This window comes from Cyprinus carpio, unplaced genomic scaffold, assembly GCF_018340385.1.
Source record: "Cyprinus carpio isolate SPL01 unplaced genomic scaffold, ASM1834038v1 S000006809, whole genome shotgun sequence".
Lineage (NCBI taxonomy): Eukaryota > Metazoa > Chordata > Actinopteri > Cypriniformes > Cyprinidae > Cyprinus > Cyprinus carpio.
The window spans coordinates 652,242-774,637 of record NW_024879395.1 but is presented as its reverse complement, the minus strand read 5'-3'; the positions used below and the strand labels follow the sequence as shown (position 1 = coordinate 774,637).

The 122,396-nt window shown below is 38.1% G+C and overlaps 3 protein-coding genes and 2 long non-coding RNA genes across 5 annotated transcripts; all 5 read right to left on the bottom strand.

Annotated features, from left to right (window-relative positions):
• Nucleotides 1-1,471: 1,471 nt before the first annotated feature.
• LOC122144939 lies at nucleotides 1,472-15,511 on the bottom strand. The gene is made up of 3 exons (XR_006159969.1): nucleotides 14,874-15,511; nucleotides 3,208-3,810; nucleotides 1,472-3,129 (listed from the first exon to the last, which is right to left on the bottom strand). It is a non-coding gene; the product is annotated as an uncharacterized LOC122144939 (long non-coding RNA).
• A 359-nt stretch (nucleotides 15,512-15,870) lies between these two features.
• Nucleotides 15,871-64,121, bottom strand: LOC109063959 (oocyte zinc finger protein XlCOF6-like). Its single transcript, XM_042756150.1, has 4 exons — nucleotides 63,996-64,121; nucleotides 53,740-53,868; nucleotides 48,207-48,910; nucleotides 15,871-17,762 (listed from the first exon to the last, which is right to left on the bottom strand). Exons 2-4 carry the CDS (start codon nucleotides 53,792-53,794, stop codon nucleotides 16,005-16,007), a joined length of 2,517 nt encoding a protein of 838 aa, XP_042612084.1. The 5' UTR covers nucleotides 53,795-53,868; nucleotides 63,996-64,121; the 3' UTR covers nucleotides 15,871-16,004.
• On the bottom strand, nucleotides 17,868-36,215 carry LOC109047503 (gastrula zinc finger protein XlCGF57.1-like; the record flags this gene model as incomplete). The annotated part of the gene is made up of 3 exons (XM_042756173.1): nucleotides 35,820-36,215; nucleotides 29,156-29,300; nucleotides 17,868-19,702 (listed from the first exon to the last, which is right to left on the bottom strand). Coding segments are annotated over exons 2-3 (1,890 nt in total), but the record flags the coding sequence as incomplete, so codon positions are not given.
• Nucleotides 64,122-66,767: 2,646 nt separating the features above from the next.
• On the bottom strand, nucleotides 66,768-70,001 carry LOC109060809. Its single transcript, XR_006159965.1, has 4 exons — nucleotides 69,759-70,001; nucleotides 69,047-69,153; nucleotides 68,644-68,760; nucleotides 66,768-67,218 (listed from the first exon to the last, which is right to left on the bottom strand). It is a non-coding gene; the product is annotated as an uncharacterized LOC109060809 (long non-coding RNA).
• Nucleotides 70,002-71,373: 1,372 nt separating this feature from the next.
• On the bottom strand, nucleotides 71,374-80,367 carry LOC109094280 (zinc finger protein draculin-like). The gene is made up of 4 exons (XM_042756181.1): nucleotides 80,160-80,367; nucleotides 78,846-79,246; nucleotides 72,260-73,655; nucleotides 71,374-72,166 (listed from the first exon to the last, which is right to left on the bottom strand). Exons 2-4 carry the CDS (start codon nucleotides 78,898-78,900, stop codon nucleotides 71,497-71,499), a joined length of 2,121 nt encoding a protein of 706 aa, XP_042612115.1. The 5' UTR covers nucleotides 78,901-79,246; nucleotides 80,160-80,367; the 3' UTR covers nucleotides 71,374-71,496.
• Between the last annotated feature and the right edge of the window lie 42,029 nt (nucleotides 80,368-122,396).

Below are 122,396 nucleotides of genomic sequence, written 5' to 3'. Positions count from 1 at the left end.
TTTTTTCCAATCAATATGATCAACCACATTCTTCCAATAAGATATCACATATGGAGTTGTTACAAGCTCCTTTTGAAAACGCAATCTAATTTTATAGTAATGTGATGAAGGATGTGACAAAAAGCATAGTTTTCCTACTGGGATTTCAAATGGGTCTAAAGAAATAAAGAGTCCCTTAAAAGCATAACATGAAGAATTCTTTGGGAGTTACTGGAAAATTAAATTTACATAAGAATTCTTCGTAACTTAAAATAAGACCTTCTGAGTTAAATAACTGGGAAACAATCAGAATGTTTTTCTCAAAAAAAAAAAAATTGTGCTTAAAGATTAATGACCATGCAAGTCATGCCTGTTTATGAAATTTAGATAAATTGTAAGGGATTCTAGCAATATTATAATTACAGATCAATAGGAAAGGGAGACCACCTAATTTGGAAAAGTAGTAATTGGGGATTAAATTCCAGATTGAGTTTGGATTACACAAAATCGAATTCAATTAATTTTGCAAGTGTTGTTCAAAGAAGAGAAATCAAGGTAATCCAACACACCATACTCATACGTGTTCATTAATACAGACTTCTTAACATAATGGATTTTGTTTTTCCAAACAAAATTAAACATGATTTTATCAACTGATTTACAGATTTTGTTGTTCACATATAGAGAGAGTGCAGAGTATGTAAGCCTTAGCAAGCAGTATTCTGCCTCTTAAGGTCAAGTCTCTCTGCAACCATGCATTGAATCTTCTTTGGGCTTTTATTATAACTTGGTCAAAATTCAAGGTACATCTTTAATCTTGAATTTTAGTTATCACAATACCTAAATATGTAATTTCAGATTCAGCTGGAATATTATAAATGATGGGTGCTGTACAGTCTTTAATGTTTTACAATAATAAGTGATACATTGATCATAATGAATTAATTTATCAGGATAAAAAATTTATCACACAGAAATAAAGTGGTATAAACCGTTATTTCACAAAAAGAGCAGACATAGTCGAGTCTGTTTCTTTTTATTTTAAGTCACAGTATATATCACATTTAGAAAGAATTATAATTTCTATATTTTTTTCCATCAAAAAAATATGAACCGAGTAACTTAGCAGAGGGAACTTCCGAATAAAAACAATTATTATGATATTTGTGACCCAGGACCACAAAAACAATCATAAGGGTTAATTTTTCGAAACTGAGATGTATACATCATATAAAAGCTGAATAAATAAGCTTTCCATTGACGTATGTTTGTTAGGATAGGACAATATTTGGCCGAGATACAACTATTTGAAAATCTGGAATCTGAGGGTGCAAAAAAAAATCTAAATATTTAGAAAATTGCCTTTAAAGTTGTCCAAATGAAGTTTTTAGCAATACATATTATTAATCAAAATTAAGTTTTAATATATTTACAGTAGGGAATTTAAAAATATATATTCATGGAACATCTTTACTTAATGTCCTAATGATTTTTGGCATAAAAGAAAAATCTAAAATTTTGACCCATACAATGTATTTTCGGCTACTGCTACAAATATACCCCAGCGACCTAAGACTGGTTTTGTGGTCCAGGGTCACATTTTTTGACATACGCAGAGCTAAGGTCTCGAGACGAGGCAGATAAAATATATTACTAAATAAATACACGACTGTGATAGTCTGAATGAGAAGCTGATGTCTGATTTCTTCAAGCGGTCTTAGGCTATTTACCATATTTACTAATGGCTAGTGTGCATAGTATTTTGCGTCGCTTGTAAATATTTCTGCCTTTTATGGTGACCATAATCCACATCGGATCTCAAACAGAAGTTATATCAAACACCCACTGCTGTCTGATAGTGAGTTTTGAGCTTAACTTACTTCTTTAAAAAAGTCTTTAATGCTGGCGTTAGCTGTTAAACTTTTGAAATTATCTGCGGCACTAATGCTTTCTAGACGTGGAGAAACTCTCAAACCTGGCTCAAACCTGTAAGTCATCTTGCACTGCATGCAGTTGCTTAGTGAGAAACATCAACTAAACAACACATATTTGGTGCTCAAAATGAGCATTAAATGTTTAATATTTTGCCTAATTAAATTCAATTAAGTGTAAGTGTGCATGTTTCACATGTTCCCACACCCATTGTCATGGCACAAAAATACTATAAATGCTATTAATAGTATAATTAAAAATCTTTACATTAACTGGCTTTCTGTTAGGCCTAATGCATTGCAATTAGGGCTGCACGATTTGGGAAAATTTTCATATTGCCGTTATTGAAGTCAGTATTGCCATATGGGATTATAATAAATTGTATCATGAGTCAACTTGATGGGTTTTTAAGGAAAATGCACACACAGATTAGTGATAATGCTAAAATGTGTATTTGTAAAACTAGAAATGTTTTAAAATAAATTATTTTTTACAAAATGAAATAACATTTGCATTCATGTAAACTTATTTTCTCAAAAGTATAGCTAAATTAAATAAAACAATAAATAAAAACATACACATTTTCACAAAAATAAGATATTTTAAACATTTTGTCCAAACAAACAGGCACATTTACGCAGGATGTAACATATACTCTGTATAAACTCTTTTGAAATGGAAACTGGATATAAAATTGTGGTTCACTCAATCAAAACCGGCACTTCCAAATCCTCTTTCTAAACAGTTAAACATATCATATTAGAGGTTCTTTGTCAAAAAGACAAACATCCACCAGCAGTCTGTATCCACTTTCTCTGGTTTCAGACAGGAGCGATGTTCAACATTACCACTAGTGTTAAAAGCTCTCTCTGATGCAGAGCTTGTTGCTTGTATGCCCAGATATTTCTGTGCTAGTTTGCATAGTCTAGGGAAGTTTACTTTGTGGAACTTCCCTCATTTCGGTGGATCTTCTCCATGGTCTACACATGGCATGTAAATGTAAGCATTGAGTTCAGCGGCGGTCACTGCTTCTCTAAACTGTGCCATGAAATCAAATGTGGATGACAATGATGCTCTTGGTGTTGTGCATGTGATTTCCTTGAAGAAACTGGCCAGAGTTTTCTTTTTGGCTTTAGCAGCAGGTGGACTTTCCACATCCATGCTATCATTCTCCATCACTGCAGTGCTTTGGGCTACAGACTGCTGGTGGTGAATTTCCTAAAACAAATAAACAATGCACGTGTTAGAAATTTGTTACATTGAATTCTTACCAGTTAAGTAACCAGTTTAACTCACTATCAACCCAGAGATGGCTCATTCCTTTAAGGTCTGGGTCTCTTCTTCAGAGATGTATTGTGTTTCAGAACCTTGGGTCTAGGAAAGTGGTGAAGTTTAGTAAGTCCTGCGTGCCTTCATATTTGTTGTTGAGGTAGCTAAGAATTTTTGATTTCGGTGATTTGGTCAGGTCAGTGTCTGCTTCGTCTTCAGCCAGCACTGAGGTTTTCAGAAGATGCAGAGCAGGTTTCACACAAGATATGCTCACATAACGTTCACCCTATAAGGCATCCGTAAAGTCCTGGAGTGGGCTTACTGCCCTGTTTACAGATTCCAAGACCTCCAGGTCCTGCCATGAAGGGAGTAGGTGTCGCACTTCGCGGTCTGTAGAGAGAACCTTGGACAACGCACTTTGCTGCTCCAGGAATCTTGCTATCATTTTCTGAGTGGAACCCCATCGTGTTGAGCAGTCTGTCACCATGGCATGCTCTGGGAGGTTGAGCTCTCATTGTGCTTCTCTCAAGGGCACTCTTTTCTTCCAACTATGGGATAAGTGGCCAACAATCTTCCTGCATATCCCAGTAGCTCTGTTAATGCATTGTGCATTATCTTTCAGAGCATTTTCTGTGAATGTTAAGATAAAAAAAAAAAAAAACATTTACTCACTACAGTGACATTGAAAAACGTTTAATATTCACATTCTGATTACATGCCCAAATCATATTAATAGCATAAAACAGTTATGCAAAAATGACAACACACACAAAGGTTTGTTTTTGTGAATTGTGGGGACATTCCATGGGTGTAATGGTTTTTATACTGTACAAACCGTATTTTCTATTGCCCTACACCAACCCTACACCTAGCCCTCACAGGAAACTGTACACATTTTTACTTTCTCAACAACAACACCAAAAAAAATCTCATTCTGTATGATTTATAAGCCTTTTGAAAAATGGGGACATGGGGTAATGTCCTCATAAGTCCTTGTAATACCTATGTCATACCCATGTCATTAGACCAAGAGGGGACCAGTTTTTTTTTTTTTTTTTAAACATGCCAAGTGGGGACCTGTATCTCTGAGCGACGTCTACCTATCCAACAGAGGACAGAGGACCTTCATTAGACTGCAATGCAACTGTGTGTGGAAACACAAGTGTAATTGTACCAAGTGTTTCTTTACAATCAAACTTTATTGAAATGCAACTCTAAACTTTGAAACATTCACACATTATCACCATTGCACACATATTGTGATAGAAATCCAAAATGCTTAAGAAATTAGTAAAACCCTCAGATATTTTCTGGGCTTGACACAAATACACATACACTTCTCAATGTATGAATGCAATCATATATATATATATATATTTTGTTTTAGAAATATAAAATGCTTTATATATATATATATATATATATATATATATATATTGTATTGGGGAGGGGGGGGGGGTGACCACCATTTGCCTCACGCAGTGCAACACATCTCCTTCACATAAAGTTGATCAGGTTGTTGATTGTGGCCTGTGGAATGTTGGTCCACTCCTCTTTAATGGCTGTGCAAAGTTGCTGGATGCTCAAACATGCTCAATGGGTGACATATCTGGTGAGTATGCTGGCCATGCAAGAACTGGGATGTTTTCAGCTTCCAGGAATTGTGTACAGATCCTTGCAACATGTATATATAAGGCCGTGCATTATCATTCTGCAACATGAGGTGATGTTCGTGGATGAATGGCACAACAATGGGCCTCTGGATCTCGTCACGGGATCTCTGTGCATTCAAAATGCCATCTATAAAATGCACCTGTGTTTGTTGTCCATAACATACGCCTACCCATACCATAACCCCACCGCCACCATGGGCCACTCGATCCACAACGTTGACATCAGCAAACAGCTCACCCACACGACACTATACACACTGTCTGCCATCTACCCTGTACAGTGAAAACCGGGATTCATCCGTGAAGAGAACACCTTTCCAAAGTGCAAGACGCCATCGAATGTGAGCATTTGCCCACTCGAGTCGGTCACGACGACGAACTGCAGTCAGGTCGAAACCCCGATGAGGACGATTAGCATGCAGATGAGCTTCCCTGAGATGGTTTCTGACAGTTTGTGTAGAAATTCTTTAGTTGTGCAAACTGATTGTTGCAGCAGCTGCCCGGTTGGCTGGTCTCAGACGATCTTGGAGGTGAAGATGCTCGATGTGGAGGTCCTGGTCTGGTGTGGTTACACGTGCACTGCGGTTGTGAGGCCGGTTGGATGTACTACCACATTCTCTGAAAGCGTTTGGAGACGGCTTTTGGTAGAGAAATGAACATTCAATTCACGGGCAACAGCTCTGGTGGACATTCCTGCAGTCAGCATGCCAACTGCATGCTTCCTCAAAATTTGCGACATCTGCGGCATTGTGCTGTGTGATAAAACTGCACATTTTAGAGTGGCCTTATATTGTGGCCACCCTGAGGCACACCTGTGTAATAATCATGCTGTCTAATCAGCATCTTGATATGCCACACCTGTGAGGTGGATGGATTATCTCGGCAAAGGAGAAGTGCTTACTAACACAGATTTAGACAGATTTGTGAACAATATTTGAGAGAAATAGGCCTTTTGTTTACATAGAAAAAGTCTTAGATCTTTGAGATCTTTGAAAAACAAAAGTGTTGCGTTTATAATTTTGCTCAGTGTATGTATGTGTGTGTATACACACACACGCACGCACGCACGCACGCACGCACGCACGCACGCACGCACGCACGCACACGCACACACACACACACACACACAGTCAAACCAAAAATTAAGATGTGCAGGGCACTATACAGTAGTTCATTTATGTAAGTCAGGATAGCAAAATAAAGTAAACTGTGACATATTATACTCAAAAATTCTGGACTACCAGTAAAATTTATAAAAATTTGGGACCAAAAATTCTTCAGACAGTGCTATCTGACATTATCAAGATGAATTTGTTCTGACACAGTTTAACTCTGAGTTCTTGACATATTTTATTACCATTTTCTAATTAGCGAATAAACTGTGATACCTTGATACCTTGACAAAGGCGTTGTGCCGAAACGTTGGTAATAAAGAACCACCTGCAAGTGAGTGTGCAGTCTTATGCCTCTTTATGCTATTTGTTTAATTAGCCATATTTTAATTTTTTTCTGAGTTTAATGAAACATAACGTTTTTCTACCAAAAACCCATTTTTTTGATATGTGTAGCATTTTTTTCTAAAAACTGCTTGAAAAAAAATCACATTAAAATGACTTAAATTACATTTTAAGTGTTGACTAATAGTATTAGTAGGTAAAAATCCTTAATGTCGGTTAATGTCCACCATGTCATCCCTAATATAAACTGAATGTATTTTTTACTCTATTACTTTAGTTGACACAACTGAAGATTTTCTTTGCAACAATCAACATAAAATTGAGTTTTGACTCCTTAAATCTTTTACAGTGTATTTTGATGGCAAGAACGGCTGTTTTAGTGCTATTATCAACATTGTTGTTTCAGAGATAATCAGAATGTGAAATGCGAATGCAACGTCTCTTTTGCAATTTCATGTTGACTTTGAAAATGTTCAGTTGGCCAAATTAAATGATCTGAACTAGATGTTTTTTTAAACACTTTTACCACCAACTAATCATCATTTCAGAGAAACAATCAACACAAAACCTTTGAAGAGCTGGGTTTTTATGTGTGTTTTCTGGTTAAGTATTTTTGTTTTGATTTTGTATGTAGTTTTTGTTTGTTTGTTTCATTCTATTCAGATTTAAATAATTATTTTACTGGCTTCATTTTTAACCCTCAAAAACAGATATATATATATATATATAATTATAATATATATATATAATTATATACAGTATATATATATATATGGGGGGGGGGGGGGGGGGGGGGGGGGGGGGGGGGGAGAGAGATTGATTGAGATTCAAAATCTGATGAAATTAATGAAAACTTTGACGTTTACTATGTTTTGCTCTATTAAGAGCCTTTTTAACCCTCAAAAACATTTTTGAATAAATGAATGCAGTGTGTCTGTCAGTACTTACAATGTGTATAATGGTCTTTCCTGGCTGGTGGATTATAGATTGAGAAAAAAAAAAAAAAAAAAATATTTTTCTTTCTAGATAATTATTAATAAAGTAAATCAATAATAATAGTGGTGTGTTTTTTTGAATTATTAAATTATTCAGTTGTTAGCAGTTGTGTCTAGCAAGCTTATTGTAGCCTTTACTTATATGCTAATAGAACTAATGCCTCTACATTCCTACATTCCAGAACATTATCACCTGGCCCTCATACAGCAAAGTCCTTAATTATAATTTATATATATATATATATAAATAATATTATTTTATTATCATTTCATTACTGTTTTTTTTTCTCTTCATATGGAACAGCTGAGAAGAATTCATCCATGTAATGTTCAAGGTGCACAGGCAAATTTTGCTGCCCCTTAGACCCAGTGCTATAAAATTACAATACTGACATAGCAAGTTCAAAATCTACTATGGTCAAAGCATTCAACACCTTAATATTAAGCACCTTAATATCCGCATGTTCTACACATATTACTAATCACAGAAAAAAAAATATTTTAGGCTTTTTTTTTCACAAACTGAAATGTTGATTTATTGGCTTTTTTTTTAATATTTTGACCTTTTCCTGTTATCCCTATTTGGTCATGTTCCGTTCCTCGTTTTGTTAATTGATTAATCCCCACCTGTTTCCATTCCCCTCATTACTTCCTTATGTTTAAAAAACCCTGTCTGTTCAGTTCCTTTTTTGTCCGCTACCTTGTGTTTAAAAACCCTGTCTGTTTAGTTCTTTTTGTATGTTTTTTTTGTTTTGGGCTTTTTCTCCTGTGAATCATTAAAAGAACTCTTTATAGATATCTTCTTCCTCGTGCGCTTTACTTAGCACACCAACTCGTGTGACAGAATAGCGGACCCATACAGTTTAGCGGCGTTTTTTCTTTTCGTGTTTTTTTTTGTTGGTTTTGCCCCCTCTCGGAATGGAGATCCCAGGCGTCCGACTCCTATGCCTGGAGCAACTGGACCGTTCGCTGGAGGACCATACCAGGGACTTTTGTCGATCTGGCGTGCCTTACAGACTTCCCGGACCGCGCGCTCAGTGCGTTTTACTATGCTGGCCTGAGCGAGCGGTGTAAGGCACGCCTCCCAGCGAACGGTCCCAGAGAGGATTTCGCCGCGTTCGTGGAGTGGGTGCTGGAGCAAAACGGATCTCCGTTCACCGTCTGCCCCGCTGAGGAGGAGATCTCCAGCCCCACTCCCGACCCAGAGACCAGCCAGCCGTCCCCCCCCGCTGCACGGAGCTAGAGACCCGCCGCAGCCGCAGCAGAGCCCGAGCCTATCGCCGACAGGGAGGAGGAACTCGAGAGCGCGACTGACCAGGTGTGTGAGCCGGCAACCCCGTGCGTCGTGGGACGTTTAGTGGAGATCGAGGGCGTGGAGGAGCGCCCCGCCCACACTCCTGCGACTGAGGGTGAGCTGCATGTGGTTTTTTCTGGGAAGTATACAGAAGAAATTATGGATCTAATAGATGGTTTGGGGAGGTTATTCCCGACCCTTCTGTTTCTCTCCGCTGGTTCCGTCCAGCTCTGACCCTCCTGTTTTTTGTTTTTCCGCTGGTTCCGCCCAGCCCTGATTCTCCTGTTTTTCTGCTGGTTCCGTCCAGCCCTGATCCTTCTGTGTTCCCTCCCATCCTCCCTCTCCCGCCTCCTCTTCGACCTGTCAGTTCCTCTGCTCCTCTTCCGCTGGTTCCGCCCAGCCTCGATCCTTCTGTTTCTCCGCTGGTTCCGTCCAGCTCTGACCCTCCTGTTTCTCCGCTGGTTCCGCCCAGCCTCGACCCTCCTGTTTTTCCGCTGGTTCTGTCCAGCCCTGACCCTCCTGTTTCTCCGCTGGTTCCGCCCAGCCCTGATTCTCCTGTTTTTCCGCTGGTTCCGTCCAGCCCTGATCCTTCTGTGTTCCCTCCCATCCGCCCTCTCCCGCCTCCTCTTCGACCTGTCAGTTCCTCGTCCTCATCCCCGCTGGTGCCAGTCAGTCCCGCAGCTCACCCTCAGTCCGCGCCATCTGGGCGCGGAGTTTCGCCGCAGGACTTCCAGTCACCACCTCCACCTGGGCGTGTGGATTCCCTGCCTCCGCCTCCAGCCTCCGAGTCCTGGACTCCTCCTCGGTCCTTCGACCCGGCGGCTCCGCCTTGGCTCCTAGCTCCCTCGTCTCCACCGTGGCCCGGCATCCCACCTGCTCCACCGGGCTCCCTTGTCCCTCCGGCTCCACCTTGGTCAGTCGTCGCCAATCCGCCGCCTCGGGACTCCATTCCTCTGGCTTCGCCTCGTCGCTCCATCCCTCCGGCTCTGTCAGGCTCCTCCTTCCCTTCGGCTCCTCCTCCATCCTCAGTCACTCCGGCTCCGCAGCGGTCTTCCGGTGCCCCGCCTCCGCCTTGGTCGCCTGAGCCTTCTGCTCCGCCTTGGCCCTCCGGATCCTCGGGGTCACCCTGGCTCTGCGGTTGCTCGGCTCCGTCTTGGACTCCTCTGCCATCGGCTCAGTCTCCGTCAGTCGGCCCCCTGGTGTTGTCGGCCCCTCCTCCACCATGGCTCCTCCCACCGTCGACTCCACCATGGGCCGCTTTCCTGGCTGGTCTCTGGATATCCATCTGGCTCCTACTGCTCCGGGCTCCTCCATGGCTCCTCCCTCCATCCACTCCACCCTGGTACCATGCTCCATGCTCCTTCTCCATTGCCTGCCCCTTGCCTGCCCCACGCCCGCATCCAGAAACCCCCACCCTCCCTCCTCTGGACTATCTCTTTCGGTGCGAGGACGCACCGTTCCGGGAGGGGGCGAACTGTCACAGTCATGGACTTTCTGTTCCTTTTCTGTTATCCCTATTTGGTCATGTTCCGTTCCTCGTTTTGTTAATTGATTAATCCCCACCTGTTTCCATTCCCCTCATTACTTTCCTTATGTTTAAAAACCCCTGTCTGTTCAGTTCCTTTTTGTCCGCTACGGCTATTAATGTTTAAGGTTTAATGTTCGATTATTTGGATGTATGTTTGGATGTGCCCTTTTTCTCCTGTGAATCATTAAAAGAACTCTTTATATATATCTTCTTCCTCGTGCGCTTTACTTAGCACGCCAGCCCGGGCGTGACTGATTTATTTAGTTTGGTAGAACGTGATTGTGTTTTGAGGTGTTTTGCCAGGTTGTGTGAGTTCATGGCCAGTTTACCAAAGCATTTTTTTTTTTACAAAATCTACCATCCAATAGCATTGGACTGGTAGATTTGAACAATATGACTGAACAATATGACCTATTAGTTGTGTAAAAAAATGTGCAGGTTTATTTAACTACAGCTAAAACTGATGTTGTACTATTACAGCAGTGGGCTTTAGAGGGTTAATGTAAGGCAAAGATTGAAGTTATAGTGACCTGCTGTTACCTACATTTTCTATGTAAAAAAAATACAAAACAACTTTTTATCCCTTCAGCGATGATGCTCACAATATACACAATGCTTTATATGCTAGATAAATAAAATAAGATCACCACAGCAGTAAGAGGCAAACAAGACATTTTCTGGTTTCAATATTTGTTCTTCAGACATTCTTCTTGAAATATTTTTAAGTATCAACTATTTTAAAAAGTAAAAAAATATTAAGACATCTTCTGTACGTTTTGAGTTACAGGCAAGCAAACTTAGGGAAAAGAACACAGTAAGTTCTCTTTCCCTTTTTTTTTTGAACTGTCAGCGTTGGTATACAATGCAACAAAGATAAAAAAAAGTCAAAAGATTTTACTATTAGACTTTACAATCAGATGTATTATGTATAAATGTTTAGTTAATGTCACTGTTAATGAATGGAACCTTACTGAAAAGCTATTCCAGTGTAATAATGCATCTTAAAACCTATTGTTTATGGAAAATTTTGTTATTTTTTGATGGTAGAGTGTTCATATTTAGAGTGAATTTTTAGTTTGATGACGCCATGACTGAGTGTGGAATCATGGGATTTGTTGTCTTCATCCCCACAGCAGACGCAATCCGAAGGGGCAGAAAATCATGTTTATGGACGAGCTAATGACTTATTAACATTGCAGTTTGAAGCAGGGTGATGCTGGAAGCTGTTGAAGCTAAACGAGGCAGCTGAACGAGCACGACACAGCTCGAAAGCAGCAGAGCTTTTATTATGCCACAGTCGACCACTTCCGCTCCTTCTGGTCATGTGTATGTGGGGGAAAAAATAAAAAGCAGCACTGTTTTATCATACTAGATACATCTGAAAGGTCTGTTACAATGCTACTCTGTGCGGTCATCACCTATCTAATAAAACGCTTTACATATTAAAGCGTCTTATGTGTTTCCATATGTTTTTTTTTACAAAACAAAAACAAAAAAAATCGAGGGTGTGACGTAATTTGGCAGGTGACACAATGACACTATGGACACGGTCCATGTCACTAGTTAAAATTGCTTATTTCTCTGGATTTAAACATTCTTCGAAACATTTGGGATAATGTAAGTATACAAGTCAGCAAAATATAACACTGTTCTAGTGGTTTTTTGATGTTTTAATAAAAAGAATCTTACATATTGTGCCTTTAATTGCTAGTCAGTCAATTTAGTTTTCCAAAGTGTCAACGTTGAGGTATTTTATTGAAGTCAACTGAAAATTTTAAATGCAGCTATTTATCATAAAATGTTGCGTTTTGGCCTCCAAAACTTTTACAGTGTGTTTGTGATACAACAAATGGCGAATCAGCCAAACAGCCATCGCACTTCACCATCTAACTGGAGAACAAAGTCATTTAACAAATTCACACTTCTCTGTTAAAAGTATTGACCTGCAATTGTTACCTTAAAGAGCTCTTTCTGCTTGTTTTAACCCATAAAATGAGCTTTGTTGGTGTAAACTGCATGTGTAAGTTTGGTTCAGTGATGTTAAATAATATTTTTCACTTGAACAAAATCAGTTCATTTAGATGTTTCCATGTTTAGGTCACCATTTTGTTCACTATTGCGTGGCCATTTCCACACAGGCTAAACTGTACTTGCTAAACGTACACAGCAACAGGTCTGTGCATGTAGTAGTGATTTCACTAAACTAAAGGACACTGGTCCCCTATTAGATGGTGAAGTGCGATGGTGGTTGACTTTACATTTAACAATATTTCACATTCTCACCATCTCTGAATGCAATGGCAAGGTTAATAATAACACTAAAACACAAGTTCTTGACATCAAAAATACACTTTAAATAGATTTTGGGGTAAAAATAAATAAATAAATATAAAAAACCCTATTAATACTACCAGTGAACTGTAATTTTTTTTTTTTTTTTAAAGTGATCATATGATGCGATTTAAATTTTTCCTCTCTATTTGGAGTTTTACAAGCTCTTGGTGCATAAAGAAGATCTGTAAAGATCTTTACAGAGATCTTTATAAAGAACTGTAAATCAAAGACTAAAGTCTCAAATCCAAAGAGATATCCTTTATAAAAGTTAAGACTTGTCCACGCCTCCTTTAAACATGCCCACAAGTCTACGTCACTGTGTGGGAAGATTTGCATAACAACACCCAAATGTTCATGCAAAGAAAGAAGGCATAACTTTTAATCTCACTGTAGTATTGCTGTTGCCGCCACTGCCATGTTGTGGAGATGATTTGTGTTTCGTTGTGAAAGTGAAACTACTTTGTTTGGCCTTCCAATAGAGGACGATATCCGCTTCGTCATGCCTAGAGCTGATCAACATTTCGCGCTGTGGATCGAAGGATTGGCTTTCACTGTGGACGAAGCAGAGTCCAGGCAGACAGGACAGCAGATGACTCTGGCTTCAACAGTGACAGCAAGGAGACGCAGCCAAGATCACACTCTCAGCAGACCACCCGGATGGCATTCCTGGACGTGTGCTTTGGGCATGTGCAAAGCAGCTTGCAGGGGTCTTCACAGACATTTTCAACCTGTCCCTCACCCAAGCAACTGTGCCAACATGCTTTAAGCCCACATCCATTGTGCCGGTGCCGAAACACTCCTCCCCGATGTGCCTGAATGACTGCCGCCCCGTGGCACTCACACCTATTGTCATGAAGTGCTTTGAGCGACTGGTCCTAGCACACATCAAGGACTGCCTCCCACCCACACTGGACCCACACCAATTTACCTACCATAGCAATAGGAGCACAGAGGATGCAGTATGCACAGTGCTGCACTCAGTGCTCACACACTTGGACAATAACAACACATATGTACGGATGTTGTTTGTTGACTTCAGCTCAGCATTTAACACTGTCATTCCCTCCAAGCTGACCACAGAACTTGGAGACCTGGACATTAACACCTCCCTCTGCAACTGGATTATGGACTTTCTGACTAACAGACCTCAGCATGTTAGGTCAGGCCACACCTGCTCCACCACCATCACACTCAACACCGGCATACCACAAGGCTGTGTGCTGAGCCCATTCCTCTACTCCCTTTTCACCCACAACTGCAAGCCTGTGCATGGATCCAACTCCATAATTAAGTTTGCAGATGACACCATGGTGATTGGCCTCATCAGAGATAATGATGAGATTGCCTACAGGGAAGAGGTACACCACCTGGCCGCATGGTGTGCTGACAACAACCTGCTCCTTTACACCAGTAAGACAAAGGAGCTCATTGTGGACTTCAGGAAGAAAAAAGGAAGCATGCATGACCCCATCCACATTAACGGGATGGTTGTTGAACGTGTATCCAGCTTCAAGTTTCTGGGAACCACCATCTTGGAGGACCTGTCCTAGACCACAAACACCTCCAACCTGGTCAAAAAGTCTCACCAGCACCTCTTCTTCCTTAGGACACTGAAGAAGAACCAGCTGTCTTCAGCCATCCTGGTGAACTTTTGCCAGTGTTCGATCAAGAACATCCTGACCAGTTGTATCACTGTCTGATAAGGGAACTGCTCAGTTGCTGACCACAAGGCACTGCAGAGGGTGGTGAAAACCGCCCAACGCATCACAGGGACAACACTTCCTGCTATTTAGGACATCCAGAGAGAACACTGTCTACGTCGAGCTCACAGCATTCTTAAGGACTCCTCTCAACCTGACCATAGACTGTTTAACCTCCTGCCCTCTGGGATCCTCCAGACAAGGACCAGCAGACTCAGGAACAGCTTTTTCCCTACAGCTGTCTCCTTACTGAACTCTGCCCTCTGTAGTATGTTCCTAGTACACCTATCTGTATATCATGCTGATTGTATTTAAAAATCGGTAAATTATGTTCATAGTACTGTCTTATCTGTATATTTATTATACATTTGTAACATATTGTAGACACTATATATATCCTATACTTACTGCTTATTACACTTCTGGTTAGATGCTAACTGCATTTCATTGCCTTGTACCCTACATGTGCAATGACAATAAAGTTGAATCTAATCTAATCTAATCTTAATGCTAATTATTAGCCCTACATGAAATTGGCCACTCCTAGTATCTTTTGTGGCACGCAGAATTTTGCATTGTGTTTAAAATTATTTCATTAATAAATCGAGGGTACAACTGTTCCTAACCCCATAGTTAATTGCTCTTAAAAGTAGATTAGTTTAAAATATTTGCTGTAGTGTAATAACAAAATATAAAATCAATTTTAACTTACCAATGGCCAAATGAAGTCTATGCCCAAAACACTGGATTTTAGTCCACCGATTAAGCTCCACCGCTTTGACAATGTTGGTGCCATTGTCTGTTGTGATGGCGACCTGACGCTCCTCACAGAGGTCCCACGCAGCCAGTGCCTCTCTCAAGCCCAAGGCTATGTTCTCTCCTGTGTGGTCATCGGGGAAATACGATGTTTGCAGGCAGTGGCTTTTTAATTCAAACTCCTCGTCGACAAAGTGCACAGTCAATCTAATATAAGGTTCACCTGTCCTGCTTGACCACAGGTTTGAAGTGGTTTAAAAGAACGTCACCGTAGCCATTTTCTTTTGAACTTCGTCATGGCGTGAGTTATAAAGTTTAGGGATCGCTACCATGAAATAGTTTCAAGAGGGCAGCTGGAACCTCTTGTCCAGTGTGCGGATCATTTTCTGAAATCCCACTTTACTAACGGTGTGTATGGGCATCATGTCTTTTGCCAACAGAGTGGAGTCAGTGATTTCTTTATGTCTAGGTGAAGACTTATCATATGGCGTGAGACTTGCAAACACATCTGTAATTGTGCTTTGTTTTGTTCGGGGAACAGCGCAAATCTTGCACAGTACCTCTTTCTGCTCAGTGTCAGTAATCTTAAATATAAAATATTGTCGTATTATAAGAGGTGTGAGTTTTTTTTGGTATAAGATATGTGTATCTATATCTTCTCGGCATCCATCTTCGTTGTTGTCTCTGCGCTATGCGTATAAGAGAGAATGTGCGCTATACTGCCTATACTGAGACTGTCAGATCTTTTTTTTTTTATATATCTATATTTATATATATATATATATATATATTTTTTAGCAGCACAGAAAATCGGCACACTGTTCTCAGAAAGTATGTGTTCTCAAGTCCAAACACTTATTTATTTATTATAATTTCAACATTTTGCCGGCATGTAGTCGCACAGGTGTATTGTCGCACAGAACTTCATCTAATTACTGTAATTTCAGACATGCACACATGTAATTTATGACAGATTAAAGAATATAATTGAGTGAATCTCTTCCCACATGAATGGCAGTGATACGGCTTCTCTTCAGTGTGGATCCTCTCGTGTATTTGAAGATGCGTTGAGCGTTTGAATCTCTTGTCACAGTGTGAGCACTTGTAAGGTGTTTCTGTAGTGTGAACTGTCTGGTGCTGTTTCACTCCAGTGTGGGTTTTCTTGTGTTTGTAAAGGGGTTACTCTTCGTATGAAACTCCTCCCACACTGATCACATGTGTAAGGCTTTTCTCCAGTGTGGAGCCTCATGTGATCATGAAGGCTTTCTTTTCGTTTGAAATTCTTCCCACACTGATCACATGTATATGGCTTCTCTCTACTGTGGGTTTTCTTGTGTGCAATAAGGTTTCCTCTTTGTGTGAAACTCCTCCCACACTGATCACATGTGTACGGCTTCTCTCCAGTGTGGGTTTTCTTGTGTTTGTAAAGGGTTATTCTTCGTATGAAACTCCTCCCACACTGATCACATGTGTAAGGCTTCTCTCCAGTGTGGATCCTCATGTGATCATGAAGGCTTTCTTTTTGTTTGAAATTCTTCCCACACTGATCACATGTATATGACTTCTCTCCGCTGTGGGTTTTCTTGTGTGCAATAAGGGTTCCTCTTTGTGTGAAACTCCTCCCACACTGATCACATGTGTACGGCTTCTCTCCAGTGTGGGTTTTCTTGTGTTTGTAAAGGGTTACTCTTCGTATGAAACTCCTCCCACACTGATCACATGTGTACGGCTTCTCTCCAGTGTGGGTTTTCATGTGATCATGAAGGCTTTCTTTTCGTTTGAAATTCTTCCCACACTGATCACATGTATATGGCTTCTCTCCACTGTGGGTTTTCTTGTGTGCAATAAGGTTTCCTCTTTGTCTGAAACTCCTCCCACACTGATCACATGTGTACGGCTTCTCTCCACTGTGGGTTTTCTTGTGTTTGTAAAGGGTTACTCTTCGTATGAAACTCATCCCACACTGATCACATGTGTACGGCTTCTCTCCAGTGTGGATCCTCATGTGATCATGAAGGCTTTCTTTTCGTTTGAAATTCTTCCCACACTGATCACATGTATATGACTTCTCTCCACTGTGGGTTTTCTTGTGTGCAATAAGTGTTCCTCTTTGTGTGAAACTCCTTCCACACTGATCACATGTGTATGACTTCTCTCCAGTGTGGGTTTTCTTGTGTGCAACAAGGGTTCCTCTCTGTGTGAAACTCCTCCCACACTGATCACATGTGTACGGCTTCTCTCCAGTGTGGATCCTCATGTGATCATGAAGCCTATCTTTTCGTTTGAAATTCTTCCCACACTGATCACATGTATATGCCCTCTCTCCATTGTGGATTTTCATGTGATCATGAAGTCTATCTTTTCGTTTGAAATTTTTCCCACACTGATTACATGTATATGACTTCTCTCCACTGTGGGTTTTCTTGTGTGCAATAAGGGTTCCTCTTTGTGTGAAACTCCTACCACATTGATCACAGGTATATGACTTCTCTCCACTGTGGGTTTTCTTGTGTGCAATAAGGGTTCCTCTTTGTGTGAAACTCCTCCCACACTGATCACATGTGTATGGCTTCTCTCCAGTGTGGATCCTCATGTGTTCATTAAGGGTTCCCTTTTCTGCAAAACTCTTCCCACATTGATCACATGTGTGTGGCCTCTTCCCAGTGTGTCTTTTTATGTGTTTGAAAAGGTTTCCTTTATGTGCGAAACTCCTGCCACACTGATCACATTTGTGTGGCTTCTCTCCAGTGTGGATATTCATGTGGTCTTTAAGGTTTCCTTTGTCTAAGAAACCCTTCCCGCACTGATCACATGTGTGTTGCTTCTCTCCAGTGTGTCTTTTCATGTGTTGTGTTTGATGTTGTTTTTTTTTTGTGTGATTTTTTTTACATTTTTATCATGTGTGTGTATATATGTGTGTAGTGTGTGTATATATGTGTGTATTTTGAGTTTCTTTTAGTCTGAAGCTCTTCCCACATTGATCACATGTATATGGCTTCTCTCCAGTGTGGATCCTCTCATGTATTCTCAAATAGTCTGACCGTTTGAATCTCTTGTCACAGTGTGAGCACTTGTAAGGTGTTTCTGTAGTGTGAACTGTCTGGTGCACTTTCATCGCACCATATGTAAAAAAACTCTTCCCACACTTAGAGCAAACATGATCCTTCACACCGATATGTCTTTTCTGGTGTATCTTTAATGCAACCATCTGAGTAAAACTCTTTCCACATAAATAACATATGTAAGGCTTCTCCTTCGTATGAGCTTTCAGGTGGTCCTTTAGAAATGTTCTACTGCTTTTTTCACAGTTTTCTAGTCTCTCTCTAGAATGAGTAAGCAAATGTTTTTTAAAAACATCATATTTTCTGAAACTCTTTCCGCACTGATCACATGTGTGTGGCTTCTCTCCAGTGTGCATCCTCATGTGTTCGTTATGGGTTTGCTTAAGTCTGAAACTCTTTCCACACTGATCACATGTGTACGGCTTCTCTCCAGTGTGGATCCTCATGTGTAAATCAAGGGCTCCTTTTTGTGAGAAACTCTTTCCACACTGATCACATGTGTACGGCTTCTCTCCAGTGTGGATCCTCATGTGTACATCAAGGGCTTGTTTTTGTGTGAAACTCTTCCCACACTGATTACATGTGTACGGCTTCTCTCCAGTGTGGATCATCATGTGTTCATTAAGAGTTTGCTTAAGTCTGAAACTCTTCCCACACTGATCACATGCATATGGCTTCTCTCCAGTGTGGATCATCATATGTTCATGAAGAGTTTTCTTAAGTCTGAAACTCTTCCCACACTGATCACATGCATATGGCTTCTCTCCAGTGTGGATCATCATATGTTCATGAAGAGTTTTCTTAAGTCTGAAACTCTTCCCACACTGATCACATGTGTGCAGTTTCTCTCCAGTGTGGATCCTCATGTGTACATTAAGGGCTCCTTTTTGTCTGAAACTCTTCCCACACTGATCACATGTATATGGCTTCTCCCCAGTGTGGATATTCATGTGGTCTTTAAGGTTTCCTTTAAACACAAATGCTTTCCCACACTGATCACATGTGTGTAGATTTTCTCCAGTGTGGATTCTCATGTGGTCTTTAAGGTTTCCTTTATGCACAAAAGTTTTCCCACACTGATCACATGTGTGTTGCTTCTCTCCAGTGTGTCTTTTCATGTGTTTGATAAGGTTTCCTTTTTGTGTGAAACTCTTCCCACACTGATCACATGTGTGCGGCTTCTCTCCAGTGTGGATATCCATGTGTCGATTAAGCATTTCTTTTAGTCTGAAGCTCTTCCCACATTGATCACATGTATATGGCTTCTCTCCAGTGTGGATCCTCTCATGTATTCTCAGATATTCTGATCGTTTGAATCTTTTGTCACAGTGTGAACACTTGTAAGGTGTTTCTGTAGTGTGAACTGTCTGGTGCACTTTCATTGCAGCATATGTAAAAAAAGTCTTCCCACACTTAGAGCAAACATGATCCTTCACACCGCTGTGTCTTTTCTGGTGTATCTTTAAAGCAGCCATGTGACTAAAACTCTTTCCACATAAATAACATATGTAAGCCTTCTCCTTCGTATGAACTTTCAGGCGGTCCTTCAGGAAATGTGGTCTAAAAAATGTTTTACTGCTTTTAACTGCTTTCTTTTCACACTCAGGCCATGTTTTCTCTCTTCTTGTCAATGAGCATCTCCAGGATGATTCTTCAGTTTTGACATTATGGTTCTCCCCTTCTTTAATCAGTTCTTCAATCTCCTTGTTCTCTTCTATCAAGTCTAAAATTAAAGTAAAAATGTTATTAAAAAAATAAAAGTTTTCAGAAAATCTATTAAAAAAATAAATGAAAGGAAAAAACGTGCAACTTGAGAAAACAGTAGAAAGTGTAAACATTTTGATGCATTCATTTGAATTGGGTACATTTATTACTATTTATAAAATATTACAGGCACAGGTTTTGTAGTGAGAAGTATTACTAAATGTTTAGTAAGTATAAGCCAGTTATGCAAATTGCAAAAATTGTGAGCCAGAATTAAATAAATATAAAAATGATGCTGTTCAGATAATATTTCTTCATATAAAATTGATTTGTATATCAAAAGGAGGGCCTTATACAGCCTTAAGTACTAGGGGTGGGATGAGTTCTCTTGAAGACCTTACAGACATATTTACATTACACTGGCTCATTTACCAGTAGTTGTATGTAAGATATTTTATGTTCACCTGCGAATACAATATGCTTAATGTTACCTGAAGTTAACAGGACGCTCCAGTGTTTAACTTGTCACCTATCTGAACAAGAGGTCGACTGATATGGGTTTTTCACTGGCCGATGCCAATATTTACAAATTAGGGCAGCCGATATATGATGCCGATTTTTTGGCTGATATGTTTGGTCGATTTTCTTTTCTTTTCTTTTTTTTCATTCATCTCATAAGAGTGAGTTTGAGCAAATGATTATTGAAGGGTACAAGATAGTAATAGTAGTAGTAGCCAAATTGGAGTAATAATAAATGGTTAAAAACTTAAGTACCTTCTCAAAACAGTTGTATAGGAAACACTGGACACTCCTATAAGTCAAATAGCCATAGTGATAACAAAAATAAAATATTTCACACATATTACACAGCCTGCTGTTCATAACTGCTTAAGAGTGCACTAGCCATGAGCGATGATATTGTGGAGGATATTGTCGGAGCTACACACACATTTCATGAGGAAAGTTAACATGTACGTTATAATCATACCTGTCAACACTCCAGTTTTTCCCAGGAGTCTCCCGTATTTCACACCCATCTCCCGCCCACCTCCCGTTTTGTTATTTCTCCCGGGAAACTCCCGTTATTTGAATGGCCCTACCTCGTTATATGAATAATCACATCAATACATTATTTCAAGGTTGTCCAGTTGCCAGACCTTGTATGAAACGCATCCTTCTCACACAATAGATATATCATACAATTTTGAACCCATTTGTGACCTCAACCTGGCAACCTACAGCTCTGTTGCGCAGTTGATATCGGGGCAGGTAGACGGGGGGAATTTGAATCAAGTGTCACTAAAAAATGGCATTAGAAAGCTCAGGCGGTGCTACGGCGAAAAAAAATTAATATAGCTGCAAATATAACAACAGCTGGTCAGAGGAATTTAATTTCTTATCACGAAGCAGCATCGACAATTCCCACGCTTTTTGCAAAGTATGTCGCACTCATTTCAGTATAGGACACGGTGGGAAAAACGACGTAACGCAGCACAATAAATCCCAATGGCACAATCTCGCTTTTGAGGCACAAAGGGGCACACCCGCGATTTCAAACTTTATCAAAGTCTGCTACTTACAATTATAATTTTGGACGTAAGAAACACTAGGAAACGCCTTCATGTTAAATACATGAAGTAATTTACCTAATGTATTTAACATGAAGGTGTTTCCATGTACTTCAAGTACATGAAATTTCTTGTTATATGTTCCACATGCACCACATTGTTTCCTTTTATGTAATATAAAATTTGTTATAATAAAGATAAAGAAAAAAGAAACATGAATAAGTCTCATTATTATCACAATAATTCTTAGAAATAATTATGTATTATGTATTTACTTATGAGTATTTAACTTGCCTCTGACCCGCCCCAAACCCAACCCCCATCTGTCGAGTCCCGTCCCCGCAAACAATCCGCATCAATGCTTAGCTGTCCGCTGGTGCACCTGCATATAAATCGGCCTAATTTGCAGCACAATCTGCCGATGCCGATTAATAAAAAAATGCCAAAAATCGGCCGATTAATCAGTTGGCCAATCAACCGGTCAACCTCTAATCTGAAGATTAATCAGTCTGCCGATCAATCAAGTTGATCATTCTCACATGTTTTAAGCCTTGTCAATTTAAATATTCAAGTGTTTAAAGCCATTCAAGCATGAGACATGAAAAGAGATTTCAGTGCAGTACTCTCGCGCTGTGATAGACCGGTTTCTGTTAAAGCCATTCAAGCATGAGACATGAAAAGAGATTTCAGTGCAGTACTCTCGCGCTGTGATAGACCGTTTCTGTATATGTATGTATATTCATCATCTGCTTTTCGTACAAGGCACTGGCAGTATTTTCACAAACTTGTAAGTTACATGCTTAGAGCAGAACCATACATCCTTCCTTTATATCTCTACATGGCTCCCTGCAGTACAACACTGATTCTTCAATCACGCCATCTAGTGGTCTGTGATGGATGCAAACACAACTGCTACAACTGATAACGGAGTGCTAAAGTGGGTACTGTGAGTCATTAAGAGGTAATCAAAATATGTAAAATTAATATTTTGCATTCAATTATTTACTTATCAGGTAAGTGGCCGCATAAGCAGGAAAATTATGCAGTGTAGCCTTTATCACCCAGCAGAGGTTTCTTCTGTAAAATAATCTGCTGACTGTACGCTATCCCTCAGCCTTGCCGCGCCCCCCAGTTTGGGAACCAGTGCTTTATTCTTTTAAAAGGATACATTAATCGTGTTTATTATTATTCTTTTTTTTATTAAAGTGGAATTCAGTTTACTAAATGTAAATTTGACTGACTGCTTCACTTCCACTTCAAAGGGATATTTGTGTTGTTTATTATTTATTTTTATTTATACTATTTATAATTTTTGTGCAATTACTTGCCTTGTTTTCCTGGAACATTCAATGACGTCACTAAACGATGATGACAACTATAAGAACATCGTTCACAAGTTTCTGCATGGACCTAACTATACAGCCTAGGTTTTCGATCCCTGGGTCAAAAATGGGTCACCAGGATGATTTAAGGCAAATATATGTAAGTTACATTAAAAAATAACTGTTTCCATAAAAATAAAATACAATGATTATCTATATAAAGAAGGTATAAATATGCGAAATATATCTGATAAATAATTAACAGATATAAAACAGATGGCGATCTGCAAACAAGTTCACGGAAGGGAAACCAAGATGACATGTATCCTGTTTGTTTGCTTAATTACAAAAACACAAATGTTCTTTTTTATTGCGAGTGTGCAAAAATAAAAGTAAACATTTACATTTAAGTCATTTAGCAGATGCTTTTATCCAAAGCTACTTACAAATGAGGACAATGGAAGGAATCAAAATCAACAAAAGAGCAATGATACGCAAGTGCTATAACAAGTCTCAGCTTAACGTAGTACACATAGAAAGGTGTATTTTTTTTATTATTATTATTATAGGCTATAGGCCTAATAAATAAAAAGAAAACACATAGAATAGAAAAAGAATTAAGCAAACTAGGGTTGGAGGCTTTTTTTGCTTTTGTTAATTGTGTAATAAAAAGAAAATAAATTAAAATTAAATTTATGCATTTAGCAGACGCTTTTATCCAAAGCGACTTACAGTGCATTCAGGCTATCAATTTTTTACCTATCATGTGTTCCCGGGGAATCGAACCCCCAACCTTGCGCTTGTTAACGCAATGCTCTACCACTTGAGCTACAGGAGCAAAATAAATAGATAGAATACAAAAAGAATAGAGAGGCTAGTGTTATATTTTTTTAACACTTTGCAGGTTGTCTTACTCTTATCTGTATGACCAAAAATGAAGTAGCTTATTTAATGTGTCAGCTGTTTAATCGCACCGGCGCCTCTCGCACATGCACCACATATTCTAGCAATTCAAACTTGCCATCACAGTCTGTTCATTATAGGGCTGCTCGATTATGGCAAAAAATCATAATCACAATTATTTTGGTCAATATAAGTGATTTATTTAAAAAAGTGATACATATCAAATATGTATTTTCTGTAAATAAGATTATGACATCTACATTGTAGAGACCAGCAGAATTTCAAACAAACAAACAAAAAGTCCTCAAAATTACTGAAAATTATTGAAATTATTGAAAATAATTAAACTGTCAGTAATACAAAAGCAAGGTTTCTGCCAGTGCGCCAGCAAGCCCCTTGTCAGAGAGCCTCCACATTCTTCCCAGAAGTCCACGACGAGCTAACTAAGTCGTGGCGCGCCCCCTACTCAGCGCACCTGCGTACTTCATCTTCCTCTTCCCTCACCTCGCTTGACGGCGCCGAAGAAAAGGGGTACAAACAACTGCCGCCGCTGGACGAGTCTGTGGCCGTGCATCTCTGCCCACCCACGGCCATTGGATGGAAGGCCAAGGCCAACCCTCCGTCCAAGCCCTGCCGTATGACGTCGGCGCTCGCCGGGTGCACTTATTCATCGGCAGGAAAAGTGGCCGCGGCACTTCACTCCATGGCAGTGTTACAAGTCTTCCAAACCAAACTCCTCGCCGCCTCCGACGAGTCTGGCCTGGACGCCGCAATGCTCAGGGAGCTGAGAAGCGCGACGGACTTGGCACTACGTGCTACTAAGAGCACTGCCCAGGCCATAGGACGCTTGATGGCTAGCCTGGTTGTCCTGGAGTGTCACCTATCATTAAACCTGATGGAGATCAAGGACGCTGACAAAGTCCAGTTCCTGGATGCGCCGTTCTCCCCCAGCGGCCTCTTTGGACCAGCGGTGGAAGGGTTCACCAAACGCTCCACTGAGGCACAGAAGTCGTCCCAGGTGATGCGACACTTCCTGTCAAAGCGTGCTTCATCTGCTGCTGCCAGTCGCCCCAAGCAAGCGCCGGCTCACCAGCCTCCAAAGCAAGCGCCGGCTCACCAGCCTAAGAAATCCAAGCCTCAACACCGTTCTCGCTCGGCCACCAGACGGTTTCAGTTTCCTAAGCGCCAGGGATCCCGGCCCAAGATAGCGCTGGACTCCGCGCCGCCACCGTCATCCTGATCTACAGGCAAGAAAAAGGAGGGGGCTAAGTCTCGCCACGGCCAGACCACCCCCCAAAATGCCCCGTGTGTTCTGCCGTCCACCTCGTCCAGTTCCAGGTGACGACGAAATTGTATTTGCTGTGAGCGATGGGCCCATTCTAGCGCCCAGACAGCAAAGCACTGTGATAGTGCACAATATAAAAAACACACCCTTTCACAAAAAGAGCAGTTTTCCTCTCATATCACTCATGAGTGCTATGTCCCCATGCAGCGGACAAGCACTCGAGCTAATTCAACCCCTGTCCATCCGGGCTACACGATGGCAAGCCATTCCCAGAGTGTCAGATTTGGTTATGGGAATAATAAATCATGGCTACTCCCTACAGTTCGCACGACGACCCCTGCGATTCTGCGGGGTGGTCACCACTTCAGTACACAACGAGAACGCACACGTTCTGCGTGCCGAAGTGGAAAATCTGCTGGTGAAAGGAGCCATAGAAGTCATTCCCCCAGCTCATCGCGACTCAGGGTTTTACAGCCGGTACTTTCTAGTTCCTAAGAAGGATGGCGGGCTGCACCCCATCCTCGATCTAAGATGTCTGAACCACGTCTCATGAGACGGCACTTCAGAATGATCACACTGAAACAAATCCTTTCGCAAATACACTCAGGGGATTGGTTCTTTTCACTGAATCTGAAAGATGCTTACTTTCACATCCAGATAGCCCCCCGTCACAGGCTATTCTTGAGATTGCCTTCGAGGGTGTGGCTTACCAGATCAGGGTCTTTGGCTCCTCGCACGTTTACAAACTGCATGGATGTGACTCTCTCCCCTCTCAGGCAGAAGGGAATCCGCATTCTCAATTACCTCGACGACTGGCTGGTTCACTGTCTCCCAGCCAACGAATGCCATTTCTGGGAACAATGCTTGACTCGGTGACAATGAGGGCAACGATGGTGAAGGAGCGCGCCGCGACTCTACAACGACTCGCGTCCTCTTTCAAAATAGGTACTTCTCGCCCCCTAACGATGTTCCACAGGCTGCTGGGCCTTATGGTTAGGGATCCCTCCAGTATTGGCTGAAGCCGCGGGTGTTCCGCCTCATGCGTGGCGTCACAGACGCTTGAATATCAAGGTAAGTCAGGACTGCATTTCGGCCCTGACCCCTTGGAGGAACATCCAATGGATGGAACAGGGTGCCCCATTTGGTATGGTCTGCAGAAGGAAAGTAATCTCAACAGATGCGTCCAACACAGGATGGGGCGCACTGTACGAGGGGAAACCCGCTTTCGGCCGATGGTTGAAAGAGGAGAGCAAGCTTCACATCAACTGTCTTGAGATGATCGCAGTTCAGCGAGCCTGCCAGAGCTTCCTGTCAGACCTAAAGAGCCATCATGTGCTGGTCAGATCAGACAGCATGACAGTGGTGTCATACATAAATCACCAAGGCGGGCTGTCATTGACGCGACTCTTCAGGCTAACATCACGACTGCTGGAATGGGCCCAGAACAACCTGGGTTCCCTGAGGGCAGTTCACCTACCAGGCAAACAAAACCAGGGCGCGGGCATGCTGTCGAGAAGCGGAGTCCCCTCAGAAGAGTGGAGGCTTCACCCGCAGACATTTCAGAAGATATGGGTGATCTTTGGCGAAGCGGAAATAGACCTCCTTGCCTCAAAAGACAACTCTCATTGCAAACATATTTTTCCAAGTTCGAGGACCCGTTGGCGCAGGACTGGCCCAACCGCCTTCTTTATACTTTTCCTCCGATTCCTCTGATTCCCCAAGTAATCAGGCGGGTCATGGATCAGAGATGCAGAGTTCTTGTGGCCCCGCTCTGGGAAAACCAACATTGGATAGCCGACCTGTCACAGATGCTGACGTGGCCCATTCCTCTGAGACGGAACCTCCTTTCTCAGGTGGGTGGAACAATTTGGCACCCACAACTAGAGCTGTGGGCTCTGCACCTTTGGTCGCTCAACGGGAACCCATGGGACTCCCTGAGTGCGTACTAGACACTATTTCACAGACACTATTTCACTATTTCAAAACACCTCTACACCTCTAAGTGGTCGGTGTTCTCCGCATGGTGCTCAGACCATGGCGAGGACTCTGCCTCCTGTGACGTATCAGTGATACTGTCATTTTTACAAGAGCTCTTGGATAGGGGACGGTCCCCCTCCACGCTCAAGGTCTACGTAGTGACTATAGCAGGCCAGGCAGTGGGCAAAAACGACCTTGTCGTTCGATTTATGGGAGGTGCCAGAAGGCTTAATCCGCCTCGCCCTCTCACTATCCCTTCATGGGACCTGCCCACAGTGCTGAGAGCCTTAAAGGGTGCCCCCTTTGAGCTGCTACAATCCATCAGCCTGAAGGCCCTGCTCTGCTACTAGCACTAGCATCTGTAAAGCGCGTGGGCGATTTGCAAGCACTCTCGATAGGCCCTAGTTGCCTGGAATTCGTGCCTAACGACTCGAAGGTCGTCCTGAAACCAAGGCATGGCTACATACCAAAGATGCTCTCCACACCCTTTAGAGCACAAGTGGTTAGATCGAGAGCTGAATCTACTATGTCCTGTAAGGGCACTGAAAGCCTACACGGAGCACTCTGCGCCGATAAGGCAATCAGAACAGCTCTTTGTATGCTTTGGAGGCCACACCAAAGGGTTGCCGGTCTCAAAGCAAAGGCTTTCTAAGTGGATTGTGGATGCGATTCAGCTAGCCTACTTTTCCTTGGGCCTGCAATGCCCCATTGGAGTAAGAGCCCATTCGATGAGAGTAGTCTCTTCGTCTTGTGCATGGTCTAGCGGTATGACTATTGCAGAAATTTGTGCGGCGGCCGGTTGGAACTCGCCGTCCACATTTGCTAGATTTTATAATCTAGACATCCCGGCACTTCATGCTAGGGTACTTTCTGTGTAAGGTCACCTTTTGTTCCTCAGTCTCATGCTCTTGGCCATTCTTTGCCCAAGACTCAAATCTGCTTGTGTGAGCTCTGTCCCTTAGGCGCCAAGGCGATACGAGCATGGGACGATCAAGATAGACCAGAAATAACCTCACTGAGCTTATTCTGCTGCTAGTTGCTATTGTATAATTGCATTGGTCGTTCCCCCCTTCTTAGCACGGCGTGACTTAACTGGGGTCCCATAGCGTCTTCGATGCAGTACGAGTGAAGTATTGAAAGGGAACATACTCGGTTACTAACATAACCTCAGTTCCCTGAAATACGGGAACGAGTACTGCGTTCCTTGCCGTGCTAAAAGGCTGCACGATTCAGTCGTCGCTTCAGTCAAAGTAACCTGAACGGCTGTGGTGAAGCAGCCGCTTATGTAGCCAGACGCCCCGCCCATTCTGGCGGGCTTTGACTGGGCTCCGCTGCCATAGGTTCGTGCAGCACCGCTGCTGAGCCATTGGTTCATTTTTATACACTGCACGAACAGATGGACGTGCAGTTTCACTGCGTGATTGAATAAGGCTTCAGTTCAGGAGAAAAAAGGGTTTTTTCCCATAGCGTTTTTCCCAGTACTCGTTCCTGAACCGAGGTTACGTTAGTAACTGAGTACGTTCTTTTAATTGTTATGTTTTTTTATTTGTTTTGATTTTGGCTCACATTTTCACTATCTCAACAAATTAGAATACTTTATAAGACCACTAAAAATTTTTTTTTTTTTTTTTTTTTTTTTTTTTTAAATTGTTGGCCTTCTGGAAAGTATGTTCATGTACTGTACATGTACTTAATACTTGGTAGGGGCTCCTTTTGCTTTAATTACTGCCTCAACTCGGCATGGCATGGAGGTGATCAGTTTGTGGCACTGCTGAGGTTCTCTCGGTTGGTTGTGCATCTTTTTCTTCCACACTTTTTCCTTCCACTCAACTTTCTGTTAACATGCTTGGATACAGCACTCTGTGAACAGCCTGCTTCTTTGGCAATGAATGTTTGTGGCTTACCCTCCTTGTGAAAGGTGTCAATGATTGTCTTCTGGACAACTCTCAGATCAGCAGTCTTCCTTTTGATTTTGTTGTTTGTTGATTAAAATTGTTGTGACATTTTGAAGGCTCAGGAAACCTTTGCAGGTGTTTTGAGTTGATAAGCTGATTGGCATGTCACCATATTCTAATTTGTTGAGATAGTAAATTGGTGGGTTTTTTGTTAAATGTGAGCCAAAACCATTACAATTAAAAGAACCAAAGACTTAAACTACTTCAGTCTGTGTGCACTGAATTTATTTAATACACGAGTTTCACAATTTGAGTTGAATTACTGAAATAAATTAACTTTTCCACGACATTCTAATTTATTGAGATGCACATGTATGTCTTTTCCTTTTGAAGAGGCCACTTTTGATTATTAGAGCATTAGTGACTTATGTACTGTTAATGCCTTTAACCACAAGTGCCAGTACGCCAAGTAACGGCTTCAAGTTTTATAAACTTAGTGAAGAATGAAGAGTATACACCAACCTATTTGTTCTTCAGTATCTTCCTGTTTTATTCCGCAGGGTTCTGGATCAGTCATGTTTTCAGCTTTCTTTCATAAACTCTTTCATTAACTGTTGTGGGAGGAGCTGAACTGTTGGTAAATACCTGTGTGGTTGGAGGAGCAGATCTGCCAAAATCAAAAATAAATCAGTTATCAAATTGATGCTTTCATTAATTCACACACTTTATGTGATATTGCTTAATAACTTAAAATATACAAAAGCTCAACAGAAAGTATTCTGGGTCAGTATCACCATAATGTGCCTTTCTACCTTCACAATGCTCAAAAATCTTGGTTTTAATTTCCCATTCTCTTTATGTCATATCATAAATAGTAGACACGTAAGTACTCAAGAACTATAGAAACATATTAGCTGAGCTCCCACAGCTTTTTTTTTTGTTTTTTTTTAGAAAATTATTGGCCATTATTTGAAATATAAACCATAATGTCTATTGTAATATGTATATTACTGTTAAATACATTTCCATTGCAAAATTAAGATGCAATTTATATTTTCTGAAAGGTATGATTTCCCTTTCCTAAACAGGGTTATTAAAATAATATAATAATAGTAATAAATAATATAATTACATCCTCATTCACATTGATAATCCCCTCACAACTAATTATAGTACAGTATAGTCAAAAGTTTGCACACACTTCTTATTCGTGTCCAAACTTTTGACTGGCATTCTTTTTTATTGAACTAAAGTTGTATAAAATCAATATCACATTTGCAATCGTGCTGAAAGTTGGAAAAACATCACTCTTGGTCGTGTGATGTTGCATATATTATATAGAATATTTATCTTTTTTTTCTACCGCAGTATGTTTGCTCATGTCTATTTCTTTGTGTGTGCTGTTGCGCTTATAGTTTTGATTTCTCCATGAGTCAGACAGGCTGCGCGAGCCTCAACTGACGCGACATTGATACTGTCAATACATTATCCGTTATTAGTCACCATTTTTACTGAAAGTAATAAAATCAGAATCATTCTCGCCAAAGTTTCAGTGATGCCCTAATTATTGTTTGTTATTAAAATTTTAATCAGGTAACTCGTCCGGTCGGGCAAGTAAAATTCTCTTTCACTTGCCCCTTAACAAAATCCACTTGCCCGGACAAGCGTTAATAGCCCCTTTCACACTGCACGTTGGACCCGGAAAATTGCCGGAACATTGCCAGGTCGCCTTCTGTGTGAACGCAAACACATCCCGGGATTGATCCCGGGTTGGGGACCTAGTAACATTGCCGGGTTCAGTCCTGGAACGAGCGCTGTGTGAACAAAAGCCAGAACTAATGCCGTGTCGTAGTGATGACGCACGTTATCGCACGACTCTTTTAGAGTGTTTTGAAGGCAGATCAACGTTCGCGACGAAACAAATACATGTGCAAACTGTAATGAAGCAGAGATCAGTTAGTTCCTTTCCGCGCTGAAGCTGAGATCGTTCGCCAGCTTAAGTGATAGTTAACGTGCCTAGCGTTTTCGACTCGTACATTACACGTCACACCCTGATATCACGTGTCTTCACGGGACCTTTACGGGTTGTGTGTGAACACATGCACATATTCCGGGTAATCACTGGCAGTGTGAAAGGGGCAAAATCTAGCGACCCGGGAACAATTGCCGGAACACATTACCCGTGTATTTTCCGGAATCGCAGTGTGAAAGGGGCTAATGTCGAGCTCTGAAACTCAAATGGAAAAAAAATATGCCAACTGAAGTCACCCACTGAGTGGATTCCCCATTTCGAAAGGGTGGACAACCATTCAAGGGACATGGACAGACTCTTGATTTAATTAAATAAAAATATATTTTTTATTACCAAATGATCAATATACTAAAATTGAGTAATCTCTTATTTAACAAAATATTAATAGGGAGACATTTCTTTTTACTTTGCATTTTTCATTGTATTTTTAGTAGTACATGAGTTAGTACCTGTTTACATTTAATTAAGGTGGACTAGATGAGACTGTAATACAAATATTTGAGTTTGCCAGGTGCATACAACATTTATGACAGGTTTTCATGAAAGTGTTGGTCAGTTTGTCTGCTTGACAATCCCATTTTGCAATATATGACAGAATATCGCAATATATTTAAAAATCACAATAATATTGTATTGTAACACAAGTATTGTGATAATATTGTATCATACGGCTTCTGGTGATTCCCACACCTACAGCCTCATATGATTACAGAACTTTAAAAAGGCAACGATTTATAGGGATGGGGACTCAACTCCAAAAGCTCACTGTGCTTACAGACACGTTTGTAGAGCGCTTTGATCCGCAGCTGTTTACCACCACTATTTTGATACCAAATACGAACATTGCTAATATTTTTTTTCTCTCTCTCTCAGCATAGTGAGTATCTTTACACAGAAATGCAGTCTTTCATAGACATATTCGTTAAGCACAATATTGTATGCATTCACTTCTGTAGCCTATAGATTTATGCTCAAGCAAGTGGCAAAACATGTAAACAGCCTAAAGTCTATTTTTCTTACATTAAAAGTAGTAGGCTATCACAAACATTTAAAATTAATACTTAGTTACCATCAACAGAAACAGCCGTCTTGTGCCTTTTCTTTGCATTTACATCCTAATTACAAGTAGGCTAATCCTGCTGGTCATAAAGAACTTTGTTTTTCGCACTCCATGAGTGCCATCTTGCTGTGTTTATCTAAATGTGAAGGGTAGCCTATTTTTCCTTGCTTTACCCCTATAGCTAAAAAGATGTGTGAAAGACAGTAAACTTTAATTATATGCATTTATGGTGCAATTAATACATTTCATATCAATCCATGTTCATTTTTACCATGATGCACTAATTCAGCTTGTGCAGCACAGCAAAAATAGACTCAGTGCGGAAATGACCGCTGCGCTTGGAACGTATTGCTGGCCTGCATTGGTGTGCAGAGTGAATGCTCACCATGGGGACGGAAAATAATACATACTGCAAACAGAGTATGTGTGAAACGGGGCGTGCGTCGGATAGCAGGAGCTGTCGCAGGAACAACTTTTTTCACATACTTAATCCTACGTGATGATTACTTTAGAAATAAATAACAGTCCGTCACAGTAAATTTAGTTTGTAATTATACATGCTTCTGTGACAGCTTTGTAGTTTAAATGATATTTTTATGCAATATTATTATGTTTAATGCAATCAATCTACATTTGGTTTTCCAAGGTTAACCTGTTTGCTATTTGTGCTTTTTGTGTTCAATCATTAAACTAATTTTAAATATTTAAAAACTCACATAATAAACAAGAATAAACAAATCAATAAGTGTACACGTATGTATTTGTGTGTGCATTGTATTTATTATTAATATCAATGCTGTTTAAGACAATGCATTTAGCGCCATCCCTTGACCATTATAGTGTCAAAAATTCATTAAAGAATACCTTCTTTCTTATTTAATTCTGACACGATCCACCACAGCTTTTTTCGCGACTTTTCCTTCTATAAAAATATGTCGACAAAAGCTTACAACATTGATAGCACATTTAAAGGTAATGTCGCCACTAAATTGGACAGTCTCGCTAAATGGAGTCTAGTGATTTTTGCGGGTTTTACGTGTATCGGCATCGGCCGATACGTGGCTGCTGCGTTCGCCGATAGTTTTTTCCCGGCATTATTTACAGACAGGCGTCCACAGGCAGCTCTGTGTTGCTGGAGGTGCTGCAGTTCACGTGCAGCCCATGCACTGCCCCTCCCCCACTAGCAGAACGCTGGAAGCCTGCTCTGGTAAATTTTTAATTTTCAAAGCATCTTTTAACTGTTTGACTTAGCGGATATATTGCCATACACTTTAAAAGTGGAAACACGTTGCTCTATATGTGCGGCTGTGCTTTCCACACATTTTTAGACGTGATATGTGAACGGCCCCTAATTCATAATAAACTGAGAATCTACTTGGTTTAAAATTGTATTTGTTTTGTTTAAAATGGAGATCACAATTACATATATCAGACAACTACACAGAATAACATGTACCAGTCTATTTAAAAAAAAAAAAAATACTGATTTGTATCATTAATTCAAACTGTTTAAAATTTATTAATTCAGTCTCATTCATAAATACCTGTTTAATTAATGGATGATTCACTGTTTTTTTTTTCGTGAATCTCTTGAGTCTTCTTGAATAAATGATTGAATAAATAAAAAATTAAAGGTCGATTTTGCCACCTACTGGAGTAATGTAATCAGCACAATCTTTATTTGAAGAGACTCCTTTCACTTTAGCCATTTTATTGGTTATTGCTTAAAATTGGCAAGAATAAAAGGAAGAAATATTCATTCTTCAAGTATTTGAAGAACAGCACTGAACTCTTTTACTTGTTCTACCTCACGTTTTTAATATTTGTTAAATATTGTTTATCTACTTGTTCTACCTCACCTGTTTTTACTATTTGTTAAATATAGTTTTTTTTAAGTTCAATAAATGTTCCTTTTTTTAAACTGAGACTTGTAACATTTGGTATCATCATTGTGTCATTTTTATGATGTAAATTGAGTGAGCAAAAGCAGTATCGGCTCCAAATATCGGCTCAAGAAAATCGGCAGCCTGTATCGGTCATCGGCTTAGGCTGATGGAAAAAAATCAGTATCGGCACTAAAAAATCCATATCGGTCGACTCCTATGGTTGGAGTTGGGAGTTGGAGTCATCTCCAAAAAACCTGGAATCGAACACCCTTAGCGATTTAATTTAAATGAGCACAGATGAGAAGAATGGCGGAGGGAGTGAAGGAGACGCGCTCAATGAAAACACACACTTGCCCCTAGAGGGCGCTGACGCTGCCGTTACCATATGTGTCCCTGTAAACAAAGCAGCTGCGCTACTTTCTGAACTGTGCCTGGGTCCTAAATTCTATGTGATCATTTTCAATACTATTTAGGGCAGATATGGTGGATAGTACTATGCACATTGGGACGCCGGGCGTGTCAATGGTTTAAACAGTCTTTTAGATATTTATATTCACTTTAGCCTTCACCATGGCACCAAATTAATAAACACTTAATAACCATTTATTTTCACACTTTATTTATTTTTTTAATCTAACCTATAACATGTCCTATCTATACATTAACTGATTTTTATTATTGTTTGGTAACACTTAACACTTTCACAGGCATTGACAAGTTATCTCGTCTTTTAGAAGACAACGCTTCCCCGCCAAAGATGAGTTTTTATGGCTTTTTGTGTTTTCACTGATACACTCTGGGCCGCTATTACACATCTTCTGAATAAGTACAAAACCTCATGAACAAAAACACTGGTGAACAGGACATAGAAACGAGTGATCTCTTATGTAAACAGATCATCAGCAATAGACAGCATATAAATGAAAACTGCATATAGTTACGGAGTAAACTGTTGATCCAGGAAGTGGTATATGTCTGTGCAAGCTTTGGAGGTGTTGATGGAAGTGATTTACTGTATTTATGCTTTTATAATCATACTGAATGTGATTTTCTCACCTTTTTGCTCAAAACTATACATTTTTTATGAAACCTGTTATATTCAAGTGTTGATAAAAAAAAAGAATGCTTTAAGCTAGTGTATTTATGCTTTTATAATCATTATATAATATTATATATATTATATATATATATATAAAGTAAAGGCTCTGATCTTTTACTTCTGATCTCTGATGACTGCATTTATTAATCTTAGTTCATGTTGATTTCAACTTTTAATAATACATTATGAAATCAAAAGTTGTGTCTGGTAATATTATTCAATGGAGCTAACATTAACTAACAATACATAGTTGTATTTTTATTAATCAACATAAACAAAAAAATTATTAACTACTGCAACAATTAGCTTTTGCACATTGTTAGTTAATTTTACCCTGCTTTAACTAATGTTAACAAATGGGGCCTTATTGTAAAGTGGTACCAACTGTAATTTGGTTCATTTGAACTTAATCTTTTGTTTACTTTATTGTTTACTTTGTTTACTTTATATTTTTGTGTATTTTATAAATAAAGTATTCCTTTAGTAAAAGATCAACTATTGTTGTTACCTAATGTACATACAGTTTTATAGGCTATAAATAATCACATAATAAGCCTGTTAAATAGAGTCTGAAGCTAAATTATTTAAAAACCTTGTGTAAAATAATTGTGCTTGTAAATGTCTCCTTATATCCCCTTATTAAGCTAGAACACATAATAAAATAAATAAATAAATAAAAATGCATTGCGCCCCTATTTTTTATTTTTTTTATTTTTTAATGCGCTCATAAATTTTTCAACTTAGGAGCACATGTGCTCCTTGAGAAAAAGGTAGCGTCAAGACCTGAAACGTTCAAAAAACCAAACAATGATGTGACCAAAAATCAATTAATTTCAATTCAGTTTGTTATTCTTATTGTTTGGGTGGTCTTACGGCATATGCATGCGTATACAGGACAAAATTATGTCTTATATACGAGACGATTCCGTGATAATTCAGAATGCTTGGCAACCCAGGTGCTAGGCTAAATGTTTATGTCTGTTAGCAGATGCCAGAAAAAACGCACAAATAATGCTGTACCAGATGAAAACAATACAGAAATGACACTGTAACATGTTGCTTTACCAAGCTGTATCTTTATAACTGTATTATTAAACAAATGATCTCACCTCAGAAGATTTAAAGATGTGTTATGGCTCTAGCGGTAACTTCTTTTATGTTAATAGCGGCTGGCAAGAGATGTCCGGTTCGCGAACGAATCGTTCTATTTAACCGGATCTTCTTAGTGAACCGGTCGAACCAGTTCACCAAATCGAACTGAATCGTTTGAAACGGTTCGTGTCTCCAGTACGCACTAATCCACACATTACCTACATTATTCGATTTATAAACGTGGCTAACACTCCCTCTGACTCGAATTAAACCAATATTCAGTTACTTCAACAGTACACTGACTGAACTGCTGTGAAAAGAGAGCTGATCGATGATAATGAGCGCGAGCTGAGCAGCTGATGGACTGAGCATGAGTGCAGCGAACGTACACACGCCCACTGCTAGAGCAATTCTCGTTCTCGAGTCAAGAATCGGATCACCGGTTCTATGGCAAGCCGTTTTGACTTTTATTTATTCCCAGGATATAAATTTTTGATATCAACAATTCAATTTTTACTAGTTAAAATGTTAATTCTTGATATCAGAAATTAGATTTCTACTAGTAACGATGTTAATTCTTGATATCAAGTGACTTCATCACTCACAGAAACTGAATTCTTGATATCAGCAACTATATTTCTATTATTCTTGATATCTATAATTTATATCCTGGGAATGGCAATAGCCAAGCCGTATTGACTTTATTAATTTGCAGGATATGAATTCTTGATATCAACAGTTCAGTTTTTACTAGTTAAAAAAGCTGATATCAGCAAACTGGATTTCTATAGTAACAATTGCAATTTTTGATATCAACAATTGAATTTTCACTAAATATGTTAATTCTTGATATCAACAATTCAGTTTTCACTAGTTAAAATGCTAAATATTGATTTCAAGGAATTAAATTTCAACTAGTAAAAAGTTATAATTCTTATTATCTGTTATTTTATTTTCACTAGTTCTTATTATCTGTTATTTTATTTTCACAAAAACCTTTATTTTTGATACCAGTAATCACATGGTTACTAGTACAGATGTCTGTTCTTGATATCAACAATTTATAGTACAGATGTCTGTTCTTGATATCAACAATTTAATTCTTGATATATTATTTAATTTTCACTTGTTAAATGTCACCATAGGCTGCCATTCAAATTGAATTGCTGATATCAAGAATTACTTTCTTACTAGTTGAAATTCCAATTTCACATATCAGAAATACAATTCTTACTAGTAAAAACCTTTATTTTTGATATCAGTAATCACATGGATTCTAGTTGTCTATTCTTGATATCAACAATTTAAATGCCACTAGTGACGATGTTCATTTCTGATATCATGAATGTGATTGTTACTAGAGAGAAAGCCTTTTTAGATATCAGAAATTATATTGATATCACAAATGCATTTTCAGATATCAGAAATAACAAATGTAACATGTTGAAATACATTTACTGATATCAAGAATTAACATTTTAACTAGTAACAACTGAATTCTTGATATCAAGAATTCACATTTTTACTAGTAACAAAGTAATTATTTGATATCAACAAAGGCAGTTGATATCTGAAATTGCCCTTGCAACTAGTGAAAATAGAATTACTGATATCTTAACATTTTAACCAGTTAAAATACTTTATAGATATCTAGAAATGACATTTTTCAAAAAAAATATTTTTATTACTAAATATATAATAGTTGTCAAAAATAATCAGTAGATTTAGATTACATGATAATCATTAGTTACGGCTCTAGATTGGTAAATAACATGCAAAAAAATTCCCCTTTTTTAGCCTAGTTGGTTCCGGAGGATTATTTTCCCACTGTAATTTTAAAGTCTTTGTTCTCAGCAGAACTAAGAACTTTGGTTACAAACATTTTTAAAAATATTTTCCTTTGTGTTCAGCATACCAGAAATTTACACAACTTGAAGGTGAATGATAATTTACATTTATTGGTAGCTGTCCTTTTAACAAAACACAGATTTTTAATAGTGTATGTACATATGTGTGTTCAGTTGTTATAAAGTTAACCCGTGTAATCCCAAAGTTTTCCCAGACATGAAAATATCCAAATGATGTGTCATTAGTAACCCTTTGAAATAATCAGTCATAAAAAAATGGTTAGATATCTTAGCCCAGCTATTAAACTCTTTGATCACATTCTAGGGTTACATTATGCATAAAAAACATTATGCAACATTGATAGAAACACTGAGATAAAAAAAGAAAAAAAAAATTAAAATCCAACCATCATCGTATTTTAAAATACTTTTTTGTAAAATATAACATGACATTTTTATATTAATGCTTTGAGTATTACAACATCATTATTGTAAATATAGCATTTGATTTTTATATTTAGTGCAATACTTTGTCATTGCAACATTTTATTGTCATTTTCACCAGCAACTGCAATTGGATTTATATTGTTCACTGTTATCCCACCGGTCACTATTGTGACCATCAACATGTTTACTCATTCTGTGAGCACACTCAACAAAACTAAATGCATATATTAATACTAGACACCCTAAAGATCATGTGTACCAAAAATCTTTGTCATATATTTATGTTAAGACACTTTATTAGCCTTTAGTTTTGGAGCTTTGATGCAGCCATCATCTTCTCAAGGTGCAAACAGGAAATATGCTGCTCTGGTCATGTGACAATTTGCACTAATCATGAAGTGAAGTGACGTGACATAAAGCCAAGTATGGTGACCCATACTCAGAATTAGTGCTCTGCATTTAACCCATCCAAAGTGCACAAAAACAGCAATGAACACACATACACGGTGTACACACACCCGGAGCAGTGGGGGTTCGGTGCCTTATTCAAGGGCACCTCAGTCGTGGTATTGCCGGCCTGAGACTCGAACCCACAACCTTAGGATTAGGAGTCAAACTCTCTAACCACTAGGCCACAACTTCATCATGTGAAACTGCACATATTTAATTGATACCCTTTTTGTCCATATTAGCAGGAAGAGCACTAAAACATCAGTCAGTAAGGTTTTTAGAGCTTTATAAATGAAAACCTTTTTTACGGTCACTATTGTGGGATAAGTAATGTAATATTTTGTGTTTTCCCTGCCATCCAGTGAAATTGAGGATGTTGTGAAAGAAATTGACAAGGGCATTCTGATTGTAACTGAGGAGTAGCAATGTGATGTGCTTCCCAAGGAATAACCAATATTGCTCTCATTTATGGGCTCCACAGCAAGCTCTTTCACAAAAAGTAAGTTTTTTTTGTTAAAGGAGCTTTAGGTTCTTTTGAGCCTTTAAAGTAAAAAAAAAAAAAGTGTTTTGTCATATTTATTTAAAAATTTAAGGCAGTGGGGTAACATTTGCTTACGTTTATTGATCCAAGTTAAAACTAAAAAAAAAATCCAAGTTGACACAACATGATTTAAGTTGACTGGACTAGGAAATAATAGTCAAGTCAACTTAAAAAAAAGTATTACTTGGACTAATTCCACTCTAATGGGAAGTTGTTTCAACAAGAAATATATTGCCAAGATATCAAAAAAAATTAGGCAGCGGGGTAACAAAAATATTTTTAGTTGACTCAACAAATTCTTTTTTACAGTGTAGGCGGGGCCTGCGCAAGTATGCATTTCCCCCAGTGAGCCTTCTCGCACAGACACTGTGCAAGGTCTGGGAGGACGAGGAGCAGGTCCTGCTTGTGGTGCCGTATTGGCCCACTCGAACCTGGTTCCCCGAACTAATGCTCCTCGCGACAGCCCCTCTCTGGCAGATTCCACTGAGGAGAGCAAAGGCTGTCTCCCTCCACCCTTAAGGTCTATGGCGCTGCGATTGCTGCTAACCTTGAACCCGTGAAAGGGAAGTTGGTAAGTAAGCATGACCTGGTCATCAGGTTCCTTAGGGGGGCGAGAAGGTTAAATCTTCTCCGGCCCCCCTCTATACCCTCTTGGGACCTGTCTCTAGTGCTTAAAATCCATTTGAGCCTTTGCAGTCAGTCGAACTAAAGTTTCTTTCATTGAAAATTTTGGCTCCTGCTTGCACTGGCCCCCATCAAGAGGGTAGGGGACCTGTATGCATTTTCAATCAACGATTTGTGCCTAGAGTTTGGGTCGAAAGTCCACAGTATAGCCTCAGAGCCTGTGTTTCCCCAGCTGCCATTTCCAAAAGGGTTACAATAACCTCCAATATTTGCCACAAGCCAGCGCCCAGGAGGATGCAACACTTCTAGTTGAGTGAGCTCACAACCTGAGCAGGCAGGGCACACCGTGTGCTTGATCCACAATCCAGTCGGCCATACTCTGCTCAGAGATGGCCTTCCCCTTCTGCCGGCCTCCGTAACAGACAAAGAGTTGGTCTGAGGTCCTAAAGCTTTGTGTCCGGTCTACATAGCATCTCAAGGCTCGGACGGGATAAAGCAAAGCTAGGGCTGGGTCTGCCTCCTCCGGGGGCAGCACTTGCAGGCTCACCACCTGATCCCTGAAGTTGGTATTGGGAACCTTGGGCACATAGCCGGGCCGGGGCCTCAGGATTACCTGGGAGTCAGCCGCCCCAAACTCTAGGCATGAATCTTCGACCGAAAATGTGTGCAGGTCCCCTACCCTCTTGATGGAGGCCAGTGCAAGCAGGAGCCGAGTTTTCAATGAAAGAAACTTTAACTCAACTGACTGCAAAGGCTCAAATGGGCCCTGCTGTAGTGTTTTGAGCACCAGAGATATGGCCCAAGAGGGTATGGAGGGGGGCCAGGGAGGATTTAACCTTCTCTTTGAAGAGGGCCCAGAGTGTTCCTTTGGTGCCTCGACTGTTTGCGAAGTGCTAGAGGAGTGATGGTCCCCCAAGGTTTTGTTCCCTGAGGGGTTTGCCACCACTGAAACCCTCAGACCGCCCGTGCTACTGCCTGAAGTAGTCCTCGCCTGGCTGCCGCTAGGACGAACACTAAATCATGGCAGAGGCAACGGAGCTCCGCCCCCCTGGAGGAAACGGAGCCTGGCCCGCAGCTCCGAGATGGTCATATTCCTGCAATGGCTACATGACTCATCCACGAACGCCACCTCAGCATGTTTAATGCCTAGACATGTGAGGCAGCCACCACCCGGCACCAGGTAACAACTGCATCCAGAAACGCAGGAGTGAAACGGCATCTTTAAAAAGACGATCCATAGCCTTTACAAAGATGCACCCGTGTAAGCTCTTTTAGAGAAATAAGATCTTTCAGGGAAATGCTCTTTTAGGTGCTGAGACGCACAAGGGAGATGTCCGCTTGCAGAACAACAGGGGATAATGCAGCCTGAAGTGCGCAACTCGCTCGACACAGGAATGACCACTGCTGAAGCGCCGTCCACCAACACAAGAAGTTCCATAGAGCATGCTAAACTAGTCAAACATGAAGCAGTTGGTAGAAGCAGAACAATGTTTACACTCTAAGTAGATCCCAATTCGTCGGTCACCAACGTTACTTCGAGAGTGACTGACTGAAAGGGAACCTTTAATGTTCTCATATCAATCGACTGTATAACACAATTCTGTGTCACATCTGAATGGATCAAGAACAGATAAAGTGACTTGCGGTGTTTATCCATCCTGTTCTCATGGCAATTTGTACATATTTTACAAGATCTGACTCACATTTCTCTTTCTATAATGTGCAGGTTTGTATATATTTTTCAAGGTTTTTTTCACATTTTTTTTAAGGTTTGTGTATGATTTTTGTTTAATTGGGCATGCCAAAATGTTTCTCATTGGTGAAAGGCCAATCAACCTTAACCATATAGGACGTGGAGGACGTGAATGAAGGACACAAAACTAAGGCTGTCTTCCAAGGATCTTCAAAATGGCCTTCAGTGGCAGGGTGTGTGTGTGCTTATAGGTAAACTAGGCAGCCGCCTAAGACGGTGTTGTGCCCATTTTCGACTCCCTGCCAAATTATTAACCCCCTCATTGAAATCGCTACCTGACTGCTTAATCCTAACCCCACCCCCAATCCTAACCCCTCCCCCATGCCTAACTCTAAACCTACCAATACGGGAGGTAATAATCTGGCAGGGGTCAGAATTCAGCACTACACCGACCATACAGTGAGGGGAGTAAAAAAGGAGATACTTTCTAATTAATGTATTTATTTTTGGAGATCTATGGTATCCCCAGCCATAGGCGACATGGCAAATGTACTGTAGCTACTTTTCTATTAAAGCAGTTGGCAACACTGCAAACAGATACAAAACAAAACTCAACTAAAACACAATGAACTTACAGAACTAAACAACCCTGCCAAGATGATGGTTGAAGCACTTTAAGTGATGCATATGCATTATAAGAATACAATTTATTAAATTTAACAATACAAAAATCATAGCATAATTAGATCTAGAACAAAATTCTATGTAAGAATAAAACTTTTTAGATTTTGCTCTTTTGGGAGGAACATCATCTTTAAGTTGATCTGAATCTCATACCTGATTATGCTAGTCTTCAAAGATGAACTTTATTCACTGTATATTTTTTTTTTTGTCCTGTCTCTCAAAACAGCAGTTTAAGGCAGATTTATTCAAGAAATTGTTTGTTGCACTTGAAAGTGCTGGATCTGAAGATGAACTGCTTACTGTGATTTTAGACATTTGTTTCTTGTATGATTGAGTAAAGACGATGACGAAGTGAAACTTTTCCCACACGGAGGGCAGCGATACGGCTTCTCTCCAGTGTGGATTTTCATGAGACCCTTAAGGTGTCCTTTTCGTGCGAAGCTCTTCCCACACTGATCACATGAGAAAGGCTTCTCTCCAGTGTGGACCCTCTCGTGTGTTTTCAGATGTTCTGACTGACTGAAACTCTTGTCACAGTGTGAAAACTTGTAAGGTTTGGTTTCTCCGGTGTGAGTTCTCTGGTGCCGTCTCAGTTGAGCACTATCAAAAAAGACATTCCCACAATCAAAACACATATGATTCTTCACACCGCTGTGTCTTTTCTGGTGTTTTTTAAAGCAGCCAGCTCAGTAAAACTCTTTCCACACAAAGAACAAATGTGAGGCTTCTCCTTTGTATGAACTTTCAGGTGGTTCTTCAGGGCATCTGTCCTAAAAAAATCTTTACCACACTGATCACAGTTATATGGTCTTTTTCCAGAATGATACCGCAGATGTAATTTAAAGGTGTTCGCCTTACTGAAATTCTTCCCACACTGATCACATGTATATGGTTTCTCTCCAGTGTGGATTTTCATGTGTTCCTTAAGGCCTGTTTTTTGTTTGAAACTCTTCCCACATTGATCACATGTGTGCAGTTTCTCTCCAGTGTGGATTTTCATGTGAACTTGAATTTGTTTGTGTGAGAAACTCTTTCCACACTGAGGGCAGGTTAAACATTCTTGGACTCTTCTTCGACTCTTCGATTTTTCACCAGTTTTGACATGCTGTTTCTCCTCAGCTTCACTCAGTTCTTCACTCTGCTCATTCTCTTCCATCAGGTCTAAAATTAAAGTAAGATAGTGTCATTTTCAGTAAGTAAATAGTAAAAAAAAAACAAAAATAAATATAAAAAAAATAAAAAATAATTTCAATTATTGCAGTATTTCAGATTAAAATAGAGACTAGGCCTTTAAAATCCTATATTTGAAGGCAGAATAGCACCTCCTGGTGAGAGCAAAAAATAAATAAAAATTCATGGTGTAACCACTAGATTCCTGTATAGGACTTTAAAGAGAGGCTTGTGAATTTCCTAGTTGTTTTTATACATAATTGTTTACTTTTATTAGGTTTGGATTTAAATGTTTCATTTGCATTCTCAAAGACTATCTCAAAGACGGTCAAGGTTTTATTTTTTGTTGTTTTAAAGCTGATCTGAAGTGTGGGTTTTTGCATTATTATTACTACATTCAAACCTGAAAACAGAAAGCATTTTGTTCCACAAAACATAAAAATTATATTAAAATGTAACAAAAATTATCAGGAATGCTTTATTAGAGCTTAATCCTTCTGGGTTGGATCTGATTTTAACCTCTTATTTCAGTCTTCTGACTCATTTAGGCTATATAGTTATAGCCATACCAATTCAGTTGAGTATGTATAATTCTATATGTGTGCCTGTGAGTGTGTTTGTGTGCGTGTGTGTGTACGTGTACGTGAGTGTGTGTAAGTGGGTGTATCTGTTTTACACTCTGTATGTTTTAGAGTGGTGTAACCCCTTCCTTGCTTTGTGTGTGTGAGTTGGTGTGTTGAATTTGCACTCTAGATGTTTTAAACTTTCACCAATTCATTGCTGTGCAATTTCTTTCTGCATTGTGGGGGATTCATAGATTGTACACACAAAAATATTCTGTATTATAATTTTTTTCCCCATTTTACATTTATTTCCTATGGTGGGTAATAAAAACCAAAGACCATGAGTGTGACATTTTTTTTTTTACGATCACTTAGCTTTTTCAAATCATGCCCTCAATTTTTTTGTGTGTTCAGATGTGTTCGCCATCAGTGCTTGTGTTTCTTCACTAAAACGCTGATGCAGATCGTCTCAGTTTATAATGTCAACATAACAAAAGATTTGATTGCAAAACAAGCAGCAAAAAGGCATTATGTGCAAATTTATGTCATAATGTAAATTTATATATTAGCCATATCAGCAAAAATATTACTTGCAAGTTGCAAATTAATATTTTTGGTCACAAATGCATCAGTTTTCCAAAAACCACTAGAACAATGTTAAATTTTTTGTTGACTTGTGTACTTACATTATATCCAAAATGTTTAAATCCAGAGAAATAAGCAATTTTAACTAGTGCCCTGACCCTTGTCATTGTGTCGCCTATCAATGAGGCCCTCGATTTCAGGTTTTATTTTGTAGAAACCATGAAAACACCAAAGATGCTTTAATATACTATGTGTTTTATTATACAGGTGAGAAAGTGTTTGAATACATTCACTGACAGAAAACTAATCTTTGTTATATAGCTCTACACTGTTAGTCTCATGGTTTAAATCTGGTTTTACTGATTTACCGGGAGTACCATGTTTTTACCATGCCTCCGAGACAACACTATTTTGTCAAGTGGCTAACATAGCATAACCAGATGCAACTTTATTTGCAGTAACAGTAATACATTTTCTCCACCATACAGTACATTTTAAAATTAATTAGCATTTATTAGTATGATATTCTGATCTACTTCTGAGTGCAACAAGTGTCTCATAGCAGCCGCCGAGCAAACGCACAGAGTAGGTTTTTTTTTTTATAACAGACCTTTCAACATACATAAATATATCTAGTATCTACCATGCTTCTACCATGCTTCATACGACAGTAACATTAATAAATCTTTAGTAGGAGATCCAGATGCCCACCTATCATTCATCGACCTCAAATATGGCTTTTCATCTGAAAGATTTATGTAGTAACAACTTTACATGTCCGCTCAATCTAATGTTAACCTAGAGAAATGTCCGCTATTCAAGTGTCTGTATGGAAGCTGAACAGTAGCTCGCTCACTGCAGGACAGGTGGGGGCGCCGGTGCGCTCACTTGCTCTTAAAATCTCTCATTTTTGGTCATACAGATGGGAGTAATACATCTTTCGAATCTATAAAGACTCTATGTTTATTTGTGTATTTAGAATAACAATATGTTGGGAAATGTTGCACATCTGTTAAATAATTCAAGCAAACAGGATGCACTTTCTGCCGTCTTGGTCTTTGACCTTGAGCCAGAAACTCATGTATGAAAAATATCTATAGAGATTGAAATGTCTACTTTCAAAAAAAATAAATAAATAAATAAAATCTAATAGAAAATGTGCGTTAGCATGGACACTTAAACATCAGATGAAGTGATGCCAATGTATTTTTTGCATTACTGAACATCGGAGTAATATCAGGACGGGAGTTGAATGCAGCCCTATAGCATCTCATTTTTAACAAAGTGGGTCACAAAATGTTAGTGCCTTAAAGTATATTGGTATAAAGAAGGTCCAAAATGGTCAATGTACTCTAAATACATAGTCACTTTTGGGTTGAATGAAGAATTTGATATTAATCCTTTTCTATAGGATTGTGTGTATTTCTTCATCAGTTTTCAGTATTGTTTGAATATTTTGAGTGATTATTGATCTGTATTGATTTGTATTTGACCTGTATTGATTGTATTGTATTGATTGATTAATGACGACCACCTGTCACTTATAAAGAGTTGTACCTCAGTTCACGTAATTTGTGCCTGACGAAGACCTGATGGTTGAAACGTTGCAATAAATATTTCTTATGGAGTATTTATATCAGTGTGCGGACAATACGTTTGTACTTTTGCTATAGTTTGACTTTTTTTGTCCTGCACCTGAGCCCTGTGTGGGTTTGCGGGACGTGCGCAACTTTTTATACTAAGGAAAACACTATATACATATACATTACATTAATAAACTACATCTTAATACACTATGGTTTTCTACGGTAGGAAAATGCTTAACAAGACTTTTTTTGCACATTACATTCATATTCTGCTGTCCTGTGGCCACGGATGGTCTTTTTCTCCTAAAGATCACTTGCAGGACCCTGTATGTTATAGTAATAAATTATTGTTAATCGTTTAACTACCACAGGGTCTTGTCTCCATTGGTAACATTCACGATTTGTGTCGATTGCAAGTGACGACTGTAAATTACATTGGAATTTAGTTTCTTTTTTCTTGTCTTTACCACCTGGCTACTGTTGTAAAATTTTGAGAGATTCAAATAAATAAAAATAAAAAAGACTGCAAGTGACGTCAAACGGAAGTGCAGGTGTCTGAGAGTGCAAGTCTGAAAATGCAAGTGCATGTCGGTAACCAAACCCTATTGGGTACTCCAGCTGTCATAGCCACCACTGGATCCATCTTGGGTTGGACAAGACTAGTATCAAGTGTGGAGGATCCTCTGCTGATGTCAGCGTGAGCTGCCAGCCTATGCTGTCAAGCCCACAGGCCTCAGTGTTCTCAACATAGCTGGCCAAAACACTCACAAAGGGAGCTAAATGAACAAATTATTCATATTTTAGCCTCCTATGTGTTGTGAAATGCCTGTTTTTGTGTTTCAGTTCTAAGCAAAGTCAGTGTATTGGTGACTTCTGATGGAAGACAAAATACATGAAGAGGATAGTAAGTGATTATTTTATTTATCAGTTAGAATGGGTATAACTCAACATTTTAGACTCCAAAAGCAGAAAAATCAATAAAAGCTTCTGATTAATCTGTGAAATAATAAAAAATTAGTTGATTAATCATTCTAATAATCTCTGATTAATCATTTATCAAAATAATTACTTAATGCAACCCTACCTAGCATCTATCATACCTGTAAGTACAGGATCAGAACTTGAACTACTTACTATAATTTCAGACATGCACACATGTAATTTATGACAGATTAGAGAATATAATTGAGTAAAAGTCTTCCCACATGAATGGCAGTGATACGGCTTCTCTCCAGTGTGGATCCTCTCATGTATTTTCAGATATTCTGATCGTTTGAATCTCTCGTCACAGTGTGAACACTTGTAAGGTGTTTCTGTAGTGTGAACTGTCTTGTGCAGTTTCAGGTCACTATCTGTAAGAAAAGTCTTGCCACATTTAAAGCAAACATGATCGTTTACACCGCTGTGTCTCTTCTGGTGTATTTTTAATGCAAACATCTGACTAAAACTCTTTCCACATGAATCACATACGTAAGACCTCTCTTTTGCATTAACTTTTAGGTGGCCTTTCAGGAAATCTGCCCTAAAATTATTTTCACTGCACTGGTCAGAGTTACATTGTCTTTCGCTAGAATGAGTATGCAGATGTAATTTTAAAACACTTGAATTTACAGTGTGGGTTTTCTTGTGTTGATAAAGGGTTCCTCTTTGTGTGAAACTCTTCCCACACTGATCACATGTGTACGGCTTCTCTCCAGTGTGGATCATCATGTGTTCATTAAGAGTTTGCTTAAGTCTGAAACTCTTCCCACACTGATCACATGTAAATGGCTTTTCTTCACTGTGGGTTTTCATGTGTTCAGACAGGGTTCCTCTTTGCGTGAAACTCCTCCCACACTGATAACAGATAAATGACTTCTCTCCAGTGTGGGTTTTCTTGTGTGCAATAAGGGTTCCTCTTTGTGTGAAACTCCTCCCACACTGATCACATGTGTATGGCTTCTCTCCAGTGTGGATCCTCATGTGTTCATTTAGGGTTCCCTTTTCTGCAAAACTCTTCCCACATTGAGAACACGTGTGTGGCTTCTTCTCAGTGTGTCTTTTCATGTGTTTTAAAAGGTTTCCTTTATGTGCGAAACTGCTGCCACACTGATCACATTTGTGTGGCTTCTCTCCAGTGTGGATATTCATGTGGTCTTTAAGGTTTCCTTTGTCTAAGAAACCCTTCCCGCACTGATCACATGTGTGTTGCTTCTCTCCAGTGTGTCTTTTCATGTGTTTGATAAGGTTACTTTTTTGTCTGAAATTCTTTCCACATTGATCACATGTGTGGATTTGCTTGTGTCCAGTGTGGATATCCATGTGTTGATTAAGCATTTCTTTTAGTCTGAAGCTCTTCCCACACTGATCACATGTGTGTGGCTTCTCTCCAGTGTGGATCCTCATGTGATCGTTAAGGGGTTGCTTAAGTCTGAAACTCTTTCCACACTGATCACATGTGTGTGGCTTCTCTCCAGTGTGGATCCTCATGTGTACATTAAGGGCTCCTTTTTGTGTGAAACTCTTCCCACACTGATCACAGGTGTACGGCTTCTCTCCAGTGTGGGTTTTTAGGTGTGCATCAAGGTATCCTTTTTGTTTGAAACTCTTCCCACACTGATCACATGTGTACGGCTTTTCTCCAGTGTGCCTCGTCATGTGTTCATTAAGGGTAGCTTTTAGTCTGAAACTCTTTCCACATTGACTGCATGTGTACGGCTTCTCCTCAGCATGGATATTTATGTGTTTCAGCTTCCGTTTAAGACTACATTTTGTGTCAATATCAAAATTTTGCTTGCAAGAGAGACTCTTTCCACACTGAGGCCATATTTTGTCTCCTCTTTTTAATGAGCAACTCCAGGAGGTTTCCTCAGTTTTGACATGATGGTTCTCCTCCTCTTCAATCAGATCTTCAACCTCCTTGTTCTCTTCAAACAGGTCTAAAATTAAAGTAAAAAAGTTCAATAAAAATGGCATTAAAAAAAAAAGTTCTCATTAAACTTAGAAAGGAAAAAATGTGCAAGGAAAAAGACATGTGAAACCTGAGAAAACAGTAGAAAGTATAAATATGTTTCATTCATTTGGGTACATTTATTATCCAATTATCATTTTTAAAACATTGCAGGTGAGAATGCACAACGAAAGAGAAATCCACAAAAGTGTTTTAATTATAAATCTAAAAGGAAAAAAGGCAGGTGTAGTACAAACACAAACATAAAAATAACATAACCAGCAAAGGAACTGAACCAAGTACGGAGTATAAATAATGGGGTTAATGAAACAGAAACACCTGAGAGTAATACATAACCAAGGAAACTAATGAGGAGCTGATTGAACTAAATTGTGCAAGAGAACAGGAACTGAAAGTAGCACAACAGAGAAGTTCATAACTTTGTGACAGGCACAGGCTTTGTAGTGAAAACTATTACTAAATGTTTGATTAACTACATTTTACAAGTCATTTTCAAAATTTTACAAATATGGTTTCAAAAATTGTAAAAAAGAAACCATTCAGATAATATTTATTCTGACCTCCTGATGTCTGCAATCAATATCAACGTTTATCAATCCACCATTAAATTGTTGAATACAAGTAAAAGAAAACTATACTGTTACTAATAAAACCCTGGTTACCTGAGATAACAAGAATGAGCATTTGCATTAGTTACTAAAGAAGGGAGTAAGAGCAGAAAGAGTTATAACTTGTGCCCTGAAAGGGGCTGAACGCACCTTAGCCACCAATTCTCAGCAAAATAACAAATTGACTGTTATTAGGTCCAAACTCAAGGCAGGTCATGTCCACTGAAAGAGTCTGCAAGTTGCTCACTCACTTAAGTAAAGCCAAAACCAGCAGGAGGGCAGTCTTTATCAAGAGAGTCCAAAGGTTGGTTGCTTTTAGCAGCTGAAATAAAGGGCCTCATAGAGCCTTAAGTGCCATGGACAATCTCCAGAATGACACAGACTGTAAGACTGTATATTGGTAAGCCACCCTTTCAAACGTGAATCTCAAGAATGGTCCGTGACGGGGGCTATTAGAATATACAATTATTTATCTTTCAGATTCTCCAATAAAACCAATCCCCTAGGAGGATTTGCCAGAAGATTTGCTTCAAGTGTAGCATTCTGAATGGCTGCTTTATTAGGGTGCAGTTCAGATGTTTCAAATCGAGCATGGGCCTGAGGTTGCCATCCTTCTTTGGAATAAGTAAGTAGTGGCTGTAAAAGCTCCCTGCGGCCTGTGGGGGCTCTTTCCACAGCACCACAGTTTTGGACTTTGGCTCAGAGGACGTTGGCATCGTTGTCTGAGACCAAAGGGAAAACCATGCCCCAAAGCAAGGGGTTTTGAGGGTGGTCCAGCCTTGATGGAACTTATCCTCCTTGGTTTTGGAGCATCAAAGATGCTGGGGCTTCCCAGGGTCCAGCTCTAGCTTAGGGTGGGGCCTGTGGTGCTTTAGGAAGGGATAGCACTTAGCTGTAGAGAAGCATTGTTTCACTTCAGGTTCTGCCTCTAGCTTGGGCACAGGCACTGACAATGGTTTAGAGTGCTGCTGAGTCAAGATACTTTGGGGTGACTGGAAGCATCAATAGAATTAGCTCACTTGGTTTGGAATGACACATTACTTGTGGTGACTTCTGAGCTGCCATGAAGTGTTAGGCTGGGGCTGAGCAGATACAGATGCTGGCCTGGAGAGCTGCTGAGTAAATGACAGCTTGGGCTGACTTGAGGCAGGAAAATAACTAGTCATTAAGGAATGAAATGATTTACCACTTGTGATTATTTTTTTGTTGTGAAACATTCAGCAAAGCCATCCAAAGCAGAACCAATAGTCCCGAAGGAGAGACAGGGCAGTCAAGGTGGACCAACTAATTGTCATCCTTAAGCTTTGTTAAATTCAGCCAAAGGTGTCACCGCTGAGAGCCTCATGGGTAGCACACAAAAATAGGACACTGTTGCACTTCGGGCATCTCAAGTTCAAATCCCGGCTCACAGACTTTTCCTGACCTTTCATAGATCTTAGAACCAGGGGCGGACTGCGACAAAAATTCAACCCTGGCACTGTAGCATAGACTGTATAAAAACATGGATGTAGTGTCCGTGATGTCACCCGTATACTCCTGAAGAGCGTTTTTGAAGCTAAAAGTGTGCAGAGCGGGCCGTTGTCATCTTGGATTTTCATAAGTATGTGAAATATTTAAAGTTTGTGGCATAGAATCTTTCAAATATTTCAGAGAGTTTTACAGAGTAAAAAGAGTTTTACTCTTTTGACATTTCCACGCCTCGAAACGTGACAATGAACGAAACGAACTGTGATTGGTTGTTTGACATGCCTCTTGGGTGGGCCTTGGCCAATGAAAGCCGCCATGAATTTCAGACCTTCAGTTTTAAACAAAATATTGACTGTTTCATTCAATTTTGCTGACGAAAATAGTTCAGATCAAAGCCACTGCAGAACTGTTGTGTCTCTGAGCAACACAGCAGTGTTTTGTTACTGAATCCACGTTTTCGAACAAATCGAGTGAGTCAATGATTCAGTGGCCGTTTCATAAGGACAGTCACTTGCCTCATTTCTGAATGAATAAGCCATTTGAATGAATCAGTTGAATGAATAAATAAATGACTCACTCATTAAAACAGACATTTGCCACCACCTACTGGTGGTTTAGTCAGATTTAAAAGTATCATTGCATTTTTTTTCAACATTTATCTGTATGTTTTAAAAAAAATATGTAAAACGTTAATATTACAAAATTATTTATGCATTTGAAATTTTGCAGTGTAAATGCATTTATGGCAACTCAAACTGTCTGGGTAAATGCATCTAATGCCACTTCAGATGCAGCTTCTGCAGTGATGGCGCTACACCGGGGCTAGGGGAGGCTATAGCCTCGTCAGAATTTTTAATAGCCCCGGTTTAGCCCCATTTCTTTATTAAGTAACTCTGATGTCATCAATATCATTTATTTTCTTAGCACCCCCACATATTGGTCTAGCCCCCGCCCCTTAGCACCGGTAGAGAAAAAATTCTGGCACCGTGCCTGAGCTTCTGTTTCCTCAGCAGTGGAAAGATAGAGTCTATTAATACTAATTTAATTTGAATGGTAACAACTCTAGTTTCTTATTATTCTAACTGAATTAATTGAAACAAAGAACTGGATTTGAAAGATGACATTTAATAAGGTTAGGGGGGAAAAAAATGACCATTTATATAGTGGGAAATAACATCTGTTTTATTACTGTTACGCACGCTTCGCGTACGCCCCGGCCAGAGTCCTCAAATAACTAGTAGTGCTCATTATTTTTTTATTATTTTTGTCTTCTCTAGTTTCTGATTGGTTGAGCTGGGGAAACGAGGCTATAAAGTGGATGGAGGCGGACCATCTCATTCTCTCTTTGCCAGCCACAGACTTCTCCACTGCCACATCCTGCTCTTATCTTGTAATGTTATTTTGGACCGGGGCTCCAGCCTGTTTCTGTTAGTTTAGTTATTTCTTTATTGTGTTGCTGGGCTCCCCATCTCATAATTTTGGTTACTGTTTCGAGTATTTTGTGTTAAAATAAAGGATTAATTTGGGATACTCCAGCCGTGTCCATCTATTATGTTATGTGTCCCTTTAAACTCCTAGACCTTTGTAGGGACCGTAATAGTTAAATACAGCAACTCATTTTAAGTTAACTATTTCTTCCTCTTTCCAGTCATAGAACACTTTATTTTGAGAGTTTATTAAATGAGAGAAAATCTGTAACTTATTCCAGATTGGGGGAATTGTAATGTTTAATAATTCATTTTATTATGTAAATTATTTTTGCATTGAAATTTTTATAGATTTTTGTTTGCATATGCTGTCGATTATAGTTCTTAGAAAAAAAAAATGGAATCGGGAAAAATTGGTATCAGCAGGTGACCCTTCCAAAAAAATCGGAAATCGGAATCAGCCAAGAAAATTGCAATCAGTGCATCTCTACTTATAATACCTAATCTAACTATTGCATATGAGTGTCTGTATTAGAAGCCTATGTTCCACCCTATCTAAGGATTAATGATATGACTATCTACATATTCAAAGTAAAGTTCACTACAAATGTCTATAGTACTATGGCTATTGCTACAGGTTTTTGATGTGTTGCACTATATTGCAAGTAGACTATATCAGTGGTTCCCCTAAATCCTACCTTATCTGCTGATATTTCAATCATGCAATTCAGTAACAGGCTCGTTAACACTTGTAACCAATTATCACAAAACAATGACATTTTAAAATATACTGGGGTTCTACGCTAAGCTTACAACTAATTAATGCAATGTAGGCTACTGTCATTTAACGTTCATCAACAACAACAACAAAAAAAAACACTGGTAGCTGACAGCTAACTGGCAGAAGAAGTAGTGTCAAAATGACTTGTGCTAGCTGTATTTTCCGTTTCTTCTTGCCTCTGCGGCATTACTGTCCTCCACTGCAGCAGCCAAATTTTAAACCCTTTGAAAAGAGTTCAGTTAATTTTACACATTTAGCAGGGTCAGAGATCTTTTTTTTTCCTCAAAGTTTTACTGCACTGTCTTTCCTTTTTTACAGTCCATTATCTAGCTTTTACTGAAAATTGCACTCTCTCTGATGACGTGCTTGATTTTGACTGATTGTCCAATAACCTCTAATCGGTTTGATCGGCCAAATGTTCAACATTTATTAGTATTAATATTATTATTAACCACAGTGAAATCTTGCAAACAATAAAACCCGTCTAAGTGAAGAATTAAGAATATACACCAACCTATTTGTTGTTCAGTATCTTCCTGTTTCATTCTGCAGGCTTCTGGATCAGTCATGTTTTTGACTTTCTTTCATAAACTGTTGTGGGAGGAGCTGAACTGTAGGTGAATTCCTGCGTTTGGAGGAGAAGCTGCCAAAATAAATAAATAATTCAGTTATTAATTCACACACTTAAATCATGTTGTTTTTTCTTTATCCATCTATCAAAATATTAAGTTAATTTGTTTTAAAATGCATTTATATATTCTAAGTATTATATATTTCTGGAGAAAACACTTGTCAGAGGGATTAAACAATGCATTATAAATTGCCAAATAAAATGCTTAGGCTTTTTTATCTGAAGTGCTTGTATATAACATATATTATTACGTGTGTGTGCTAGTATCAGAGGTTGCGTTAGACTTTAACATTGCCTGTCATTTTGACAGAAAGGGTCGTAAAAATTACGTCAATCTATTTTTAACCATCATTTTAATTTTCGTATTTTAATTATAACAACACGTTTAATTGCTTGTATTTTTTTTCACATTTTGATTTTTAATAATGAACCTACAGGACAACCATATAGGCTTTATTTATTTATGATGAGAACAGATGAACAGAGACTGTGCATTAATCTTCATGTTCAACATCACACCCCACAGTGACAGCAGAGGCCACTTAAAACGACAAAAAAAAATATGCTCTGGCTGGGTAAAAAAAATAAAAAAATAAAATTGACTTCTAATTTTTGAAGGGATCAGTATGATGAGATTTTCCTTTCTTTTTGGAGTGTTACAAGCTCTTGGTGCATAAAGAAGATCTTTAAAGTTGCAAAGACTAAAGTCTCAAATCCAAAGAGATATTCTTTATAAAAGACAAGAGTCAACCACACCTACCTAAAATGGCTCGTTCTAACACGCCCCCCATCTGTCTATGTCACTGTGTGGGAAAATTTGCATAACGTCACCCAAATGTTCATGCAAAGAAAGAAGGCGTAACTTTTATTCTTGCTGTTGCCGCCGCTGCCATGTTGTGGAGATTCTGTGTTTCGGTTGTGAAAGCGAAACTACTTTGTTTGGCCTTCCAAAAGAGGACACAACTAGAAATCAGTGGTGAAGTTGTATTTACAACATTGTTCCGGAACAGTTCAACCCAAATATTCAGATGTGTGCAGCACATTTTACGGAGGGCGAGGACTATTTCCTGAACCAGTAGCCTACAATGTTTCTGTGTACAAAGGCTCTTTCTATAAAGTGGGGCAATTTTAACTTTGCAAGGACAGTCTGGTGCTTCTGACTCATAGCCTGTGTGTTTACATATTTAAAGAATTTGCCACTGATGATTCAAACGTGAGTTTTTAGCAGTGTGGAGTAGCGCTTGTTGTTTGTAGTTTCTCTGATCACAAATGCAGACATGGTTTTATGTTATGCAGCGCAATGCGTAAAAAGACAGTATAAGTCATAATCAGTAATTATGTCCCCACTGGATGCAACAAATGTCTAGTTTGTAATTTAAACAAATGTCTCATTTGTAAGGGGCCAGGAGACGGCGTCACAGTATGGTAAGGGGTGTAACATTACCGTCACACACGCTTAAGGAATTCAGCCAACTCACTTTCCTCACCTCTCCTCAGCGGGCGACTCACTTTTTCCTCACGCAGCGGATCACCGACTCTGAGCTGGCGACTCACTTTCCTCACGCAGCGGACCACTGACTCTCCTCACTTTCTGCATGTAGCGGACCACTGACTCTCCTCAGCCAGCGACTCACTTTCCTCACGCAACAGACCATTGACTCTCGTCACATTCCTCATGCAGCAGACCACTGACTCCTCTCTGCCGGCAACTCACTTTTCCCTCCCGCAGCAGACCACTGACTCTCCTCAGCCAGCGACTCACTTTTCCTCACGCAACAGACCATTGACTCTCGTCACATTCCTCATGCAGCAGACCACTGACTCTCGTCACATTCCTCATGCAGCAGACCACTGACTCTCCTCAGCCAGCAACTCACTTTCCTCACGCAGCGGACCATTGACTCTCGTCACTTTCCTCATGCAGCAGACCACTGTCTCTTCTCAGCCAGCGACTCACTTTCCTCATGCAGCGGACCACTGACTCTCCTCAGTTTCCGCATGTAGGGGACCACTGACTCTCCTCAGCCGCAGCTCATTTTCCTCACGCAGTGGACCATTGACTCTCATCACTTTCCTCATGCAGCAGAACACTGACTCTTCTCTGCCGGCAACTCACCTTCCTCCCGCAGCAGACCACTGACTCTCCTCACTTTCCTCACGCAGTGGACCATTGACTCTCGTCACTTTCCTCACACAGCAGACCACTGCCTCTTCTCAGTCAGCAACTCACTTTCCTCACGCAGCAGACCATTGACTCTCCTCACTTTCCTCATGCAGCGGACCATTGACTCTCCTCACTTTCCTCACGCAGCAGACCACTGACTCTTCTAAGCCAGCAACTCACTTTCCTCACGCAGTGGACCACTGACTCTCCTCACTTTCCTCATGCAGTGGACCACTGTCTCTTCTCAGCCAGCAACTCACTTTCCTCATGCAGCGGACCACTGACTCTCCTCACTTTCCTCATGCAGTGGACCACTGACTCTCCTCAGCAGGCAACTCATGCAGCGGACAACTGACTCTCCTCACTTTCCTCACGCAGTGGACCACTGACTCTCCTCACTTTCCTCACGCAGTGGACCACTGACTCTCTTTAGCCAGCAACTCATGCAGCGGACCACTAACTCTCCTCACTTTCCTCACCCAGTGGACCATTGACTCTCCTCACTTTCCTCACCCAGCGGACCACTGACTCTCCTCACTTTCCTCACCCAGCGGACCACTGACTCTCCTCACTTTCCTCACCCAGCGGACCACTGACTCTCCTCACTTTCCTCACCCAGCGGACCACTGACTCTCCTCACCCAGCGGACCACTGACTCTCCTCACTTTCCTCAACCAGCGGACCACTGACTCTCCTTAGCCAGCAACTCATGCAGCGGACCACTGACTCTCCTCACTTTCCTCACCCAGCGGACCACTGACTCTCCTCACCCAGCGGACCACTGACTCTCCTCACTTTCCTCAACCAGCGGACCACTGACTCTCCTTAGCCAGCAACTCATGCAGCGGACCACTGACTCTCCTTAGCCAGCAACTCATGCAGCGGACCACTGACTCTCCTCACTTTCCTCACCCAGCGGACCACTGACTCTCCTCACCCAGCGGACCACTGACTCTCCTCACTTTCCTCAACCAGCGGACCACTGACTCTCTTTAGCCAGCAACTCATGCAGCGGACCACTGACTCTCCTTAGCCAGCAACTCATGCAGCGGACCACTGACTCTCCTCACTTTCCTCACCCAGTGGACCACTGACTCTCCTCACTTTCCTCACGCAGTGGACCACTGACTCTCCTCACTTTCCTCACCCAGTGGACCACTGACTCTCCTCACTTTCCTCACCCAGTGGACCATTGACTCTCCTCACTTTCCTCACGCAGTGGACCACTGACTCTCCTCAGCCGGTGACTCACTTTCCTCACACAGCGAACCCACTGACTCTCCTCACTTTCCGCATGTAGAACTTCTGCTGGAACAGAAGAGTGTATGCCTCCTGTTCACTGCTCAGATTTGCCAAAATGGCAAATTTGGAGAGACACAGAGGAGAGGAATTGTTGAATAAAGTCGTTATTTTTGTTTTCTTCGTGTACAAAAAGTATTGTCATCGCTTTATAACATTACGGTTGAATCATTGGTGGCAGATGGACTATTCTGACAATGCTTTTCATACTTTCCTGGACCTTGACACTGTTATTTATTTGGCAGTCTATGGGACAATCTCAAGCCTGATTTTTTTTATTTATTTTTTTCCAGAGCGGGATTTGCGCTGAACGCGGAGACTTCCGCCACTTAATATGTTCGTGTGGAAATACGAAAATGCACCTATGTTCCAACCACAAAATATTGCATTCGGTCATTCGGTGCACACGTGCACCGTACTGAAAGCCCTGTACTGAAATGGTCCGCCACTTACCGAAACACCCCTACTAAATAGTATCCAAAAATAGAATTAGTATGTCCCTAATAATAGTATGTTTAAAAAAGTATGCCAAAGATTCCTGGATGGTCTACTACTTCCGGTTAGAATTCGAAGTGCAGATCGCTGCACATTCAAACGGCTAATATTGCAGTGGACGAGGATTCGATTAGAACTACATACATGCATAAAAAGTGTTAAAAAAAAAACAAAACTGCACACATGGCGGATATACGCAACTGACTGACCGGTAGAGAAAGGGATTTGAGTGATAAATAATGTCTAACCTGATGAAAAATATTCATGTTATCCATGGTTACATTTCATCTGCAGCAACACTGTGAACTTTTATAATGATACTTTTGGTCATTAACTTTTTTTAAAAGCATCATTATGCAAACACATGAGCAGAGTTCTCGACATGATAGACCCGCGACAAGCAGATCAACGTGCATCTTCATTTCTCTCCAATACGGTAGGAAATCAAATTAAACTAAATCTGGATGATGTTAACTGTGACAAGATGCTTGACAGGGCAGTGACATAATAGTAACTAAGCAACAGAGAGTCGTTAAAGCAGCAGCCATGATGAAGTAGTATGTCCCAAAGCTTGCCTACTAATCTTCTACATACTCAAATGCTTTTATTGGCAAAAAAATATAATGATTCAATGTTTCGTCGTTTAAATTAACGATCAATTAATCGATTAATCGTTAACCATAATGCTGCAAAATGCGTCTATTGCAGTCACCGGCATGACAGGATGTGCAAAAGCCACACATACACAAACGTTTACACACACACACACACACACACACACACACACACACACACACACACACACACACAAAACGCTTTATCACTTGAAATAAAGGGGTTTTAGTCTGAATAAAATGCTAGTAGCAGGATTATAAAATGAATAGATGTGATTATAATGATTTCATAAAATGAAGAGAGCGCGCGTTTGAGGTCATTTTACTTTGTTGACTGTTTCCTATCCTGCACGGAGACCGCTGAACGCGCCTCTTTAAATGGTTTTGTGGTGCTCGTTGTTGTATTTTAAAACACAACTGCAATGTTTTCAACTATCATTATGGTATTTAAAATAAAATTATCCAAAACATAAGTGGCGCGCGTGTGACTGCGCTGCACATTAAAGTGAACTACATCTGCGCTGCTGCACCAAAACACTGTTGCTCACATTAATTTGGTCCAGCTGGATTCTGTCCTATAAAGCGTCAGATTTTTTATTTTTGCATTCCGGTAGGCCTATTTGTTTTTAATAATCCGGCACAAAGTGCATTAGATCGTGACAGTGCGTGCGTGCAGACGAGGACGAGCGAGCGAAGATTTGGCTAGATTTATTTGGAGGTTATTGATCACGTCTCATTCGGCACAAATCCAAATGTTTCCATATTCGCAATGTATCTGAATGTTAAACTATTATTTATAATGTAAACTAGGCTTGTACTTTACACGCATTCGCATATAGACGGAAAAGATTATCCATCTTCATATGAGGAAACACGTGCTTGGCATAACAGCAGGGTGAAACCGGTAGCCGGTATACTACGGTCTATTTAAACTGACCAGTGTAACCTTTTAAATGTGTTTTTATTTTGATAAAGAACAGACTGTGATGTATGTTTGGATCGCTAGAATATAACCTACGTGTGCAGCAGGCTCCGGCATGATCGAAACAGCTGAGACATAAAAAAAAAAAAAAAAAATGACCTTTTCCGCAAAAGTGTTTACTTTCATTTGTGCGCACACACAATAAAAACAGAAGATTTTGTGCTCTTGTAAAATAAAGCAAACAAACAGAGTGCGTTGTCATTTTTTTTTCTCCGTGAATTTATGGAGCGCCGCCACACTTCTGTTTGGAATCCGTTATCTTAATTATTTAAGTCGGATATATTTCGCATATTAAAAAAAAATATATATATGAAACCAATTTGTTACTTAAAGCATCCCATTTTGTCCCAGGGCTTGAGAACCTGTGCACTAGTGAGAGCCATGCAGAAACTTGTGAACGGTGCTCGGCGTCACTGTTTAGTGACATCACTGAATGCGCGTGGGAAAACGTATTGTGCCTATTAATTGCTTTTTTTGAATCCAGCAATTATTTTTTTACAAATTATAAGCTCTGATTATGACAAGTGTGGTATAAAAGTTTTGTTTATTAGAGGAATAATAGGAAAATGTTAGATCGCGACCATGCCTCTGGATGTCGTTCGAGCCTATAGCCTACATTTACGCGGCTTTGTTCTGGTTTGCCGGTTAGTCACGAATTTCCACAAATTCAATAACATATAGGCATCATTTCTTTTTCTTAATCTTCACAGTCTAACCCTCTAATTTCGCAGGTTTATTTTATTAACTTTTATTAACTTTTAATAACTGTTTTCGCATCTTTTACTTTGGAAAACATAGGAAGGGAAATTAAAGATTTCACAGATTAAGAATTTGTTCGATTTATTAATTTGTTCTCTTATTTCAATTAAATCATGAGCTACTTAGGGAACAAAATTAATGAAAATGGACAATTGCCACAAATCAATAAGTCGTAGGAATTGATTAACAAGTTGTAGGAATGAATAGACTACCTGTCACTGTGTCCCGCAGTAACAGAAAGTGCACGATATGATACAGTTATCTGATGAAATGACTTAGTTACTACAATTCTATTGCTTTTTATGTTGAAGAACTTTTATGTTGTTTCTATTTTAATGTACTTTAAAGTTTAAATCACTTTAAAGCTTAATTTGTACATTGTGAATGAATGATGATGCATTTATATAGCGTCACCGTCACTTACAGCCTCTGCACGTGTATTGCGCATGAGCCGCACGCAGCCCCAACATTAAATCGGTTTAACCGACCATCGACAGCCTTAATCGATTGCATCTCTTATTGACAGTTAATCGATCATCGATTAATCGTTGACATCCCTACTCAAAAGTTTGTACTTTTTCTTCACAAAGAGAGTACATACTTTTATGGCATGTTATAAGTAGGCGAATTGGGACGCAGCACCTTTTTTTTTTAGCAAATCAGTTCGAGTGAACGCACACAACCTGATTATAATGTTCAAGAATCCAGCAGCTCATTAGCCCTTAGTGCGTTTTATAGTTCTTATTAGTATAATTCGTATCATTATTATCTTAGCAGTATTATTGTTATATCTTTTTAGCAATTGTTATATCTTTTTAGCAATTGTTATAGGCAAGGCAAGTTATATAGCACATTTCGTACACAATGGTAATTTAAAGTGCTTTACATAAAAGAAAGTAAAATAATCATGAAGAAAAATAACAAAAATAAAACAAGCAATTTTAAAACACTGGAAATGATTTAAAAATTGACTTATTTAAAGTGAATTTAAAACTGTTAAAAATAGAAAATGATTTTACATAAAATACAGGGAATACATAAAATACAGTGCAATCAGTTTGGACATCGCACGGTGCTCATTCAATAAATGCACAGCTAAACAGTTGAGTTTTGAGTCTAGATTTAAATGTGACTAATGTTTTAGCACATCCGATCTCTTCTGGAAGCTGATTCCAACTGCGGGCGGCATAGTAACTAAAGGCGGACTCTCCTTGTTTTGTGTGAACCCTTGGTATTTCTAACCGACTCGATCCTATTAATCTGAGTGGTCTGTTAGGTTTATATTCAGTGAACATATCTGCAATGTATTTTGGTCCTAGGTCATTGAGTGATTTATAAATGAGTAAAAGTACTTTAAAATCAATCCTAAATGTAACTGGAAGCTAGTGTAAGGACCTGAGGACTGGTGTGATATGTTCAGATTTTCTGGGTTCTAGTCAGAATTCTGGCAGCAGCGTTCTGGATAAGCTGCAGCTGTCTAATGGTCTTTTTGTGAAGGCCAGTGAGGAGCCCATTACAATAGTCCACCCTGCTGGTGATAAAGGCATGAACAAGTTTCTCCAAATCTTGACTGGAAACAAAAGATCTAATTCTTGCAATGTTTTTAGATGATAGTATGCTGATTTAGTTACAGCTTTGACATGACTACTGAAACTAAGGTCTGTCTCCAGAATCACACCAAGATTCCTGACTTGATTTTTAGTTGTTTGTTCACCTTGAAAACTTCATCTTTTTTTCCAAATGCAATAACTTCAGTTTTATCCTTGTTTAACTGAAGAAAGTTCTGGCACATCCAACTATTAATTTCATCAATACATTGGCAGAGGGAGTCAATGGGGCTGTAGTCATTTGGCGATAAGGCTAGGTAAATCTGGGTATCATCTGCATAGCTGTGATGGGCAATTTGATTCTTTCTCATTATTTGACTTGGTGGGAGCATATACAGGCTAAACAAGAGCGGTGCCAGAATTGAGCCTTGTGGGACTCCGCATGCCATGGACGTCCACTTAGACTTATGCTCTCCTAGACTCACATAATAACCTCTCCCTTCTAAGTATGACCTGAACCATTTGAGTACCATCCCAGAAAGCCCGACCCAGTCTTCAAGTCTCTCTAGTAGTATGTTCTGATCGACAGTTTCAAATGCAGCACTGAGATCTAGTAATACCAGCACTGGTATTTTGCCAGAATCAGAATTTAAGCGAATATCATTTATTATCTTACTGAGCGCTGTTTATGTGCTGTGATGCAGTCGGAAACCAGATTGAAAATTGTCCAGGTATCCATTTGAGTTTAAGTATTTTGTTCAGCTGATTAAAAACCAACCTTTTCTATAATTTTGCCAATAAAAGGAAGATTAGATATTGGTCTGTAATTGCTCAAAATGGTGTTATCAAGATTGCTCTTTTTCAGGAGGGGCTTTACAACTGCATTTTTCAGGGAGTTTGGAAATGTCCCCAGAAAGAAGTGAGGCGTTCACCACTTCTAAGAGATCTGCTTCTAAACAGTTAAGCACACTTTTTTGAAAAAAGATGTGGGAAGTGTCAAGATAGCAGGTTGACGATTTTAGGGGCTGCACTATTTCTTCCAAAATTTTGCTATCAGTTGTTTCAAAAATAGACATAGTATCGTTTTGATATTGCGTCCAGATCTGTCTGACCTCTGCATTGCTTGAGGATGTGCTAATCACCTTCCTGATATTGATGATCTTCTCAGAAAAGAAGGAAGCAAACTCATTGCATTTGCTGTCTGAGAGCATTTCACTGGGAATCTGATTTGGGGGGTTTGTCAGTCTCTCAACAGTGGCAAAAAGAGTATGGGTGTTGTTAAAGTTACTGTTTATAAGGTTTGAGAAGAAATTCTGTCTAGCTGTGGCTAGTTTCACATTAAAAGCATGAAGGCTGTCTTTATAGATGCTATGGTGAATTTCAAGTTTCGTCTTCTGCCACATCCGCTCAGCTTTTTTCTGCATTGTCTTTTCATAGTCTGAACTGCTGTTGATCTTCTCCAAACTGATTTCTGTCTGTTTGTTTTTCTTACTGACTATTATTGGAGCAATATCATCAATAACATTCTTAACTTTTGAGTTAAAGGAATCAAGGAGAATATCAACAGAGTCTGCAGAAATGCTTGGTGTTAGAGATATAGCCTCCATAAACCGCGCACACAAGTGTTCTCGTTAATGCATCTCCTTCTGACAGAGACAGATCTAGATTCAGTGGTAGCAGAGATCAATATATCAAAGAAAATACAGAAGTGATCAGATAGTGCTACGTCCTTAATAACAATTGGATGAAATGTTTAGAGCCCTACTGATGATTAAATCTAGAGTGTGTCCAACTTTGTGTGTGGGTCCATGCACATGCTGAATCAGGTCAAAAGTGTTTAGAACGGTTATCATTTCTTTTGTAGTTTTGTTTTCTGCATTATCTATGTGAATATTAAAAATCCCATGCAATAGCAAAACAGTCAAACTCTGAGGAAATCATTGATAGCATTTCTGTGACCTCTTCAACAAAGGCTGGAGAGTATTGTGGAGACCTGTAAATAATGATAAACAGAATGCGTGGAGCACCTTTCATCACAATCCCTAGATATTCAAAAGACAAGTACTGACCAAATGACATTTGCTTGCATTGCATTGTATACGTGACGATTCCTCATTATTTGGAAAGGCTGCAACCCTGCTGCTAGGCTAAATATTTGTTTCAGTCAGCAGACGCCAGAAAAGACGCATAAAATAGAACTGCACCGGATTAAAAACAAACCAGAATGACCCTGTAAAATCTTGCTTTAACATGCTGTATAATTGTATGAAATATCTCACCTCAGAAGATTCAAAGCTGTGTGATGGCGCTAGCTGTGACTACATTTCTTCACGTTTTAGAGACAGCTACTGCACGTCGGAGAAATGGGCGTGCAGAAAGGTTTCTCGTTGGTCAATTGCCAATCATTCTTAACCAAACATATACGTCATTACTTTACATTACACCACAACAATTTTAAAACAAAAACATACAAAAATTTCCCCCTTTTTTTTTAAAAATTCATAGATAAGTGATATTTCAATGATATTTGGACAACTGAATTAGAAAATATCCTTGGTTTCCAGTGCAGAAATCTGGACGCTAGAGTCCTCCTGTAAAGCCCTAAACACTACACGAGTTTCGGCTGTCGGTCCCAGACAAAATATTGGCATCGTAAAAGAATCGTGCCAGTTTTTCTTTATCGTGACTCCTAATCGCTGGTTGTCTTTGAAAAAATAAATAAATAAATAAACTGCTAAAGTGTGATTCATCGTGCTCTTTTTGTTTACCACTAGCACATGCTGATGACGTTTTATTATGTGCGTCGTGGACTTGTTGCGTACAAGTCATAGGTGTGTCATCATCATGCAGTCTACACACAGGTCGTGTACAAGTTTATTAGATGTTGTACAGTGTGACATGTAGTGATCTTATAGAATTGCTAAAATCGTGTGGTGTGTTTTGGGCTTTAAGCGATAGACTAGTACAGGGGTTCTCAAACCTGTCCTGGAGGGCCTCTTACCAGACACACCCAATTAATGTCTTGTAGTCTCTCTGCTAACGAGTTATTGAGTTGAATCAGGTGTGTTAGGCTGATGATGCATGAAGCAACTTTTTTTCGAGCAATGTTGCTTGCGCACTTTCCCATTGAGAATGGGTAAAAATTTCTGTCTGGACACTTTAGATCAGTCGTGGGCCCTGTGTCTAAACTGGTTGCCGTTGATGGCAATATTAACTAAAGTTGCCCAGTGTATCATCAGCCTTAGATAAGGGAGACATACAAATTGTGCAGGGCTAGGGGTCCTCCAGGATAGGGTTGAGAACCACTGGTCTAGCACATGAATTCTCACCCCATGGTCACGGCACAACAATACCATTAATTCTATTATAAACTTAATTTTGGAAAAACACTTATGTAAAACTCTTTACATTAACTGGCTTTCTATTAATGCAGTATAATGTATGACAACTTATTGTGGTCTCCCAGCGACCATATTATTGGCATCTAGTAATATTTAGTCTTACACCAAAACAAAGCATGTGTGCCTTCACCTCCGAAAACATTTTGGTCTTACATTTTATATTTAACTAATTAAATGCTCAGTGCCGACTCTGTTTCTTTCAGCTTCTTCAGTTCAACAAGAACTAAATGAAAGACACAAAACTAAGGCTGTTTTCCAAGGATCCTTCAAATTGAGACAGCCTTCAGAGGCAGGGCATGGCCAATGTGTGCCTATAGGCAAACTAGGCCGGCCGTACAGTTAGAGCAGCAAGAAAAAGCTTACATTTTTTAAATGTATTTATTTCTGGAGATCCATGTGGAATTATTACAGGTATACACAAATGATCATCAACCAATTAGATATTTTAAATCTAAATTAACTTCCATTTGTTCTACCTAGTAGTGCCAATATTTAAAAAATATATATATATAAAAAATATTTTTACTGTAATAGTTTATTCTATTTAAGTAATGATAGTTTGTAGATAAATATTTTAGTCTCCTATGTGCTCTGAAATAAATACACTTTTGTTTTTGCTTTGTATCAGTTATAAGCAAAGTTGGTGTATTGAAGACTTCTAAGGAGGACAGAAAACCTGAAGGAGATCAATTCAGTTTACTAAAAGTTTATTAAAAAGACATTTTTTGTTTTATTTATTAGTTAGAATAGATATTACATTTTGAATTAACTACAAAAGCCGAATAATCAATAAAAGCTACTGATAAATCTGAAATAATCAGCAATAAGTCAATCATTTTCTCTCTGATTAACTGATTACCAAAAGAATAGCTTGATATGGCTATACACAGCATCACACCTGGAAGTACAGATCAATATTTAAATCACTTACTGTAATTTCAGACATGCATCTTTTTTTTGGTGATAGGTTAGAGAATATAATTGAGTGAAACTCTTGCCACATGAATGGCAGTGATACGGCTTCTCTCCAGTGTGGATCCTCTCGTGTACTTTAAGATATACTAACCGTTTGAATGTCTTGTCACAGTGTGAACACTTGTAAGGTGTTTCTGTAGTGTGAGTTTCCTTGTGTTGTTTCAGTTCAGAATCTGTAAAAAAAGTTTTTCCACAATCAAAGCACATACGGTCTTTCGCACCACTGTGTCTTTTCTGATGCTGTTTTAAGGCAACATGCTGACTAAAACATTTTCCACACAAAGCACACGCATGAGGCTTCTCCTTTGTATGAACTTTCAGATGGCTGTTTAGGGCACCTGTTCTAAAAAAATGTTTACCACACTGGTCACAGTTATAGAGTCTTTCATTAGAATGAATAAGCAGATGACCTCTAAAAACACTTGATATTCTGAAACTCTTCCCACACTGATCACATGTGTACGGCTTCACTCCAGTGTGGATTGTCATGTGAACATTAAGGAGGTCTTTTTGTGTAAAACCCCTCCCACACTGATCACATTTGTGCGGCTTATCTCCAGTGTGGATTGTCAAGTGTTTGTTAAGATGTACTTTTCGTCCAAAACTCTTCCCACATTGAGCACATGTGTACGGCTTCTCTCCAGTGTGGATTCTCTCATGCCTTTTCATTATATTGACCGTTTGAATCTTTTGTCACAGTGTGAACACTTGTAAGGTGTTTCTGTAGTGTGAACTATCAAGTGTACTTTCAGTGCTCCATCTGTAAAAAAAGTCTTCCCACATTCTGAGCAAGCATGATTCTTCACACCGCTGTGTCTCTTCTGGTGTCTTTTTAATGTACCCCTCTGAATAAAACTCTTTCCACATAAATTCCATACATAAGGCTTCTCCTTTGTATAAACTTTCAGGTGGTCCTTCAGGTCTTCTGAAAACCCTTCAAGATGACATTTTATGTGAACATCAAGATTTTGCTTGCATGAGAAACTCTTTCCACACTGAGTGCAAGTGAAACATATTTCGTCTCTTCTTTTCAATGAGGGACTCCAGCATGCTTCTTCAGTTTTTACATGATGTTTCTCTTCCACTTCAGTCAGTCCTTCAATCTCCTTGTTCTCTTCTTTCAGGTCTAAAATTAAAGTAAAAAAAAGTTCAGTTAAAATAAGTTTTCAGTATAGAAAATAAATATAGATGTGAAAGGAAAAAGACATTTAAACCCTCAGGTAACAGTAGAAAGTATTAAAAAATAAAAATAAAACACCCCCATGATATAGGGGTTCAAAGAACTTTTGCTTAGGTTAAGGTGACCAGACGTGCCTTAATAGTGCTGTAATTGTTTGTGTGATCACTTTGCTTAAAGAAGGTTGTGACATACCAAAATCATCACTGCTGCATAGTTGCATTTTTCCAGTTGCCAAATATTTTAATGCATTTCTGGCTCTATGGCATTTCTGGGCGGTGTCTGAGATGTTAGCGTGTCTCTAATAAGATTAATCCCTGCACGATCTAATGTGTAGCGTCTTATTAACTCACTATCATGCATTGTGTGCAAACACATTCTCTTCTTCCCTCTTCATTTTCTCCACTGCTAAAGAAACTCTAAAGCCTCGTAAAAGTACTCGTCTGTACTCCTAACAATTTTGGTCTTAAGACCTCTTTTAAAGGTTAAGATGCTTTCTGAATGACTTTTTCTTTACTAGGATCTTTAATTTTAGGAGTAAACTCCCACTTTTCTAAGAATTTTGCTACTAGGAGCAACTCACTAAGATTTTTCATGAATACAGGCCCAGATTTTGGCTTTCTGTGCTGTGCGATCGTTGTATAACATCCAAGTACCATGAGAGCTATAGAGAGCAGAGCAGACGGCTGCTTTAAACTTATGAATCACTCACACGCACAACACCGCTTCAAGTCAAACACACCTGAAATACACGTGACTGTTCTCTATAGATCCCACCTTCTATCACGTCACGATTGGTCGGATTATGTACAATGCCTGTTATGTTATTGGTCAAACTACTTTTAGACCATTACCAAACAAAAATAAAGCCTAAACTTGGATATTTTAGGCAATATAAAAAATCTTGGCCCAACTGTAAACCATGCCCCAAAGCGAGGGGGTTTGAGGGTGATCCAGCCTTGGCGGAAATTAACCTCCTCGGTCTTGGAGCATCAAAGCTGCTTGGGCTGCTCAGGGTCCAGCTATAGCTTCTTAGCCAACTTCAGGTTCTGCCTCTGGCTTTCTTTTTTCTTTTTAAACAACAATAGAAGACAATACTGTCCCATAATATTCTTTTAATTTTGTTGGGACAAGTAAGTGACATTAGTGACTTATGCACTGTAAATGCCTTCAACTGCAGGTGCCAGTACATCACAAACCAACATATTTATCCACGCTGAATAGATGAGCCTCAACTCAATGTAAAAATCCCCAAAAAAGTAACCACTGTAACTTCATGTCTTTTCTGTACTGCAGGTTTTAACTTATTTCACAGCGTTTGTGAACCACTTGAACTTGTATAAACTTAGTGAAGAATGAAGAACATACACCAACCTATTTGTTGTTCAGTGTCTTCCTGTTTTATTCCGCAGGGTTCTGGATCAGTCATGTTTTTGATTTTCTTTCATAAACTATTGTGGGAGGAGCTGAACTCCTGTGTGTTTGGTGGAGCTGCCAAAATAAAAAATAAATCAGTTATCAAATTGATGCTTTCAGAAAATCACACACATAAACAATTTTTGTATATCTTCATCCATCTATCGAAATGTGAAGTTATTTGTCAATTTGTTTTAAATCTAATTTACATTTTTTTAAATATTTTTCTTTCTAGACTTTCTTACATTTCACAGATAAATATAAATATATAAAACGCAAGTAACACGCTGATGAAAACACTTGTAAGAGGCATTAACAACACACACATCTGTGCCAAAGAATTTGACAACACCTCAAATACGTGCTTGTAAAATGAGTTTTCTTCAGCCAGTAGAAATGCAGTACCTTGCGTGTGTGCACATGAGGAGGATTTTACCACCTCCACCTTATTTAGGGCCATGCAAAACCCTGTTAAACACATCACAGCATAGAAAGTCGCTCAGGATTTTATTAATTTAACAATAGCTCCTCACATCATTGAAAATAAGGGACAAATATTTGTACTGTACCTCACAGTGTATGTCATTTCATTGTCTGCATGTGTACAGATTGGTTTTTAGACACAATCACATGTGTATTTATGTACAATTTAATATTTTTTTTTATTTTTTATTATATTAGATTTTATATATAATAATGAATAATGAATGCTGAGGGTTGTGGTTGGTGCTGGGTCTTAAAGCCTTTAGCAAACGTTCCCAAAACAAACAATGATTTGTTCAAAAATGAATTATTTTCAGTTTAGTTTGTGTGTTCTGTGTGGTTGTTCGTAGGTTGCTTGCGTGTGTGTGAGGGAAAAATATGTGTTTTATATGTGGGAATATCGTGTTTTTTTGAATGGTTGTTAGCAATAATGTTGCTGCTAGGCTAAATGTTTGTTTCAGTTAAGAAACGCCAGAAAAGACGCACAAATATAACTGTACCTGATTGAAACAACACATGAATGAGCCTGTAATTTGTTGCTTTAACAAGCTGTATTTTATATATTTGTATAAATATACGAATCACCTCACCTCAGAAGACTCAGAGCTGTGATGAAAACTACTACTCCCCGTTCTTCTTCTTCTTCTGGAGTTTAACGGCGGTTGGCAGACCAACTCAAAAGATGCATTCCCTCCACCTACTGGAAAGGAGTGTGGAGCGCGTAATGGTAAAGAATTACTCAATTCTATTAATCATTACCGTTTCTTTCAAATAAATAAACAATTCATTATAAATTATAGATTGTTTTGGCCATGTCCTAACAAGAACCTAGAGTGACAAATTATTTATTCCCAAAAGAGCTAAATTGAAATCTTACTCTTTTATATGCATCACATTTAATAGTTCTATTTCCGCTTGACAAATATTACTCTTTTATAATCCGCTTGACATCGTATTATATGCAGAGACTGATTTAATATACAATGTCCGATACGCGTTCCGGAGATTAATACACCCTCTTTTCTGTTTTCCAAACCACCTTCTTTCTGGACCATTTTTTTCTTGTATGCAATGCAAGTATAACTTCTTGTCTTAGAGACAGTGGCTGCAGGTCATAGAAATGGATGTGCTGAAAGGTTTCTCATTGGTGAAAGGAGTATTTTGCTGACAACTTGCGTTGGCCAATCAGCCTTAACAATGTCTATACCTAATGTATTTGATTGTTTTAAAGGGTTTTTTGTTGTTTACATGAGTTTTCTTTTCATACTTTTGATTGTCTTGCACATAATCAATGCGCATCTCGTAATAAAGATGATAAAGAACATGGATTTGCACAGCTTGTCAGTAAAACTGTGTATTTGTGTATTATCTGCTTGTATTCTTGAAGTAACTGATGGTATGTTGGTGGATTTATTGACGAGATGCGCATTAATTATCGGCCGATATTTATCGTGCACCCCTAAAATACATTTACAGAAAGCACATATTTTTTTCCTTAAAATTAGCTTAAAATGTAAAATAATTCGCCTAATTTGCACTGCAGATAAGATACACTTCCAAAAGTACAAACATAAACATTTCAAAATTAAGATTATATTTTTTTCCTTAAAATTAGCTTAAAATATGTAAAATAATTCGCCTAATTTGCACTGTATTTAAGATAAAATTAAAATAGTAAAATGAAAATGCTGTTAAAAATAAAATTTAGAAAAATGGTTAAAAATCTTTATATAGTCTGACTTTCTATTACCACAGTATAGTAAATGTTGGTTTACATCATGGGCAGTTTAGAGTTGTCTCGCATTTTGTGATGAAATTGGATCAACTGACACCTCTTTTAGGGAATTAGGTTGTTAGAATGCTTATTTCCCCTCTGTGTATTTAGCCCTTGTGTTTTGTCAGTCACTGTTTGGTGTTAGGAGTTCTCCCAGCTGTCTCTATTGTTTTTCTGTCTCTTTATTAAAATTCTCCTACATTTAGATCCTTGCCTCAGCTTGCTGTCTCCATTCCTGTTACAGCTTCATGATGTGGCAGACAAGATTGCTAGGGCCCTAAGAAATCCATTTTATTGAAGAACATATAAAAATATTTATTTGTATTGCAATAAATAACTGAATAGTATTTGTAATTCTATACCAATGTAATGCTAGTTTGTATATGAATATTTTTGTCTCCTATGTGTTCTGAAATAGATGCCCTTTTGTGTTTTTCTGTTTCAGTCCTAAGCAAAACTGGTGTATTGATAACTTTTGAGGAAGACAGAAAATTTGAAGATCAATTCAGTTTATTCAAAGTTTATTAAAAAGACACAAACTACTTACTGTAATTTCAGATGTGCATCTTTTTCTTATGACAGATTAGAGAAGATAACTGAGTGAAACTCTTGGCACATGAATGGCAGTGATACGGCTTCTCTCCAGTGTGGATCCTCTTGTGTACTTTAAGATATACTAACCGTTTAAATGTCTTGTCACAGTGTGAACACTTGTAAGGTGTTTCTGTAGTGTGAATTCTCTGGTGCATTTTCACTTCAGCATCTGTAAAAAAAGCCTTCCCACACTCACAGCAAATATGATCCTTCACACCGCTGTGTCTTTTCTGATGTATTTTTAAAGCATCCCGCTCACTAAAACTCTTTCCACACACAGAACACTCGTGAGGCTTCTCCTTTGTATGAACTTTTAGATGCCTGTTTAGGGCACTTGTCCTAAAGAAATGTTTACCACACTGGTCACAGTTATAGAGTCTTTCATTAGAATGAGTACGCAGATGCATTTTAAAAACACTTGATATTCTGAAACTCTTTCCACATTGATCACATGTGTACGGCTTCACTCCAGTGTGGATGGTCATGTGAACATTAAGGAGTGCTTTTTGTGTGAAACTCTTCCCACACTGCACATTATCACAAGTGTGCGGCTTCTCTCCGGTGTGGATTTTCATGTGTTTGTGAAGATTTCCATTTCGTGCAAAAATTTTGATAAAATGTTTATGTGTTCTCTCCGATATGGATTTTTGTGTTTTTTGTTTGTTTTTTAATTTTTTCTTTTGGTCTTCCAAGATATTGATAAAATGATTGAGTGTTTTATGCTTCTCTCCAGTGTGGATCATCTCATGTATTTTTAGATTTTCTTTCCGTTTGAATCTCTTGTCACAGTGTGAACACTTGTAAGGTGTTTCTGTAGTGTGAACTGTCTTGTGCACTTTCAGGTCACTATCTGTAAAAAAAGTCTTCCCACACTTAGAGCAAGCATGATCCTTCACACCGCTGTGTCTTTTCTGGTGTCTTTTTAATGCACCCATCTGACTAAAACTCTTTCTACATAAATCACATATGTAAGGCTTCTCAACTTTCAGGTGGTCCTTCAGGAAATCTGCCCTGACTTTTTTTGTACTGCACTGGTCAGAGTTATATCGTCTTTCTTTAGAATGAGTAAGCAGGTTTATTTTACAACTCAAACTCTTCCCATGCTGATCACATGTGTGTGGCTTCTCCCCAATATGGCTTTTCATGTGTTTTTTAAGGTTTCCTTTATGTCTGAAACTCTTCCCACACTGATCACATGTGTGCAACTTCTCTCCAGTGTGGATTTTAATGTGCTCTTTAAGGTTTCCTTTTTGTGAAAAACTCTTTCCACATTGATCACATGTGTGCAGCTTTTCTCCAGTGTGCACTTTCATGTGTTTGCTAATGTTTGCTTTTTGTGCGAAAGTCTTTCCACACTGATCACATGTATGCGGCTTCTCTCCAGTGTGGATATTCATGTGATCATTAAGAAGTCCTTTTAGTCTGAAACTCTTCCCACACTGATCACATGTGTGTGGCTTCAGTCCGGTGTGGATTTTCATGTGTTCTTTAAGATTTCCTTTCTGTGCAAAACTTTTTCCACATTGATCACATGTGTGAGACTTCTCTCCAGTATGGATTTTCATGTGATCATTAAGGATTCCTTTTAGTCTGAAGCTCTTCCCACATTGAGCACATGTGTACGGCTTCTCTCCAGTGTGGATTCTCTCATGCCTTTTCATATATATTGACCGTTTGAATCTTTTGTCACAGTGTGAACACTTGTAAGGTGTTTCTGTAGTGTGAACTATCAGGTGTACTTTCAGTGCTCCATCTGTAAAAAAAGTCTTCCCACATTCAGAGCAAGCATGATCCTTTACACCGCTGTGTCTGATCTGGTGCAGTTTAAATGCATTCATCAGACTAAAACTCTTTCCACATAAATTACATACATAAGGCTTCTCCTTTGTATAAACTTTCAGGTGGTCCTTCAGGTCTTCTGAAAATCCTTCAAAATGAAATTTTATGTGAATATCAAGATTTTGCTTGCATGAGAAAATCTTTTCACACTGAGGGCAAGTGAAACATATTTCATCTCTTCTTTTCAATGAGGGACTTGAGGTTGTCTCTTCAGTTTTTACATGATGTTTCTCTTCCACTTCAGTCAGTCCTTCAATCTCCTTGTTCTCTTCTATCAGATCTAAAATCAATGTAAAAAACTTCAAAATGTTTCCAGCGAAACATAAAAGAAAATCATTAAAGAGTAAAATGTGAAAGGAAAAGGACATGTAAACCCTGACATAATAGTAGAAAGTATGAAAATTTGAATTCATTCATTTGAATTGTGTACATTTACCATCCAGTTATTATTTTTAAATATTACAGGCACAAATTGCAGGGTTGATTAGCTACATTTTACCAGTCAGGATTGCAACATGTTCAAAATTTTAGTAATATGATTGCAAAAATTATGAACCAGATACAACCCCAAATCATAAAAAGATGGCATGTTTTGTACAATGCAGTAAAACCATAATATGTGATATGTTAATTCTCTTTAATTAAAAAGTACTAAGAACATATGTCCAATGTTTACACTGACCAACTTAAATGTATTTTATAAACAAAAAAGTTTTGATGGCTGCAACACACACAAAAAAGTTGGGGACGAGGCATACTAAAAGTGAAAAAATTGTAGAATATCCAAAATTGTCCAAGCAGGTGAACTGATAATAAGTCAGGGGATCGTGATTGAGTGTAAAGGGGGATCTCAGTCTTTGCCAGCAAAGATGGGTCATGGCTCATTAATTTGTGCCAAATTTCATGAGTGAATGGTCAAACAAATCAAAAATCTAAATTAGGTTTCAAATAATTCAGTTTTTCACCATCTGCCATGAATAATAATATTGTGAAAAGATTCAGGGAATCTAGAGAAATCTCAGTCTGTATCGGGAAAGGCAAGAAACCTCTATTGAATGTGTGTGACCTTATGAGCCCTCAGATGGCATAGCATGAGAAACCGTCATGCTGCAGTGTTAAATATAGCCACATGGGCTTGGGAGTACTATGGAAAACCAGTGTCACTTAACAGTCAATCACTGCATGCAAGAAATGCAATCTCTGTTACACCATTATCCAGAAAATTTAGGACATTTTGTAAAGTGCATTTAAATAAAAAATATGTTAATTTTATTTAACCTTTATTTAATTAACTGAAGTACAAAGAAAAGCTTTTCAATGATTTTGCTGATTAACTTTTCCCGAAAACTAAACCGACAACTGACGCTCATTAACTGATTATTAACCGTTAATGTGACGAGATGATTTTTAAATAAGTCCAAATTGGATTAAATAAATAGAAAGGATAAGTGTCTGTGACCCGTTAAAAATACACATATGTTTTCCAGGGATTAATTTTACATGCACAAAAAGCACCAAACAAAAGAAAATGAAGATTCACATGCTCACATCACGCACCTGCAGCTCTTCTGCGAGCGGAGAAAAACATAATAAAGCTAGGCTATATAACAAATAAATAGGCCTTTGAGAAATATATTTTACTTAAATAATACATTAATAAATTTTGGACGATGGGTGGCGAGCTAGAAACTTCCCGACCTCTCCTGTCAGTGAGTGGAGTAGGAGAATGAATGTGTGTTCCTGAGTTCCTGATCTTATGCTGCCTTCACGTGCTATAGGAATTATCGTAAATACAAGCTTCCTATTCAGAAATTAGACATGAATGCCTCTCAATGCCTCTCAAGTCGTATTTACTACTGGGAAATTCTGAAATAATTTTTATACCAGAGTTGGGCAGGTCCTAATCACAAAAAATGGTGGAGGGGACAAACATAGCTGCTGTCAATAGGGCCTTTCACACCGCAGGAACCTTTTCATAGTACCAGAACTAATTGTGGAACTACCAACTTTTAGCCGTTATCACATCACCGGAACTAGGTGCGACTTAGTACCAGACTGCCTTTTTCGAGACCCAAATTAGCTCCTACTCCAGAGCAGGGTCTAACCAGCACAACTGGTACTACCCGTGATGTAAGTAGACATTGATTGGCCAAACGCGTATGAAAACGCCCTCACCCACCATGATTTAAAACGCTGTGTAAACATAATGTAAACATTGTGTCAACTTATTTCGCAAGTATGGAGAACAGCGATAGATGGACGGACGCTGAAGTGCAGGCAATTGTTATTGGAGATTCTTAGTCCACCTTTCCATTCTTTCAATCGCTTTACGTATACGTCGACATTCCATGTCCATTATTGTGAAACCAGTGAGACACAACAATAACATAGCTCCGATCACAGCGTCCTCCATCCTCCTGTTGTTAATGTCGTTCTTCTTTGTTTTTGTTGTTGAACGCCGCGCACAAATTACGTCACTGTCAACCAGCTTACGTCACTTCCTAGTACACACTGTCAGTGCGAATGCAACCCTTTAAATGGTACTGGGAAACAAAATCAAAATCATCCCAGTACTTTAGTACTGTACATTTAGTTCTGGAACTAAATCAGTGCGAAAGGCCCTATTGATGTTCTCACAACAATTACATCACTTTGTCTTGTCGCTAAAGTAGTGCTTTTATAGGCTAGATATGAACGATCATTCGAAGCATATTGTATGTTTTATAAGCAGTGAAATAAGCAGAATTGTCAGCAAACTGCATGTATAGCTAGGGCTGTGACGGTATGGGATTTTTTCTTACCGCGGTGATGAAGCAACAAGAATCGCGATTTGGCGGTTAACCGATGGCTGCGCCGGTCATCCATCAAAACCCGCCTAATGGCTGGGACTTGCTCAAGAACGCGTGCAACCATTTTCTGCTTAGTGCCCCTGCCCGTGTTTGTGTGTATTTAATTTTAACATTATCTGTAAACATTACAAGTATTGAAACATGACTAGCAGTTAATTAAAAATCAGACACACACAAAAAAAATCCCCCATATGTTTAATGGACTGTCCCTCCCTTGCGCAGGATGCGGGCTTTTTCCCCAGAAGCCCTTGAAACATAGGACTCGCGGAAAAAGTAAATTATTAGCAAAGATGAATGTGTTTATAGTTCAAATCACACACCATATGCAGTCCTGTAACTTTCAGCAAAAAAAAAATAAAATAATAATAAATAAATAAATAAAAATCATGTGCGGTGATGACCTCACACCGCGGTAGGCATCTCATTAATGCGGTTTTGCGGTGATGCGGTTATCGTCACACCCCTATGTATAGCATGATGAATGTTTATGATGGTCAACCAATGGGATGTTACATTTTATTCTTTCCAACATTAAAGCACTTGAATACGACAAGCTCGTAACCACGACTTCATAAGTGAGAAACAGGAAATTTCCTATAGCACATGAAGGCAGCATAAATCTTTGAAGTTTGCATAATTTGTGTGCATTCATGCATCAAGTCTATACTTATTTGTGATATTTAATATAGTTACCCTGCCATGTTACAGCTTTATTTTACAGAAATTAGCGAGTTGTTTGTCTCTTCAGAGTTTCAGAATTCACGCTGATGTAGTTACCATAAATATAATAGATTGTGGCATATAAAGTTATTTATTTGCTTTATTCCTTATGTTTCATTGCTTTGGTGCAACATGATTCAGTTAATAAGTGGGTTACACTTCATTTTACAGTACGTGTACTTACATGTACTTATAGTGTACTTACAGTGTATTTATCTAAGAAAGTTAAGGTAACTACATGGGGTAGGGTTAGGTTTAGGGGTAGGTTCAGGGTTAGTACCTAGTTATTACATAGTTATTGCAATTACTATAATAAGTACAAAGTATGTACATGAGGAACAGGACTGTAAAATAAAGTGCCACCAATAAGTGTTTAGATATTGATTTTATCATATTCTCTGTAATCCCGCTCATATTCGATGATGACTCAGCATTTTATAACAGACACAGAGAATTTGCAAATCACTATGTTATACATCTAAAGGGCAATTTAAGTATTGCAGTTAATTAAGAATTTGTATTAGATGTAAAATATCATGTATGTACTGTATGTTGTAATTATATTGTAATATGTTATTTGTTTATTTCAGACCATACACTTACAACAGTAATGTCAGAATGTTCTGAATCCTGTGTCGTGTTTTTACTGACACCGGGGGCGAGCACAAACTCCTGATCAGCACATATAGTTCAAACTTCCCTACAAATATGTTGGCATTCAAATAGCTACATTGTGAATATGGAAACATTTGAATTTGTGTTGAATGCGTGACCCAACATTGGTTTCGGTTTCGTTTTAGCCTAAATTAATTTGTTTTGGCTTGTCATAACTATAGCTTCTTACATTTTAATTCTTGTTCTTTTCTGAACAGCCTACTGTTAAATTGAAAAGATATGCTGAGGAATGAGGGGAACTAAAATAGTATAGCCTATATAATGTTTGTAAACATTTTGCATCGGCATCAGGCCTATTTCTGAATGAAATAATAAAATGCGAATTATAGGCTATGCGACCTGTTTTTTTAATCTCTCAAATATGCAGTTTTCTTTTATAGGTCTATGCATGGTATTTTAACCAATAAGCAAACGTTTTAAAATATTTTAATTAATAACTGAAAAAAAAGAAGTCTTTTTAAACCATTTAACTGACTGTATTAAAGGGTTACTCCACCCCAAAATGAAAATTTTGTCATTAATCACTAACCCCCATGTCGTTGCAAACCCGTAAAAGCTTTGTTCGTCTTCGGAACACAATATAAGATATTTTGGAAGAAAACCGGGAGGCTTGTGACTGTCCCATAGACTGCCCTGCATAGAAGCGATGTATAGATTTCTTCTTGTGTAGCAGAGATTGCACTTCTTGCATGCAGTGGTAGAGTATGTTAAGTGACACTGGTTTTCCACATTATTCCTGAGCCCATGTAGCTATAACTAACAAAGCAGCATGACAGTTTCTCATGCAAAGCCTATGTTAGCTCAAAGGTCAGGCACATTCAACTGAGGTTTCCTGCTTGACCTACACATAGGCCTGAGAAGATTTCTCTGAGATTTCTCTTTCCCTGAATCTTTTCACAATATTATTTATGGTAGATGGTGAAAGATCTAAATTTTACACTCAGAGGTTGTTTGACAATTCTTTCATGAAATGACCCATTTGAGCTTTAACCACAGGCACCTGTACGTCTCAGTCCATCATATTCATCTATGCTGAATAGCTCAGCCTCAACTCTATGTAATCAACGAAACAATGTACCACTGTAACTTGTAAATTCATGTATTTCCTGTACTGCAGCTATAGATGTTATTTCACAGCTTTATGATTTTCCTAACCTCAACCACTGAATCTGATGAACTGCTTTAAGTTTTATGACCTTAGTGAAGAAGCAAAAATATACACCAACCTATTTTTTCTTCAGTGTCTTCCTGTTTTATTCCGCAGGGATCTGGATCAGCCATGTTTTCGACTTTCTTTAATAAACTCTGTCTTCACTTGTAGGCTGATGAAAATATTCCAGCATTTACTGGTGAATCGCTGTGGGAGGAGCTTCACTAAAGGTGAATCGCTGTGGGAGGAGCGTCACTAAAGGTGGATTGCTGTGGGAGGAGCTTCACTAAAGGTGGATTGCTGTGGGAGGAGCTTCACTAAAGGTGAATCGCTGTGGGAGGAGCTTCACTAAAGGTGAATCGCTGTGGGAGGAGCTTTACTAAAGGTGGATTGCTGTGGGAGGAGCTTCACTTAAGGTGAATCGCTGTGGGAGGAGCTTCACTAAAGGTGAATCGCTGTGTGGTTCGAGAAGAAAATCTGCCAAAAATCAAAAACATATCATTAATCAAATTAATGCTTAATTCACACACTTCAAGCATGTCTTTTGTGTTTTCTATCCAACTATCAAAATGTAATGTTAGGCTATTTAATTAGTTTTAAAACAAATTTACATATTTTAGGTATTTATCTTTATCTTATATTTTTGACATGAAGAGGCTTTTGTGACACTCCCTTTTAATAAGTCTTATCAGGGAGTTCAGTTCTGTTTCATTAACCACAATTAAATAACTACCACACAGCAGCATATGTCCATATGAAAGTGCATAGTTCAATTTACAACTACAGTCATTGCATTAAAAAAAGAAAAGAAAAAAAAAGAGAATATACTTTTTTTCACCCTAGGGACAGAAACTGCTCTTTCTTTAAAATGAAAGAGCACAACAAAGCAATATTTTCATTATTACATAACACTGTTCTAGTGATTTTAGGGTATTTTATTTGAAAAATCTTATATATTGTGCCTTTAAGTGGCAGTTCACAGGTGATCTGAAGACATCCGCATAAGGGGAAAATACTGCCTTGAAATAACAATCCTATATCAAGCCTTACATGATCAAATGAAGAAGTCTGACTGTTTGAGGTAGAGACAGATTATTTGTCATAAGAGAAGAAAAGCACTGCTGATTTCTGATTCTGCATCGCTGCTGGATATCGTTTCTTACTTTGACATAATCGCATCAAAACATCGAAACGATCCACACCAACCTAGAAAAACACTAAATTCCGCTCAGGTTTCAGTGATTTTCACATTAGCTTCTTCCGCTAAACTAATGTTTACTTCAGTCACCAGAAAATACACTGAAATCACGACAATGACACCAATACAGGAGCGAAATGTTACTTAAATTCTGTTATAAATCAGTGAATATTCAAAACACTGTGGACTCACTTCACTGAGGGGCCGAGTCCACGAAACTGTCTAGAAGCAGAAACTGCGCGTTCCCTGTGGGTTTTTTTTACATGACAACCGCGGTCGGCGTTTCGGGAGCTTTTTTTCAAGCTTTTGTAAACGGGCAAGTAAAATGCGCCGTTATCATTTCCTTGAAAAAAATAATAAAAACGTTAATTTTGTAAACAGAAGACGTCTTCTTTTTCTTCTTCGGTGTTTTACTGCAGCTGTCATCCATAACGTTGCATTACTGCCACCTGCTGTTTTCACTTGACCTTAGTACCATACTCATAAATTATATTCGTCTTTCCAGTCCAGTCCTCCTTAAGAAATTAAACACAACCGTGACCCTGGACCACAAAACCAGTCATAAAGGTCCATTTAAAAAAAAAAAAGAAAAAAGAAAGCTGGATAAATAAGCTTTCCATTGACGTATCTTCATGGAACATGATCTTTACTTAATATCCTAATAATTTTTGGCATAAAAGAAAAATCAATAATTTTGACCCATTGTTGGCTATTGTTAGAAATATACCTGTGCTACTTAAGACTGGTTTCGTGGTGCAGGGTCACAAATGTCCTTCCTTTGTCGCCACTTACACATTCTACTACTTTTTAGATTATATCACATCTGCCATAGCTGATCCTTCGACTCTTGCCCTTCTTGTAGAAATTTCTCACATGATATAAACTAAACATGTGTTTTATTGTTTCTTCCTCCTGGCATTCATCATGCAATCCTGTTGGATGTTTTCCTAGCACTTGAAGAGTCTTGTTTATCTTGCAATGTCCAATTCTCAACCTACTTATTATGCCTTGTTCTCTCCTTTTATTTCCCTTCTTACTTTCCATACCTAGCCTATATGTTAATTAACTTTGATAATTAAATTTTGACATCAAAATGCTCTTTTTTTGTTGCATCTTTTGCCAGTCTGTCTACTTTCTCATCCCCCTGGATGAATGTAATGCTTCTCTCTTGCCTGCTTAATCTTGAGTTTGTAAATCAAATCTCATGAAGTAATTTCTGATGATTTCTATTTCTATTAGACTTTGTATTCTTAAGGGCACAGACAGAATCACTACAAAACTTTGTCACATGTGGTTTGTTCAATCCATCCATTGCTCAACCCTTAAATGCATACCTCTGGTCTTTAGAGACATGGGACATCATTCACTAAAATATATATATATATATAAGAATGGCTGTTTTCTGATTAATTTTTGTTAAGTGTATTGGGTTGCTATAGAGACCTGAGGTATGTAAATGTGTAAGTATATTTTTCCTGCGCAGCTATATATTACATGTCCGTTAACTCAGGGGCCATGTACACACTGCAAGTTGCAGGATTAACACTCGCATGTGGGAGTGAGTCCCGTAAATGATCATTCCAGGTGTGTACAGAACGAGATTCACACTCGAAACTGCGATGAATGACAGCTTGGAACCCATAGCAACGTTTGTGACCAACGTTGAGTAATATTAGAGTGACAAAATGCTCATTATTTTCTGACATATTTTTTAACGTTCTGCTTGATTTTGTGCAATGTAAGGATATAATAAATTTTTGAAAATATGCTAGGTGTTTGATGCATGTTCATGCTACTGTATGTTGACAGTAAAGTGTGACCCCTTGTATCAGTAATTAAATCTCATATATGTAGAATTGATAAACAATTTAAAAATAAAAACAAAATAAAACACTTGGCAGCAAATATGATAATTTTATTTGCTTAGTTTAATGTCATGACCCTGAAAAAACATTAGAGAACCATGAACATACACAGAAAAGCACTGTTTTAACACGTGAGGTCAAATTAAACTAGAAACTGCTTTGTGAAGACTATGGAAGCTTGTTTCTGCTACTGAATAAAAAAATGAATTCAAATAAAAAGGTAAAAAGGCAACTTGATTTTTTTGCCCTCAGATTTGTTACTTTATATCTCAACAATTCTAAACTTATGACAAAATTGTGTGAGTTTATATCTTGCAAAAAGAACTGTGAGATAAAAAAAAAACGAACAAATCTGAGAAAAGGTTTATTTTAGTTTATCTTTGAATTCTGACTTCATAAGACGCTACCACGACTTTCTCGCAATTGCAAGAAAGTATCTTGAAATTAGGACTTTATAACTCATAATTTTGAATTTATTTCTTGCAAATAACTCTCAAATGTGAGTCTACATCTCGCCAATCTGACTTTTCTTTCTCACAGAATTGTGAGATAGTCGCAATTACCTTTTACATTTTTTTTTTTTTTTGAAACAAGATTCCATATAAGACTTAAATGATTTGATTCTCTCTTTCCATGTTTTCTATAAGCGCAGGATACTTATTTCTATTGCAGCAGTGTTTCAGTCGCAGTGATTCTTGGAACCCTGCGTCACCAACGTGAGATGAAATCAACAGGAGATTATGAAAAACGCATCAAATTTGCTTCCCAATGAAAAACAAGCTTCCACAAAACATATCAAGTAAAAACAAAGGCCTGTTCATACTAAAACGATAACTATAACAATAACTAGTGTCCACATTAATGAATACATTAATCCATATTTATGCACTGCAGTTATGTCATCTGCCACTTACGCTTTTTAATGTCATATAGATTTTGATTGGCTGGCTTTTTTATTCACCATGATTCTGAAATTGCTTCCAATGATATTGTTTTTATGTGTTGTTATCTTTTAGGTGTGATGCTCCTCTAATCTCAAAGAATTAAAACAATTATTAAATTATTAAAACGCGAACAGGTTTCAGGCTGAATTGAGCCGATTATCTTTATTGCAGCTGCTCCGTTTCTGCCAATACACACAAAAAGACCATTTTGTACATGTTAAAAAAACTACATTTCTTCATAAAGGAGAGTGAATTAACTAAGAATGATACATATGCATTATACAAAAATTAAAAACAAATTGAACAAAAATACAAATAAATAAAAAAAAATATATTATTTAATATTGTAAAGCAAAATTATATTAGTTTGAGATGATTTGAAACTTCTGGTATAGAAAATTCAATGTGACAACTTTGGATGATTTTTCTTTGTGATTTACATTGAAACAGGTTGGGTTATCATATGGCACGTTATTGGGTCAGGTTTGCTGAGAATGCAGCGTCGCACTTGAAAGGGCTGGATCTGAATGTGATTTCTGTGATACTGTGATTTCAGACAACTATTTTTTTGAATGACTGAGCAGAGAAGAGAAAATGAGTGAAACTTCTCCCACAGGCAATGAAACGGCTTCTCTCCAGTGTGGATTTTCATGTGTTCCTTAAGGGTTCCTTTTTGTGTGAAACTCTTCCCGCACTGAACCCATGTGTGTGCTTTCTCTCCAGTGTGAATTTTCATGTGATATTTCAAGTATCCTTTTTGTATGAAACTCTTTCCACAGTGCTGCTTCTCTCCAGTGTGGGTTTTCACGTGTTTTCTTAAGGTGTCCTTTCTGTGTTCTCCAGTGTGAATATTTCTCTTGGGTTCTGACATGTTTTTCTTATGCTTCATTCAGTTCTTCACTCTCTTCGTTCTCTTCCGTCAAGTCTAAAATGAAAGCAAAAAGCTTCTGCATTAGCATTGTTCTGTTATGATATGATATAAATCAGAATTTCTTCAAATTCAAAATGAAGTGACATAATTTGAACCATTTTCTACATTTGGTGGGAAGTGGGCCTGTGCTGGTGAGTGTGACAACTGGATTAGTGTGGTGGCAGGACACCAGTGGCATTGGGGGGTGGGGGGGGTAGGTTATGGGATTGGATATTGGGCCACAAGAGTCAAAGCTGTGTTTTGAAGGATCCTAGATAGCAACATTGGTGTTTATTTTATTATTATAATTTTTTTTTTACATATGTGTTTTAATTTTAAATGCATGGACAGCAATATAATTGCCACGTTCAAGGCCCAGAAAGTTAGTAAGGACATTGTTAAAATAGTCCATGAGACATCAGTTGTTTATTGTTGTATTTTGGTTACACTCATATAATGCCTTGACATGAGCCCTGGTATCCCAGCAGTGCTAAACCGTAATGACTGGTCCTTTCCCTGAAAATTAGACAGGTAGATACTTAATAGAAATAGTATAATAGAAGAGTAATAGAAAACAGGTTGACAAACATTAGAGATCTAACAAACAACTCGGATCGAGTTGCATGTCTGATGACTCACTATGTCTGATTTATTGAATCACGAGATGTAGCTGCTGCAAGTTTAATCTTCTGGATCAGTCGAATTCAAATTAATCATTGGAACATTGTAAAGCGCTTAACGTGAAAGTACGTGGCTTAATGCTGTAAAACGGTGTTTTTAAAAGACCAAACTCAGTAAACACATTAATAATAAAGCATTCTATTCACAGACAAGCAGATGAGTCCAGAATATGAAAACAATGCGTTTAATTATCTGTTAGGCGTTAGGCCAATCAGAGTAGGCATGGGGCATGGCTGCACGTGCAATCCCGCCCCAGGTGCAGCCCCGCCTGTTTTTTTTTTTTTTAAGAAATTGAGTCCCGATGTCCTCCACGGAGGACATAGCATAACTTATAAATGAAAATATCTTTAAAATTATTATTATTTTTTACATTATTTTTTAATGCTCTAAGCAATGTAAATACATGGAAAAAACTATTTTTTTCCCCCTAAAACTTTTTTCTCGGGTCTTAAGAGGATAATCCTACATTTTCAAGGGGCTACAAGTAGTTCAACCATAATTAATTTTGTTGATGAATAATTTGTCATAATTTTAGTCAATGACATTTTGTTATGAAAACATCTGAATGACACAAAATACAATCTACTGTTTCAGCAACAAATAAAAACGAGATGAAAATGTCACAGAGGGACAATTTGGGAAGAGATTTGGGAAGAGACTAAAACTAAATGGCATTTTAGTTAAAAGACTGTAAAAGCTAAATCAAAATTTGCTGTCAAAATGAACACTGCTTCCATAAAATTCCTGATTTATAACCACTATGCCATCAGCCAAAAATCACCAAAAATATCCAAGTCAGTTTAAGTTAAAAGCTAAATACAGCAACTGTCCCACGGAACAGTGACGGTGAAGTCAGGGGATTTCCTTCAAACAATACATGGCAATGTCAGGGTGAGTGATATGTCTCTTGGGGCTTCTTGCCTCTGCAGGTCCTTGGGAAGGGTTAGATAAAGACTATTTTATTTTTTTAAATCAACTGACAGAATTCCAAAATTAAAGAGAATAAACAAGATAAATTAGATTTGTGGGAAACAGGTGGAGCAAAACCTATTAAAAAATTTAGTCATTTACTAACAGCAGATAATAATAATGTGTAATAAAGTAAAAATTGTGAACCAGGTATAAAACTAATGCAAAAAAAAAAAAAAAAAACATCTCAGATAATATTTAGTTTGACCTCCTGATGTTGACTATCAGTATTTTCTCAGCATCTCATTTATTTGCTACTTTAACAAAAAAAAAAAAAAAAAACATCTCAGATAATATTAATGTTCTTCAGCATCTTTAATGACAGATCAGTAATAAACACCAACCTCTTTGTTCTTCAGTATCTTCATGTTTTATTCTGCAGGGTTCTGGATCACTCATGTTCTTCACTGTTCTTCCATAAACTCTTTCTTCTTCTTCACTTGTAGGCTGATGGGACTATTCCAGCATTTACTGGTGAACTGCTGTTATGTTGTTGTTTAATGCAGTGTTGCTCAAATAAAAAAACATTTTGTCATGAGAGCGTTTCTAAAAAATAATATTTTAAAGTTTACTGAATGTTCCAGTGTCATATTTGCCATATTCTAAAGATGCCATTACGTATCATGCATAGTAGTAATTTGACTGATACACAAATGAGCTTGACCCTGCATTATTTCACCTGTGAAATACAATTGTAGGTTTGTTTTAGGCTTGTGTTTCGCTCATCTAGTAGGTAATGTGGTGAGTTGGTGTTACAGACACCAGAGGGAGCCACAAAATAACTCATTTCAAGCTTGAAGAGGGTAGATTTATCCATTCAAATCAATAGTTTGATAATAGTTCTTTGTAAGTCTTTGTCTCCTAATGTTCTTTGATGCAGCTTTATTTTTACAATATTTAACTGAATTGCAGTGTGTATTCATGTGTGTGTTTTAAGAAGTGCAGGTGAAATGCATCGGTGGAAAATGTTACTGAAGTCATTAACCTAAATTAGAGCTCTGAGCTCAATGCGTGTGGTTTTTTCTTCTTGGTAAAACGCACATGGTTAACACACACAATAAATTGTGTGCATGTTATAATGAGAATTAATGTGGCTTTCTGAAGTTTCTCTCATCTTTGTCTGTTCCTGTTTGTCCTGAATGTTATGATGTATTTAATTAGTAACTGCATTTATTTGTAGTTATTTAAAGAGAAGAACATTATGATGTCATGTGAAGTAGGATATTTATGTATGTGTTAGTATTTGAAATAGCTAAATTTTTCCTTTTATATTGATTTCTATTGAGTGTGAGGGGCAAAAACTTTTCAAACAACATAAATTTTCTCATGTTCAGGTAGCCTACGTCAGCAGCAGCCAAGAAACTCCTCACTAATGTTTCTGTGTTTTTTCGCCCACAATATCCTTATTTACTATTACCCTGTATTAGGCCTGATACAGTTCACTTGAAGGAGTGAATGAAAATTCAGACACTGAATGACTGCAGACTGCTGCTTTTGCTTAGTTTGAGCTTGCTGTTTAATAATCATCTGAAACTGCCAAACGGGTAGCTCCAGTCATAAGAGTAAATGATTTATCTGTCATGTAAATTATGTATAAACCCTAGTTAAACAATTTAATTATCATCAATATACAATTAATTTATACCTGTGTTGTATTACGCTGTACGAGGTGGACGATCGAAACTAACGTTTGGAAGATGCATAATCATATAATCATGCCAATCATTATAAAGAGCTGCTTATCTGCTGCTTATCTCACATTGTAAGCTATATTTTATGACTAGCCTAATTCATTTATTTAGTCCAGGTGGGAATTAGAAGTTAAATAGACTATTTCCCTTAATTTTACTGAAGGATTATATACATTTTTAGACTCCTCAAATAAAATTAAGAACATCGGGATTTGGTTGTGGGATTCTATTTTCCATAATGATTAAAATAAACTTAATATGTTACATTTTGTCCATGCAAATATACCACCCATTTAAAATGGCAACGTGAAGATGTGAATTATAAAATTAAGCTTTTCTGCCCTCTATGGACCATAGGAGCAATAACATTGGTCACTGGTCACATGATCATGAATTAATCGCTTTATTTTTATGAAAGTAGTTTTACGAGTTTGTATTAGAGAGAGTGAGTGGTTGGGATGCTTACTGTACTTTTTATATTTTGTATATTGTAAAGAATTTCTTATGACTAAATAATAAAAAATCATAAACAATACATAATAATTAAACAATAAATAAATGAATAAAAAACATCTCCTCAAAGTGAATAAAATATTCAAACATGTCACAGATATTTTCGCTATACCTTCACTTTTATTTTTCCTCCTGACTGTAATGCTCAGTCTTATGAAAACTAGACTGTAGGAGCCCTATCTGACCCTCACAGATTTGTTTTATTTTGTTTAAATTTAAATTTTTTCTTCCTTAACAAGGACTTTAATACTTCCCAAGGCACCTATCTGACATTAATATGGAGAGTACTTTGGTCTCTTGTGCATGATGCTTATATGAATGATAATTTTAGATGTTCTGGGAAATACCCTGCCCCCACAGACCATCTGTTTGTACTGTACACAGACAGCAGGTGGGCCATTTGTATTGTGTTTGATTTTATGTGGAAAAAAAAAAGGAAAGAAAGAAAGAAAGAGGAAAAAGAGATGGCTTGTGCAATGCCAAATGGAGTTTGAATAAAATGTGAATAATAAAATGCCACTTCTAAGACATTTCTAATTCATTTATTTTTACTCATTTTGATTCGCTTTAGTGCAAGATCTAAACGTGTGTAAAATATGAGTAATTTATCTTTTAAATTTAAAACCAACATTCCCCCTTGATTTTATGTCATTGGTGTCAGCAGTGTTAAAGTTAAGAGTTGAAATTGTGAAATGTACATTTAAGAATCAATTATGTGATGCTATTGTTCTTTTTTAATTAGATGTGACATTGACCAGAGTTGTTAAAAAGAGTTTGTTTCAGCGGATGTGGTGTAAACAAGTGAATGCAAACAGTCTCACAACCCACAGACATGGGTTTTCCATTCTCACAAAGAAAAGCAACACTTATTCACATTCACTAATAATAAGGTATCATCATTAAGACACCTTTGTTATTTTGTATACAAATATACCTCAGAAAGTACCTAAGATTCATTATTTTAAAAATTATAGACCTAAGAATGAGTATACAGGCAGAAGACAAAAATACAAATATACAGAGATGGTAGTGAGAAAGACTTTCAGCTATACAGTAACTAACATCACTGTTGATGTGTCAGACTATATTAAAATTTCAGCATGACTTGAGGGAAACTTGTTATTCTGGATTATGGAGCGTGTTGTCATGTTTCATCAGAACCAGACTGTCATGGCCTATAGATGAACTGAGCTTTATGATGCTTTATCAAGTGTGTGTCAGAACAAAAGATTTATATGCAGTAAACCCTCTGCTTCATGGAAAAAATGCTGCATCAGAATTAGACACTGCACTATTTACTGTAAACAGTTAAGAATTTATAGTCATGTGGACAAAATACTTTATCTGTTTATATCAGCATGAAGCCAGTTACTGCTGTAGATTTATATTTTTAAAGAGACCAGCAGGAGTAATAGGCCTTCTAATTTATATTGAGTTTCTTCCAACACACAGACCTGCATGCAAATCAAGTTCATAGTAGATGTTATGCAAAGCTTTGGAAATGCAAATCGTCTCATATCTTTTATGGAAAGTACCATTTGGAAAGTTGGACAGTTTTCATTGCATTTATGTAATGCGTTGCATTTGTGCAATTCTTCGCAGAACCTGAGTTCTAAGTTTTGTTTTGTTTGGAAAAGCAATGAGGTTATTCATGCACTGTGACACACTTTCCAGCTCCGTTTATGAGCAAAAGCAAGATGCGTTGTGGTGTATGAAGGCTACTGGCTGAAGTCTGTTGATTGGCGTGTGGTAGGGTGTGTTGCGAGCGCTTACGTGTGTGTGGTTGGGTTGGTGGTTTAGGTGAAGGGCATCTTGTCCCTTAACTTCACACCTTACAGCAAACTAACGTTTTGAGTTCATCATCTGAGGCCAAATCAGTTTTGTAGGTCATGATGTTCATCCTTCGTGCAGAATTAAGTGAAATGGATTCATTTTGTTCAAACTTTATGTTTTGTGGCCAAATCAACCAGTTACAGTGCCTTTTTCACATTTTGTTATGTTGCATTATTGTGTTAAACTGCTTTAAATTACTCTTTTTTTTCATTTTAAATCTACACCCGATTCACCATAATGACACAAGCAAGAACCGGATTTATTACAACTTTGCAAATTTCATACCCTTTGCTTTGACGCATGAAAGTTAGATCAGGAGCATTCCAGCTTCACTGGATCGTCTTTGAAATTTTTCTATACTCCGACTGGAGTTAACCTGTGGCAAATTCAGTTGATTGGACATGATTTGGAAAGGCACACACACCTGTCTATGTAAAGTTTAAGAGCTGAAATGGAGGTCAGAGCAAAAATTAAGCCATGAGGTCAAAGGAATGGCCTGCAGAGCTGAGAGACAGGATTGTGTTGACACAGATCTGGGGAAGACTACAAAAAAAAAGTTCTGCTGTGTTGAAGGTTCACAGGGGCATTTGTCCTCCAATGCTTAATGGATGAAGTTTGGAGATAGGAGAAACTTACAGAAGGACAAACATCACTAGGGACACTCTGGGCTACGTGACCAAACACAAGCTTCTCCTCAGTAAAGATACCTGAAACCCTGATTGGAATTTACAAAAATACACCTGAATAACTCTCAGACTATGAAAAAAAAAAAAAAAAATTTACAAATGGTCTTATGAACCTCAATTCCTTATTTATGTCTGAGGGAAACCAAGCACTGCTTATCACCTGCATAATACCATTCCAACAGTGAAGCATGGATGAGGTGGCAGCATCATGCAGTGGGGGTGTTTTTTAAGTGGTAGGGACTGGGGAAGTAGCAAAATACAGAGATTTTCTTAATGAAAACCAGGTTCAGAGCGCTCAAAACCTCAATCACCCTAGGCGCACAGCCAAGACAATACAGCAGTAGCTTAGGGACGACTCTATGAATGTCCTCGAGTGACCCAGCCAGAGCTGGGACTTGGAACGGATCAGACATCTTTGGATAAACCTATAAATGGCTGTCCACCAATGATCCCCAGGCAACCTGACAGAGCTTGAGATGATCTAAAGAGAAGAATGGCCCCCCCCAAAAAAAATGCAGATTTTGCAAAGCTTGTTGCATCATACCCAAAAAGACCTGAGGCTGTAATTATGGTAAGTGGGTGTAGATTTATGTGTAACAAAAGCTCTACAAAAGCTTAAGGAAATTTATATCTATATTTTTCATCACACACGCACGCACGCACAAAAACACACACACACACACTCACACACAAGAACACACACAACACACACACACACACACACATATATAGATATAATATATATATATATATATATATATATACTTATATATATATATATTAACTAATTGATTTATATCTGGTTATCTTCTATATCTCAAAATGATTAAGGAGAAACAACAGACACATCATGAGTACGTGATTAAGACTAACTTAATCTGAGTTCATGAATTTAAACAATAGAGTCCACTATAGATTTCAAGACGTCATGATTATAGCAAAGAGGAGTAAAGCTGCCGAAAAATATCTCAGTGGTAAATCAATTACCACTCGTATGTGGTGAAAAAATGCCTGAAAGTGTGAAGTGTGTTTGTGGCTAAACGTGCGATTCACAATATCCAACATATTTGCATAGACTATGTTTTCCTTTATGCAAAGACAAAGAGCTTGTAGCTCACAGAGAATGTTTTGCATTATAAACCCTTTCCCTTGGAAAATAAACTCGTTAAGCAACTTTTCACTCCATATCCAGCACTGTGTATTTATATCTAAAATTATTTATTGTGTTTAATAGCATTGTGATGGCTGGTGTTAACAACTATAGTAGCATGCATCGTACACAGACACACACACACACACACACACACACACATTTTATTCTTATTTTTAATTGTGCAAAATTGGGCACACAACATTATTAAATAGGCTATTCTGTTCATTTTGATATTATACTCCTCATTTTATTAAAATAGTGATATTACGGTGTTTTTTTTTTTTACATACCACACTGTCTAATTTTTCATCTTAACATTTACATGCACACCAAAAAACCTAGCAGCAATGTTGTTTTCTAACTATAATTTCTTCAAACACATGCGCAAAAACGCTTGTTCGCTTTAATCGCGTAAATAAAAACGGCTTTTGCGTTTTACAAGATGTGTCAGCGCGCCTTAATTTCCTCAAAAACCTTGGAATAAAAAGCAGGACTTCGAAAAAAAAAAAACAAACAAACAATCACAGCAAACGCATATATGATATGATGATTGTGTATGCTGATAAGCAAATTTTCCGGGCTTCCATTAAATCTATTAGATAAAAAACAGACGCAAGTAGTCTGTCTAGGTGGTACTATTTAATTATTTATCGGACTAAACTGCCATCCCTCAATCAACAGAGCTGCATCAGCAATGACGCCGCTTTTTTTCCAGTAGCATAGCCTAGGTGCGTCTGTAGTTGAACAGACCTCTGAATATTATTCTCAGAAATGTCTCGGTTTATGCTTTCAGACTGTTTTGGCTTTTAACGAAAATGGTTTTTCGTGCATTTTTCTGTTTATGTCTGTGGCTTTTGGGAGGTAAGTAATGTTTTAATTGCTTCATTTATTTCCTATAGACTATACCATCAAATTCCAGTATGTTCTAACAGTTTGAATGGAAACAGGAATGCTTGTTAAACTAAAACGTCTTCTTCGTTGAATTTTCGCCTATAGGGAATGAAGACGTATACCCAGGAATGTAAAAATAATAAATTGAATGTGCAGTTTACAGCATGTTAAAAGATGTACAGTTTGCCAAAATATATTTAACTTCATCTAAAGCCTACATGCCATTTAATCACTTTAGTTTTTAGCCCAAAATTGTTATTTGCTCTCCATCATGTGTTTCCAAACCTGTAAGACCTGTATGTGGGAATAGCCTGCCACACAAGGTATTTTACTGTTTCCTCTTTTTTAAACATTCACAAAAGTGGGAAATACAGTATAGCACCAAAGAGAATAAATCCATATTTGACGACTAGTGAAAAGCGTCATCATTTCTTCACCTTTATGTGTTTAATGTTCTTTATCTGCGGAACAAAGAAGATATTCTGAAGAACAGTGAGGTCCAAACAACAATTGACTTTCACTGTTTGACAAAGAAAACACAGATTATCTTCTCTTGTGCTCCACAGATGGAAATCAGTCATACAGGTTTGGAATAACATGAGGGTGAGTAAATGATGACAGAAACTTCATTTTAGGAGAACTGTCCCTATCCCCACATTTCATTATCATGCTGTTTATTGTATAATTTGTGTTTGAATGAAGTTTGATAATTTTGTTTTATACTTTTGTTCTATTTTTTCATAATTCTTATGTTAAAGAAATTGTAATGTTATTTTTGTTTTCAAGTTAACTCTGAAAGATATCTGTGGTGATAATCTGTGACTGTTTTGCCCCGACCCTGTTCTTTTTTTTCCAGGGGTGTCTGATGTTTATTCAGATTGAAACAGTGATATCAGTGACTGAGGGAGATTCTGTCACTTTAAACACTGATGTTACTGAACTACAGAAAAATGATCAGATACTGTGGACATTTAGACTTTACAATTCAGAGACTCGTATAGCCGAAATCTATAAACAGATCAGCTCTATATATGATAAAGAGAATAATGAGAGATTCAGAGACAGACTGCAGATAGATGAGCAGACAGGATCTCTGACCATCACAAACTGTAAACAGATCAGCTCTATATATGATAAAGAGAATAATGAGAGATTCAATGTCAAAACACAAGAGCTTCAGTATCGCTGTCTATGGTGAGTAAACTGAAGAAAAGCATGTAAAAAATGGTTTTCAATAAAAGTTTTTAATAAACTGAAAATCTGGAAGCACATTGTTATTAATCTATGATGATTGACAATCTTTAAAGACATCATTATCAATAATTGACTCTTTCTGTTTGTCTTTCCTGTTTTTTTTTTAGGTATTCTGCCTGTTTCCTGACAGTTTTAACAGAGACTCTTCACAACATTTTTCATCATCATCAGGATCATCAGTGTCTAAATGTCACTGCCTGTGTTCAGTGTTGAATGTGGGTGCTGTGACTCTCTCCTGGTACAAAGAGAACAGTTTATTGTCCAGCATCAGTGTGTCTGATCTCAGCATCAGTCTTCTCTACCTATGGAGGTGGAATATCAGGATAATAATACCTAAAAGCTGTGTGATCAACAATCCCATCAGAAACCAGACACACATCTCAACATCACTCAACTTTGTCAGTCAAATTCAGGTATGTCAGTATTTGGATTATTTTTGCACTGGGGTGCATTTACTGTGTCCGAGTTGCTTTCACTTTGCACCTAATAACTGCCCATGTTTAAAACTCCCTTAGAGTCCAAATTGGACTGTTTGATGCAGTTAATAATGTCATGCTGGTTGTATCAGGGCAAATTTTTTATTGAGATTTTTTGTTTTGTTGAATTTACACCGGCTAACACAAAATTAAGCTTTTTTGACTAATCACACCTTTTTTAGGTGTGTGTGTGTGTGGTGTTGTGGTGTGTGTGCACGCTCTTAATTTTGGGTTTCCCAGCACATTATATGAAGGTTATATTCTTAGCTATATAAATGATAGAAATTAAACTTCACAGACAGAATGTGTATGATGATACAAGCATCCCCAGCTAACACGGAACATTCCTACAACTTTTCACTAATGTTGTGTAAAGGTTCAGATAAATGGTTTTTTTGTGTTACAATCAATAAAATGTTCTTTAAATAATCTATTAGAAAACAGTCATATAACATTAGTACCATTTGATAAGTGTTCTTATGATGTTGAACTTGAGAGAATATTCTTATTAGAACAATGTTCTGTGAATGTCTTCATGAGGTCTCTTACTGAAGGTTATGGTTGAGTGAACACATTCTAAGAAATACATTTTGGGAACATCCATTTTATTCTTGATGAATGTTATCATTAACCTTCTTGGGATATTAAAAAATAAAGCAAGAACAATATGCTATTATCGATACTCTTCAACACGAAACCTGAACATTTTTAAAACATACATTTCTTAGCTGGGAAATTGCTTAATTCAATTTAGGAGTACACTGAGCAAGATGTGGAATTATATGTTTTTTTTTTATCTTGTTCATCTCTGTCACTTACAGTAGTCTAATGACTGTTTGTGTTTTACCTATTTCAGAATCCAACCAAACTTCACTTCTTCTAGTTGTGTTGCTCTTGGTCTTGCTGCTGTTAGTGGTCACAGCTGTAGTTGTGATGATGATCCGTCGACGCAGAAACTACACACAAGCGAAACAAGAGGGCAAGTATTACTTATAACCAAATATATAGAAGTGTCAAAAAATCTTGGAAACAACATTTCAGTTTCTTAAACTTGTTTTATTATTTTATAAATTATTATCAAACAGCTCAGAGTAATGAGGAGGAGGTTGATTATAACTGAAGCAACATTCATTAAAAATATAGATCAGGATACGGTAAGATTTGTTTTCTATTCTCTGCTCTAAATCTCTTTGCTTGTAGAAAGCTTTGCTAAGCGGCTGTAGTTTGTTTATATACATGATGTTATATCCCTTTAACACCTCAGACATCATACACAGTTTTAAAAAATCTGTATTTAATGGTTCTTAATGTGCTTATGCTTGCTTGTTTTCTTTTGTGGATCGAGTAATGAATCTATTGGAATCATTGGAATTGACTGTCCATTATTTCTGCATCTTCTGTGCATGTGCTTATATCGTCACAAAGCTCCTATGAATAGATTCTGAATCCAATGGGACACTTCTTTTCCTATTTTAACTGTCTTTGTGGGAATAAATATAACCCCATCTCACATAGTGTGTGTGTTTTTTTTTAAATTGATTGTTAATATTTGTGTATTAATTGTCAGTTTTCATTTTTTCTGACTGTGCTTAAGCATGTGTAGTATAATTATTATTGCTCTCATCTCTTCCAATGTGTGTTTCTTACAAGGGGGCTAATGGACACGATCGGACGGTGTATTTCAGAAGTTGCTGTGAGACATGATCGTGTAGACTGTATTATCATACAGCTCGGTTATTACAGGACAGAGCGTGGTTGAGGTGTATGTCAGATGTAGCAAAGTTCAAAACCCAGTTAAACTGAAAATGCCCACGGTTATAGCGACAAATGACTCTGAATTTCAAGCATATATTTTTTTTAGTAAATTTCTAAAAATATATATATTTATCTTTATTAAGAAAGACACATGTCACATTTCAGGGGATTTTCCTATACTCATACACAAATACAAAAAGGTCACATGTGTTCAGTACTGTAGGATGCTTTGTATAATCGCTGTGCTCATGGCTCCCTCTGCAGGACTCTCTGTGCAGACTTACAGGTGCTCTAAAATGGGTTTGACTCTCTGCTGGTAGATAACCATCTGTGGGACAAAAAAGCTAAATTTTCAAAATGAAAGAAAATGAATTTTTAAAGAAAATGTAATTTTAACAAAAATAATGGTTTGTAAACATTTTTAATTTTATTGCTGCCTTCGAGATTTTCTAAAATATCAGTTCAAGAATATAATCTCAGGTTCTTTTAATTATTTATGTCATTGTGGTGTAATCTGTGTATAAATTTGCACATTAAATATTGTAATTTGATGTAATCAGCAAGCAATCATTTTCTATGTGCATTCGGTAGGTAGTGAATGCTTCAGTCCAGGTACCTAACCTACATGTGATGCATTTACTCATATATATGACGTTTTTTTTTTTTTTTTTTTCTTTTTTTTTTTTTTTTTTTTTTTTTTTTTTTTTTTTTTTTTTTTTTTTTTTATTTCTGAAGAAAGGGTTGTAATGTAAAACAGTAAATCTGTGCTATTTAACAAAATGTTCTGCAGTAGTTTCAGTATTAACTATGTCTGTGTAATGTGGTTCATTATGGACACTGAATGGAAACTAACATATAATATCAGTAAACATCCTGAATGAATATCTCCAGCTTTAAGAGTCAATCTAACCTGACAAACACAGTTCATGTGATTTTATGTGAACTGATGTATAGAGTTTTTATCAATTTCAAATTCTTTGAATGTAATTTAATCTATATAAATGCTGCCTGTTACCTTTTTTGCTTCACGTAAGTTCTTTACTTGAAATGTTTGAAGGCTGTTTGAAATGATTTGTTTATAACTGAACAAGCATTATTAAACATTTCTCTGCACTGATTATTTTGTCTCTCTTATGGCAGCATCAGTAGCGAGCTGATGTCTATTACAGGGGGGAAAACTGAGGCACAATTTTAATTCTGTTTTTGCTGAATCCCAGGATCAGATGTTAGTTTTAGTCATAAAGATGGGATTCTGGATTGTTTGTCTGTCACATTATTGACAGTATGGTTGAAGGCTAAAGCCTCATGGGTTCACAGGATGTGAATTATATTTGTAAGAGCATTACAATGTGCGAAAATTTTACATTATAACCTTAACATCATGAAGACGTTATTTAATTGCTTTTGGAATATTGCTCTCGTAGGCCAGTGTACAATATGTGGTTTATTCTCCCAAGTACCATTTATAAACACATAACAAAATTATATTTCTTGATGCACGTTAAGAAAAAGAAATGTATAGATAGCTGTATTGTTTAAATATAGAATATAAAAATAGAAAATCAATTAGAAATTTTTTATGCATATTATTAGATCATTTCTGTTTTATTTCAACATGTCAAGAAAAATATGTTAAATTTAAGTGTTGTTTTTATTTGAGTGGATTACCTGATTGAACCACTCTATTCATGAATAAATTTCATTAACCTGTAAAAGGGTCAACCTTCCAACCCTGTTACAGCCACCCATGCTGACACTTTGGCGGGGCATGCAAACTTAATCTGTTTGTAGTTGCATACTACATAACTATTCTATGCTTTCTATGTCACATGTACCCAGAATATCTTGGAGTTCTACTTGTGATAATTGAGGTTATGCTTGTTATAAATGAATTCAGAGCTGATTGTCCTTAATTGATAATCTCTAACCTAGAAAAGGGTGAATGTTCGTTGTAAAATCAGCAATGACAATGTAACGATGGAAAGAATCAAACAGTAAGATGTAAAGAAAATACTTTCAGAGTTGCAACCTACACAAGAGTCCCAGGCCTGCCAGCATCTTTGGACTAGTACAAAAAAACTGTGCCTGAGCAATTATCCATTGGTTTTTACCTTCACTATTCCAAAGATCTATGAGATCAATGCCATTAGTACCAACTATCTGGAAAAACTTCAACTATCATAAACCTTTTCCTCACATCAATAAACCTTTAGAGATTAAAGTGACTTCATTCGACCAATGCACCTGATCTCTTGGATGTGTTACAAGCATTGAAAGGCTTGGTAAAAGATATGCAGTGTCAAAACACCAACATATACTGGACCCTTTGGTAGTTTGCCTACCAGCCAAATAAGGGAGTGGCCGATGTCAATTTTAACATTGTTGCACATGTATATATTCGCCTCGTTGAAGATTCCTAAAAACCATGTGAAAAACCATATTTGCTGATTTTTCATCGCCTTTAATATTATATGAGCCAAACGTGTTGTGGCGAACAGATTAACCACCGAGTTTTTAACCTGGATGAGGGGACTGCTATGTGGTTTGCGGGCGAAATGTTGTAAAGGAACAGAGTACAGCGAGTGTGAGTGGGGTGGTTCAATAATTCGTATCAGCAAATTACTGGATCCCCACAGGAGGTGTGTCCTCTCACCGCCTCACTAGTTTCATTATACACACACTAACGGTTAAGTCCCGACTCCGGTAGCGTCTTATCAAATTTGTCAGATGATTACTGCACTACGTTCGTCGACTAACGGGGGGACGAGGCCAGTCGCCGACCTGTTTTAAGATGAATTTATATCTCTTGGTTTGACATGTCCAATCGTTATTTAAATATGTTTTAAAAAAAGGGAGGGGGAAAGGGATGTGTATTGATTTAAGGAAGGAATGTCTTCATGAAGTGCAAACAATATCAAAGGGGGCGTTCACATCCAGAGTGTTTATGAGTATACCATATCGTTTGGGTGTCTTTGATCATAAACTGATGTGGGATATAAATGGACTGAGACTGGAAATCCAAAACACGGACCAGCAAAGACTCTACGTCCTTCGGACGATGTAATGTCATTTAATGTAAGCATCTCAATCCTTAGAGGTTTTATAACAACTATTTATTGGAAAGTGTTTTTACATTTTGTATATTCACCTGTTGGTTGGAAATGCCAACAATGAAACAAAATAGTTGCAGTAGGAAAGTTTTGAGTAACGCGCGCAAAAACATTTGGTATCCATTTGAGAGGTCTTGAAACAATTTTGTACCACAACCGACTGCCTCTTAGTTAAAGGAACACAAATCACAAGGCAGACAGCATGCATCCCCTGTTGGTTACTTTTGAGAAATTACCTTCGGGGCGAAGATTCCGGCTGCCAGCGAGTTTTAAAAAACAGGGGGGAAAAAACTCCTACCTGACACAGGCAGTTTTAAACGGTTGAAGGTCACTGTTGTAGGTGCTTACTGAGGCTGGTTCTCAGTGTTGATTGTATTTTATTCTTCGTTTTATTTTTTTTATTTTTATGTTATTCTCTATTATGTTTGTATTATGTTGTTGTTGGTCGCTGTACTTGTGCAGTTGCAAAACTAAGCGGGATAATACAGTAAATCACTCACTCAAAATAGGTTTATGCTGGTAAACTTTTCCATGTGTAATGCTCTTCCCCCTATCTCCACTTACATCACAATCAACATCCTGTAAACCCTGTCCTTGATATTAACAATCAAAGTGTCTGTGGAAGTCAGTAGTGGATGTGAAATCAAACACCAGAGAAAGAAATACCTCCCTCCTAGCCATCATTTGTTAATAGAATAAAATATGTCACTTAATATGCATACTGTACAAACTTTTATATCAGGCATCTGGGCACATGCTTTATCGTATGAATGAATCCACATTGAACTAAAATGTGCTGAATCATGACACTATTGAATTAAGCAACTTGAAGTTGTTTGAACATTAACACTTTTTATTACTGTTTATTTGAACAGCGTGCTATGACAAACTCCCCGTTACCCTTTCCTCCTGCAACAATGAACATGCCAAAAAATACATATTTGGGTGGTGTTGCTGGTTTTGCTTGAACAGAAAACATGCGCTTGGAGAACTGTTTAACACTGATTAATTTTAGGCATTTTTGTCCCCCCCTTTTTCTCAAATGTTTTCTGTATCGTTTAGCAATATTATCTATAAGGGATACAAGTATACGGGTATAGTACAACTTTTCAATAGTGTGTTATTAACAAAAACCCACTGTGCATTTCTGATATTGTTAACATTGCGTTGCACACATACGGAATGTGATCTAGCCATTTATTCTAGAGAGGAGCAGGGTGCCCTGTTGCAAAGCAGTTATCTTATGCGATCCAACCGAGACTGCGAGCTGTAAGAGTGGCAATCTGGTCGAGTTTATGGCACAAGTCGGTATGTTGGATTGAAGTGGACAGCATTGTTATTTCTTACATACCAATAGCTTTATTTTATACCTTGTTTTGTACAGTTTATGAAAATTTAATTAATGGTAATCAGATGGCTATGGGTTGCAACACAGCATTTAAACAATAAAACAAAACAACAACAGCTTTAATGTGTAATCTATAGGGAATCAGTGTCGACAGAATAAATATGGGAGGTAAAATTGTAGTAATTGAACAAACTTGTAAGAGTGATTGCAATGTTACAGTCATCACCTTTGAATGCAGTTGAAATGAATTTTACTTGAACTCTTCCATCAACGTATCATTCTGTGTTCTTGTTTAAATCGGGTGGGTGGGATGCTATGTATGAGTAGAGTAAGAGGTACGTGCAGGATTATTGTTATACATTTGGTGTGTTAGTTACCTAGTAACACTTTTTTGTAAATACGAACAGAAAACATCATAAAAGTGATTCTCAAAGAAATCCAATATGTGCAAACATAACTGACTGTACTTCACAGAGTTGTAATCATGGAAAATTGCACAGCTTTGCTCAGAGGTTTCAGCCCTTTCATACATCATACTTTGTTATTTATTAAAAGTTCTGATTAACTTACTTACTTTCCTCCTACTGATTACAGTTTAATATTAAACATGCACTGTTGATTGACTATGACACTTTTGGAATGTCCATGCTTTTATTATGGAATATCTTCTGTTTGTATTTTCAATGTCTCATTGTCATCTGTTTCCTCCCCTCTGTGGTTATGTTAGGTTGTTCTAGCATTAATTAGATGAATGTCAGTGATGGCAGTCATAGTCAGAATTATTTTTGATATCGCATAAAGCCAGTATTTCCCACAGTCGCCCTCAATTGTATGAACCTGATACATTCTGACTGTAATGAGTCTGCATCTGCCACTTTTTCTGCTGCCTTCATCACATCTTCCTGGCCTCTACACAGGTGCCCCAGTGGATGAAGCTGAGCTTGTCTCTCCTTTCATGACTCTTACCACTAAGAACAAGTCGAGAGGTACACAGCTCTCCGGACCATTTCCTGAGCTCAGTCTGTGAACTGTCAGATTTGCTGCAATCACAATCTCCTTTTTTTTTCTCATCCTTTCAGCATTAACGTATTGCATTTGAAGCTTTAACAATTTCGCTTGGTTTCCCACAGCCGCATTTTACCCTAGAGTGGAAGCAAATCATATCAGCCAAAAATATTGGTCAGTTTGTACTTGTTTAAGCTGATGAAAAAAGAAAGGTAGTAGTAGGATCAGGGAGTATTTCTCACCAAGGAATCCCTCCGAGGATTGAGTATTGGCCGACAGTAACCACCGCGCCCGCTCCAATTGTTACAAACCTTACCCGTTGTTCTGTCTAGCTCTATAACTTTCTATTTCTTTTAGATTAGCCGAGGCGTTGCCTTTTCTCCTTCGTCTGCTGCTCTATGCGTGTCTAAATATTTTCGTTTTTTCTTCAATCATTTTCTTTGATTTTCCAGGCACTGCTCAGCATGCTTAATATGCCTCATTCATTTGTTCCTATTGGTCCTAGCTGGTGGATGAACCTTGTGCAGCCAAGATAGACTTGCAGGTGTTTTACAGATGGAGACCATTCCCTTATTTAGATGCGAACAAATTGTCTCCATGACTTCAATCCTAACCTGAAATTTGAAAGAAAAATGAAAGAGAAAAAGATTTCATTTGTATTGCACACAGTCATAATAATACTACATCAACACTCACATTGAATAACAGCAATACTTTGTAATTACACAGGTTAAAAAACGTAACTCAAATAAGTTGCATTGCCTAATTTCATCTGTCCGTACGGAAACAAAACGACAAACTACACAACATTATCATATATATATATATATATATATTATATGTTATATGATTGATTGTGTGTTAATAATATTGGTTTTGTTGTTGAATTGTGTAACAAAATTACAACAAAACAATAATTCGAATAATTCTGTCTATGCTCCTGTTTTCTGTTTCCCCTGTCTATTGCTTCTCACCTGTTTCTGTTACACTTATTATTCTTTTTGTATTTACTGTGCAAACGCCATCCCTATGGCCTACTCACTCCAAGGTGGCAGAGCCCCAATTAATCAATTTCTTACATATTGAACTGTTAACCTTCATATTAAATGCCACCAAAACGAAGTCAGAGCCAGTAGCTGTGGGTGGGCTCTGCATGTAGCCAATTACATTTTGTGTGAGGCGAGTATGAGTCTCAACCATTGTGGTCTTTCGCCTGGTCCTGCCCCCTTCTCTCCTTTCCCATTTTTTCCCTTTCCATTCTCTCTTCAAGTGTCTATTTGAATAAAGGCAACATGTTCAAAATATGCAAACTCGAACTCTCACCCATCTAGATCCACTAAAATGAATTGAACCCTTGTTCCATGACCACTAAAAGATAAATTAGTTCAGAGACCACCACATGTACCCTTCCCTTTGCTAAGGAATTAAGAAAGACCCTTCGTAAATAGTTTACCAGCCAGGTAATTTATTATACATGTATTTTCTCTCACAGTACATCATTTTCTAAAAGAAGGAAACCGGGCTTGACATTACCTCTGCATGAGCTGTTGTTCCTTGGACAAGTAATCCAATCATTCCACCTTGTCCATAGTAAAAAGTTAAAAAATATTTTTTTTTTTTTTTTTTTGGCACAAGTATTTAATTTATTCTGAAGCAGCTCCCGTCAGTGACTCATCAGGTATACCTTCATCAGCATATTTGTGATATTTTGCCCTTAAATTGATGCTGTTACGACTTTTTACATTTATGAAGACATATTTTCCTACCTCAATTCAAATTTACTGTCTCCATTTACGGGTCGATTCTTACATGTGATCAGTACATTAAGTTTTGAATAATAGACACTTGGTTGTTCATCAAATGAAATCATATCACAAACTCCAGCTGTCCAAATCATAAATACTGTTTTTACTTTTGACATACATCTATGAATGTTGGAAAATGCCCATGACTTTTAAATAATGAAAATAACCCACCAGTAGGTGGTGGCAATCAGTGGTCTTAATGAGTGAATCATATTCAATTATTCTGTCGATTAGTTCAAACGGCTGTATTCATTCATAAATGAAACAAGGAGTAAAATGGCTCACTGAATCATTGACATGTTCAAAATGAATCATTTATAACGGATAGTTTTTGTGTGTTGCTCGAAGATGCGTGAACCGTTCTGCTGTGGCTTGTTTAGACTATTTTCAAAATAGCGAAATGGAGCAAAAACGATACTAATTCTGTCTAAAATTGTAGTCATATTATAAGTTTGTCTAAAATCATATCACATTTGCAATCAAGCTGAAGTCGAGAAATCATCCCTCCTGGTCGTGTGATGTTGCATATATTATATTAATATTTCTATTTTTCTATGCCATAGTTTGTTCACATTTGTTCCTTTGTGTGTAACTGTTCGCTTATAGGTGTGATTTTCTCTGCGAGTCAGCTGTGTAGCAGTCGATTCTGTCCCCTCTGGAATTCCTGTTCCCCGCGGGTACCATGTCTGTGGAAATAACCCGACCAAATAGTTTAATCAAACATTGCCCCAAGTAGCCTAATTCCGCAGGGCAAAAAATATGTGGATTTTGGCAACACTGCAGCATGCAAATTAACCAATCAACTGTATTTAAGGACAAGCAAAAGGGACAAATTCTTGCTAAACTGCAGCCTAGTAAAATTATCTCTCACTCCAGGTAATGTTACTATTATTTTTGTATCATTCAATTGTTCTTTGTTTTTTGTCCTTATGTCAAGGTTTTGCAGCGTAATTTTTCCTAGGCAAATAGTGTCTGTCCGTGCTGACCGATCCAAACTCATGCATAGGCTATTACTGTTTTTCCATATAGAGCAACAATACATTGAACTAATAGTCTATTTGATTACTCTGTTTACTTCTTATACTGATACAGTGGATATATTTAATCTGAACCCTTATTCAAACGTATTTATTTATTTTTTCACTAAGAAATGCCTTTCATACAAGAGGCAAGGGTGGAACATAATTGTGTAATTGTTAATTAGGCATACAAATCTCAGAGTGCACTAGACATAACTCAGTGATCAATCATCAAATAGCTCTTATAATTAGGGAGCTACCAAACAGATTTCAGTACTTCATAATTGTATAATTATATTAATATCATTAAATATATATATATATATTATATATATATATATATATATCTTATATATATATGTGTGTTGTGTGTGTGTGTGTGTAATATATTGTGACTCCGTGCCCCGAGCACTCATCGCGTCGCCCTGGCAACAGGCTTCACACCTGGCGCCTACTCATCACGGCTGAGCGCAACACCTGCGGCCATCATCCGCTTCTTATTTAAAACCCGCAAGCCGTCACGAGGGGAGAAATGTCTCCACAGAGCCGGCTACATTGTCGTTCCTCTGCCCCTAAAAGCAGCGTGTGACCGCCAGCCCCAAGCCACGGGAGCACGGAACCCACACGGCACTAGAACGCACTTCCCTAGACAAGGACGCCAGAGCCACCGAACACTTCCAAACCACCTCCCTTGGCCACTGAGCCTTTTCAGTTTAATAAAATCCACCCTTCGGGGACTTACCCTCATCCTACGTGTCAAGTCCTACATCCCCCTCCACACGTGGTGGAGAATGGGTGCAAACAACTGAAGTGGACGACCGACACCCCACCCCTCACCGCGGCTACGAGTTGGACTGGTTTGATTTCTTTGTTTTGATTTTTTTCCCCCCTCCGGTCCTTTGCCCTCACACGTCTTCCTCTGGTTCCCCAGGTGGCGCTCCTTCCCCCAACCGATTATGGCCGGAGTGGAGTGGCACCAATTTCCCCTCCTGCGCTCCGTGCATTTAATAGCACTACAGCTCCGCCTTCCGGCTCCTGGTTTCACAATTTCCGCTCCCGCTCCACCCCGCTCACTGAGGTCAGAAACACCGCTCCTCCTCTCGCTCCATGGCTTAAAGTTTTTCAGTATGTTTGGAAAGTTTTATGTTTCATACGGAGCCAAGATTCATTTGTTTGATGCATTATTGCGTAAGCGTGTGCATGTGAATGCACTGTCCTGTTTAAATCATGCTTTACATGAAAATATCATTAAAAGAGCAGACAAACCCTTGAGAATCTTGCCTAAGTAACTTCCTCCCGCTCACTATCCAACCTTCTGATTTGACAGATCCATGTATCAGCCCTCTCTAAATATGTTTCAACTTGAATTTGTCTAACTATACAACTCAATTACGGGCCGCTGGCCATGAATTGTACTTGGTATAGAGCGGTGGTGTAGCGCTCTGAGCGATTGAACCACGACGGCTCTGACTTTTAACAATCCGTCTCCTGCCTCCGTCCAAATCACACCGCTCCCTCCGCGCTTCCGCTTCCACTCCGCTCCGCTCACATACTCCGCCCCCAACGATGAAGAGCTGCTAAAACTCTCCCGGTGACATTCCGCCACACAGTTCTGTAGCACATGGCCGCTCGGCATAGTAAACCTAGCAATAGTTTGGCCCGCGCTGCGCCTCCACGCCCCGCGAACTCCGCTACCTGACCCCCGTGTCCAGCAACCCAGCTGCTTCCCAGGATGACTGGTTCCATGAGATGTAACATGTACCTCCAGAATTTTCGAGACGAGCTGTGGGAAGCGTGGCCCGAGAAGATGGGCAACGCATCTTGCCCCTTGCTCCGGGAGAGGCTCAGTGTGCCTACTTTGCGCTTCCCCGAGCCTAAGCACCTCCTATGAGTACCTACGAAGGAATCCTGGTAACATGTGGTTTCCACCAATCACGCGGCCCATTTTTCACGAGTGGTGACCTTCGACCCGCGCAGCCAGCCCAGCCCAAGCCTCTACCCTCTCCGTCGCCACACTGGTTGCTGCCGGGGTTCCCACCACAACCAGGTAGCGAGCGCTTGTGGTCGACCGGCCCCTACGTGCCCTTCTCGCCCACTACTGGCAGGCCGCCGGGATGCGGAACCCGGCCACGTAGACGAGCTGGTCGAGGCCTGCCCCCGCCATCGCGCTGGCGAGAAGCAACCCAACACCAGGAGTTATGGGATGAGCACCGCCGTTTCCCAACGCCAGTGTGAACTCATGGTGTTTCCTGGCGCTCCAGGACTTTCACTTCACCCTACGACATCGTGCGGGCCGGCCAACGCCTATGTGACTCTCCCGCCTGTGGTCATTCTTTCGCAGGTCTGTCAGGCACCACTCCCCGTCCTCTCCCGTCTCCCCACTGCTCCAGAGAACCAGGACGAACGCTTGGGGCGGGGGGGTGTGACGCGGTCCAGCACTCATTCAGCGCTCGCCCTGCAACAGCGCAGGCACACCCTGCCCTACTCATCACGGGCTTTGACGGCCACCACCTGCGTGCCTTCGACCGCTGCTTATTTAAACCCAGCAAGCGGGCACAGAGGGGGAGAAATGTCTCCACAAGCCGGCTAACATTGTCTTTTTCCTCTGTGCACCCTAGAAGTCCGCGTGTACCTGCCGCCCCACGCCACGGGAGAGCATGGGACCCACACTGCACTAGAGCACTTTTCTAGACAGAACGGCCCATTCGCAACACTAGCAAACCACCGCACCGCACTGCCTTTTCAGTTATAAATCCACCCTTCGGGAACTTACCCTCATCCTCAGTGTCGTGACCTACTCACAACCCAGCCGACAATATATTATATATATCTATATCTCTATATATATATGTGTGGTGTGTGTTATATATATATATATATATATATAGATAAATAGCACGAAAATTAAATATCACGAATAAATTTGTGCAAGTTACACCCACAACATACAGATGTAATATGACAATACTTGACAGTTGCATTAAATATTGGACTGCCGACAGAAAATGTAACCTTTTGAAAACATACCTGAAGGTGATGCAGTTTATCTTGCAGTACTCTTTCTTTCTAAAGGGTATGCTTCTTCATTCATGGGGAAAAAGTCCTTGGTGGGATGGAGTCCTTAGCTGCTTTTAATAAACTGCAATCTGGCAATCCCCGGGGTTGTCAGTAGAAGGGACCAACTCCGTTAGCAACTTACTGTTAAAGTCCTTGTGTGTCAATGATCCATTAGCTTATATAGACTGCAGTCACAAAAAAAAAAAAAAAAAAAACAATTCTGAATACAACAGACAAGATAAAAAACTTTATATTTCTTGTAATAACAGGCATACTGTTTTGTCCATGATTATGTTCATTAGTTCAGTTCCTGTCATGTCTGTTATAACTCGCATTTGTTTCATGGTTTTATGATTAGTTTATTCTTGTCCAGCTTGTTCTGTTACTCCCTCATTTACATGTTTGTACATATACAGGTACATTTAAAAAAAAAAGTAGAATATGATAGAAAAGGTCTTTGATTTTTTGTATTTATTTAAAAAAGTATGTTTTTTCGTATATTCAGATTCATTGCCACAAACTGAAATATTGTCAAGAGTTTTTTTGTTTTAACTTCTGTGGTTACGACTTAAGCTTGGAAAGATTAGACATTAATATAGATATAATATCTGTTTGTGTGTTATATATATAAAAAATACAATAGCCCGAATACATTTTGTTGCATAAGTTAACCACAAACATACAGATGTAATATGACATACTGGACAGTTGCATTAAAACAATTTGCATTGGACTGCACAGAAAAATTTAACACCTTTGGAAAACAGCTCTGAAGGATGCAGGGTTTATCTTGCCGGATCTTTCTTTCTAAATGTATGCTTTCTTCATTCATGGGAAGAAGTCTGTGTGGGATGGAGTCTAGCGCTTTTATAAACCTGCATCTGGATCCCCGGTTTTCAGTAAGAAGGACCAACTTTCGTTCGCACTTACTGTAAGTCTTGTGTGATGAATGATCCATTAAGCTTAGTATAGACTGCAGTCAGCCTGTCGCACTGCAGTCACGCCTGTCGCACTGCAGTCAATCCATGTCCCCAGACACTCAGAAATCAATAAATCCACCCACTGCTGACATCACTTAAAAAACTATTCCCAGGCCCTCAAAGGACATAAAAAAAACTCTGGGAATGGTGAGATCAGACAGTTTCTGCCATACATTAGTGCTCTCTGACATGACAGCTCAAAAAAAAAAAAATTCTGAATACAAAAATGACATATAAACCTTTTCTATTTCTTGTAATCACATGCAAACTATTTGTCATGATTATGTTCATTTAAGTTCAGTTCCTGTCATGTCGGTCTAGCTGCTCCTCATTTGTTTCCATGGTTTATGATTAGTTAATTCTTGTCCAGCTTTCAGTTTAGCTCCCTATTTACCTGTTTGTACATATACCGGTACATTTTAAAAAACTTAAGAATATGATAGAAGGTCGTTTATTTTTTTATTTATTTAAAAACAGTAGTTTTCTTATAATTCTAGATTCTTGCACACAAACTGAAATATTTCAAGTTTTTTTTGTTTTAATTCTAGGATGGACGTTACAGCTTAGGAAAAAATAATCAAATCAGTATCTCAAAAAAAAATTATATTCCATTTTGACTTGAATTAGTTGGAAATTTTCCGTATAATACTGGGTACCCTCCTTGGCTAAGTTTAGAACATGCACCACAATTATGTGGAAAGACTACGACTTGACACCCGCCACCATGTGGCTGTTCACAGAGTGCTGTATCAATATATTCTAGAAGTTGACTGGAAAGGAAAAAGTGTGGTAAGAAAAGGTGCACAAGCAACGGAAGCACCACAGTCTTGGGTAAACTGTCATGAAAAGCGTTGGGAGAGGCTCACATGAGTGGTACTGAAGCCAGAGTCATGCTCAGAGTCCCCACACTCAAGACGTCCTTTCAGGAAAAGAGCTACAGCTGTCCAACCTTTCTAGAACCAAAGCCACTCCTGAACCATAAAAAATGGAAAAAGCTCTACTGGGTAAGGAGAAAAGAACTGGACTGTTGCTCAGTTTTCCCCAGTTCTCTTTTCATGAGGCAATGTAAATTTTGCATTTGTCATTGGAAATTCAAGATCTGGAGTCTGAGGACTACTAGGAGAGGCACGAATCGAAGTTGTCTTGAAGTCCTGATGATTTCGGGGTGCCAGACGTCGGCGGGTGTTGATCATTGTGTTTTATATTTAAGTCCATTACAGTGCAGGAAGTCGACCCTGAGATTTTTGAGCATTTTATAATTGCTTCCATCGCTGAGCCGTTTTTTGATATGCTGATTTCATTTTTTGAGCAGCAGGACCTTTGCACCTGCCCCCAGTGCCACAAACCACTTCCAAGTTTTTGCTGCCCCGATAATTACTGCCTTGATTGGCCAGACAGCATGCCTGACCTGACCTCACAGAGAATCTATGGGGTAATTGTGAGAGGAAGATAAGTACATCTGACAAACGATACAGAGGAGCTAGGCCGCTATACAAAGCAACCATGGTCTTTAATAACGCCTCAGCAGTTGCCACAGGCTGATCCCTCCTCCATGCCCCGCCGCACTGAGCAGCGTAATTCCTACCAACGGAGACACAACCAAGTCTATGAGCCATAATTAACCTCCTGTGGAGATCTGACCATCTGCTTTGTAAACTTTTTTTGTTTGAGAAGAAAAATTCTAGTTTTTTGAAGATACGGAATTTTTAATCTTCCTAAGCTGTACAGTCTTAACCATTCAGAATTACAACAAAAAACTATTGAAATATGTTCCGTTTGTGTGCAATGAAAACCGAGTATTAGAAAGTTTGCTTTTTTTAAATTAAATTACAAAAAATAAAGAACATTTCCATGATATTCAACTTTTTTGTAGTCCTGATTTCTGTTCTGTCACTTTGGTCCGGTTTATCTCTTTGTGTTATGTGTTGTGTCCCCCATGTTCTAAGTAAGTCTATTAAAGTATGAATCTTCCACTTGCCGTCCTAGTGCCTCAACAACTTGTGAGACTATTCCAGTACTGTTCTAACATTTCTGCATGGAAACAGGAATGCTTTTAAAATAATAGTGTAAAAGGTGTTGAATATTCTGTATAGGGTTTGAAATCTGTGGCCCTGGAATTTTAAGGACCCAGTTCACACTGAATAATGCCAATGAAATTATTTCCATATTTACTTTGCATTTTACAGTATTTTAAAATAAAAGATGTAGATTTTCCCCAAGGATATACACCTTAATGTAACACTTGGTATCTGATATATTTAAAAGTACAGTTTTTAAGCCAAAAATGTAATTATCATCATTTACTCTCACTCAAGTTTTTAATGACTCTTTTGTGGAATGCAAAGATGCTGTTTGCACTTTCATGTTTTTTTGACATTTAAACAAAGTGAACAATAACAACAAAGAGAAATAAAATCCATAATGAACACAAACTAAATGTAAGTGTGAGTTTTGGTGCTAGTTAAGACCAAAAAAAAAAATGTTGTGTTTCTTATGTAGTGATTGAAGTTTAACTTCAGACCCATAAAAGTTCTAAGACACGGTGGGGTCCAAACAACTTGACCATAACCTGTTAATAGTCATTCACCTTTATTTATATGCGCTTTTTATACAAAACAGATTGTGGTCACTGAGCAAAACAGAACAACATGTAATTAGGAAAACATGTGTCATAATGCAAAATATGACAGTTAAAAGGCATTCATCACTGGAATTCAGCTCAGTTCGTTTAAATAGCATCCGTGCAATCATTTGCCATCAATTCAACAATAATCGCTGTAAAAAGTGGGGCCCACCTACAGGCAAGCCAGAGGCGACAGCGGCGCAAGGACAAATTCCAATCGGTGACTTCAGAAGGAGTCAATCCTTGGGAGAAACCAGGCTCAGTCGGGGGCTAGTTCTCCTCCTGGCCAGAGCAAACCGCAGTTCAATTCCAGGCTGCAGCAAAGTCAGTTTGTGCAGAGGACTCAACGGGTTTCCCCTGTGGTCTGTCCCGTGGTCATCTGAGACAAGGTCTTTACAGGGGATCTGTATCTGGGGCTCTAGTTGTCCTGGTCCCCCGCTGTCTTTCAGGGCTGTAGAGGTCCTTTCTAGGTGCTGTTCCACCATCTGGTCCTGATACATACTGGATCACACAGGTGACTACTGCGTGACCATCTGATCTGGATCAAGGACTGGATCTTGTATCCCAGATCAGATGGATCTGACCTTGGGAATAAGATGAGGAAACAGACTATATTAAGCGTAGATGCCATTCCTTCTAATATAGTACGAGTACAAGCGGAGTGTTAGTGCGATGTTCCCGGTTTATACCATAATTAATGCCGAACGTCCTTAAAATCCCTCTAAACGAACTATTTAGATAATAAAAGCTTATTAGCTGTATGTTTAGTGTAAGACCCGGTTAAAAGATAGGTCTTTGCCTTCTAGACTTTAAAACTGCAAGAGTGTGTCGACTCTCCCTAAACAATGTTTGGTATGTTTTCCAAGAGTTTAGAGGGGCAATTAGGAAACAGGATCTAGAGGTGAGGTGAGCTAGCATAGACTAAAGATCCAGGTAAGCAATGAATTAATATTTTCTGTTTCTTATAGCGTTATAGTTTTGTCTTGCGTGATCAACATTTGCGTAAGTAATAGATGTGTTATGGAAGTAACACATAACATTTTAATTACATTTTGCTAAAATGAACGAAATGAACGAAATTACTCGAAAAAAGATTTGTTCATTTTGCTAAACGAGACTCAAAAATCAGAGTCGGTAAAATGATCCGAACTTCCCATCACTAGAAGCGACTGATGCCCTTTAAACCGCTGCCTCCATAGCAACCAGTGTTTACAGGAAGCGACCTGCTGTTGCTATGGTGCACCGTCTCACAGGTGGATCATAAGAGCCAATCAAATTAAGGAGTTCATTATCAGAGTATTTATCGAAATGGATAAATGTAAATGAATTACATTTTTATTTTTAGTACAAAATGGATTAGTTTTAAAAAGCAGTTTTAAAATTAAACTTTTTAAGAAACCCATTTGTCAGTTAAATTACATTGTACAGACTGAATAGATATTTGACACTCTATTAGACCTATTTGATACTCAATTGGGGGCAGATGGATGATTAGACAGATTCATTTTTCAGTTGGCATGTCTGAAGTTTTGAAAACAGCAGTGTCTATGGATTAGACTGAATGTTTTTTCAGTGCTTTGATATATATAAAATATAAAAGGCATCTGCAGCTCATTTTGCACATGTATACATACGGCTTGCAAACCTGTATTTTAATGCGCTCAAAAATGCTAGTAAACAAACCAGAACTATACAGTAATATGCTTTAATTGCACCATATGCCTATTTATTCACTTACACTGACAAAGCGGCCAATAGCGACTGGCTACAAGTTCAAGACATTGATGCTTGCATATAGAACAGCCACAGCACCCGCCTACTTCCACTCACTACTACGAATCTACATCCCCTCCAGAAGTCTGAGATCCGCTAGTGAGCGACGCCTCGTGGTACCATCACAGAGAGCCCCAAAATCACTTTCCAGAACATTCTCCTTCAGCGTTCCTGGCTGGTGGAGTGATCTTCACACCCCTATCCGGAAAGATGAATCCCTGACAATCTTCAAGCGACAGCTGAAAACTCATCTCTTCCGAAGCTACTTGACTTCATCAAAAAAAAACTGTCTTTCTCTTTATTGATTCCTTCTCTTTCTAGCTTGTACTTATTTGAACAATGTCTAAAACTTGGTATTACAAGCACTTCCTGTGTCTGTCTGCCTCTTTAAGAAAAATCACTTTATGTATGCCCCAATTGTAAGTTGCTTTGGATAAAAGCGTCTGCAAAATGACTAAATGTAAATGTAATGTTCATGAAACAGAGCAGTGACGCAGTCTGAGGTTGTTTTGTTGTTGCCTTTATTGGTCTAAAGATTTTGGACGGCACCACTATTTTAATGTTTATGTTGCAAAAAAAGCAGGTTCTAAAGAGTTCTTAATAAATCTGGAGTTTATCATTTCAGGAGAAGCTTGAGCCAATATAAAAAACACAAATAACTGAATTCCCTGAATTACTAAACATACATAAACCAAAAGAGCTGCCCACCTTCCTCCCTCACTAACCTATATATATAGCAACCAAAATTACTCTCTACAACTTCCCATTGAGTGTAAATGTTACAAAGACAATACATAAGATAGAGAAATTAAACTCCCATTTTGAAAGATCCCCAAGCAACTCTCCAGCAGCGGGGCTCTAGTGCGCTCGCCCTTTATATCTCCAGCTGCACTCTCTCAGCCAATCACAGGACACAGCTGATTATTGGGGGCGGAGCTCTGGGATGAACAGGAACAGAGGAGAGGACAAACAGATTCTTCAGACTTTAAAGGAAGAGAGGAACAAAACAAACAAACAGAAAACAGCAGCACTAGACAGTGAATCATAAGTTATAATTATGCAAATTCTTAATTTGATGCAAACCAGTAGTGCATTGCCTTTTCAAACTTGTGCAGTTTTTGTTGGTGACTTGTAAATTAATTTTATATCATATTTATGGTTTTATTTTAGACTGTATAATGTAAGTGAGGTCTGTGTTCAGTTGCCCTTTAGGTCTAATTTATTTAATGCACATGCTACTGTACTTCACATACAGATTCATTTTCCATTTCAGCAATGAGGATTTTCCATGTAAAAGCACTGTAGTCATGTATGAAATGTTTGTAAGTGTTGTGTATGAACTCTAAATGCAGTAACCTTCAAATGCCATCAGAGGGCAGTAAAAGAGAGCAGATGATGTTTTTAGGCTGATCATACATGGGGCAACTTTTTGAGCAATGTTGCTTAGGCACTTTCCCATTGAGAATGGGTATCAACATTCTATCTGGATACTTTAGATCAGCTGTGGGCCCCGTGTCTCACCTGGTTGCCCATCGACAGCAGCATTGCTCAAAAAGTTGCCCTGTGTATCATCAGCCTTACTGTCCTGAAGTAGTTTCCCTTCACAGCGAAGCTTTGGATTGTTGAGAATCTCTTCTGTTTGGAAGTTCAGTGTCTCCTGAGCCAAACAGTTTTAACACACAGTGTTTTAATGATTTAAAAAAAAGTTTCTTTGCTCACCAAGGCTGCATTTGTTTGATCTAAAATGCAGTAAAACAGTAAAAATTGTGAAATATTATTGCTAAGTAAAACAGCTGTTTTCTATGTGAATAACTGTAATGTATTTGTGTGATGTGCAGCTGTATTTTCAGCATCATTACTCCAGTCTTCAGTGTCACATGATCTTCAGAAATCATTCTAATATGATGATTTGCTGCTCAAGAAACATTTCTGATTATTATCAGTGTTGAACACAGTTGTGCTGCACAATATTTTTATAGAAACTGTGATGCATTTTTTGTTTTCAGAATTCACAGATGAACAGAAAGTTCAAATGAATAGCATTTATTTGAAATAGAAACCTTTTGTAACATTATTAATGTTATAACTATAAATATGGCAAAATCTTTGATATTTGTTATTTCTTTTTTGTTACTTTTCCCCCCAAATATTTTCTGTTCAGATCTGATTTCAGGTTTTAGAATCTGACACTAATACACTATAAAACACTAATTAACACAATGACCAGACAGACGCATTAAAACCAGCATTTCCACAGCTTACAGAATGCACATATGATTAATTCACAGGCAGAAGTATTAAGCAACATTTGAACTGCAAATATTTAATTATAGTAGATGCTTTAGTGCATGTGAACAGAAATGGCATTAGATGGATTTCTTCCATGAACAGATTCACGTGATCACGTACAGACACACATGAACCGTCTCTGTCTCTCTCACTCAGTAACCTAACATAAACATGCTCAGATATCAGGGTTTATTTTCTCCTCGGCTGCATATCATCATGACTGACGTTCTCCATCACAGGAATTCATATCTATTAACTGTAATTCAAAGCACATTTCGTTGGGATGTTGAATTGTTTCAGAAAGCTGTAGATGTTTGAGTGGCTCATGAGGACTGAAGATGTGATAAGATGCTGAAGCTGGAACAGGATGATTGGAAACGTGAAGCATTATCTGCTGAAAGTTCTGACGCCGTCAGCTTCTGTTCCTGACCGATGGAGGGAGCTAAAGCAGCACCGTCTGAGACCCCTGACCCTGCAGACTATGAGTTATTAATCACCCCATCATACAGGGTCTCTGGAGGCTGTGTGTTATTAATCTGACCATGATGAATGTTATTTGTTATTAGTTTGTTTTTGCAGGCTCTTAGTCTATAGGATTGAGAACTTAGATCCAGGAACAAAAAATAATAAATCAAATGTGCAGTTTACAGCATTTTAAAAGATGCACAGTTTAATGCAAATATATTAAACTTAATCTACAGCCTTCATAATAATGATGTAATCACTTTAGTTTTTAGCCCAAAAATATAATTTGCTCTCCATCATGTGTTTCCAAACCTGTAAGACCTGTATGTGGAATAGCCTGCAAAACAAGGTATTTTGCTGTTTCCTCTTTTTTAAACATTCACAAAAGTGGGAAATACAGTATAGCACCAAAGAGAATAAACCCATGGACTGATGGGCCACGGTGAAGAGGAGGGAGCTAGGAGCCATGGTGGATCAGATCATCAGTGGAGTGATCAAACACAAGAGCTTCAGTACTGCTGTCTATGGTGAGTAAACAATAAATCATATCAAAAGAGTTTTTAATTTTAAATCAAATGCAAAACTAACCATCTGGAAGCACATTGTTATTGATCTGTGATGATTGACAATCTTTAAAGACATTGTTATCAATAATTGACTGTTCCTGGTTTTCTTTCATGTTTTTAGGGCATTCGCCTGTTCTGACATTATCAGAGACTCTTCAAAAAATGTTACATCATCATCGGGGATCCCTGTCATTATCAGATGTTCTTTTATTTGTTCATTTGTGAATGTGGGTGCTGTGACTCTCTCCTGGTACAAAGAACAGTTTATGTCCAGCATCAGTGTGCTGATCTCAGCATCAGTCTCTCTCTACCTCTGGAGGTGGAATATCAGGGGGGAAAAACACCTCGCTGGTGATCAACAACCCCATCAGAAACCAGACCACACATTGACATCACTCAACTCTGTCAGCCAAATTCAGGTATGTCAGTATTTTACCTGGGCATTTACGTGTCCGATTTGCTTTCACTTTCACCAAAAAAAAAATATGGCCATGTTAAAACTCCTTAGAGTCCATAATTGGACTGTTTGATGCAGTTAATAATGTCATGCTGGTTTATCAGTTAAATGTTTTATTGAGTTGTTGAACTCACATTGGCTCACACAAATTAAGCATTTTGACTAATAACACCTTTTTAGGTGTGTGCTCTTAATTTTGGGTTTCCCAGCACATTATGTGAAGGTTATATTCTTAGCTATATAAATGATAGAAATTAAACTTCACAGACAGAGGGGTTGTATGAGCATAAGCATCCCAGCAAAACACGGAACATTCCTAAACTTTCACTAATGTTCTGTAAAGGTTCAGATAAATGTTACAATAAAAAAATGTTCTTTAAATAATATTTTAGAACATTTAATAAAAGTACCATTTGATATGTGTTTCATGATGTTGAACGAGAGAAACTTCTTGAACAATTTTTCCGGAATATCTTCGGGATTGTCTTACTGAAGGTTTGGTTGAGTGAACATTCTAAAAACAACATTTCTTAGCTGGGGAATTGCTTATTCAATTAAGGGAGTACACTGAGCAAGATGTGGAATTTATGTTTTCAATATGAAAATATTTTTATCTTGTTCATACTCTGCACTACAGTAGTCGAATGACTGTTTGTGTTTTATCTATTACAGAATCCAACAAAACTTCACTTCTTCTAGTTGTGTGCTCGGGTCTTGCTGCTGTTAGTGGCCCAGCTGTAGTTGGTGATGATCTGTCGACGCCAAAAACTACACACAAGCGAAACAAGAGGGCAAGTATTACTTATAACCAAATATATAAAAGTGACAAAAAAAAATTGGAAACACCATTTCAGTTTCTTAAAGTTTTTTTATTGTTATTTTATAAATTACTATCAAACAGCTCAGAGTAATGAGGAGGAGGCTGATTATACTGAAGCAACATTCATTAAACATATATATCAGGATACGGTAAGATATGTTTGCTATTGTCTGCTCTAAATCTCTTTGCTTGTAGAAAGCTTGCTAAGCTGCTGTAGTTTGTTTATATACATGATGTAATATAATTTAACACTCTGGATTTAATGGTTCTTAATGTGCTTATGATTTGTTTTCTTTTGTGGATCGAGTAATGAATCCGTCCCTAAAAACAGCATTTCATCTTATTTGAACATGATTCAAGCCCTCAGATCACGCTAACGATCTGCTGTTTGTTTTTGTATTGGCTGTGACTTTTGATGTTGACTGTCCTTATTTTGCATTTTCCTGCATGTGCTTATACGTCACAATTTCCATGAATGTTCTGAATCCATGGGACCTTCTTTTCTATTTTAACTGTCTTTGTGGGATAATATAATAATAATAAAAATCGCACAAATCAAAAAATTTGATCTTTATTAAGAAAGACAAATGTCACATTTCAGGGGTTTTCAATACTCTACACAAATACAAAAGGTCACTTGTTCAGTACTGTAGATGTTGGGTTAATTGCTGTGCTAATGGCTCCCTCTGCAGACTCTCTGTGGGATTTACAGGATGCTTAAATGGGTTTGACTCTCTGCTGGATTTTCAAAATGAAGGAAAACAAATTTTCAAAACTTTCAATTTTTTTTTTTTTTTTACATTTTCAATTTACTGTTGCCTTCTGATATTTCTAAAATATCAGTTCAAGAATATAATCTCAGGTTCTCTAAATTATTTATGTCATTATGGTGTAATCTGTATTGGATTTGCACATTAAATATTTTAATTGGATGTAATCAGCAAGCAATTATTTTCTATGTGCATTCGGTAGGTAGTGATGCTTCAGTCCAGGTTACCTAACTACATGTGCTGCATTTACTCATATGAGTTTGATTTCTGAAGAAAATTGTCGTAATGTAAAACACAAGTAAACAATAATGTGCTATTTAACAAAATGTTCTGCAGTAGTTATCAGTATTAACTATGTCTGTGTAATGTGCTTCATTTATGGACACTGAATGAAGCACTTGACAAAATATCAGTAACATCTGAATGAATATCTCCAGTTTTAGAGTCAATCTAACCTGACAAACACAGTTCATGTGATTTAATGTGACTGATGAATCAAGTTTTATCTATTTCAAATTCTTTGAATGTAATTTAATCTATATAAATGCTGCCTGTTACCTTTTTTGCTTCACGTAAGTTCTTTACTTGAAATGTTTGAAGGCTGTTTGAAAGTGATTTGTGTATTACTGAACAAGCATTATTAAACATTTTCTATGCACTGATTATTTTTGTCTCTTTATGCCACAGTAGAGCCCTGATGTTTTTCATGGAAAACTGATGCACATTTTTAATTCTTCAGTTTTCAGTCATAAGATTGGATTCTGTTGTTTGTCTGTCACATTATTGACAGTATGTTTGAAGCTAAAGCCTATGGTTTCACAGGATGTGAACTGTATTTGTAAGTGAGAGATGGGGAAGAGCATTACATGTGTGGAAAGTTTAACATTCATAAACATATACATCATGAGTAGATTTTTCATTTGTCTTTGAGTGGTTAACTGATTGAATAATCTCTATTCAAGGGAATAAAACCTTATGACAGTTCAACATTGCACAACTGAATTGCGATGTCTGTTTTTAAAGACGTGAAATGTCTTGGTGGAAGATGTTGAACTCTTAATGAGGTCTGTAAAGTCAGGGCGTCTGAGCTCAGTGTGTGTGGTTTATAGTTCTGGGTAAATGCATGAGCAATTCAGTGTGTGTGGGTGTTAAATCATGTGGTTTTTGTAGCTCACAAGTGGAAGTTAAATGAAAAACACGTGTTGTGAACAACCAGCTGAGCGCAGGTGGAAAAGGTGATTTTCTCATTAAAGGGACAGTCTCCCAAAAATTAAAAATTTACAGCAGGATTTACTCACCTCAAGCCATCCTAGAAGATATAACTTTCCGACCAATACAACTGGAAGTACATAAAAAAGCCCTGACCAAAGACAATAAAAAAACATATTTAACAAATAATGAAATGATGCCGTATCGGGGGGTGAAGTCAAATTAAACTGGATTTTTTCCCCAGTGATTTCCCCGAATTCACCCATATTTTTAATTTGTGATATATATTTTTAATTAAAACTGGATGAGCTGGATGGTAACTGATTGAACTTATTTCATAATTGGAAAACTTCTCACAGGATTAAACTGCAAGTGAATTAACCATAAACTAACTGTCCTTGTCTAGAGCTGTAGGAAATCCATTCGGACCATATCCTCGACGAGCTCATGAAATCATCTAACCTTCCACTTGATACGGACACACCCACTGACACGGCAGGAACTTTAATAAAGCACTCCTTCACTGAATCCATCCTTGAAACAGTCCCAGCAGACCCAATCCATCCTTGAATCAGATCTCAAGCCCACCAACAATTAAGGTGAAGTCTGCACTTACAGGGAAATATTTTATACTCATCATTTATTCACCCTCATGTCATTCATGTGACGTTCTTCTTCTGCGAAACACAAAAGCAGACATTTTGAAGAACACTGGGGTCCAAACAACACTGAATTTTATAGCAGTGACAAAGAAAACACAGAATATTTGTTTAATAGAAGAAAGTCAGTCACGTGTTTTGGAACAAAAAGCGGTGAGTAACTGTAAATAAATAAATGTAATATAAGCAATTGTTTTCTTTTCTTCTTCTTCTTCTTCTTCTTGTTCTGTGCTTCAGTTAAATGCATTTAATGACTAAACAAAAGAGTAAAGGTAAAAGGTCTATGTGTGGAAGGCTATTTAATCATTTTTTTGGTCTGAAACTGCCAACGCACAGTCAGTGAAAGAGCATCAGCAAATGAGACGCCGCCTCTTTGTAGTAGGTTTTTACAACGTGAAGAGCTTTTTGATTGTTATTTTCAGACATGTGGCGGGTGTTTCATGCTTTTTTCAATTTTTGTTTATGGCTCTTAGCAAGTAAGTTATATTTTTTCTATTTCTTGTAATACAGGCAGACTATTCCAGTATGTTCTAACAGTCTGAATAGAATCAGGAATGCTCATGATAGTGTAAGAAGTTCTTCATCTTTATTGAATTTCTGCATGGGGTTTTTGAAACTTTGATCCGGGAATATTAAAGGACCATTTCATACTGAATTTTATTGAAACCTTAATGTATATATGGGATATCCGATCAATTTAAAAGTAGAATTTTTAGCCAAAAATGCAAAGTGTCATCATTACTCTCACTCAATGTTTCCAAACCTTTATGACTTGTATGAGGAATACAAAAGAACATCTTTTGCACTTCATATCTTTTAACATTAAACAAAAGTGATACCCTAGAACCAGAAAATTATTTTTGTGTTTTGGATAGTTAAATAAATAATAATAATAATCACCCTCTTGTTCACCCACATGTTGTGATGAACTTTTTTTTCTGCGGAACACAGATATTCTGAGTGGGTCCAAACAACATTGACTGACAAAAAAAAAAAAAAAGAAAAAAAAATTCTAAATAAAAAAAATTATGGTCTTGTTGTGCTCCAAAGAATAAAGACAGTCATACAAGTTTGGAATAAAATGAGGATGATTAAATGATGACGAAGCTACATTTTAGCTGAACGAACCCCTCAAAAAGAATTTTTTTTTATGGTACTGTTTATTGTGTAAACCAATTAGTAATAATAAAGCTAGATACTTTTTTCTGTATATTAGATTATTTTGTACGCAAGTTTATACATTTTTTAAATTAAAAAGTTTGAATTTTTTTTTTTTTTTTTTAAATAAACTCTGAAAGATACCTAAGATGATCATCTGTGCCGACTCTTTCTTCCAGGTGTTTCTGATGTTTATTCAGATGAAACAGTGATATCAGTGATGGAGGGAGATTTTGTCACTTTAAACACTGATGTTACTGAACTACAGAGAGATGATCAGATACTGTTTGGGCATTTGACTTAACAGTTCAGAGACTCGATCGCTGAAATCTATAAACAGATCGTCTCTTATATGATAAAGAGAATAATGAAGATTCAGAGGCAGACTAAAGATAGATGAGCAGACAGGATCTCGACCATCACAACACAACAAAATTTCACTCTGGACTTAAAACTAAGATCAAATGGGGATCAAAAAAAATCAGCTTCAGTATCGGGGCTATGGTGAGTAAACTGAAGAAATATATAAAAAAGGTTTTTATTTTAATTAAATGAAAACTGAAAATCGGAACCATTTTTTAATCTGGATATTAAAATCTTTAAAGCCCTCGTTATCAAAATTGAGTTTTTGTTTTTTTTCATGTTTATTTTAGCCATTCTCCCCTTTCCTGTATTTGGAATCTTCACAAAATTTTTCATCACATCGTTCCCAAGTTCACTGCTGTGTTCATTGTGAATGTATGCTGTGACTCTCTCCTGGTACAAAGGAAAAAGTTTATTGTCCAGCATCAGTGTGTCTGATCCAGCTCACTCTCTCTACCTCTGGAGGTGGAAAAATCAGGAGAAAAACACCCACAGCTGTGTTCAACAAACCCCCAAAACCAACCCCACATTGACATAAAACAATCTGTCGACAAGTTTAGGTAGTCATATTTTATTCAAAATGAAAACGTCTGAATTGAATCTGATGTTCCCCGTGCCCCCTTTAAATTTTAGTTTTAATTTGGTGCTATAATTACGCTGCTTTAAGACTCTTTTGTTTTATGTTACAGAAACCCCCAATCTTATTTCTATTGTAGTATTTCTCTGCTGCTGGTCCGGGGTTTTGCGTATATTTTCTGTCAAAGTGAAATTGCACAAAGCAAAACAAAAGGCAAATACACAATAACCAAAAAAAAAGGGAAATTATACAAAAGTATAATTTTGTAATTTTTATTTTTTTATTTAATTTTTTAAATTTTTATCAAACAGCTCAGGCTAATGAAGAGAGTTTGATTATCGAATAACATTTTTTCCCAAGAGCTCCGGATGCTGTAAGAATTTTTATTTTTGCACAATCCCTGTTACGACACCCCCTAACCAAGTGTTGTTTTTTGTGGGGGTTTTTGGGTGGTTGTGCTTTGTGGAAAAATTTTTTATACATAAGGTAACTCGCAAATTTTTACAATTTTTGAAAGTCTGGATTTAATAGTTAAAAATGCTATTTTTTCATTCTTCTTAAAGATGCATGGTTTAATGATCATTAATTTTCAGCTAGATTCTTATTCTGAAACCCACAGGACTTTCTGAATCTTGCTTTAAGCTTTGTAAATCAGCTCTGTTTTGTTTTCTGATGCTCTCTTACTTACGGAGGAGGATGGGACAGTGGGGTATTTAATTGTGTTAAAATGTTGGTAGGATGATAACCCAAATTTA

What these genes read in the sequence shown, in the direction of transcription:
- LOC109063959 (XM_042756150.1), bottom strand. Translation starts at nt 53,794, where the DNA reads ATGACTGATCCAGAAGCCTGCAGAATGAAACAGGAAGATACTGAACAA. An exon ending in AGATACTGAACAACAAATAG is followed by an intron (nt 48,911 to 53,739) that starts GTTGGTGTATAT and finishes CTTTAATTTTAG; the next exon opens with ACCTGTTTGAAGAGAACAAG. An exon ending in AAAGTAACCTTATCAAACAC is followed by an intron (nt 17,763 to 48,206) that starts ATGAAAAGACAC and finishes CAAACACAACAC; the next exon opens with ATGAAAAGACACACTGGAGA.
- LOC109094280 (XM_042756181.1), bottom strand. Translation starts at nt 78,900, where the DNA reads ATGGCTGATCCAGATCCCTGCGGAATAAAACAGGAAGACACTGAAGAA. An exon ending in AGACACTGAAGAAAAAATAG is followed by an intron (nt 73,656 to 78,845) that starts GTTGGTGTATAT and finishes CATTGATTTTAG; the next exon opens with ATCTGATAGAAGAGAACAAG. An exon ending in ATGATCCACACTGGAGAGAA is followed by an intron (nt 72,167 to 72,259) that starts GCATAAAACACT and finishes CATATCGGAGAG; the next exon opens with AACACATAAACATTTTATCA.